General features: G+C 41.9%; 1 protein-coding gene across 3 annotated transcripts; it reads right to left on the bottom strand.

Annotated features, from left to right (window-relative positions):
• Positions 1–41,562: 41,562 nt before the first annotated feature.
• On the bottom strand, positions 41,563–123,420 carry LOC123373233 (regulator of G protein signaling 7 binding protein). 3 transcript variants are annotated; one of them, XM_045022101.1, is made up of 6 exons: positions 122,636–123,418; positions 119,640–119,797; positions 72,401–72,531; positions 51,582–51,729; positions 49,706–49,776; positions 41,563–42,607 (listed from the first exon to the last, which is right to left on the bottom strand). In XM_045022101.1, exons 1-6 carry the CDS (start codon positions 122,792–122,794, stop codon positions 42,516–42,518), a joined length of 759 nt encoding a protein of 252 aa, XP_044878036.1. In that variant the 5' UTR covers positions 122,795–123,418; the 3' UTR covers positions 41,563–42,515. The 3 variants fall into 3 exon arrangements, with proteins under 3 accessions (XP_044878036.1, XP_044878035.1, XP_044878037.1); XM_045022100.1 differs by having other exon boundaries at positions 119,640–119,806; positions 122,636–123,417; XM_045022102.1 differs by lacking the exon at positions 41,563–42,607 and having other exon boundaries at positions 49,702–49,774; positions 119,640–119,806; positions 122,636–123,420.
• Positions 123,421–125,243: the final 1,823 nt, after the last annotated feature.

Raw genomic sequence — 125,243 nt, 5'->3', positions numbered from 1 at the left:
GCCATCCTTTTTACCATTTTAGATACTGGCACAACATTATCTTTCTTCCAGTCTTCTGGAATTTCCCCAGTGTTCCAAAATTTCTTGAAAATCAACATTAACAGTTCAGCAAGCAACTCAGCCAGTTCTTTTAAAACTCATGGATATAAATTATCTGGATCTGCTTATTAACATCCTCCTGAGTTACTATAAGAATAGAAATTGTTTCAATTGTTTGTGATAGGACTACAACATCTGGCTTTTTGCCAAATATAAAAAAACAATGGTTCATTGAACACTTCTGCCTTTTCTTCATTACTGTTGAGAATTCTACCATTTCCATCTATTAATGGATCAAGACCATTAGTCAGTAGTGTTAGTATTCTTTTTGTTCTTAATATACTTTTAAAAACTCCTGCTTATTGTCCTTAACTCTGGTGGCCACAGATTTCTTCTTGTGTCCTTTTACTTCCCTATATATATTAGGGCTGTCAATTAATCACAGTTAACTCATGCGATTAACTAAAAAAAAAATCACATTTATTCGTGATTAATCGTAGTTTTAATTGCATTGTTAAACAATAGAATACCAACTGAAATTAATTAAATATTTTGGATTTTTTTTACATTTTCAAATATATTGAATTTAATTACAACACAGAATACAAAGTATACACAGCTCACTTTATATTATTATTTTTATTACAAATATTTGCACTCTAAAAATGATAAAAGAAACAATATTTTTCAATTCACCTCATACAAGCACTGTAGTGCAATCTCTTTATCATGAAAGTGCAACTTACAAATGTAGATTTTTTTTGTTTGTTACATAACTGCACTCAAAAAAACAAACAATGTAAAACTTTGGAGCCTACAAGTCCACTCAGTCCTACTTCTCATTCAGCCAATCATTAAGACAAACAAGTTTGTTTACATTTACGGGAGATAATGCTCCTCACGTCTTATTTACAATGTCACCAGAAAGTGAGAATGGGCATTCGCATGGGAATTTTTTAGCCAGCATTTCAAGGTATTAACATGCCAGATATGCTAAACATTCGTATGTCTCTTCATGCTTCAACCAGCATTCCAGAGGACATGCTTCCATGCTGATGACACTCGTTAATTAAATTTGGGACTGAACTCCTTGGAGGAGAATTGTATGTCTCCTGCTCTATTTTACCTGCATTCTGCCATATATTTCATGTTATAGTAGTCTCAGATGATGACTCATTTTAAGAACACTTTCATTGCAGATTTCACTAAACACAAAGAAGGTACCAATGTGAGATTTCTAAAGATAGCTACAGCACTCGACCCAAGATTTAAGAATATGAAGTGCCTTCCAAAATCTGAGAAGGATGAGGCGTGGAGCGTGCTTTCAGAAGTCTTAAAAAAGCAACACTCTGATGCAGAAACTACAGAACCCAAACCACCAAAAAAAGAAAATCAACCTGCTTCTGGTGGCATCTGACTCAGATGATGAAAATGTACATGCGTCAGTCCACACTGCTTTGGATTGTTATCGAGCAGAAACCATACTCAGAATGGGTGAATGTCCTCTGGAATGGCGGCTGAAGCATGAAGGGACATATGACTCTTTCATGCATCTTGTGACGCCAGCTACAACAGTGCCATGCAAACACCTGTTCTCACTTTCAGGTGACATTCTGAACAAGAAGCATTATCTCCTGCAAATGTAAACAAACTTGTTTGTCTGGGCAATTGGCTGAACAAGATATAGGACTGCAAGGACTTGTAGGCTCTGAAGTTTTATTTTGTTTTATTTTTGAATGCAGTTATATTTTGTACATTATTCTACATTTGTCAGTTCAACTTTCATGATAAAGAGATTGCACTACAGAACTTGTATTAGATGAATTGAAAAATACTATTTCTTTTTTTTTACAGTGCAAATATTTGTAATAAAAAATAAATATAAAGTGAGCACTGTAAATTTTGTATTCTGTGTTATAATTGAAATCAATATATTTTAAAATGTAGAAAACATCAAAAATAGGTAAATAGTATTCTATTATTGTTTAACAGTGTGATTAATCATGCAATTAATTTTTTAATCGCGTGATTATGATTAATTTTTTTATTGCTTGACAGCCCTAATAAACAAAATGTTCATAATCAATTCCCAATTGTCATTCAAATTTTTCATGTTTAAATTCTTTCTCCCAACTGACCTGACTCATAATTGTTTTCAGCTTTGTGAAATTGGCTCTTTAAAAGCTCCAAGCATATATATTACTGTTTGCACCTAACAAAGAGGACCAATTCATGATCATTTGCACATAATTTTTAGTTCTGTGATCAGTTCCTCTTTATCTGTCAAGATGAGGTCTAATATAGAATTCTTCTGTGTTGGAAGCAATATTTTGAGTAAAATATTGTCATCTATAATATTTAGAAATGGCAAGGATGGTTTAGTATATTGTTTTCATTTCTTGTTTCATTGATGCCTCCTCTAATTGTTTATCCTCTTCTTTCCAAAACTTTTGCATGCCCAATCTTCGTGATTTCTTCGCTGCTTTGCATAATTCTTTTACTTCTGCTTTCTCAGCAATCTTCGCTTATTTTGATTTTTCCTGTAATTTTCTTGTTTTATTGCTTGTCCAGGTTTTTCTTGTTTGCTTATGCTTCCCAATAACTTCCTCCGCTGTGTTTTCTATCACTTCCTATAATATTTCCCATTCAGTCTGTAGTGAGTGGGACAGAAAGGACTGGCTTAAAGTCAGCACAGCTAGTTTTATTCTAGGATCCATCCACTTTGGCCCTTTAGAGCACTTTAGACCAATCCAGCATTACAAAGTCAGTATAGTGATGTCAAAGTTCTTAAGTGGTCCAGTTCTTTCAAGCTGCAAAGCAGCACTGGGTTTTATCTGTTTAGTTTAGGGGTATATATATATGTATCTATAGGCCCATTACCATAGTATCTGAGTACATTTTTAATGTGTTTATCCTTATAAAATTCCTGAGAGGGAGGGAAGTCACCCCACTTACAGATGGGCAACTGAGAAACTAAGTTACTTGTCCAAGGGGTCACCAGAAGTCTATGCAGAGGAGGGAATTGAACCTAGATCTCCCAGGTCCTAGAGCTAGAGTTCTAACTACCATTCATCCTCTAATATGGACATTAGGCTTGTAAATGATGAGTGGCATACTCTGAGCATAAAGCCCCAAAGTACTGGGGCAAGGTAAAATATAGATGGCATAATCCTGCAGACGTTACTGAAGCAAAAATTCCATTCAGTTTAATAGGAGTTTTGCCTAAGAATAGCATGAGCTGAGCCTGGAGCCTTTTAGAAAGGAGAGGGATACCATTAGTGAAGGCAGGCTTAGAGAACAGCGTGCAGCCCCTGTTCTGTGGATAAATGGAAGATTTGTGTTTTCAGGTGTGTCAGTAAGGTCGCTTTCACACACACTTCTGTATCCATTTAGCTTTATTCATGTAACTATCATGAAAGAATGTCAGTACTTCAAATTTGACATTTTCACTTTGCAGTTTGCAAGTACACTGGGCATTGTCTTTCTCCATTTCTATTGAGAATAGAAAACAGTCTTTCCATCTACCACTATTTTCCATCAGTTCACTCTTAGATTCTGAGGCTTTTGGTAAAATAAACTGTTATGGACCAGGATGTAGGTGGTGTGGCCTAGTAGTCAGAGCAGGGGTCAGTTCAGAGCAGGAGTCAGGCAACCAGGGTGGGGAATGAAGCCAAGGATAAGCACCAGTTACCAGAGCCAGGGGTCAAGTCAGAGTCAGAACCAGGAATCGAAGCAGAGGACAAGAGTCAAGGTCAGATACCAAATGCCAGAGTCAAGAATCAAGCCAGAGTCAAGGTCAGAGGCCAGGGTCGGACCTAGGACTGGTCACTGAGGATTGGAGGTGAGGCAAGGGTCAAGCACAGAGCAAGAACATGGTGGAAACAGGAGTGAAGGTGGGAGTAATGCAGGAGGCAGGAGCAGAGCAGGAACAAGGTTTATTACCAGAGAAAACAATCTAGTCTCTACTTTGTATCCCTGATCTCTATTCTGAATAAGCAAAAATCACTCCACTCTGAGATGGACACTGCGGACTCTGAGCATGCTCAGTAAGAACTTATGATTTCTAAAAAAAAAGGGGGGGAGACTGGCAAAGAGCCAAGTGGGTGTGGCTTGGCAGAATCACAGCTCTGAGGTGAAGGACATCGGTGAGCATGTGCAAGATTGTGCAGTAAGGGGTGACAGCGGTCAGTCAGTTAAGCTCTAGCTGGTCAGAACCACTCATACTGGTCACAATTTGTTTTAAAAATCAGAGCTGTCAATCAGAATTCTGAGGTAATTGTCATGACTGAGGATGTGCAAGTGAGGTAACTAGCTAAGAATAGGAATCTGCAAAAAGACAGAGCTACAATATAGCATAAAAGGCCAGCTCCCAGCAGCATTTTCGGAGCCTAGAGCCTGCATCTGAGAAGAAGAGAGTCGTGCAGGGAGAGCCGGGAAGCCAGCAAGAGAAGCCAGAGCCAAACTGCTGCAGAGAGAGAGAAAAGAAAGCTGGAGTAGAGCACAACTGACTGACCAGGAGCTGAGCAGCAGCAGTGATTTGATTTTTAAAAGAAAGCAGCAATGGATCTATAGACTAAGTTTAATATTCTTTTAATTATAGTTTTAGTATAAGCCTAGTTTAGGATAATGAATAGTATTTAATATGTGTGTGCTTGAAATGTGTGTGTTTTAATTGTAATTTATCTATGTAAACTTCAAAGCAACTTAAGATCTGCTGTGGGCAATTTGTTGCAAAAACTGGCCACTTGCAACAAATTGCTTCACTTACTATCATTTGAATTCAGGGCTGCCCAGAGGGGGGGAAAGTGGGGCAATTTGCCCCAGGCCCCCACGAGAGTTTTTCGGGGCCCCTGGAGTGGAGTCCTTCACGCACTCTGGGGGCCCTGGAAAACTCTTGTGGGGCCCAGACCCCCGGAGCTTCTTCCGCTCCAGGTCTCCGGCAGTGGGGGGTCCTTCCGCCCGGGGGCGGAAGGACCCCCTGCCGCCGAATTACCGCCAAAGCGGGACCCGCCGCTGAAGTGCCGGGTCTTCGGCGGTCATTCGGCGGCGGCGGGGGGCCCCCACCGTGGGTATTCGGGGCACTTCGGCGGCGGGTCCCGGAGTGGAAGGACCCCCTGCCGCCGAATGACCGCCGAAGTGGGGACCCCCCGCCACCAAAGACCCCAGGCCCCCTGAATCCTCTGGGCTGCCCTGTTTGAACTATATGCTATTGTAGCTGAAGTGCTCTCTAACTTGCAATAAGGGATTGGTGTCTCAGGAATTTTAGGATTTTTAGGATACACCGTATTAGGGATTATTAGCTACTTTAATAAAAAGATATTTTGTTTTGCAAAGATTATTGCCTGTGTCAGTTACTTAATTGGAAGGTTATATCCATGTTGTTTAGTTTTTCCTTAGCAACCTTGGGGAATTTTTTACCTCTGGAAGAACAGATTTGCAATAGGCAAATTATTGTAGCAGCACCCCAAAACTCATTTTTCAGGGTAAAAGGTTGGATGCAGGAAGCAGGCACAAGCAGGATCCAATATACCACAAATGGAAACCCCTTGTTGCTCAGACAAACTTTCTATTCCTCCTCCTGGCTTAAATGGCATAGTTCATTAGTTAGATCAATCAATGGAGCTAGGCAATCCTCCAAACAAAACTCCCATGAGTGTTATCTTGGTTAGGGCTATATAGCAGCTTCCCAGCCCAGCTGGTTTCAGAAGGCATTGGGGGAGCCCAGGATGTGGCAGCTGTCTGGAGACTCCCCAGCGTGGGATCAAGACCTGGGAAATCATATCACCCATCTAAACATTTTAGGATTGATTCTGAACTCACTTCAGTTTTATACCAGTCTAGCTTCACTGTCTATACAGTGACTTCAATACAGTCTCTAATATTCCAGCATCCTATCACACTTTTCATTGTCTCGTGCTGCACTGAAGGCTGTTCAGCTTGCAGAAAAAGCGCCTACCACAAGGCAGACAGCTTCTGCTATTTTTTTTCCTCGGAAAAGTATTTTTCTGGAATTCAGGATTTAAAGGCTCATTCTGATTCTTTTGAAAAATAAATTAGACTCAAAAGTAATTGATCAGAAAAGCTAAAATATTGACAATAATAGAGAATGGGGCCTTAGAAGCCCAGACAATAGAAAAGCACTTGCTGGAGAGATCATTCAGGATAGTGTATTGGGGGCTGATTCTGCTTCCGTTGTGGTCAATGGGCCCTTAATGCATGGAAAAACTGAATTAGTAGAAGATTATAATGTGCAAGAACTAGGTGTTCCTAAGGGAATCTATTTTATCATGTTTAAATTTTACTGATTATTTTAATTCTTCCAAAACCTCAAAAGTGTTCTTTCTGTATCTCTAATAAGCATTTTCTCCCTCTCTCTTGCTTCTGCCAAATCTGTTTAATGTACAATTACTGTTGCTTTTATATCATCTACAGACAGAGGGAGATTAATTACCTGAATCTGGAAAAAGAAGGCCAAAAGAAAGAAGTTGTTGTTCTTAAGAATAGAATTCACTTCTTTCCTGTTTCAAAGTTTCAGTACTTTCCCTTCTAAGTTTCAGCTCAGTAAAGATTAAAAAAAGTTAACTTCAACAAAAGATTTCTTTTATCCTCCTTGATGTCTAGCAAAGAGCTTTCCAAGTTAAACATTGAGGATGACTTTTTTAACTCATAACACTTACAGTTCTGCATTCAGATAATGACTAATCAAATCATGTTTCAAGTCTTCAGCCTGTCACTTCCAGGGGTCAAGGAGGTTTGGTTTTGTTTTTTGCCCTGATGCACAATTGGCTAGAGTATTCTGGGCTTTTCTTTTCTTTTCACCTTTTGCTGAGGCCTCAAGGATTGACCACAGCTGGAGGTGGGATACCAGATGTGGGTGAACCAGTGTTCTGAGGTCGTATAGAGAACCCTCTTTCTAGATACCTGTATGATGTGTCTTGCTCACATGCTAAGGGTCATAGTGATTGCCAGATTTGGGGTCAGAAACAAATTTTCCCTCAGATCAGATTGGCAGGGCCCCTGTTTTTTTTGTTTTTTTTTTTGGCCTTCCTTTGCAGCATAGGGCAAGAATCATCTGCTGGGATTATCTGGACATATCTCACCTAATCAATTCCCTGCCACGGAAGGGTCTTCAGTCATTGGTGGTACTTTGATCTCTCCTGTTCTCTGCCTGTGATACACAGTTTAGTCTCCTGAGGACTGAAATGCTTTGGTCTAACTAGCCTTTTTGGCTTAATATAGAGAGATTTGTGTGAATATTTAAAGGCCTGTGATATACAGGAGGTCAGACTAGATGATCTGATAGTCCCGTCTGGTCTTAAATTCTATGAAATTATATGTAACTCATTGCTGTCAGAATATGAATAACTTTAAGGAAAAGAAAACAAGGAGGAAGAAAGGTTCTTCTTCGAGTGCTTGTTCATGTCCATTACAATCAGGTGTGCATGCGCCATGTGCATGCCAGCGGGAAGATTTTTCCCTTAGCAGCATCCATAGGGTTGGCCTGGGCGCCCCCTGGAGTTGCGCCTTCATGGCGCTCAATATAGAGCCCTGCTGACCCCCCTCCCCCCGCCCCTTCAGTTCCTTCTTGAGGCTGCTCCGACAGAGGGGTAGGAGGGTGGGTATTGGAATGGACATGAACAACACATTTTGAAGAACAACAGTTACGAGAAGGTGAATAACCGTTTTTTCTTTGAGTGCTTGTTTATGTCCATTCCAGTCAGGTGACTCACAAGCCAAAGTTCAGGAGGTGGGGTCGGAGTCATCCACAGATTGGAGCACAGCTCATCCGAAGGCTGCGTCATCTCTGGCCTGTTGAGTGATTGCATAGTGCATCATAAAAGTGTGTATAGAGGATCATGTTGCTGCTCTGCAGATTTACTGTGTGGGGACCTGTGCCAGGAATGCTGCTGAGGAGGCCTGAGCCCTGGTGGAGTGTGCGGTGATCAGTGGAGTGGGCACCTTCGCCACGTCGTAACACTCCCAAATGCATGATGTGATCCACGATGAGATGCGTTGTGGGATACAGGGAGGCCTTTCATCCTGTCTGCCACCACTACGAATAACTGGATGGACTTTCGAAACGGCTTCGTTTTCTCAATATAGAAGGCTACTGCTCTGCGGACATCCAATGAGTGAAGCCCCTGCTCCCTGCCACAGGAATGTGACTTAGGATAGAATACTGGGAGGAAGATGTCCTGGATGATGTGAAATTGGGAGACAACCTTAGGGAGAAAAGCTGGGTGAGGCCTGAGCTGAACCTTGACTTTATGGAATACCATGTAAAGGGGCTCTGATGTAAGGGCCCTGAGCTCCGACACTCTCCTACCTGAGGTTATCACCACCAGAAACGCCACCTTGTATCAGAGATAAAGCAGGGAGCATGTCACCAGTGGCTCAAATGGTGGACCTGTAAGTCTGGAAAGGACTAGATTAAGGTCCCAAGCCAGCATAGGCTGCCACATTTGCATGTAAAGTCTGTCGAGGCCTTTAAGGAAACGGCTGACCATTGGGTTCGCGAAGACTGAGTGGTCGTCTGTGCACGGATGGAAGGCGGAGATGGCGGCCAAGTGGACCCTTATTGATGACACAGACAGAGCCTGTTGCTTAAAATGAAGGAGATAGTCCTGTATAAATGGCACTGAGGCGAGTGTCGGCGACTGATGGTGCTGCTCCGACCAGACGGAGAATCCCTTCCACTTGGCAAGGTACATCACCCTTGTGGAGGGCTTGCTACTGCCAAGGAGAACTTGCCTGACTTGATCAGAACAGGACAACTCCACGTTATTTAGCCATGGAGCTTCCACGCTGTGAGGTAGAGCAACTTGAGGTTCGGCCGTGATCCTGCATGATTAGATCTCGGACAAGTGGTAGGGTGACCAGAGTTGCCACGGACATTTCCAGGAGTGATGTGAACCAGTGCTGGTGTGGCAAGGCTGGAGCTATCAATATCACTAGGGCTCGGTCCCTGTGGATCTTGAGGAGCACTTTGTGGACCAGTGGAACTGGCGGGAAAGTGTAAAGGAGATGGTCTCCCCATGAAAGAAGGAAGGCATCCGCGATGGAACCTGGGCTGTGATTCATGAACGAGCAGAATAGCTGACACTTCCTGTTGCATCGTGTGGCAAACAGGTCTATTTGGGGAAATCCCCAGTGATGGAAGATTGAGCTCACTATGTCTGGCCGGAGAGATCACTCGTGGCCATGAAAAGATTGGCTGAGATTGTCCACCAGCTCATTCTGTATCCACAGGAGGTATGATGCCGGCAGGTATATTGAGTGCTCTACACAGAAGTCCCACAGCATGAGGGCTTCCTGGCACAGGGGAGAGGAGCATGCACCTCCGTTTGTTGATATAAAAAATCTTCCGGCTGGCGTGCACGCGGCGCACACACACCTGATTGGAATGGACACGAACAACACATCTCAAAGAACAAAGTTACAAGGTGAGTAACCATTTTTCCCTCTCTCTTCTCTTGTTGAATGAGTTTGTGTACATTACTTTTTCTTGTAATGGATGAAAATTAATCAGCTATTCCTATTGCAGCTAATGCAAAAAAAAATCCAATATATTTCTTCAGTTAGAGGCTGTCTTTGAAATACAACCCTGGCTCCAAAAGGAGGACTGGAGGAGGTGCCTGTCTGGAGGAGGGAGATACTGACAGCTTGAACCACAACCCCAGCTCCAGGAGGAAGGGTGAGGTGAACTCTGGCTTTAAGGAGAGAAACCAAAAGGGTGATTTGACATATAACCCAATGAGTACTAGAGAGGCTGAGGAGCCACTGGAAGCAGAGGCTTGGCAGCAGACTGTTGAAAAGTCACCAAGGAAACCAGAGCCTCTGGAGGAGAGGACTAGAAGGTGTGAATCTGAGGAATGGCTTACAAGAGGAGTGTGGTAGGAAGCAAGTCAGGGAGACAGTATAAGGTTGAGAGAGATTGATTCCAACTGCACTATACCCGGTCCCTGGCCTGGAACACAAAGAGTGAGCCGGCCTGAGTTCCCCTACCAAACCCAACAAGGTTGATGAAGGCTTTGAACAAGCAGGCAATATGCAAAGAAGACATGCACTATATGCTGTCATCTATGGTGAGTGGCTTCCTGAGGTATTGGCCTCTAGCATAAAGGACTACCAACAGTCCACCTGGAAGGCTGACACTGTGACAAAAGACCAACAAGTGGACTCCATCAGAGGAGAAGGAGGAGGGAAACTGAATCAGGCTTCAAGTGTCATCTAGTTTTGTCATAAGGGGGTACCAAACATTGAAAGGTAACTGCAAACAGGCCCACATTTAAAAGTTTTTTACTAGTCTTCTAATTCGGAATGCCTCAGTTTGTAGGTTCCCATCTGTAGACACCTAGGAGTTCTGTTTCAGAAAATGTATGTGCTCTCATTCCCTGTTAATATAAAAATTTAAGCTTGAGATGTCTAAACCTGAGCAGCCAAAAACTGAAGCACCCAAAAATGAATGTCACTTTTGAAAATTTCATGCCTAACCTTTCTGTTCCTTAGTTTCCTGGCCTGTAAAATGGAGATAAACATACTTTTATGACGTGTGTTGAGATCTAAGGACAAAAAAGCACTCTATAAATGGTAAATATGTATTTATTATAGTGGGGTGCTGCAGCAATTGATATTAGTACCAATATTACTTAATGAAAATAATCTGAAAGAGGCAGTAAATATCACATTAATGAAATTCACAGGTGATATTAAATTGGGAGGAGTTGCCAATACCAGTGGGGCTGGAGAAGTAACACAAATATACCAAATGAGATTAGAAACACTAGCAGAAAAATAACAAAATGGGAATCAACCTGGAAAATGCAACTTTCATATAGTTAGAGCAAATAATCCAAAGCACAGATTCACTGGGAAGGACATTTGGGAAGCAGGAATGCTGAAAGATCTAATGTGACAGATAAGCAATAAGGCACACTGTTGTACCAGAAAGATATTGACAGATTGGAAGGCGTTCAGAGAAGAACAACAAAAATTGTCAGGGGATTGACTAGTGAGGATAGATTTAAATGGCAGATTATATGTAGCTTGGAGGCATGATAACTATCTAAAATATTGTAAGGGTGCAATTTGAAATAGGTATTGTTTATTTAGTGTTATTTAGTATTGGAAGTATTTCTAAAGCAATAATTAGGATGAAATTAGGAAAAGCAAAATGTAAACTGAATCTCAGAAAAAGATTTCCAGCTGTGAGATGTATTCAGATGTGAGGCAGTTCAAGGCAGAGGTTCTCAACCCCTACCATACCGTGACCCCAGAGTACCTTTCCCATCCAATTTTGATCTAGTCTAGCCCCTCTCTCATTTAGCAGTAAGGGAAGGGCCAGGTGATCATGACACCTGATTATGACCCCTCTGTGTTGTTCTAAGGGAAATAATGGCAGCCTCATCTGTTGGCATTTAGAAATAAATATCCAAAACAACAGAAAATATACCGTAGGGAACAATTCTCGATTTTCATGGATTTGGACTAGAAAACCTAATAATGTTCTTCCTATGATTCTAATAGTCTATATGTCTTCACTAATATATTTATTATTTCTTGCATTCTCTTTGCTAATCATTTCTAGTGTATATAAAACTTCCAAGTACCTATTTGTCCTATATCCAAAAGTTTTTGTAGAAATATTATTTCCTTGTGTTGCATGCTTATTCCTATATGTTGTTTGACTTTCTTTTTTCTTTGCAAGTAATTTGTTTTGTATTTGCATTCAGTGACATTCATATATGCTAAACAATACCTATTTCAAAAAAGACAAGGGGGAGAAAAATATTTTCTTTATTGAACATTCCTATTTTAGTAGTACCCCTAAAGTGGGGGAAAGAGTAGAATATGTCCGGTCAGAAGCTGGAGAATCCTGTAAGAATAAGAATTTTCCATCCCTCCCTAGTGTTTCTAGATATTGATGCCCATAGTCACCCTGGTCCTACAATCAACCCCCCGTGGCATGTTTTTGCCAACTGGACATTTCTTAGAAAAGAGCAAACTCAACATTTCATTGTTCAGTTATTTTTACTATGAGATACAAATGGGTTGTCAGAAGTGTAAAAAAAGAAACAATTCTTCTGAATCCACCATCAAATTCAAGCAAAATAGTTACAATGACTATCACAGCTCCCAGTTTGTCTTTGAATGAACAATACTAATGTTATTAAAGACTAAGTTAGTACCACAGGTACACTCTAGCACATTAAACTAGATCTAAATTAACTTAATGGAAACATTTATAAATGGTGCACATTGCACTAACCAAGCACAATCACAATAAAGATAAACCACGGCACTGGTGATAATTAATAGAATTTGACTGGGATTTTTGCTTACCTTCTTGTGCAGATGAAGTTTCCAGGTGTTGTATTTTAGGCCAGTGTCTAATCTCTGAGGATTCGTACACAGAAACAAATAGCAAAGCACAGGGACAGTGACAATAAAGGCAAGTAAAATCAGTGCAGTAATTCCCAATCCAGTCGGTGCACCTATGCTGAACAAATTTATATAAAACCCACATACACTCCGTTTGAAAAAAATGGTTGCCAGATGGGTGGACAAAAGCTGAAAAACAATCTACAATATTCTTGAATTTATTTGCAGAATCAATACTATTAAATTATGAATTTTCCACATTTCCCCCTCCACATTACATATATTCAGGTTAACTTTTTATGCCATAAATAAGTTTATTTATAGGCTGTATCCAGCCTAAATTTGCCTCTCCACCTGTAGGACTGCTGAGTCTCCTAAGCTCAGCAGCTACAGAGGTTGCTCTCTATTTCAAGACAAAGTACCTCCATAATAGTGATGTATAGTTACAGCACTGCCCATCTTCTGGAGATTACAGCTTCCAGTCCTCCACCCTGTTTAACTGACATTTGAAGCAGACTTCCAACATTAAGGGAACTCATCCTGCAGTACTTAAAATAAAAGTTGGCAGAAATGAAGAGCCATATCCTATAATCCTTGCTCATAGGCTTTAGATTGAAGCTTGAAGCCTGTACTGACAGTGAAGCTGGTCAAGGAGTATACACATCCAGTTTGTATAGGGCTGCAAAAAAAAAATCAAGTGGAAAAAATACTAGCAAAAATATTGTATGCAGTGATGATGTAGCCATGTCACTCCCAGGATATTAGAGAGACAAGGTGGGTGAGGTAATGTATTTTATTGGACCAACTTCTGTTGGTGAGAAAGAGAGAAGCTTATGAGCTACACAAAGCACTTCCTCAGGTTTGAGAAAAGTACTCAGAGTTTCACAGCTGAATACAGTAACTCCTCACTTAGGCCTGGTCCACACTGGGGGGCAGTGTTGAGGTAAGATACGCAACTTCAGCTACGGGAATACCGTAGCTGAAGTCTAAGTATCTTATCCTGACTTACCTCCCGTCCTCACCGCTCGGGATCGACGTCCACGGCCCCCCCGTCGACTCCGCTACCGCCACTCGCTCCGGTGGAGTTCCGGAGTCGACGGGAGCGCGTTCGGGGATCGATAGATCGCGTCTAGATGAGACGCGATCTATCGATCCCCGCAAAATCGATCGCTACCCACCAATTCGGTGGGTAGTCTGGACGTACCCTTAATGTCCTAACATTGTTTCACTGTTAGGTCGCTGACCTATTAGAGAACATACTCCTTTAAAGTCCAGCAATGTTCCCTTATAACGTTGTTTGGCTTGCCCCACTCCGCTCACCTGTTGCTCCTGCCAGGGACCGGGTCAGGCTTGCCCTGTTCTGCCTACCCGGTGGTCCTGCCAGGGAGTGGGGTTCAGGGTGCAGGGGCTTGCCTCGCTCTGCCCACCTGGCATTCCAGCTGTATACTGTATATGTATATAATGTCTTTTGTCTGGCGAAATTTTTTTCCCCTGGAACCTAACCCCCACCACACTTTACATTAATTCTTATGCAGAAATTGGATTTACTTAACATCATTTTGCTTAAAGTTGCATTTTTCAAGAACATAACTAGGACGTTACGTGAGGAGTTACTGTACAAAATGAAGCAGATAGTTTAGCATAAGGAGTTAACCATGGAGAGCTGGTGACCTGGCTTTGGGCGGCCAGGTGGTGCGTCCAGCCCTGTTGCACCAGGCGGCCACACTTCCCACTCCAGGTGGGGCATCCAGGCCCGGTGCGCCGGGTGGCGCGGCCCCAGCACCAGCCACCCTGACTCTCTGTGGGAGGCAGGCCAGCCAGTCTGGGCTAGCCAAGGCAGAGCACTGGAATGCAGGAGAGGCCTGGCCTGAGGGCGGAGCGTGGGTGGGGTTATGCTATACTTTTTGGGTAGGCACAGCCTACCCCTACCTACGATACCCACTGCACATGGAGTTAGCACATATTTTAAGGGACTATTCAAGGTGAAGTGGCCTGTTAACACCCCTGTAGTCGTAAGACAAAAAGGGGAGTAAGTGGGTTACAAATTGTTATAATAAGCCATAAATCCAGTGTCTTTATTAAGACCATGATTTTTAGTGACTAGCAAGGTTATGAATTGAAGCTCCCAGGCTTATTTTGAAAGTGTTATGCAAGTTTCTTTGAGGATGAGGATCTAGAGATCAGATATTGAGTGATTGAAAAGTGTTCACCCATAGGGGATATGGATGGTGTTTTTGTCTTGTAACATTTTTCTGTGAGCGTTCATTCAAGACTGTAGTGATTGTCTGGTTTTACCCTCTAGTTGTTGTTGGGACATTTAGTGCACTGGATGAGGCACTACAACATATTGTGCTAGGACTCATAGATCTTGAAAGGTGTGTTGTGTATGTGGGGGGTGATCATTGTAGTAGTGGAGATATGCATGTTTTGCATCTGTTGTTTTGGCAGGGTCTGGTGCTGCTTTGAGTTGGTGTGTCCCCATAGTACTCTAGGATGATTTTCATCAAGTCCTGCTGATCTGAACATAACTAATTTATCCAAATATTCTTTAACCTGTTCTTTCCCTATTCTGTCCTGTGTTCCTTCCCTCTTGTGGTTAATATTAATTGTATTAAGAATCTGGTCATAATTAACTTTTTTTGGTGAAGACTGAAGCAAAATTTGCAGAAGTGCTGGGCATTCATGATTACAACTGAAGTTGATTGGAGCTGTGCTCTGAACATATAAAATGCTACAAAAATGCTAAGTATTCTGGAAAATCAGGCAGTATGTGTCCAAGTTGAATACCCAAAACTAGTGGACACTTTTGGCTTTATTATGTTAGTGCCTCAATTTCACAGCTGTAAATAGAGATAACACTATCTCACAGTGGTCTCTACACCATGAGTTCATTCATATTTGTGAAGCAATGATAAACAGCAGAAACAGCAGGAGGAAATTAATAGCTTTATTTTTAGTACTTAGTTTGGATGGCGTATGGTAAATAAGGCCTGAGACTGTACATTGACTAAGGAGGATAAAAAAAATCTCAGTAAGTACTGATTCACTGAATGAGACAGGGGCCTTGCGGAAAAAATAATTACAGGTTCACATACTAAAGACTGTACCATAATGCATACACACAAGGGGGCTGATGGAAGGTTGCATGGACAACCTTATTTCTGACATTTCCTAACTTCTGAGGACTTGATTTTGTAACTTTAATGTTCATTCTTTTAATATTTTTAATCTATTAATCACATGCAAAATATGCAAATATATATGAAATGTAGTAAACATACAGCCTAATTGAGGGTTTTTGTGTACAAGGACTAAATGTTCCTCAAGATTATGGATGAGCTGAGAAGAGAAACATAACAGGGATCGGGTGAGGGACAGGGTTGGGAGATAGTTGAGCTCATCACAATTATTTATTACAGCTTCTTGATAATGCTTCCCATTAATACAGTAATAACTATATCCTAGGCTAATACATTTCTCAAATTTCAGTCTCTGAATTTTAGTCCAAAGTACTACTTTATTTAGATAATAACTTTGTGGTGGTTCTTGTTTATCAAGAGCATAATCATCATTTGTGCCTGCAAGATTATTTTTAGTTAAGTACATATTGTTACTCAAAATTTCTATTATGTTATTGAACAAATCTAAACAAAATCTCTAAAATGTTAGACTGTTTTGTAGCTTTTCACAACTGAGATTCATTTTGGTTATTACTTTTGATGCTGTATTTATAGAGTTATAGGGCTGGAAGAGACTGCAAGGGTTATCTAGTTTAACCCCCTGCCAAGATGCAGGATTTGTTGTGTCTAAACCATCCAAGACAGATGACTATTCAGCCTCCTTTTGAAAACCTCCAGTGAAGGAGCTTCCACCACCTCCTGAGGCAGTCTGTTCCATTGTCCTACTGTTCTTACAGTTAGGAAGTTTTTCCTGGGATTTAATCTAACTCTGCTATGCTGCAGTTTGAACTTGCCTCTTGCCCTGCCCACTGTGGCAAGAGAGAACATCTTTTTATAGCAGCTTTTCAAGTATTTACAGACTGCTATCATGTCCTCCCCCCACCTCCTTAATCTCTTTTCCAAACTAAACATACCTGTTTCCTTCCGCCTTTGCTCATATAGCTTGCATTCCATCCCTTTGATCATCTTTGTTGCTCACCTCTGGATGCTTTCCAGTTTCTCTACATCCCTTGTATACATTGGTGACCAAGATCGGACCAGTTGAGTCCTAACCAGCACTGAGTAGAACAGTACTATCACCTCCCATCATTAGCATGCTATGCCCCTGTTAATGCAATCTAAAATGGCATTTGCTTTTTTTGCAACACCATAGGACTGCTGACTCATGTTGTGACCATCACAAGTCCCAGATCCTTCTCAGCAGTGCTGTTGCCAAGCCAGTTATCCCCCATCTATATTTGTGCATTTGGTTTTTCTTCCCTAAGTGTAGCACTTACATTTGTCTTTGTTGAATTTCATTTTGTTGACTATAGCCCAGTCCTCCAACTTATCAAGATCCCTCTGAATTTTAGCTCTATCCTCCAAAGTATTGGCAATCTCCCTAGCTTTGTGTCATCTGCAAATTTGATCAGTATGCTCTCTATTCCTACATCCAGATCATAAATAAACATGTTAAACAACACTGGGCCCAGAACAGACCCCTGTCTGATGTCCCTCTGACATCATTCCATTAATAGTTACTCTTTCTTTGCAGTTGTTTAACCAATTATGTATCCATTTAATGGTAGTTCTGTCAAGCCCACATTTCTCCGGCGTACTTACCAGAATATCATATGGAACTATGTCAAAAGTCTTGCTGAAGTCGAGGTATATTATGTCAACCGCATTCCTCCTATCCACCAAACCAGTTACCCTGTCAAAGAAGGAAACCAATCTGTTTTGGCATGATTTGTTCTTAGTAAATCCATACTGCCTGCTAGTGATTACCCTTTCATTCTCCAGGTATTCACTAATTGTATGTTGTATACATTGCTCTAGTACAGAGGTCGGCAACCTTTCAGAAATAGTGTGCCGAGTCTTCATTTATTCACTCTAATTTAAGGTCTTGTGTGCCAGTAATACATTTTAATGTTTTTAGAAGGTCTCTTTCTATAAGTCTGTAATATATAACTGAACTGTTGTTGTATGTAAAGTAAATAAGGTTTTCAAAAGGTTTAATAAGCTTCATTTAAAATTAAATTAAAATGCAGAGTCCCCCGGACCAGTGGCCAGGACCTGGGCAGTGTGAGTGCCACTGAAAATCAGCTCGCGTGCTGCCTACCCCTGCTCTAGTAGCTTCCTAGGTATCAAAGTCAGGCTGAATGATCTATAGTTCCCCAGCTCCTCCTTTCCCCTCTTTTTAAAGATGGGCACTATGTTAGTCCTTCTCTGGTCTTCCTGGATCTCGCCTGTCATCCATGAGCTTGTAAATATTATTGCCAGTGGCTCTGAGATTTCTTCAGCTAATTTCTTCAGTTCCCAGGAGTAAATAGCATGTGGCCCCACTGATTTGAATTCATTCAAATTGGGAGTTCCAACTCCTAATATTACCCATCTTCTTTCTCAGTTGCCCAATTTTCTCAAATGCCCTTGGGCTGAAATTTTTTTTGGTCTCTGCCCAGTGGTGACTTTGTTCATTTGGTGTGTTTCAACTAAATCCATTTGTCCATTTTTGAGTTCTGTATGCATGGAAAAGATATTTTCCCCTTTTATGCTCTGATGAATGAATCTGACATGTTCTTTACTTATCCTGATCTGCATCCCTTCCCCTCTATTGTTTATGGTAACTTTGCTAGTCATCCGGTCACATGTTATTTTTTGTGAGAAGACTAAATCAAAATAGGAATTGAGCAGCTCTGCCTTCTTATCTTCCATTACCAGCTCACCTTCTCCATTGAGCAGCAGGCTCACACCATCCTTGGTCTCTCTTTTTTGTCTGATATATTTGAAGAACCGTTTCTTGTTGTCGCTAACATTCCTTCCCAGCTGTAATTCATTCTTTGCCTTAGCTTTCCTAATTTTAGCTTGCGCTATTCCCATATATACTTCCTTGGTGACATGCTCCTCCTTCCACTCCCTGTATATATTCCTTTTGGTTTTTAGATAGCTAAAAAGCTCCTTGTGCAGCCACATTGGTCTCCTGTGGCTCTTCTTATCTTTCCTCTGCATTGGAATAGCTTGATGCTGAACCTCTAGTATTACATCTTTTAGGAACTGCCAGCTCCCTTTGACTCCTTTTCTTCCTAATTGGTCTTTCCATGGGAGCTTGGCTATTATTTCTGAGTTGGTTGAAATCCACCTTTCTGAAGTCCAGTGTCCTTGTTTTGCTGTTTTGCTGTCCTGCTTTCCATAGGCTCTTGAATTCTATCAGATTGTGATCACTTCCTCCCAAGTTCCCAACCACCTTCATGTTCACCACTAATTCATCCCTGTTGGTCAAAGCAAGATCCAACATGGATGACCCCCCCTAGTTATTTCCTTAACTTTTTGAATCAGAAAGTTGTCCCTTGCACATGCTAAGAATTTGCAAGACATATTATATCTTGCTGTAATAGTCTTCCAACAGATATCAGGGAAATTAACCCCCCATTAATACTAGCTCATGTGTGTTAGCTAATCTTGTAGAAAGACTCATCCACTTCCTCTTCCTGATTTGGTGGTCTATAATAGACCCCAACCATAACATCGCTACTGTTTTTTTCCCTTTTTATCCTGACCCAAAGATTCTTGTAGGTCTGTCACTTACTTCCTCTTGGACCTCAGAGCAAGTGTACACATTCTTGACATAAAAGCAGCAAAGAATCCTGTGGCACCTTATAGACTAACAGACGTTAGTATTCTTGACATATACCTCCTCCTTTTTTTCCATACCTATCCTTTTGGAGTAAACTGTATCCCTCAATGCTGGTACTTCAATCATGGGAATTGTCCGACCATATCTCTGTAATGCCAATTAAGTCATACGCCTGGCATTTGTGTATAGGCAACAAAGATATTTTGTTACTTTTCTTCTTGCCTTTTTAATGCAGTTGTGAATTCTAGTCCCTTCTCCAGAAATTAGCCTCTTCCTCTTGTCTTCATTACTTGAGCCTAGATGGGCATTGACTGGATTTTTGTCACCATCTTCCACAGGACCTAGTTTAAAGCTCTCCTTATCAGGTTAGCCAGACAATGTCCAAAGATGCTCTTCCCAGTATTTGATAGATGGAACCCAGCCTAGCCCAGTAATTCTCTTTCCTGGAACATCAGCTTGTTGTTGAAGAAGCCAATGTTGAATGTCTCCCACTGTTTGCTTTAATTCTTTTGATACAGTGAAACATATAATCTTTTTTGACTTCATATGATCTTGTGTCAAAATAGCTTAAGCCATATTAAGTTGCATTTACTCTTATGTAACCAACAGAACTTTTCTGTTAAACAGGAAATGTGGTGTTCTTGATCTTGACATCCATCTTCTAATGATGTAGCTGGTGTCACTTCTGGAGCCAATGATTTACTAGTTTTGGAAGGTACACTGTAGTTCTTGTAGGAACTGGAATGAAAACTAGGTTAAGAGGGAGTTCCAACTCCTAATATTACCCATCTTCTTTCTCAGTTGCCCAATTTTCTCAAATGCCCTTGGGCTGAAATTTTTTTTGGTCTCTGCCCAGTGGTGACTTTGTTCATTTGGTGTGTTTCAACTAAATCCATTTGTCCATTTTTGAGTTCTGTATGCATGGAAAAGATATTTTCCCCTTTTATGCTCTGATGAAAACCACACTCTCCCTCCCCTGTAGAAAGTGGGAGGCATGAGTGACCTGGGTCTTTAACTCAAGGTTAAGGGTTTGGTTTGGTGATTTTTATGGCAATGCCTATCAGGAGCACATGTTAAAATGCATGTCAGAAAGCCAGTGGCAGCAACAGGCCATTCAGCAGCAGCTCCTACAACAGATGGTGGCCGAACAGCCACGAGGAACTAAGCACATAGCAACAAGAACAGCAACGACTGGTCCAGTAAGTGGTGGATCTGATACAGCTTCTGAAGCCTGCTGGTTTTCTGCCTGTGGGCCTGGGACTAGTGACAGCAGCAGTGAGTGAGTCTCACGTGTGCCCCAAACAGCAAATGTGAAAAATCGGGAAGAGGGCGTGGGATGGGAGGGGGTAATAGGAGCCTATATAAGAAAAAGACCCAAAAATCAGGACTGTTCCTATAAAATTGGGACATCTGGTCACCCTACACCAGAGTCCTGTCTCTTGGTGTTTGAGCAGGTGGCAGTGGTGGGAGAATATCCCGTTGGCCCCTTACTTAAAGGAAGCAGCACAGGCTGTGTACTGGGGGCTGAACTCGATGGCTGAACACAACTATGCCCACGTGAAAATGGCCATGCTGGACTGCCTCAATATAACAGAAGAGATCTACTGACAATTCTGGGAGGAGAAATATGCTCAGGGAGCACAGCCCCACATACTGGTCCAAAAACTGAAATCCCTCTGCTGATGGTGGCTGAAGCCGAAGTCCTGAAACAGGGTTCAAATCACTGAGCTAGCATTGGTGGAGGAGTTTGCCTAGATACTCATGTCCAGTGGTAGAGACTGGGTGCTAGAATTCCAGGCAGACAGTAGCCATGGCACTCCAGCTAACAGAATTTTAGGGCTGCTGAGATGCCTCAGCAATACTATAAGAGAAGCCACTCAAGATGGTGGTGGTGGTGGTGGTGGTGGGTCTACTCAGACAGAGGGAAGGTCCATCTGGAATGGGAAACTGCTTTTGGGGTCCAATTTTGGGCCTCAAAAGGCCCCATCAAGTTGTGGGGGCCTTGGCCAGTTTTGACAGGGAAAACTGGACACCCTAGGCCTGAACACAGACAAGAACCCAAGGCCACCAGCACTCCACTCCTCCCCCACACCCAACAGGGAGAGCCAGCGTGTGGGGTTGGCATTGCCTCATGGTGAGGAATCTACTCAAACACTAGGTCAGGGTTTGATCTTTATGTGGGAACCCAGGGCAAATGTACTGCAAATCCACTTACCTGGAGTGCAGCTATGGCTAGTTGTGGATGCCAGACAGTGGGTCCCGCATGCTAACCCCAATCAAGCTGAGTGTCCCCTTTCAGATCAAATCAAATGGGGGTGCCAGGCCCAGGCTAGAGGGACTAAGGATTTGATTGGAGTGAGTGAAAAAATTGATATGAGACATGACAAACAGGAGGCTCCATGTAGAAGGATAAGACACCATTGTGCACCTCCTTGTGGCCAGGTATGGTACTGCAGATACACTGCACCTTACTTTATCCTGACTGGATGTCAGCTGTGCTTGCTCAGATCAGGGCCATGAGAAACCAAATACACTAATTAACATAAGTATGTCTCCCTTTAATGAAGCCCCATTGAAACATGCCCTTACCTTGGAGCACAGGTTTAGAACTGCCAAAACTTAAAGTCCAAAGCAAAAGTCTCTGTGTCTGGTCAGGGAGCTGGCAAGAAATCACCACCCCTTTGCAATTGTGCAGCTTTCATTCCCTTTCCCTTTCCCTTCTCTTATTCAGTTTCCTCTTCTTGTTTAAATAGGGTAGTCCTAGGCCTGAACAGGGAGCCTCCTTGATTATATGCAGGTGGTTCTGAGTGTGGCTCCTGGATGGCCCTTAAAGAGGTAGTATGCTTCTTCATAACCCCTCACCCCACCCCCTTGAGTGGGCCTGTTGGTGCAGTCTCTGAATGTCCCAATGTTTTCATCTCTTCTTGAGAAGAAATCCGTATTCTGATAGTCCTTTCTTGGGTGTGTTCTACTCAGAACCAAACAGGTTGCAATGCAAAGTATCATTGGGTTATCTGGGCATTTGAGTCCTATGTTGCGGGGAGCCAGAGCAGCACCACATGAGCAGTGACCAGGACAAATGGTGTCCCAAATAGCTAGTACCTCAGCACCTTCATGGACCAGTGTATGGGCTAAACATTCTATTCTGAGGTCTGTATAGATTATACCAATTTTGGACCATGACTTTTTGTCTACACAGAGTGCTCACAATCTTTCAGCGTTGATGGACCAAGTCCTCCAGCCACATGGCCCATATGCCACTGGTTATCTGGACAATATGATCATGTGTAGCCAGGATTGGTAGACCACCTACAGGTAGCTGCAGTCCTTCTCTTCCTAGCAGAGGCTGAACTAACATAGAATCTGGAAAAATCTAGAATCAGGAAGGAGAAAACTACTTACCTGGGGTACATGCTGGGGAAGGACCAGGTCCGGCTGCTCGTAGACAAGGTGCAGGCTGACCAAACCCAACCAACCAAGCAAACCAGGCGTTAGGATTCCTGGGGCTTGCAGGATACTGCTACAGGTTTTTATCCAGGGTTTTCCACTATGGAAGTATCCTTCCTAGAGCTGATTAACGACTGCATCCCTAGGAAAGTGAGTGCCCTAATCCCCAACCTATGGAGTATTTCAAGGTGGATCTCTCTCCATCTCTCCTGTTGAAGCTGTTCTACTTTGGATAAATAATTAAATAGGAAAAGTGGAATGACTTCCAGGAGCAACTCTGAGAGGCAACAAATGGGGGTTAGGGGCACCACTCTCCTGGGGGATGTAGGTGACCTGGGTTCAATGTCCTGCTCCAGACTGAGTGCCTGAACCTATGGGATATAAGGGGGATATCGCCTCCCTCCTCTGGGGTTGTGTGACTCTAACCCTTTTATTACAAAACAAAAGTTTAAAATGCCCCCAAACACTTCACTTGACCCTAAAAGATCTTTCTCTGACTTTTCAATATGCCCCCCCAAAAAGGGGGGTGGGGTGGGGAGGGAGTTGGGTTGACTTGAAACTTTTTTTTTTTTTTTTAATTTCTGGAACTTCCAACAAACTGAAAAATCAGCTATTCTTCCTGTTCTATTCTTCACTCCTTAGGGCAATCAAGGACTGAGTTGGGCACAAAGACTTGTGCCTTTACCCATCACATTTCAAAAGGGTACCCATTTTTTGTTTGTTTGTTAACATTTTTAAGGATACTTATTGTTCCTTTCTTCCTTTTCAGCACAGGGAGAATGCCATAATCTTGGTCCTATGCAGGATCATATGGGGACTGAGCTCAAGCAGAGGATTGCTTAGCAGGAGACAGGGAACTATTTGCATGCTCTCGCTCAACTCGTCTGAACTCCAGGGATTTGTTACCACCCAGTCCTGATCTGCCCAGATCTGTGAAGACCCCAGCTAGTTTGGATAAAGTGCTCCTTACTCCTAGATCCCATAGGGTCAGTAATAGGCCCTCAACAGCGCTTTAAACATAAGTGAATGGCAAGATTGAAAATTCACCTGTTTTTTTTTTTATTCAACCTTGTTTATGTATTTTGAGGAAACAGAACAACCAGCTGCTGGCCCAGAACGGCCACTGACATTTTCTTTGTCCATTGTCCGATATGATTGGCAATTGATGGATTCCCTATTATTAGCTGTGGATGTTTGTGCCTAGCACACACCTTCATTTGGCATTGTTACCATCTCCTGTCTGTCTACTTAGGTTCTAGTATGGCGCCACACCCCTATTATTACAGAACTGGAGCACCTCCCCTGAGGTGCTCTCTCCCTTCCCTGCCCATAAAAACAGGGCTCACTTTCTTGATTTATACTATAAAAGTGAGGGTACTATTGTGGGAAAGCAGATGAGAAAAGGTGGGGTTTGAATTTAGCTCTGAATGCTGTGAGGTTAGTTATCATTATTAAATCGGGCAGTGAGTTCCATAGCTTTGCCTTGTAAGAGAATTTTTCAGGAACAAGAGAAATATTCATAAAAAATCTATTAGGCTTTATAACAACTTAAAATAATGTCAGCAACAACTGCTCCTGACAGAAAAAGAAGACAAAATAAATTCCCTCCCTTCACTGTTGACATCCATTGCAAGTAATTTAAAAAAGATTAAGGCCTTTTAAAGTTACCCAGACATATTAGCCTAAGCTATCTGTCAACAAGGGGAAAACACACAGTACTGTTAACAGGAACAAAAGCCTGCCTTCCTTTCCATAAGTACTGCTACAGTCTGGCAATATTAAATCAACACAACCAGTGTTTTCTTTTGTGATCATTAAAATGACTTTGATCCTGATGGCTGATATCCTTGTCTGGAAGAACTAACCGCTTGTTTATTGTGCAGAGGATTATGGCATCTATACTGTTGTCTTTCTTGTAAAAACATATAGGCAACTGTACCTTGTCTCCCACCTCAAAAATCCCCTTCATCAGTACTGTTTTTTTTAAATGTTTTTGATTCCAAAGTCCAATTTAAAAATGAAGATGGAATGAGCCTGTTCTGCAGAATCTTGAAGCAACAAAATGAACTGCCATGCAGGAGGCCAGGGTTTTTTCTAAATATATGGGCTTTTAAGAAAACCTATTTTTCCTCTTTATCTGGACACATAATATCAATGTCTGCCAGCTTTCCTCATAAAGCCCTTTTCATTTTCTTAGGACCTTGCTTTGTGAGCTGGGTAAAAGGAATAATATTTGCTAGAGGTGAACAGGACACAGAGCTTAATGATTTTTTTTTTTTTTTGTAATTAGAGTATGAGATTATAGCCCTGGACCAATAGTGCATATTTTTTATTTCTTCTTAAATTACTGTCAGACTCTGTGTTTCTTGGATGCCTTATTAATATACTCACCTTGGTCATCTCATTAGTAATAAGCACATATTATGATAAACCACAACTAGTGCTGGTTAAGATCTAGATCAAAGAACTGATCCAAGCCGTCAGCAATTTGGAAGTGACCAAATTATCCTATGAGCTATTAGAAAAACAGTTTGAATTCTTGTCTTTCTGATTGAATATGACATCCATTTGCATAATTATCCTCATATTAGCTCACTTGACATATCTTCTGATTGACACATCAGTTGGGATAAACTAAAATAAGACGTTTGCCCTTGGCATGATTTAGAATACTCTAGAAAACAGCTCAACAGAAGCACAGACCAAAGCCCTGATCCTGCAAACAGTTCCATATAGCAGGCCCCTGCATCGAAGGCAATGAGGCTCTACACAAGTATAAGGGTTTACCCACTGTCAAAGCCAGATTCAGGACTCACAATTTATCAGACCACTCTGTTTATTAGCAAAGCGCTCTGCTTATACACCCAGATAATCTGAGCACCATGCAAGACTCAAACTATCTTATTTATACAGATAAAAGTGCACGAATTTAACAAGATAACAAAAGGAAGCAGAATCTGATAAGTTTACCTGTGCTAGACATGCATATCTTATTTCCTTACTAACTATTACCGATCTCCTGTTAATGTCCCACCATTAGCTTAAGTGGACCCATTGTTTTGTACCTTAATGTTTCTCTTCCTGACAACTATATTTCAACATTCCTTATTTCTGCTTAAAGGAACATAGAGCATTTCTTTAATCCTTTTCTATTTTTAATATAATTCATTCTACTTTCACACCATGCAGAGTAGTATGCAGGAACAGAAACTAAGGGCTAGAGCCATAGAGAGAATTAGGCTATGTCTACACTACACAGTTTTGTTGACAAAAGTCAGCTTTCATTGACAAAACAGTGGTGGTATACACACTGCAATGCTCCTCCTGCTGATTTAACTCTCCTGCTATGCTAACCTAAAAAAAACACCTCAATGAGAGGCATAGAGTTTTTTGTGGCGTAGTTAGAGTGACGCAGAGTCAATGTAGACACTGCATTGCTTATGTTGCCCTAAAAGGCCTCCAGGAGGTGTCCCCACAATGTCCATCGTGACTACTCTGGTCACCAGTTTGAACTCCGCTGCTCTGCAGCCACGTACACTGTCATCTGCCCCTCCCCCTTTAAAGGTCCAGGAATTTTTTTAATTCCACTTCCTTTTTGCTTGGCATGGACAGCTCACATTGCATCATCCCAGGTGACCAGGCCAGCTCCCAGGTGACCAGGCCAGCTTCCCATAGCAAACGTGCTCCCGCATGGAGTACATCAGAGTTGTTAGATCTGCTGGCTCTGTGGGTTTTTGTCTCCTGCCCCTGTCAAACCTAGTTTAAAGCCCGCCTCCCTAGGTTAGCTAGTCTGTATCTGAAGATACTTTTCCCTTTCCTTGACTGGTGGACCCCATCTCTGCTCAGCAGTCCTTCATCTTGGAACGGCATCCCATGGTCAAGGAAACTGAAGCCCTCCTGAAAACATCACTCATGGAGCCATGCGTTCACCTCCACGATGTCTCTACAAATGTGATGTACAAAAACCTAAAAAAAAGTCTACCTCTCATAAACAAGGGATATATAAATGAGCAAAACTGAGCTCTTAATTTGGAACAGAGTGAAGATGTAACTGAAAGACTCTTCTCCAGAGTGGTATGTATTGACCATTCTGTAGTATGCTGACTTCTACTTTTGATCAATAAATGGATTTGAACCTGTTTTTTTACTTTACACTCCTGAGTTGATTTTTCTGAACAGCGTTACTACATTTTACTTCTGTTTTTTCTATTTTAGATGTATTAATTTTATTACTGACTTTTTTCTGGTAATCCTTTTCTGGCAGTATATTGACTAGAGATCCTTTATCAGGTTTAATTACAAGAAGGTATCCATTCACTTCAAAACTGCACTTGCTGTTTTATTTTGCTCACTACTGAGACGGGACAGTGTTCCAGTCAATTCGTCTAGTGTTGTATAGGCCTCAGGTTTCTGTGACACGTATGTATTTTATTTCATTTGCACAATATTGCAAAAGGGTTATTTCTGGTACAATTCCTGCAGATTATCCTATATGAAAGATATTTAATTCTCAGATGTTCGGTACCTCACCTCACTTAGCCTCGCTCTTCTCGTAGTTTGGAATGCTTCTTTTCTAGGTCCTACAGTAACTCCTTGCTTAATGTTGTAGTTATGGTCCTGAAAAATGTGACTTTAAGCAAAATGATGTTAAGTGAATCCAATTTCCCAATAAGAATTAATGTAAATAGGAGGGGTTAGGTTCCAGGAAAAAAATTTTCACCAGACAAACTATATATTATATAGATATACACACAGTATATGTTTAAACAAACAATTTAATACTGTTCACAGCTATGATGATTGTGAAGCTAGGTCGAGGTGGTGAAGTTAGAGGGTAGAAGAGGGAGGGCTGTTTCCCAGGGAATGCCTTGCTGCTAAATGATGAACTAGCACTTGGCTCAGCCCTCAAGGGTTAACACATTGTTAATGTAGCCTCTCACACAAGGTAGCCCAAACACAAGGGAGGGGAGACAGCATCAGGGCCGGCTTTAGGCTGATTCCCCCGATTCCCCGGAACTGGGCCCCATGACTAAGAGGGCCCCGCACCCGCGCCTAAGAGGGTTCTGTGCCTTAGGCACCTTTTAAATTTTTAATTTTTATTTACATACCTGGCAGCGGTCCAGGTCTTCGGTGGCACTTCGGCGGTGGGGGGTCCGGAGCGAGTGAAGGACTTCCACCGCCGAAGTGCCGCTGAAGACCCACACCACTGCCGGGTATTTGAATCGGGCCCTGCAGTTCCTAAGCCAGCCCTGAACAGCATAGCAGACAGAGACAGACACACACCTTATGTGTGGGGGAGAGAGAGAAATGCACACTGCCCCTTTAAGTTAGCTTACACACTCTTAAGTGCATTGTCTTTTTAAGTGGATCAGGAAGTTGAGACAGCAGCTGCTGCCCCAAGCTCTCTCTGTCTCTCTCCATCCGTGTCCCCACCCTGCTCTATATGGAGCAGGGGCAAGTGGGGTACAGGAGCAGGGGGGAGGGGGACACCCTGACATTAGTCCCCTTCTTTGCCGCCTGCACAGCAAACGAGTCTCTGGGAGCAGCTCCAAGGCAGAGGGCAGGAGCAGCACGTGGCAGTGGTGGGAGGGACAGCTGAACTGCCGGCAATTGATAGCCTGCAATTGATAGCCTGCTGGGCGGCTGCAGCACAGGGACCTTAGGGGAGCGGGGAGCTGATAGGGGGCCTGCTGGTCCACCCTGGTTACAAGCCTCCACCAGCTAGCTGCAAAGGGCTGCTCTTCCTGCAAGCAGTGGACAAAGCAGGCAGCTGCCAAATGAAGTTAGTAGGGAGCATCACACAACTTTAAACAAGCATGTTCCCTAATTGATCAGCAACGTAACAATGTTAACTGGGATGACTTTAAGTGAGGAGTTACTGTACTTTTTGGTTTTTAACTACCATTCATTCCAGTGATTCAAAGTGTTTTCTCTCTAGTTTTACTTCTGGAGCTTGGCAAATATCTACTGCTTTGGTGAATGTTAAGTTTCATATTAGCCATAATCATGTCACAATCAACCCTTTCCCAGGCACATGGTTAGCTCTTTGAACTCATACATATTTCTTTCATATTTAAACTGTTCTCCATAATCCATTGTTTTTGGAAAAACTAATGCCTTTATGCTGTATACTACCCAGATTAGGCCTGATCCTATGTGAGAAGTGGTATGTGGTAATTTGGCAGTTTTTGAGACAAGCGCAATAGACTCATTATTTATTATTACAGTAGAACCCAACATGTGCTAGATTCTGTACAAACTTGTAGGAAGATACACTGCTCCTGCTCCAGAAAGCTTGCAATCCTATTTAACTGCATTCTGGAAAGCACAGGTTGGATGATGTATAGTTTTCTCTTTCTTAAACCAATATAACAAGGCTATAGTATTGTGAGTGCTTTGTGGTTAAAAGATGACTGTTGTTTGGTCTGGGAGAAGGGAGGGCCCAGGTCCTTCAAATAAATTCCAGTAACAGTAACCAAAATCCATTGCCGAAATGCCCTGTCCTTTAATGCCGGCTTTATATTTTCCAGCAAACTGTCTTACTTACATCTAGTGCAATATGAACTGATGCTGTTTGTTTGTTCTGTCCCTTGACGGTTTTCAGTGCCTTACTTCTATGGCATTTTTGAACTACAATTTTCAACCTTAGAGATTTTTTTTTAAAAGACACTGCCCAGTCTCATTTCCAAATTTTGTTTGATAAATAGTTGAATGTTTAGAGGCAATGTAAAGTTCCTGTCACTGATGTGTAATGTTTGAAAGTGTGACAAGCACTAGAATGTGTCGATAGTGATTTACATACATAACCTATTATTATTTTGTTCCCACACTGAGCTGCTACACTGAGTTTAGAAATGCAATAACATTAATATTCAAAGGGAAGAGAATCCTCCTTTGATTTTTCTCCCTCTCTGCCTCAAGGAGATGTGGGCTGGTGTCCTCTGCATTCCTTCTGAAGCCTCATGAAGCCAACTTCAAACTCTGCCCCCATCCTCTAGGTCAGAGACTTTTTCAAGTCCCAGTTTCATGGCTAACTTCCTTCCAACTGATGACTGGAGGGGACTTACTTCTGAATCCAGCATCAGAGTTTCTTAAGCAATGGTAAAACCAATGATGAATTAATGCACAGGTCCACTAAGATAAGGTAGCAGCTATGAGGGACCAGAGACAGGCAGCAAAAATAAGAACTATAGAAAGATTTCCATCTGAGGAGATTAGATTGTTCTAGTTTGGAGAAGAGTGTCAGGAATCAAGCCTTCAGCACTGTCTGTCCCAGGCACTCTGCTGACCACAGCAGGCCTGCAGTAGGTTGCCTAATTGGCTCCACTTCTGACTGGTTGGAAGAGTCAGCAGACCAGCTGTTAAGCCCAGCAGCAGTTCAATGACTGCTTAGAGCATTTGCCTTTGGCTGTGATCGTGCCTGCTGCTGCCTTGGACTCAGCCCTGTCACTACTGCTACCCTATCCTACCTTACCTCACCTCACTCCAGGTAACCTAGTTCTGACCCTCAGCTCTGATCTCTGGCTCTGGCCCTGGGCTCTGAATCCTGGCTGCTGATGCCTGCCCTTATCACTAGGTGTGACCACCCATATGCCTGACACTAACAATGAGATTAATAAGAGGATTTACCTGAAGTGTACAAAATAGGTACCTACATGGGGAAACAAATATCTGATAATGGGCTCTTCAATCTAGCAGGCAAAGGTATAACAAGAACCAGTGGCTGGAAGATTAGGTTAGACAAATTCAGACTGGAAATAAGCAAATTTTTAACAATGAGGGTAATTAACTATTGGAACGGCTTACCTGGGGCTGTAGTGGATTCTCTATCAGCAGCAACTTTTAAATCAAGCTCTAGTTCAAACAGGAATTAAGTTAGGGAAGCTCCGTGGCCTGTGCTAGGCAGGAGCTCAGACTATATGAACACAGCAATCCCTTCAGGCCTTGGAATGATTGGTAAGGTGATAATACATCAGCTACTCCTATTTACCCATTTTTCATAATACAAGACCAAAAAGGCATCTAATGATATTGAAAGGCAACAAATTTAAATTGGATACAAGGAAATACACAGCACATGATCAATCTGTGGAAGTCGTTGCCACAAAATACCACCAAGGTGAAGAGTTCTGCAGGATGCATAAAAGGATTAAACACTTATTTTAATGAATAAATGTCCACACTTACACTAGACAAGGTAAAACTATAGGGATATAAATTCTCATGAATCAGAGTATGAGCCAATCTCTAACTGATGAGATTTAAAAAGAAACATCTCCATATAGGCAGGTTATTGCTTAATCTTCCTTAAAGGCTTTTTGCATCTTCCTTTTGAAGCATCTGGTACTGGCCTCTATCAGACAAGATACTGGGCACTGGACTGGTCTGACATAGGAATTGCTATGCTGTACCTCTGGAATGGGGTGCCCATAAAGGTGCACAGTATGCTTGTGTAACCCACACACGTCCTAGGTGTGGAGTTCTGTCCCATCTAATGGCACTGAGACCACTTAGAGTTAAATTAGTCTGCTCTACAGCCTTAGCTAAGAGCCTCATGCCTTGAGGTGCCAGGTTCAATCCTGCCTGCAGAAGACCGGGGGTCTATCAGCATTACGCCTACACAAGAGCGGTATAGACAATGACTGTTTTTTCTGCCTTGATCTGTGATGTGGTACCTCTCTGTATATACTGCTTCTGATTTCATACACATCATCTTAAGGCTGTTTTTTTTGTTTTGTTTGTTTTTTTGGTTTTTTTTTTTTCAATTTCTCTACCAGATCATTACAATATAAAGCTGGTTATCTATGGTTAACCAGATTTCTAACTGAAAGTCATGTTACAAGACAATAATGATATTTAATATTCACTATGCCATCAAGTATTCCAAACCCCAGCTCTTCTGATGTCTCCAATACCATGTGGATGTTGGGATGGTACTGTATAGCAAGTCTAACAACTAATAGACTTGTCTTTAGTATTAATGAATGTATATCATTGTGCTGCCATCTTTTGGACATAGTTAAAAGTACAGTATGTGAAAATCGACTAGTACATGAATGCATAGGTAACTTAGCTATGGGCATTGTTTGTGTGAAATGAGGGAAAGGTGCTTTATTTTTAAACAACATATTTATTTAAAAGAGAATAGTGTGGATTTTGAAGATAGCATATATTACTAGTGAATTTTTACGTGTGCATTTCTCTGTGTAGTTGCACACTTATCATTCTTTATTTATATTTTAGTACTGTAGGACCAAGAGGGATAAGGCCCCGTTGTGCTAGGTGCCGCACATACATAAAGCATATGACATAGCCATAAAGATATTACAGTACAAAACTAGTGTGCAATGTATGCTATTTAAAGGTTATTCTTTTGTATTTGTAGCTGCATGTTCTTGATATTTAGTCACACAGTCCTCATATAAAACCCACTTAGAATATGTAAACACTCCCTTTCTATATGGTGATTTTTGGATGTGTTTACCATTAGTGCATTTAAGGTAATGACATAGGTGTAGTCAGCCAAAAATCTGTTGAGCTCTTCTGGAGAGTGAAAGTCACCTAAGCAAACTGCCTGTGCATCAGGCCAGCCTTACCAGGAGACAAACCAATCAGCTGCACGTACATGGGGGGAAAGGCCCCACAGAAGAGCTTCAGAGGTGTGCATGAAGTGAAATGCTCAATTATGAGTTCCAGTTACTAGTGTACTGCAACTCAACTCTCTCTGTCCTAAGTCCAGCCTTCCCCTGATTCCAGGACTTGTGCACCACATGGGAATTACTCCGTCTTAGGGTCTGTCTACATTGCAATTAAAAACCCACAGCTGGCCTGTACCAACTGACTCAGGCTTAGGGGCTGGTTAATTGCAGTGTAGATGTTCAGGCTTGGGCTGGAGCTCAGGGTCCAGGACCCTGCGAGGTGGGAGAGTCCCAGAGCTTGGGCTGCAAATGTCTACACAACAATTAAACTGCCTCTTAGCCTGAGCCCTGTGAGCTTGAGTCGTGGGTTAAATAGCCATGTAGCCAGCCATACCCTAAGTGTACTCCTCAACATCATTCCTCTGAGCCTGGCTCTCAGTCTCTGGGAAATCAGAAGTTTAGGGATTCTCCCCTTGCAGTGGGTAGTGGCTATTCTGTGAAAGAAAATCAGTGAAGTGTATTGTTTGTTTGTTTGAATTTCATTTTGTTGTCGTGCTACATTAGAAAATATGTCTTGGTTGCAGACTAACTAAAGAATAATAAAAATCCACAATATTTGAATACTACTTTACACAATGTCCAAACACTAACCGATAAGCATCTGACACTAATTTTTATACTGACATTATTTGCAAAACTATAACCACCAACTCCAGCTGGTAAGAGCAGCTGCAAAAGCAGCCAATGCAGGGACTGCTGCACTAAGGGGAAAGGAGTAAACTAGGCCCCAGCTGGGGCCACTCTTGCTCCCACACCCTACTGGAGCCAGAATTGTGCAAGGGAGACCACTGAGGTCACAGTTGATGGCTTACCTCCCACCTGCCATGTGGCCTTGGGCAGGGGGAGGGGAGACTGCTGAGAGGAACAAGCCAGAGACTCCAGCCAGTATGAACATCTGCAGAAGCAGCCAAAGCGGAGACCTTTGGACATTCAGAGAACTCGGATAATTTTTTCACATCTTAGCTCATAGAGCTGAGAAGTTCTGCCCTGTGCTGATTGGCTGTTTCTGCCTCCCTCCTCCATCCCCCTCTCTTGTAGTGTCTTCATCTGAGTTTCACTTCACACTTCCCCCTTACCCTCTTCTCCCCTGCCCTTTCACTCCCATTTTCCCTTCACTATCCCCTCTCCCTTCGCTTTCCTTTCCTGGTGCAGCCTCTCCTACCTCCCCACCCCCCCAAAAAAGAAACAAAAACTGTGGAACTAACATGACGTTTGCTGCTGCCCATAGTTTACTCTGTTTGTGTGTTATCCTCCTTCCCCCACCCTCTCTCTGTCTGGTCTATTTAGCTCCTCCAGGGCAGGGACTGTCTTCATGTCTGGTTGTACAGCTAGCACAATAGGGCCCCATTTTTGATTGTCCTTGGCACCACTCTAATAAATGATTTGATAATAATTATAACCGGGGCGGCTCTATGTATTTTGCCACCCCAAGCACGGCAGTCAGGTGGCTTTTGGTGGCACACCTGTGGGAGGTCTGTTGGTAATGCAGATTTGGCGGCATGCCTGTGGGAGGTCTGCCGGGCCTGTGCCTTCAGCGTACCCACCGCCGAATTGCTGCCAAAGCCGCGGGACCGGCAGACCTCCCGCAGGCATGCCGCCGAAGGCAGCCTGACTGCCACCCTCACAGCCAGGGGTGGCTCCAGGCCCCAGCATGCCAAGCGCGTGCTTGGGGCGGCAAGCCGCGGGGGGCGCTCTGCCGGTGCTGCGAGGGTGGCAGGCAGGCTGCCTTTGGCGGCTTGCCGGCGCAGGGTCCGCTGGTCCCGCGGCTTCGGCGGACTTCCCGCTGGCGTGCTGGCGGGAGGTCCGCCGAAGCTGCGGGACCAGCGGACCCTCCGCAGCCAAACTGCTGGAGGCAGCCTGCCTGCCGTGCTTGGGATGGCAAAATCCCTAGAGCCGCACTTGGTGCGCTGGTGCCTGGAGCCGCCCATGATTATAACCCAAATCCAGTTCATTTCTAAAACCAGTTTGGTAGGTGGTTAGTCTAACATGTACTTTTGAGGAGAGATTTATCTACTTTTTGGGATGCTAGTCATTTTCTTTTCCCAAAAGGCAAGACGTGAAAGTAATCTGACAGTGGCATGGACCAGGGGCTCATGGAGTTTGTGCAAAAAAGAAGACACCTGAGAGAGTTAGATCATATCCAGCTCCCTGAAATGACCTCTGGTAACACAAGCACTACCTTCCAGCCTCCACAGGCCTTGTTCTCTCTGTACAGGTTAGTGCCGGGCACATGCCAGCCCCTCAGTCCTCTGAATGTCCCTGTGGAGTGCTCAGCCCCTGTTCCACTCATGGACTTTTAAAGCCAGAAGGGACCATTGTGCTCATCTAGTTTACCTCCTTCACATTGCAAGCCCCAGAACCTCACCCAGCCACTCTTGTAGCAGGCCCATAATCCCTGGTTGTGTTACTGAAGTCCTCAAATTAAAGATGTCAAGTTAGAGACAATCTACCTTTTACTCTGGTTCAAACCATCAAGTGACCTGTACCCTGCATTGCAGAAGAAAGTGGAACCCCCACCATGCCCAGAGTCTCTACCAATATGAACTGGTGGAAAATTCCTTCCTGACCCCAAATATGGCGATCAGTTAGGCCATGAGTAGGTGCGTGAGACACACCAGTCAGATAAGTGCGAAAGAATTCTCCCTAGTAACTCAGAGCACTCCACCTCTAGTGTCCCATCTCCAGTCATTGGAGATATATGATAATAGCAGACGTGTACCCAGAAGCCTCCTACTGCAAGACAAACCCAAGAAAGAAACCAACAGGACTCCACTGGCCATCACATACAGTCCCCAGCTAAAACCCCTCCAACGCATCATCAGGGATCTACAACCCATCCTGACAATGATCCCACACTTTCACAGACCTTGGGTGGCAGGCCAGTCCTCGCCCACAGACAACCTGTCAACCTGAAGCATATTCTCACCAGTAACTGCACACCGCACCATAGTAACTCTAGCTCAGGAACCAATCCATGCAACAAACCTCGATGCCAACTCTGCCCACATATCTACACCAGTGACACCATCACAGGACCTAACCAGATCAGTCACACCATCACCGGTTCATTCACCTGCATGTCCACCAATGTAATATACGCCATTATATGCCAGCAATGCCCCTCAGCTATCTACACTGGCCAAACTGGACAGTCTCTACGGAAAAGGATAAATGGACACAAATCAGATATTAGGAATGGCAATATACAAAAACCTGTAAGAGAACACTTCAGCCTCCCTGGCCACACAATAGCAGATCTTAAGGTGGCCATCCTGCAGCAAAAAAACTTCAGGACCAGACTTCAAAGAGAAACTGCTGAGCTTCAGTTCATCTGCAAATTTGACACCATCAGCTCAGGATTAAACAAAGACTGTGAATGGCTTGCCAACTACAGAACCAGTTTCTCCTCCCTTGGTTTTCACACCTTAACTGCTAGAACAGGGCCTCATCCTCCCTGATTGAACTAACCTCGTTATCTTTAGCTTGCTTCTTGCTTGCATATATATACCTGCCCCTGGAAATTTCCACTATTTGCATCCGACGAAGTGGGTATTCACCCACGAAAGCTCATGCTCCAAAACGTCTGTTAGTCTATAAGGTGCCACAGGATTCTTTGCTGATGATAATAGCAGTCATGGATGGGTCATATGCCATTGCAGGCAATTTCATCATAGCTTCCCTTCCATAAACTTATCAAGCTCAGTTTTAAAACAAGTTAAGTTTTTTGCCCCAACTATTCCCCTTGGAAGGCTGTTCCAGAACTTCACTATTCTGATAGTTGCACTGAACACTCCCAGAAGTCTTGTATCTGTTTTTCTCAAAGAAATAATACACAGCAACTTGTAAAATTCAGCTCAGGATCCCCACTTTGCTTATCACACAGCACATACATATAGTGGAAATAAGAATCAGTTTATTACCAAAGAACAAATATCCAAGTGACAGTGAGTAAGAATAGTGGAAACAAATGGTTACATATAAAACAAAATCATAACATGCTTTCTAGAGACAAAAGTTAATTAACAAGGCCTTCCCCCATCTCCTACAAGATAGCTTATCCAGGTTTTCTCCCCCAGTATTTTCAACCAATTTGGTTGAGACCCCTTCCGGTAAAAAACAGCCTGCTGGCAGCTTGTCCTCAGAAACTGAAGGAATACTCAAGCTTTATCTGTACCCCAAATATAGTTTCAAAAGTTCATTGCCTCAGCTTTAAACAGAGTAACTCTTGCTGATTTTATTTTTTCCTCCAGCCCCTGCAATCTATTGATCAGCATCCTGCTCAGACTGTAAATGGGCATTAATTGTGAATGATACAATACTCAGTTTGCGTATGACAAGCCAGCATGAGATAAGTGTCTATTTCTCTCCCGCCTGCTAGGAGTATGTGGATTACTTTTGAGTGACCTGCCTTAACTCACAGATCTAGATAGCATAGTTTTTAGTATATATGCATAACTCCTCACATTTTCTATCCATACATCTTACAATGACTTTGATGACCAGTGTGACACAAGCTGTTATTAGACACCTTGCATGATAGTCTTTTGGTGAACCTTTTGGGGAACCCTGTATCCCTATGTACCCCGGTGCCCTCTGGCAGTTGCCATAAAGCAGTCACAACCATATATACATATATTATCTCCAATATTGTCAACCCAAAATGTTAAGCCCCCATTCCAACAATCAGATTGTTTGTTTATTTTTTTAAATAAATTTTGGGTTCTTTTTATTTCTCTTCTGGTTTCAGAGCCTTTAGAGTGGCCTCATGGCAGGTTTCCAGGCTTTTCTCTGCACCCATAAATGTTTGAAACTGGTTGTGAGATGAGAGCTCAGATTCTCCTTTAATCGCTTGCCTATAGGAGTTGGGGCTTTAAGAAAAACACCAAATAATGTGAGACTCCTGATAAATCATGAGAGTTGGCAACACTGTAATATCTTTTAGTAAGTATTCAATCCCTGTGACAGTTCAGTATGACATTGTGTTTTATAGCTGCTGAGATGCAAAACTATGGCAGAAGATTATTTGGTTTCAATTAGATTAATAGATTTTTAAAGGACAGAAGGGACAATTATGATCATCTACTCTGACCTCCTGCATGATAGAATTGCCTCTTGGTCTTTTCTACTTCTTGCCTTGTTATGTCTTTTATGCCTTAGAGTGTAATAAGGTATTTAAAAAGTCAGCTGCTTTCATTTCCCCATGGCAAAAAAAAAAAAATTGAGACAGTTGCCATATCAGGCACATTCCAGCAGTCCATATGGATGTTTTCCCAGACGTACTCTGTAGATCAAAAAATGTTTTTACAATGTGTTATTTATCCAATGTAGGTGTGCTGTAGAGCATTGTATTTGCTGAAGTAAGTGCTCCATAATTTCACTTTGGAACTTTAGTATGTATGTGATTTGTACAGCCAGTACTGGCAGCATATTGATAAGGGTTGAAGAGGTTGCTGTGGTAACTTGTTTGCACTATACTAAAATTAACATGCAGTCTGTCTGATCTGCTATTTTGAGCTTGTCTGAAGGTCATTTTTAGTGTACGTGACTTGATTTTTGGGGGAAGAGGATGAGAAGGGGAGATTTCTTTTTTTAAGTGAGATTTAAGGTTTCATAGTGCATTGACAGTCCTATGTCAAATATACTACATAAACTGAACAAAGACTGTCATGCATATAAAAAGACTGAATTACAAAGGTTTCACTATAATGCATACTTCAGTAAGTACAGTAATTCATGGAAACCCAGTAATAGCTTTTGTAATGCATTTGTCTTTTTTTCCAATTATCCTTTTAAAAATGGACTTTTCAGAACCATATTGGATCACTTAAAGAGCAGTTCTGGACAGTAATTGTAAATATGGTATTGTGAGGTTTCACAGTCATTGCCATGCTGCATTGTAAAGTAAAAAGATTTTTAGCCCTGCAAACCCAATGTGGGATCTGAGAATCGAGCTGTCTTCTTTTGTGGTCACAAATCAGCACCGAATGGCCATACTGGGTCAGACCAAAGGTCCATCTAGCCCAGTATCCTGTTTTCCGACAGTGGCCAAAGTCTCTCATACCGAAGAACTCCCTCAGTTATACCTGTGCCATTCCTACTGAAGACTTTATGGTTTCAGTGACATCTGTGCAGGCCCATTAGCTTTGCTTTGTTTGTGCAGGCTAATTTAGTATTTAGTAAGCAATTTTTTTGATGATGCGGAAAAAATATAATTCTTTTCACTCTTAGCTATATTGGATCTGCAATGCCAGCAAGAGTATAAAGCCGATAAAAATGACTTTGTCAATAGTCAGTAGATATTACTCCAAATACACAGAGAGCAAATGAGTAGGAAGATACCATTTTTACAGTCATTAGGACCTGAGCTTTCACAAAAGTGGTGATAAGCTAATTTGTAACAATGAAAATTATAAGTGCAATATGAATGTCACTGTTCTACTCACAAACATAGTGAAAATTCCAAACGCCCTCTGAACAAAAACAAAACAACCTCACAATAACTGTTACAGAATCCAAGACAATTAAAAAGGAGAAATGTGTAGGACTGGTGAAATTAGTTCAGATAAAAATAGTCCTCACCCTCTTCAGTCTGAACCTTTGTCTGAAACACAGACAAACTTGTTGGAAACATTTCTGAGATTTGCAAACTTTTATTGGTTACTTTTTCCATATTTCTTTTCATTATTACATGTTTCTGTTTCCCAAAATAGAAAGGGGTGGGATCTAGTACACAGGATTGGGATCATGTAACTCCTGTTGTACATGGATTTGACATCAACTTTCTCTGCATTAAGGAAAATCAGTCTTGCTTGCCTCAGTTTCCTCAGAAGTTCTCACAGCTTAGACACCATGTTGGAAGGGAACATGTAAATACCTTGACAGAGATATAGAGGTAACCTCCTGCACCCAGTACTTGCCATGTGTGTTGCCGGGGATCCACCTATGGCAGAATCTTCATTATTAACTTTCACACCTCTGTCTACTCAGCTGGTGGGAGCAGTATATATAAGCAGAAATGCTTGTTTGGTTGGTTGGTTTTTTTTAAAGAATTTTTATTTAAGGATCTGCCTCCGCTCCTTGTTATAAAATATCAGAGAAGGGACATTAATAATCTAGCTAAAAGTAGACATCTTAATTTAATATATCTAACTTTTGAATGGATTTTGTAATATGAATTTAATTTTTGTGATGTCAGATTGAACATAAGAACAGCCATATTGGGTCAGACCAATGGTCCATCTAGCCCAGTATCCTGTCTTCCAACAGTAGCCAATGCCAGGTGCTTCAGAGGGACTGAACAGAACAGGGCAATTTATCGAGTGGTCAGTCCCACATTGTCCAGTCCCAGTTTCCGACAGTCAGAGGTTTAGGGATACCTAGAGCATGGGGTTGTATCCCTGACCATCTTGACTAATAGCCATTGTTGGACCTATCCTCCATGAACTTGTCTAATTCATATTTGAACCCAGTTATACTTTTGGCCTTCACACCAACCCCAGGCAATCAGATCCACAGGTTGACTGTGAGTTGTGTACAGAAATATTTCCTTATGTTTGTTTTAAACCTGCTGCCTATTAATTTCATTGCATGACCCATGGTTCTTATGTTCTATATATGGGTAAACAAGACTTCCTTATTCACTGTCTTCACTCCATTCGTGATTTTACAGACCTCTCTCATATTCCCAGCCTTAGTCATCTCTTTTCTAAGATGACACCTAAGGTGTCTTCTGTCGCTAATGAGCTAATTACTATTGGCTTTAATAGGAGTGGTATCAAGTCCTTAGAGTCCCATAAATATGTTTATTGGGAGATAATTATCTGGGTTGAAAATCAGATCAGGTCACAATTTTCATCCATGTCATTTTGTGAATGGGTATCCTATGTATCCAAAGAACACCCTCCTCCACCAGTCCCCAGCCTCAGAGGTGGGGAGACTGTCTGGGCCAGCAGGGGAAAGAAAACCTTTGGCCCCTTTAAGGATTGCTCCCTCTCTCCCCTCTTTGCAGGTACTCAGCCTTCTTGTGGGTCAGAGTAGGGCCCTGTAGCTGATCCTTTGGACTAAAGGGTGCAGGATAAACCTGCATACCAAAACAAGATATTCCCCTACCTGGAGACACCATTCTGCACTGAGAAGAAAAGCTCCACCCCTTCCCACTCCCTTGAGATTTTGGTGGGCATCATGCTAGTGGGCATCATGCTAGTCACTTTTTTAAGTCTAACAAGGAATCTTTCCTGCACTGCCAGATAGGTGTGAGCAATGTGGGTTTTTTTTGGTTTTTTGTTTTTAATTTCCTCTCAGCAGCCCAGGGTCTCAATGGGTAGATTTGACAGTAAAATGCATTTGTTGCATTAGCAGGTGCCCAGTGCAGACATTCATTTGACTGGGGCAGCTTCCTGATAAAGCACAATTGGAAACAGATTAGGAAAAGGCATCTCCCAGAGAAGATGGGGAAAGGTGGTATGGACTCCTAATGTCCATAGCAGTGAAAGAAGAGGGTGATGGTGGGGTCCCAGCAACAGTGATGGAACCTGTTTAATGCTGTGGAGGGATGGCATAATTCCCAACATTTTCAGTGGCTGAAGTGCGATGGGACCTGTCCCCAAGGGAGTTGGAGACCAAAGTGGAGTTCAAGTCCTACCCTCAGTGGGGAAGGGGGTGGGCCAAATCTGAGCAGCACTGTGTTCCCATGCATCAGGGGCCAGGTCACAATGCCTGGAGGGGAGAGCTGAACCCAGCCAGCCCCACAGGATCCACTTCAGCTGGGACAGGGGGTTTCAGCTGTCAAAGTAGGACAATTCCACAAACTTGGGACTGTTGGGAGGTATGGGGCTGATACCAGCCCTCCGCCAGGTGTTACAGATTGCAAGGGAAGGGTGACCTGCCCTGGAATAGTTACTGCTGGATAGTTCCCAGATACATTACTTAATAAAGTTGCCGCCTAGTTAAAGCACATTCTTGGTGTCTTGTCTGTCTTCCCTCAGTGTCTGAGACAATAATTCCGATATCTGTGTCCTGCAATACAGAACATTGCCACTAGTTGTCAGTCTAAATAATATATGTGGGCTGATTGTAGTTTGTTGTCTTCCTCTGAGAACAGCATTCTTGAAAATGGAGCGAATACTATTACTGAGACATTATAGTCAATTGATTTCCTAGTGATATAATAATTAGAAAGCAGACAATTTTTAGTTTACCTAAAAAACTTTATTAACAATGTAAAATGCCTAATATTTTACAGTCTGAGCTAATTCTGGCATGCCCTATAAGAGTTAACACTAAGTTGATGTGCAGACACCATGCTTCAACTTTTAATGGAAACAAAGTATTTTCTGCTTTATATTAAAGGATAATTGTATATTGTACTACACCATCTTTTAACTCCATTGCCCCTTTCTTCCAAAAGTTGAAATAGACACCATTGGTTTAAAAGGAAATTAATTAACTTCTATGTACTGTACAGTATGTAGATATTATGATTACTTTGTATTTACAAATATGAATATTTTTCATATATGATTTTGAGTATGATAAATTAAGAGATTTTACTGTGAAGTTCTTTGCTAAACTGAGATTATAGTGGAAGACTAAAGATGAATGAGAGCACAAAAAGCAATAGGAGAGTTTGTGCATGTTCTGTTACAATAGTTTTGTTTTTAATATTAGAAGTTTAACATGTTTTGATGTTTGAAATAGTTTTCTATGTTTAAAGATTGTTTACAATATTTGATCATATTCTATTAATGTGATCCTAGTAAGAGCTATAGTCATACTTTTGTACTGTACACAATTTCTTTTGTGGTTTGTATAATAAAAAAGCTTTAGGATGAGCTAGTAACCATAATTCCTGCATCTAGTCACTGAATGGTTTAAAGTAGACATGTGGAATGTCTTTACAAAATCTTTAAAAAAAAACAAAACAAACAAACCAAAAAACCCCCAAAAACCATAATAATGTTAAATCTGTTCCCTTTCTGATTCTTGAGAGCAACAACTTTTAACTGTAAAACTCCTTTTTGAAAAGGGCGGGGGGAGAAGGAATAGGGCAGTGTAGAAAACGCTATTTAATCAAGAGCAGTAAGGTTTATCCTTTCAAAGGTCAAATACTATTGGTTTCATGAAAGTTATGGTTTTCTTGGTGTTTCTGTACTGAATTTTTTAGCTTGAGACAAGGCAGCACAGTCCAAAGAATCTTCGCTTCGGTCTTCTCACTAATGGATAAGGAGTCAGGTTTAGGAGACTGCTATCATCTGTAATGAAAGAAGTACAAAATGTAATACAATTAGGCATATAAAAAAGAAACTGCTTACTTATTTGTATACCAGTAGCACCTGGGAGCCTCAGTAGTGGACCAGGGCCCCATTGTACTTTGCACGGTACAAACTCAGGCTAAAAAGATGTTTTTTTCCCCAAGTTGTTTACAATCTAAATGCTCTAAAGAGCATGTCCGTACACTATGAATTATGATTAAGGCTAAGATTATGTCACAAGTTTGCAGAAGTCACGGATTCTATGACTTCCAGTGATCTCCATGACATTGGGGCCCCAGCCGCTGACCAGCTGCTGCCAGCAGCAGGGGACCCAGCAGCAGCCCAGCCTCCCCAGGGAAGTGGGGGACCCTCTCACAGCTGCCCAGCAGCTGCGGGTGACGGGACCCCTGCAACTGACCAGCTGCTGCCACTGGAAGCAACCCCTGAGCTGCCCAGCGGCTCTGCCACCATGAGCAGCTGCCCCCCACTCCCACAGCTCCCAGCTGGCAGCAGCAGAGGGACCCCAGAGCTGCTCAGTGGCCACAGACAGGGGGGGCCTCTGCTGCTTCCAGCTGCTGGTGGCAGCGGCAAAGGGACCCCAGTGCTGCTCAGTGGCCAGGGGCCCCACACAACTCTCCAGCTGCCACCACTGGCAGGAGCCCCCCACAGCTCCCCTGCTGTTGTGGGTGGCAGGGGACCCCCTCCCCCCGCAGTTCCCAGCCCCACAGGGCGGCAGCGGGACCCCTCCCAGCCATTTTGTCCCCATTTTGTCAGGGATGTTTTTAGTAAAAAAGTCAAGGACAGATCACGGCTTCCATGATTTTTTGTGTATTGCTCGTGACCTGTCCGTGACTTTTACTAAAAATATCCCTGACAAAATCATAGCTTTAATTATGATGATGCAGCTCTGTAGTAACTTTGTCCTATGCCAATTTTATTCCAGGAATGTAGTTTTGTTTTATATATTTAATCTTAAAATTCTAATTACAGAGTTATGGCCATTGCTCCAGAACAACATATAGTGTTTCAGAATATCAGTTCTGGATAACTAAAAAAGGTAGAGGAAGAAAGACAAAAATCCTGGAAGGTGGCTTAGTGGTTCAATCACTGAACTTGAGATCAGAGGGGTAGCTTTGTTAGTCTGTATCTACAAAAATAACAAGGAGTCTGGTGGCACCTTAAAGACTAGCAGATTTATTTGGGCATAAGCTTTTGTGGGTAAAAAACCCACTTCTTCAGACGCAAATTGAGAGGAATTACCCTTTCATCTCTGGAGACAGGGCAAAATTTTCAAACTTGGTTGCCTAAAGTTAAGGTCCTAAATCCATATTTAGGAACCTAAATGAAAGCTATTTTTATATGGATTCAAGATCCGAACATTAGGCAACATTCCTTGATAATCCAAGCTTTTCCTTGATAAGATAAATGATCTATTCCCCCATTCACCCAGTATTTTTATATTTGTTTGTAAAAAATAACATTGTTTCACAGCGCTAAGAAAAACATGAATAATAAATGCTTGCCAACTATGAAAAGAGTTTTAAGAAAAGTGTTTCCCAAATTGGAAAAACATAATGCTACATTTAGACACTTGGTTTCAGGACTGACTTTGACCAGGCTGATACAGAGTGATGCCCTGATCACATAAGGACTTAAGTGTCCAACTCCCATTTCAGTTGCCTAAGTCCAAAATGTAGGTGCCACTGAGATTCTCAAAACTCCTACCACATTGCTGCCTAAACCTGGAGGCATCTAAAATCCCTCAGAGCTTAAATTTCTGCCATTAAAGTGCCCTATGTTTCTACTTCTGGGCCCATGCACTACCGCTTCAGTCCTGACAGCTCGTGTCCGGCTTGCTCCTAAGCCCTACTCCTTAAACCAGGTGAGATAAGTGGGGGAATGGCTATTCAATGGCTATTAGTCAGGATGGGCAGGGATGGTGTCCTAGCCTCTGTTTGCCAGAAGCTGGGAATGGGTTACAGGGGGTGGATCACTTGATGATAACCTGTTCTGTTCATTCCCCCTGGGGCACCTGGCATTGGCCATTGTCAGAAGACAGGATACTAGGCTAGATGGATCTTTGGTCTGACCCAGTATGGCTCTTCTTATGAATGTCTATCTGCCCTATGGGGGCTGGTGTGATATGAGCACACCTAACTCCACACAAAATTGTCTGGAGTAGAGAAGAAGCAGCAGCTTTCCTTATAACCTTTTGCCCACTGGTTAGGGTACTCACTCAGAACATGGGAGACCCCAGTTCAATTCCCCCCTCTGCATGATGTAGAGAAGGGATTTGAACCTGAGTGTCCCACCTCACAGATGAGGGTGCTAGCCACTTCACTATGGGATACTTTGATATGGTGCACTCCTGTTGAAAGCTGTTCCATGGTGTATAAATAAATACGCATTGGACCAGAGAGAAAGAATGACTCTATGGTTCAGTGGTTAGGGCATTCACCTGTCTTCTCCACATCAGGCACATAGGAGAATTGAACTAGTGCTCCCCACCTCCTGGGTGAGTTCCCTAACTACTGGGCTAAAGGTTACAAGAAAGGTCACTCCTGCTGCCCTCTCCTTTCTACCCCCTCTCTTGGCTGTTTTGTGTGGAGCGAGGTGTGTGTCATTGTTCTTGTAAGAGATCAGATTTTTTTGCATTTTGTCTACTTTTGCTTTGCTTTTTGCTACTGACAGGGGGTGCCACATGAAGGCAGTAGACTTGCTCCCCAAGCTGGACAATCAGCACCAGAAGGGAGCTGAAAATGACCATCTTTCCCATTGATGCCTCCACTCTACAAGAGAATCTAACACGTTAAGTAAATTGAGGAGCCTGTTGCTACATCTGCACCCTTGTCCACTTGACTGTAGATCCTGGACCAGGCTTGACAGGCTACTCTCAGGATCATACAGAGTTGCCATCGTTGGGCACCAGCATGGCCTGGTTTCCTCTTCAGATTGTGATGGTGGGGCAGTGCTGCAGACAATAACTCATCTGTTGAAAGAGTGCCTATCTCGACAGCTGGAGAGCTGCTTACCGTGCTCACCTCCCTGGATACAGAGTCTATCCCCTGGTTACCGTACCTGGACATCGAGCTCTGATGTCTGCATACGAGAGGATTCTTGCAAGAAACTCCTTAGGCACCTGTCTCCAGGAGAAGTTTCACAGCTTTGAATCCCAAGTGGAGATAGGCGCCTCCCTCCATCACATACTTAGGTGTCTGCCCTCACTGAATGGGATGACGCTTAAGACACACCTCTTCTTTGGCATCTTCAATTGGCTAGCTTAGGTAGCTCCTCACCTAGCATGCTGGCTTTTGTAGCTCCCTCTCTTAGGTGTCTAACTCTCCCCAGGCATTGCATAGGGATCCTGGTTGCCTACTCAGGGTTTGTGGATTCTCCTGGGTGGCAAGGCACCTAAAAGTTAAACTAGTTGTTGCACTGCCTAAGCCCCTTTGGGGGCCTGAGTGCATAATGGAGGTGTCCTGGCAGGGAAGGGGATAGGTTGCTGTCCAAAATATTCCTGGACCCCCTAGTAGGTGATCCAAAGGGCAGCATTGATATCCACCTCAGAAGAGAATGATCATATTACACATGTCAGTTGCAGGGAGAGTGCTGCATATGCAGCTGTAATAACAAGGGTAAGAAATGGACTTTGTCTTGCATGTATGATTCCTTTGAGAGAATACATTCTCTTTCTTCTTAAATTTCACCCACTGCACATGCACAGTAAATGTGGGTATCTGAACACTTCTTCAGTCAGTCTGCAAGCAAAGATGCAAGTTTAGTAGCATTATACTAAGCTTGAAAAGACTAGTGATTTGTGAGCCCACCCTGACCTCAGTGAATTCAGCAGCAAAACTCTCATTGATTTCACTGAGAGCAGGCTCGGGTCCTGTAGGATTCATTCATTCAACACTATCAAATCATCTCACAACTTTTTTTTTTTAAACCACACTCTGAATTTCACATCTAATCATTAAAGTTATTAGCTCGTACCCTGGTAATTAACTAAATCTCCTCCTTTTGGGTCTTCTCTCCCTTATTTTTCCTCTTTGATGAAATCAAAATGCAGTTTTAATTAAAGATCTTAGAATACTTTGAAGATGTAAAGTCCTGAATTACTACTATCATCCCCTCTTGAGACCTCAGTTCCCAGAAGTGGGCAGTAAGCTCTGAACATAGATGATGTATATTTGTGAGAGCAGCAAAAGAGCCGTTTGTACCTCCTTGATCTTGGAGCTGGCCCCCAGCATAGTTTAGAGCAGCCTGTGGGCTACTTAAAAGTATGTCTGCCTGATACACAGCCCTAAAAGCCTCTGGTGCATCTACCAGAGATCTTCAGGCCATCTATGCAGAATGTAAGGAGAATCTGAATGAGCTCTCCCCTGTGATGAGCTGGGGGGAAAGACTTCAGGAGCAGACCATATTTGCATAGACATGCCTACTCTGCCTACGTGTGCAGCAGATGGAGCTGCTTTGCCAAAATGATCAATTTTGGTTGGTTTGGGGTTAGAAATCACTCAAGGATTTGAATGCAGGGGTAATGAAGATGAAGTGTTAACCTTATTGCATGAGTAAAAGGCAGCAGAACTGTGCTTACCATGTGACCCCCCCTCATTGAGGGGGTCACCCTAAACTGAACCTCACTTGCTAAGCAGGGAGTAGGGATACCACATCCTCATGAAGCTGAGAGAGTGGAGATAGTATTTCTATGTGGTGGTGTGGATGCTGCCAAGAATCTAGTATTTAATGATAGAGCTGATTGGTCTCAACTGAGAGTCCTTGTTTCTGGCTGGTAATTCCTAGAGATATTATTACTGAACAGGTCTAGGGGCTAAGCCTTAGACATTGTTGCGGATAGGGAAAGACAGTACAGAGACTGAATTGGCTATGAGGTTCCCCATTAAGAGCTGGGTTAAGTGGCAGAACCTCAGAATGTGACATTGTGGGTGCAGCAGCAGTGGCAGAAAGAGAACGACAGCTATGAGCCAGTTGCAAGCAGCAGCAGAGGCATTGTTCAATGTCTCCTGCCCCCAGGGGTGGGAGATGAACCATGTGAACGTACCTCTGAAGTCTAGGTCTTCGCTAATCAAGGACAGCCAATGGTGAGTAGGGTACAGTGGTATCTGAGGGGAGTGGTGTGTTAAGGGATGTTTGTTTGTTGGACTTTCACACCACAAAGTGAGAAACTGAAGCCAAGGACACTGCCCAACACACTGTGGGGTGGATGTTTGCCTATGGTCGCATGCTTTTGATTTGTGGTTCTGGTGTTTTTCCAAATTAACGTTGGGTCCCCTTTTAATAAAAGTTTTATTTTGTTTTACACAGACTCAGTGCTTGCGCATGGGGAAGGATTGCCTTTGAGGTGGTGGTGTTTAGTTTTCCCAGATTACTGTGGGGACTTGAGCCGGTTTTATTTTGTGGTGGTAAGAGAAATCCCTAGACATTGAACCTGGCCCTTGTTGCTGCCGACACCACCTGTCAGAAGGATTACTAGAGCAATATAAAGGGGCCAGAATGCAGAGGAAGGATTCCCCCCTGGAACTCTGAACTGTCTTCCTCTATTTTGCACTGAGTTCAAGTTTCTCCTCTTCCGCAGCCTAGGTCTTTCCTTTGCTATGTTCCCCTTCTTCTTTCTCTTTGTGCCCCATTCCAGACTTTGTGCCTTTTTACCATCTGTCCTGTTTACCTGGAATGACCTTCTATATAATGCACAAAGAGATTTCTTCCTCCCCTCCTTCCAAACCCTTTGCAATCCCCTCCATTCCATGAAACTTCAGGAGTGCAATGTATTCTCCCCAGTCTGTGTTTCTCTCACAACTGCTGTCCTTTAGACTGTTAGCTCCTTGGGACAAGGACCTGTTATGCTTAGCACACTTTATTTGCTGTATGCTGCCATGTATACTGACAGCATTATGGAAATACTAATATAATATACGATAAAGAATACACTTAGCTTTTAATTTTTTAGGACAAATTGGAGAGAGTCTAGAGACTATCCCCTGACAGGTATTTGTCCAGCCCATTTTTAAAAACCTCCAAAGATGGGGATTCCACAACCTCCCTTGGAAGCCTATTCCAAAGCTCAACTACCCTTATTCTTATAAAGTTCTTCCTAATATCTAACCTAAATCTCCTTGGGTACAGATTAAGCCCATTACTACTTGTTCTGCCTTCAGTGGACATGGCACAACTGATTACAGTCCTCTTTATAACAGCCCTTAACATATTTAAAGACTATTATCAGGTCCCGCCTCAGTCTTTTTTTCTCAAAACTAATCATGTCCAGTTTTTTTTCTAACCTTTCCCCACAAGTCAGGTTTTATAAACTTTTTTTTTTTCATTTTTGTTGCTCTCCTTTGGACTCTCTCCGGTTTATCTTCATCTTTCCTGAAGTGTGGCTCCCAGAATTGGACACAGAACTCCAGCTGAGGCCTCACCAGTGCTGAGTAGAGCAGGTCAATTACCTCCCATGTCTTATGTACAACACTCCTGTTAATACACCTAGAATGCTATTAAACTTTTTCATAGCTGCATCACATTGTTGACCAGTATTCAATTTGTGATCCATTATTACCCCAGATCCTTTTTCAGAAGTACTACCAATAGCCATTTACTCCCCATTTTTGTAGCTGTGCATTTTCCTTCCTAAGTGAAGAACTTTGTACTTGTCTATACTGAATTTCATCTTGTTGAATTTAGACCAGTTCTCCAATTTGTCACGGTCATTCTTAATTCTAATCCTTCCCTCCTAAGCGCTTGCAACCCCTCTGAACTTCTTGCCATTTGCAAATTTTATAATAAAATTTTATTATGCCACTTCACTTCCTCCAGTGCAGCTCTGCTCAGCAGAGACATAACTTAGCTCTTAATTTCCAAAATATACTAGCTTTAGAGGATGCTGGACTAACCCTATTGAGTGAAATCCTTGCCCTATGGATGTCATTGGGAGTTCTGTCATTGACATCAGTGGGGCCAGGACTTACCCAGAATAATTTTTTTAAATAATATCTAGAAAAAATGTAGATTTTTCTGATATAAACTGAGCCAAAACAGTTGAATGCCTTAATTTACATTAGATACAGAAAAAGCAAGACTCACCTTGATTTTTCAATGGTAAAGGCATAGTCTCCCTGAGTTTGCTTAAAAGGTTTTTCATTTCTCTCATGTCTCTGTGGAAATTAAAAGTAAAATAGATAGGTTATTTAAAGTCTCCATTCTATTTTCTGCTTCTGAGGGTTGTAGGAATAGTACAATACACTGAAATAATGAAAGATAAACTCAAAGTGGGACTAACAAGCTCTTTTGGCTCTATCTAATGGACAAGTAGTTGGCTCCAAGATAAAAGCCAGTCTAATTCTTTATTTTTGTTACAAGAGGAATATGCCCTTAGATTTAATGAGGATCTGGAGGGTTGATTTGATTGTAATTAGCAGCTTTCTGGTTCAAATTTATCCTAGGATGATGACATAATTACCACTTCCTGGATGTTGAATGGTCTTTATAAAATGAGTTGGTGAGTTCAGTCCAATTCCTAGTGGAGAGATGCACCACACCTAGCACAACTGGCATTTATCAGCACCAGTGTTGGCTGCACTACCCTTTTGCCCCTAGATGGTGAACACTTAGACTGTAAATTCTTGGGACAGTGACTGTGTTGTGTATCTTGGACAGTACCAAGCACAAAGGCAGTGTTTAAAAAGTAATAAATAAATGACTGTAGGGACCACGCATGCTGTATCTGTTCCCATTTTGTGGATGAAGAGAACATTTCATCCAGCCTGTCAACCTGACCCCTCTCAAGTGTATGGGATTTGCCCAAAATGTTAAAGGGGAGAAAACAGACTAAATAATCCCCACTGATATTTTAATAGGTTTCCTCTCTCCCATAGCAAGGTTACAGGTGTGAGTGTGTTTTGAAAGTGGCTCACGGTTTGTAAAGTGAAAGAGAAACTGTGTGAGGACCCAGGCTACACTAAAGAGTTTTTGGTTTGAAAGATGGTGTGATCTTGCCTCATTCATTTGGATACCCCGATACTATAATATGGTTCCTAAACAGAGCAGTGCAACTATCTTTCCCATTGTTCAGTTTTATTCAGCTCCTCTTTTAATAGAACAGAATTTGGTTATATACAAGGAAATATGGTAGCCCTCAGGCTCTCAGTGGTAACTCACACAAAGCCTTAGATAATAGATCAGTTTTAGTAAGAACGGAAATGGCCACCAGGGTTATCTCTTACTTATTTTATTTTAAAGGGCCATAGAAGCTTCAACTTGCACCTGGATAGCCAGAGGATTAAAGGAGTTCAGTTTGGTATATACTTGTTTATTTCCACACATTCAGAATTATTGGCAGGCACAACTGATGATGTCAATTGGATGTCTAAATACCTGACTTGCAAGTACAAAAATGGAGACCAGGTGGTTTGGAATACAAAAGCAGAGGCCAGGTTAAAACTAGAATGAAAATCAGTCTTATTATCTCTGTTCTGCAAGTAGGACCATTTATCCAGGGGCGGCTCCAGGCCCCAGCACGCCAAGCGCGTGCTTGGGGCGGCATGCTGGGGGTGGGTGTGCTCTGCCGGTCGCCGGGAGGGCGGCAGGCAGCCAGCCTTTGGCGGCATGCCTGCGGGAGCTCCACTGGAGCCGCGGGACCGGCGACCAGCAGAGCGCCCCCCGTGGCATGCCGCCGTGCTTGGGGCGGCGAAATGTCTAGAGCCGCCCCTGCATTTATCTCTGTAGTTTCTTCGTGCTTTGACAGTGGCATCCAGTGGCACTCAGCTAAATATTTCATTCCTGGCCCACCACTGTACCCACTGATTTAGAAGTTACTGTCATGTACATTAAGTTCTGAAGAAATGTTAAAATGCCTTTTTAATGTACTGATACAAGTAACAATGTTGATTGCCTATGTGGAAAAGGATGAATAAAGCATTAGGCCTAAATTCCAGTATTTAGGAATAAAGGCTACACATACCTTTCAGTGTTTTCAATATCGGTGGAAACCTGCCATGAATGCTGTTGAATATCTATTGGTGAAGATGATGTGTCTTCTAAAATAGGTACTTCTGAATTCTCCTCCATTTTATTGTCTAGGATCTTGGGTGTTGCACACGGCTCTTTTCCTTTAAAATGTTAAGACAAAACAAAACATATCCCTGTTATTTAAACACAGTTTATACAAAGACTGAAATGTGGTGGTTTGTACCTGATTATGCACAGCACCAGTACAGAGAGTTATGAACCCAAACTCCACATGAAAATCAAGCAGGACAGGGAATGGATGGCAACTTGTCCATCTGCTAATGAGAGCTCTGCTGCTTGGCATAAGTAATGCAGTGGCCAAGCAGCACCAGCGGGAGTGAGGTCAAAGAGAAGAGTGTGGAGCTAAACATTTTGCTTAACTGTGTAAAATCTGTGTCAGGGGCCAAAGGGCAACATGGAACAAAAACCAGTGAACTGTAGTGCATCTACTGAAAATGACTTCAGAAACGCTCACATCAATGGACAGCACAATGCACATATCCTAGTTAGTAGTAGGATGCTGTGCTGAAAAAGTAGGACAAAATGTGAAGTTCTGTACATGACAAGTTTTAATAGCACTACACACCTGCCAACATTCACAACCCAAAATACTGCAGATTCCAAATCTGCACCAAGTTTGTGATTCATACTTACTACAAGGAAATAAAAGGAGGTGTTAGAGCTGAGTGGTTGAGGGCTGGTAGCCAGGTCCTAAGGATTTTGTGTGGGAGAGAAGGAGGTGTTGGGCCTGGACCATGGTGATAGTGACTGCAAAGGAATTAGGTGTTGATGGGATTAGCTGGTGCCCTGACAAGGTTCTAGTCCATGGCCCTTCTGTGGTAGGGTGACTAGACGTCCTGATTTTATAGGGATAGTCCCGATATTTGGGGCTTTGTCTTATATAGGTGCCTATTACCCCCTACCCCCATCCTGATTTTTCACACTTACTATCTGGTCACTCTACTCTGTGGTAACCAGTGTAGCCCTGGCACCAGGCATCTAATGGGATGGATTTATTTTGAGTGTGCCATTTGAACTGAGAAATTTCAGAGTTGGGTTCCAGACACCTTCCTTAGAGGTTCAAGTTTGTTTACCTTTCTGGATGGACCTCATGAATTTGCCCAAACAATCTATGACCAAAAAGTTCTTATTAAGCAAGGTTTATTACAAATAGAGAGAAATTAATATTAAAAACAAAATCTGTGGTCTTTAAATTTGGTCAGAAATCACCTAGCAAAACCTACACTGTAATTACACAGATGAGAAGAAATTGCTTGTTTATTTCCATCATCCAGCTTCTCAGGTCATCAGAGCTGTTTGCATGTTCTCAGCCTGACAGTCTGCTAGAGATCCTGGGAATCAAACTTCCATATATTTTTTTTAAACCTCTCACTCACCTCAGGTATCCTTGGCCACAGGGAACAGCTCCACTTCTCATCTCTCATGGAGTCTCCTTTTGAACTCCAGACTAAAGTGCTGCTCCAACTCTGTCTCCCCTCCTCACCTGCCACTTAACAAGAGTCAATCAAACCCTCCTCCTGGGTGATCTCCTTCTGTGCTTTAGCTTTAGTATCACCTCCTCCCAATTATACATCACAGAACATAAGAACGGCCATACTGGGTCAGACCAATGGTCCATCTAGCCCAGTATCCTGTCTTTGACAGTGGCCAATGCAAGGTGCTTCAGAGGGAATGACAAGAAAAGGGCAATTTATCAAGTGATCCATCTCTTCTCGTCCACTCCCAGCTTCTGGCAGTCAGAGACTTTAGGACACCCAGAGCATGGGGTTGCATCCCTGACCACCTTGGCTAATAGCCGTTGATGGACCTATCCTCCATTAATTTATTTAATTCATTTTTTAAACTCTGTTATAGTTTAATCTTTCACAACATCCCTGGCAAAAAGCCCCACAGGTTGGCTGTGTAAAGTACTTCCTTTGGTTTGTTTTTAAACCTGCTGCCTATTAATTTCATTGGGTGACCCCTGGTTCTTGTGTTATATGAAGGGGTAAATAAGACTTCCTTATTCACTTTTTCCACACCAGTCATGATTTTATAGACCTCTCTCCAGGGCCGGCTCTAACTTTTTTGCCGCCCCAAGCAAAAAAAAAGAGCACCGCCCCACCGTAACACCCCCCCCTGCGAGTGCCATGCCGCGGAACCCCCCCAGCACTGCGCCGCGGAACCCCCCCAGCACTGCGCCACGGAACCCCCCGCCCTCCCGAGCACCACGGCATGCCGCCGAAGCCCCCGCCCCTCCAGCGCCACATTGCCAACCCCCCCGCCCCCCTTAGCGCCATGCCGCGCTGCCAAAACCCCCGAGCGCCATGCCGCCTGAAGCCCCCCACCCCTCCGAGCGCTGCCCTGCCGAAGCACTCCCCCTCCGAGCACCGCCCGACCAACACAAAAACGAACAAAAAAAACCTTCCAGCGCCACCCCGCCGAACCAAAAAAACAAACAAACCCCGAGTGCCGCCCCGCCCCGAGGTGCCACCCCAAGCACGTGCTTGGTCAGCTGGTGCCTGGAGCTGACCCTGCCTCTCTCATATACCCCCTTAGTTGTCTCTTTCCAAGCTAAAAAGTCCCAGTCTTTTTAATCTCTCCTCATATGGAAACTTCCATACCCTAAATCATTTTTGTTGTCCTTCTCTGTACCTTTTCCATTTCTAATATATATTTTTTTGAGATAGGATGGCCAGAACTGCACACAGTATTCAAGGTGTGGGCATACCATGGATTTATATAGTGGCATTATGATATTTACTTATCTATCCTTTTCCTATTGGTTCCTAACATTATTAGCCTTTTTTTTTTTTGACTGCTGCTGCACATTGAGCGGATGTTTTCAGAGAACTGTCCACAATGCCTCCAAGATCTTTCTTGAGTGGTAACAGCTAATTTAGACCCCATTACTTTGTATGTATAGTTACCCAATATGCATTACTCTGCATTGATCAGTCTTGAATTTCCTCTGCCATTTTGTTATCCAGTCACCCAGTTTTGTGAGATTCTGTTGTAACTCTTCAGTCTGCTTTGGACTTAACTGTCTTGAGTAATTTTATATCATCTGCAAACTTTGCCATCTCGCTGTTTACCCATTTTTGCAGATCATTTGTCATTGTCTTATCAGAGACCTCAGTGTGAAACCTTAATTGCTTATCTGTCTGGTCCTCTTGGCTATTTTACTAGCTGTACTGGAAAGAGCAATGAGTTATACCAGCCCATTACACAATACACAACTTTCATGTCACACACTTATCACCTTCCTATGAAATAGGATTGCTCTTGAAAGCGATCCAACTTGTCACTTGTGCTATAGAAATATAAAGTAGTGATATAATTTGGTGCTGATTAATTTTACCGTTACTTGGTTTTAAAACAGGGATTATTATTTCCTCTTCCAAAGGACAGATGTGCAGTGCCTGTAATACTTTTTGTGCTGACCAAAAAAAAAAAAAAAGGCAGTCTTGTAGAGTTTTGGCAGTATGAATGGTACCAAGGAACTGTTCACTAGTAATATTGTTGGATCGTAACCGATTCATGAAGACCTCCTTGAAATTCAGGGTGCCTGCTGAATCACTTGAAAAATAACTGAGAGTCTGTTAATAATAAAGGCTCTGAAGAACGTCTTGGTCATAGGCTTAAACTTGTGAGTTAGACCCTGGGGTCTACCCCCAAATCCTGCATAACCTTGGAATATGGTGGAGGCTCTGTATTGGCCTACCACTCCTTCCCAGCTCCTGTTCCCTGGTACCATGACCCTATGATGGAATGCCAGGGACTCCCTTGGCTGTGACTGCCCCTGGATCTCTGAAGAATGAGTGGGTGTCTCAATGGAAACAATAATGAGGAAAAAACAGTAAAAACTGTTATATTTTCTAGGGAATTTCCATAGGGTAGAGTGGGGATCATATGCTCCCCTTCCAAACTTGTCTTTCCCGAGGAGAGTTCAGTATTAAAGTGCTTATTTCTCCTCACATGTACTGTACTTCTCTTTTCTCTCACAGTTTGTCCTTCTTTCTCATACCAATTTTCAAACAGAGCAGTGGTTTTCAACCTTTTTTCATTTGTGGACCCCTAAAAATTTTCAAATAGAGGTGTGGACCCATTTAGAAATCTTAGACATAGTCTGCGGATCCCTTGGGGTCCGTGGACCACAGGTTGAAAACCACGGAAATAGGGTTATGGTAATGAGATCATAGCACATCAGTTAAGTAATCCATCCTTCCAGTGCTCCTAAAACTTGAAATGAAATAAAGTTTACACAGAAAAAGACACCATGATTTCAGTGAGGTTTTTTTAATCTAAATTATAAATTATCAAAGGCTTTTATGTACTATTTTAAGATATTTGTTATTAATACAAAATGCATGATGGAAAAACAATTATGCCAGGATTGTTCAATGTGTAAGACTCTTGTACTGTGCATGGTACACACTTACCTGTAATTTAGAATTTTTATTATTATGATGCACATACAATACAGTAACTAGATAACTCTGAATTTACATCACAGAAGCTTTGTGGTGTATTTGCTCAATGATGCATGCACACAATTCTTGCACTAGGCTCAATTCTTTCCTTTTTAATCCAAATATCTATTCTATGGTATTTCTTGAAGTGCCTAGCAGACTAGTATCATAAGACCATGTCTACACCTCTTCAGACCCCTTACCAATATAGCTGACAGAAGTCTGTAGTACACACATGGAGTGCTGATTCTACCCTTGCTTCGCCTGTACTATTCCCCTGGGGCACACTGCAATCTTAGAGAGGTAACTCTGTGAATCTAATTCCCTCTGTTTTGCCCTCCAAAACTCCTGCCCCATCTTCTCTTTGATCTCCTGCATGCATCTTTACCCAACACTTGTATAAGAAGAGCTAGCTTGCTCCAGTGATACACAGTATACAAGCATGACAACATTCTGTGATGTAAAACACATTCCTATCATTAATCCCATGTGTCCAGGAGCTAATAGTTTACTAATATAAGTAACAATGTTATCAAACTGGCTATTAAGATCTGCAGATGGTACCATGGAATTATTGGTTTCTGTGTAGATTATGTATTTGGGCATTTAAACTTTGGTGATCCATCTATAAAATTCCACAGTTCAGAATCTGTTAATTCAATAGTTATAACCCTTATTTCACAGTTGCTTGGTGCAAGAGGATCCTCACTTATTTAGATCAACTTGATTCTGAACAAGGTTACACTAATAATACGTTCCTCCCTTGTATTTTATAATGTTCCGGTGGCAAAATGTGAACATCTATGGACAAAATGATGAAAGAATGAGAGTTTGCTTTCTATGAATTGCCACAAAAAGGGAAAATATTTCTCGTTATAAATGTAGCTGACTTTATAAAATGTCACACCAATCTGAAACTCCAGTGTAAAATAATGACTCTCGTTCTCGGTGACTAAAAATGATCTAATTGAGATTGCAGAGACTATAAAAATTATTTCGTTCATTAACATGATTTCCAAGTAACCCCATCACTGTGCAACTAGTATTTAAATGTAATAAAATCACCTAGCATCCTTACTTGTCATTGGACTTATTACTATGAAAATGTGAGTCAGCAGAGCTATTTTATTTTATTTTATCAATCACTATTACAATCCCAAACCAATTTAAAAATTATTTGCTGTTGATACAACCTCCAGGACTTCAGTGTATCAGTTCGTACTCTGGGATGCTAACAAATATTTGTGAGACAATGTGGTTGAGATCTTTTATTGGACCAACTTGTGTAGGTGAAAGAGACAAGCTTTTAAGCTTACACAGAGCTCTTCTTCAGTGTTACAGCTAAATACAAGATGAAACAGATTCTATAAATCCACTAACCCCCCTTTGTCCTAGAACTACAGGTGTGTTAACTCCCCATTTCACCACAAATGATCTCTTGAAACATATTTCAACTCCTTATGCTAAGCAATCTGTTCCATCTTGTATTTAGCTGTAACACTCTGGGCAGGTCTACACTTAAGACAGTACAGCCAGCAGCTGTGCCATTGTAGTGCTTCAGTGAAGAGGCTTTCTATGCAGATGAGAGGGCTTCTCTGTCAGTGTAGCTACCGCCTCTCAAGGAGGTGGAGTACCTACACCAATGGGAGAATTCTCCCATCAATCTAGGTTGGTTTAACTGCGTTGCTCAGGGGTGTGGATTTTTTACACCACTGAGCGACGTAGTTATACTGATTCAATTTCCTAGTGTAGAACTGGCCTCAGAGTACCTTTCCCAGACCTGAAGACTAGTTCAGTGTAGCTCGAAAGCTGGTCTCTCTCATCAACAGAAGTTGGTCCAGTAAAAGATATTACCTCATGCACCTTGTCTCTCTAATATCCTGGGAGCAACAACATTGCAAACAACTAATATTTGTGACAGAATTCACTGACATTTGACAAAGTGTTATAATTTAATGATAATGATTGGTTTAATTACTGGTGGATCTGGATTCAGTCAATATTCACTCCAAATGATCTGACTGGAGTGTCTCAGAAGCAAACTATTTCTACAGCACCTTCTAGTGGCTAACTGACTAACTCGAGATCTGCTCACACTTGGCAGAAATTATTACAAAGCATCATTTGCAGGGTCAATAAAACATGCAGAGAGATTAGTAAAATGAGGCCTTTTTTATTTACAGGAAGCTGATGTGAATTTTGTAAATGCTGCAGAGCAGTTCCTAAGCTAGCCCTGAGTATCTCCACATTACTTAGCTTCCCACTAAACTATCATTAAAACATGTTCTCGTGCCTGAGGCCTGGGTTTGACAGTATTCCCTGAGGTCTTTAGAGAGTGATCTTTATAAGGGGCATACAATGCTTGTTCCTGTGTTTCTTACTAAATCAGCTCACAAAGAAATTTCAGCTCACTGCTTTAGGGTTATTATTTATATCAGAGCAGTAGCTAGAGATTCCAGCCAAGAGCAGGACCCACATTGTGGTATAGTGCTACATGTTTGCCCCAAAGAGCTTGCAGTCTAAATAGACAAAGATGTGGTTAATCAAACAGAAATGAAGTGACTTGACCAAAGTTACACAGCAAGTCCATGAGAGAGGTAGGAATAGGACCCAGGACTCCTGACCCAGTCCAGTGCTTTATTTGCTAGATGGTGCTGCCTTCAAAGGCATTAACCTGTTCAACTTAGTGAGTTATGTGGCTAAATTCATGCACTCTTTTAAAAAATTGATTTTAATAAACCAAGAATATAAAATATGAAAAGGTCTTAGAGCTTGTATATGTTACCCAACCCCACACATTTCACAGGATCGCCAATAAAATCATGCATCTTTATGACTTGACAAAGCTGCAAGACTTGACAATACAAAACCAGACACTATTACACAGACATAACATGTTGGGGTGGGAGCAACAACAATAATAAAAAAAGACATAGACAAGTAGCCCCCCCCCAAAAAAAAAGGGGGAAGGAGGAGCCAAGGGGAGGGAAGCAGGAGGAGCCCGGGGGAGAGAAGCGGGAGGGGAAAAAGCAGAACGAACAGGTAGAATGGAAGTCTGGCATTATTTGAGCTATCTCAGCATTCCTTATCCAAATGTATCAAGAAACAGGGTTCAAATTTCTTTGAATTCATATAATTTTTCTCTATGTTGATGAGCTATGTTTTCTTTTGCTGCCAACTCAGACAGATCTGAACACCCCTGCTCTAGTCTGGGTATAAGCCTACTCTTCCATTTTTTGTAAAATCATGTTCTTGGTAATCACCGAGGCCCTCAAGAACCAGCATAGTAGATACATAACCTAAGATATAATTTTCAGCTGAGGTTTAGTTGCTGAAGCCAAGCATTGTTTTCATTTATGTCCATCTCTTTCAACAGCTGCCTGTTGGATAGTCCCATAACGTGTATCGGGGAGTTTTTTTTATTACAGCGGCAACAAACATCAGAGGACAGGACCCCTCTCTTGTACAACCTGTGTGGTGTCCAATATATATTAAATAGAATCTTTTGCTGTATCAGGCATAGCCTCAGATCCACAGAAGCATTTTTAACATTCTGTAACGTGTGCTGCCATTGGGGTTCCTTTAAAGGCTGTGTGAAGTCCCCTTTCCACCCTTTCACAAAGAACTCCAAACCACTAGAGTTCCTCTTCATTAGTAGAGCATACATAATTGGGGAGTTTATGAAATGTTTCCAAGGTTACCAGTAGTTCTAGGGGTATGTTTGCAGTGGCAGTGAGCCTCCCAGCCAGGTGGACAAACTCAGGGTCACAGGGCTCAGATCACCATGCTAAACCTAGCTGTGTAGATAGCACTTTGGGCTTCAAAGCCCAAGCTGCAACTTCAATCACCTCCTTAGTCTTCAGAGCCCAAACTCTAGGCCAAGCCACAACGTCTACCCCCGTGTGTGTGTAGACGTACTCTGGCAGTCCTACAGCATCTGGACCAAATTGATATGTTAGTAAGTGTCTTAGTTGTAAGTACTGCCACTCTGCTGAGATCAGGTCACCATGTTGCTTCAGTGTTAGAAATAAGACAAAGCCCTCATCCTTGACTAATTAGGAAATCCATATGTTGCCCTTGCTCAGTCAATTCTTATAAATTACAGTTTTCCCCCCTGCCCCCAGTTTGCCAGTCTGGGCTACCCCAGAGAGGTCCTTTTGCATGACACTGAGGATGAATTTGGCACCTCTTAGCTACGATAGCCACCACCAAATATTGTTTTGAATTAGTAAGAGGAAGGCTGGAATAGTGGTTTCTGGCTTGGATATATACAAAAGGGCCTTGTCTGTTTATAACATCAATTTATACTCCAGGGAACCAACCTGAATGCCTCAGATAACTGGATGAGCCAATATACCTACTGCTGGGGCTCAAGAGCCAAATCAAAAAGTAATGGCAACAGTGGGCACCCTTGCTGAGTAACCTGGAAGAGGCTGATGATATCTGAGGTCACGTTGTTAGTTGTGATGACAGAGGTTGGGTGAGAATATAACCATTGAATCCAGGAAATAAAGATGTTTCCAAATACAAATTTTTGTAAGGTATAAAACATACCTCCATCCACTCTATCAAAAGCCTTTTCTGCATCTAAGGCTTATACGGCTTAGGGTTCGGGGTCATCATATTTCACTACTATTACATCAATAAGTTGTCAAAGGTTATCAGAGCCATGATAGCTTCTGACAAATCCCACTTGATTTGGTGTACGATAGAATCCCAAACCTTCTCCAATCCCATTGCCAGAACTTTTACCAATATGTTGACATCACTATTAATAAGTGAAATTGGCTTATAATTGGAACATAGTGTAGTGTCTCTTCCTGGCTCAGTAATAACTGATATTAGGGCTTCCCTCAGGGGTGCACTCTGGGAGTGACTCATTAAACATTTTAAGCATCTTGTCAGACAGGAGGTCAAGGAAGTGTCTATAGAATTTGGCAGAGAAGCCATCTGGCCTGGGGGCTTTCCTTGCTTTCTTATTCTTAATGGCCTTAATTAACTCATCCTCTGTTAGTGGTGTGTCAAGGTTTCTACACTGAGCTGCAGTAATGTAGTAGTTTAAAATAATTAAGCCAAAGCACCTGTGGGGGACTTTGTGTCCAACTTGTACAGATCTTCATAGAAATTAATTATATTAATAAAGAGTTCTCTAGGTGATGTACATAATTTACCATGGTTATCATGGAAGACCATGATTCTACATGCAGAGTTCTTTTATCTTGGGTGGTACACCAGCAGCTTGTCAAGTTTTCCACCCAATTCACAGAAGTCCTGCCTGATTAGAAATAGGGCAAATTGAGTCTGCACTGAGAACATCTTACTGAGTTCAGCTCTACAATTAATTGGGGATTTAAGCAAATCTGGAAATGAGGCTATGGCTTAAGAGAAATCAAGCTCTTTTACTTTTTTCTAATATTTTCTGTCTCTCTTCTTGGTTGATACAAAACTTATAATTCTACCTCTTAAATAGGCCTTGAGTATCTCCCACATTAACCTGCTAGAAGATGCTGAAGGTTGGTTTGTCTCCAGGAATAGGCCAACTTCTCCTTTTCAGTAAATATTTTGAAATGAGGATCTAATGAATGTGAAGAATTAAATCTCCATTTACCTGGCTGTTTCTCACCCAGGTTTGTTGCTATTTGAAGAATTACAGGGGCATGAACAGGTCAGCAATTGTATTAATGGAGGAGTCAGTTACAGAATAAACCACGTCACTGGAGAGCAAAACAATCTATAGGAGGATAGGACCCATGTACTGGAGAAAAGTATGAATAGTTCCTACTCATTGGAAGTATAAGTCTCCAGACATCACATGGTCCCAGATCTTTAAAGTGCAACTCCAGAGCCATTCTAGTTCTGCTGGCTTATGCCCCCGAGGCCAAGATTTGTCCATAAAAGGATAAATAAAATCCCCAGCAATCACAGTAGGAATATGAGGTTCTCCATATAACTTAGTAAAAAACCTATGAAAGGTTTCAGGATCATCAAGCTTAGCCCCGTTAATATAAGCAGTGACTAGGTGACTTTAAGGATTAAAAATTTGCCCTGAATGTCTGAAATTCACTCAGAAACTGTTATTGCTAGTGCTTTATGGAAGAGGTTGGCTCTGCCTCTGGATCTGGATGAGAAACCACAAGATGCTGCTTTTCCTACCCAGTCATGCTCTAATTTAGCAGCCTCATTTGTGGTCAAGTGTGTCTCCTTCAAAAGTAGTGTCTTCCTTTGCTTTCATTAAAAATGAGTACACTTTTGTTCTTTTTCATTGGAGTCTTGAGACCCTTCACATTCTAGGAAATAGAATTAAGATTCAGGGCCATTTGGTGGTGTTAAGAATTATTTTTGTATGAGTACTCTTACAAATGGAGGTGATGGAATGTTTGTATTATTTGCTCTATTACATCCCATCCTACAGAAACCCATGAGGGGGGAAGTCTATGGATGAAATGTCTCAGATGCTTATTCTCGATATTTTGGATTACCTTGCCAGATGCTTGCCACTTGCCAGACTTCCAGGGAATAGGGAGGAGTGGGCTCCGGAGAGGGGGAGGGAAGAGCACAAAAAGACAAGTTAAAGCAAAAACATAAAAACACAAAACATACATATTACCACTATTACTTATTACCAAGCATAGCAGAGCACAATGTATTTGCAACAATTATCCAACATCTAACACTATAAACAAAACAAAACCAATTCAGGAGAGGCGGGCTGGGAAGACGCACCATCGAGGCAAGAGGCTCCACCAGTATCCACTATTTAAATTATTATTTTTAACAGGCATCCTATTATTCCCATCCCACAAATTAGTACCTATATTATAAGGCAATAGAAAGGGAGCGAACACTGCACAAATGTAATATTTCTTAACCTGATATGTCAAGAATATTATTACCCCCTAATCTGTAATCTTTTCAGTTTGCTGAACCAAACACCAGAGTATGGGTAATAGAGCTTGCTGCACTGAATGAGACACTGTATATTTTGAGGATCACTTTCTCATGGCCACGTAGCCCCTCCCCTTTTTAGTTTACAACCAGACATTCAGTTTCCCTTCCCCACATTAAGTAAACATACTGCTAACAGGGGAGAAATCTAACTACTCCCACAAACTGTAAATAACTGCACCAAAGAATACAACAAATACTCCAACTGAACAAGTGACTCGTCTATATTAATTTTATACTTCCCGTTCATGTACATGGAGTTGAGCTTATAGAAGGTGGGGGACGCACCAACAAGGGGAAAGAGAGTGGGGAAGTAGGGGGGTGGAGGGAGGACATCGGGGAGAGAAAGTTAGTGGACTGGGGAAAAGGGGCAAGCAGGGTGAGAGGGAGGAAGTAGCAGGTGATAGGGAGGGCAGAAATCACTGTCCATATAGCTCAGCAACCTGCACTGATCTTCTCCTCTGCTCCCTTATTCCATAGGGGGTACAACTACATTGCTCAGCCCTGTGCAGCTTTCCATGACGTCTTGCAGGGAGGAGAGTTGTCTCTCAGATTTCCAGCCCAAGCTGCTGGGCTTTGAGGATCCCCAGCAGTAAGGATACAGCAGGGTCTCTCACTGGCACCAATTTTAAAAAGTGGCATTGGAGCCCTCAAATTTGTACAGAGCAACAAGAAGCTGCACTGCCCCCTCGTGATCTCTTTGGTGTACATCAGTGCTCAGCTAACACATAGGCCTTGAATGATCACAAACCAATAGTTCATTCATGTTGATGTTCATTTAGGGATGTTGTCAAATCAGGGCCGGCTCCAGGCACCAGCGCAGCAAGCAGGTGCTTGGGGCGGCCAATGGGAAAGGGTGGCACGTCCAGGTCTTCGGCAGCAATTTGGCGGCGGGTCCCTCAGAATGAAGACTGCAGCGGTAGAGCTGCCACCGAAGTGCCGCCAATGTGCCGCTGATTGTGGCTTTTTAAAAAAAAAAATTCTGCAGCTTGGGGCGGCAAAAACCCTGGAGCCAGCCCTATGTCAAATGTTTCATTGATTCCCCAGCACAAATGCAGAAGCAAAGATACTTAATATTGTTAATACACAATTTAAATCTACCCTTTCCTCAGTCAGCTCACTCCCATGAGATCAATTTGGGATGAAGTGTTTCCTTAACTCCCCTCCTTCACATTTAGTCATTTGATGAGAATTGATATACACGTCCCAAAAGTTAATAAAGTATCAGCTTGAAGCAGGAGAGAGAGAGAACCCAAATAAGTGAATGAGTCATGGTAACTGGAGAAGCTCATAAGTGCAGGTAGGGCAGACATAACAGCTGGGAAGTAAACTTGGTATAAAACAGAACAGGTACTCAATTCAGTGCAGGCTATTTAAAAAACTTTCTGCTGCTCGTGGCTTTTGGAACAGATGTATTTCCTTACTAGCCGTGACATGAAACTGAGCTGGAAACTTTATAAAATATTTGTGCACCCAGTGCTTGGCAAGTTCCCTTGCTCTTCTAAATCTGATCTCTGTTTAACCAGGTCTTTTTGCAAAGTCTCGAATAATCATCTCCTCATTTTGTGGCATCCCCCAAAATAGTTCTTTTTTCCACAAGCTAGCTGCATTATGTCTTCTTTTACAGTAAATCTGATAAATATGACAATCAGTGCACGAGGTTTGGCATCTGAGGCTGCCATAGGAGCCAGGGATCTATGTGCTCTCTCTAAATCAAATTTAAAATCAGATGGCAGACTGAGTACTTCTGAAAGAAGCCAGGAAACAAATTCTAGGGGGTTGCCTTTCTCTGCTCACTCAGATACTCCTATAATTCTCAAATTATTGCATTAAGACCTTCCCTCAATATCTGCCACTTTAGATTTAAGAGAAGATAACTTGGTGAGGCTTCTCTGCACCTGGACTGAGCTCCCTTGTACCTAATCTTCCATTTTCTCCCTTCTGCTTCATTCGCCTGTGCTGTCAACACTTGCAGAGAGGAGTTAATCGAGGTGTCATGACCTGGATATCTACTGTGTCTGCTGCAACTTTCTTCACCCCAGCCATCATACACTCAGTGCCCTCAGCAGCAGCTATCTTGTCCAGGGGCTGGGAGACCTGCATTCTCCTTGTTTTTCAGCTACTTATAAAGCTTCCAGTAGACAAATCTTTGCCTGCTGACATTCCAGAGATTTTTTCGAGTACCTGTTCCTTTACTAGGGGGGTCAATTGTGGTGCTGTACTCTAGATGGAAATGGATATTAGTGGCTGGCTCTGGAGTTCAAGGAATCTGCTTCCCCACACTACAGAGAACCCTCCGAAGTCATGCATTTTTTTTTCTAATTGATACTTAATAGTTTCCAGCTTTGCCTTCCCTCCAGGAAAAAGGATTTGCATTGGAAAGGTATTTGGAGCAGACAAAAGGGAAGATAACTAGACACTGCTAAGAGAGTACAAATGGCACAGACCACCTTAACTCTGGTATTTCCCAATTTCTGAGTTCTTGACTTTGGCACCTTAATAATGGTCTTTTGACATAGCTTTTTGTGTGTATTATAGAAATAAACTGACAAAGAACCCCTTCCCTCAGCGTACTTGCTGCACAGCAAAACTGGACATATTTTTGGCTGTTGGCCTTGTTGTGACTGTGTGTGTGTTATAGCTATACAAAGAAGTAATGGATACTGGTGTCTGTCTTTTCTAACAGAGGCTGTATGGCAGCAGTGAAGTTGTCTTGAAGATTGTAAGTATGCAGGAAATCACTTGACAGGAAGCCTTGTATTCTGTACTGTCAATGTAGGAATGTTTATTCAACAATAGAGAGAAATGGGGAAGTTTGGGGATAGAAGGAAAAAAAGTACTTGAATCCTGGCACTTCAACTTGTGGATTGATGTTCCATTAATCTCCAGAAAAGCATCTATCTCCTGCTAGGCCGTCTATGAAAGAGCTGGCTGGGGTCCCCTGGGGGAAAGCATCATAAGAAGCAGACAGCCTCAGCTTTCATGCTCTTGTCAAATCTGTAGCTTGCTTGGCTATGTCTGGTCAATGTACAAGAACCCAGATTATTATTTATTAGCCGTAGGTTGGTGTGAACAGTCTGCATGTTATTCTACTTGAAGCTGCTGGCTCCAAAATAAGAACAGAAATTGTTGAAGTCTCAAGAGAGATTTTTAAAACTTCCCTGACAGGTTAGAGGAACAGAAAATGGAAAATATATTATTGCAATTCAAAAATGAGCCACAAGACCTGCCAAGTAATTATATATCTGCTAGCAGTGGGGAAAAGGTCAGACATATACATACATTTTAACAATATTAGTTAAAAATATTAGTTAAAAATACTGGAACATTTACTATTTCTATGGGTATTACGCCTAGTAGATAAGAAAAATTAATTGGATTTGTATTCTCAACATTACTACTTAGATACTGTTGAAAAGCTTAAAAAAGCTAGATATAGGAAACAACACAAAGCACTCTGTAATGATCAAAGGGTCTATTTGTCCCCAGATATAAGTATTATAATGCAGGCCCAAGTGTATAAAACTTTTCCTTAAGGAATGAATTTAAAGAAGTGGGCACAAAAGTTTAATTCTGTTAGATGGAAAAGTTGGTATGATGAGAAACAATACACGTTTTAGGATTCAACAGGTGCTGAAAATTTTTTAGTTAAAATACGGCAGCCACAGTAATGGCTCCAGCAAGGCAGACCTCAGTGTCTAAGAGACTAAAATAGAGACATAACAGAAAAATGAACTATTTTCTTTGCCTTTTCTATGAAGAGTGAATCCACATATCTTGAGTATCTCTTCTGTCCCACAACAGTGTTAAAGTGAAGTCTCTTACTGCTGTCATTCATAATGCTAGTTATGCTGCTGGTCTAGTGGTCAGGTATAAATAGATTTTTAAGATGTCAAACAACTGACAAGTTTTGCTAAGCCCTCTGGAAACAAGAAGCTATTTCTGAAAAATAGTGACGAAAATTGTCTGATCCACTTACACAATGTTAAAAAAAAAAGTACTCTGTAGGATGGGTCATCTTAGTTCGTGTTTTTAAGATTTCTGGTAAATTATGGAATCCCTACTGGCTGCCCAGATCACATTTGGAAACTTTCAGCAGGTGTGACAGGATTTAAACATTTAAGCATATGAGGGAATAAGGCTGCAATGACAGAAAACTCTCTCCTCTGTGTAGTATTGTCTACTGGGGAGTGGGAACTGGGAAACTCAGGTTCTATTCTGAGTTCAACCATTGACCTCATGTGTGATCTTGTGCAAGTTATTAAATGTGTTGTTTCTCTCTCTGAAAAACTGAGATGATACTTATCTATCTCTTTTATATTGCCTTAGAATCTAGGATGCAAGGTAAGTATTCTCTAAATAAGAACAACATATTTTATTGGTTAATACCAAACATCTCACTCTCCACCTCCCCCAGACATAATTATAAGAAAAAAATATTTATTAAAGGTTCTTCCAATACTTGCTCTAGATGCTTGGAGACAAATGATTGCGGTCACTGTTAAGTCAGTACATGACAAAAGTTACGGACTATGGCAAGGACACTTGAAATATGATTTTCCCTATGCTTAGATTAGGACATAACTGCACTAACTCAAATACCACTATGTAGTAACTTGGTAAATGCTGACTTTAAAATGATAACCACTACCGTGCAAAAAATGGCTGCATTCAACAGCTGACTACTCTATCTCCCTAGGCTGGTAAGTCCCCTGAATAAACTATTAATGACTGCTATTGGGAGGTACAGTGCAATCTGTCATGGAGCTTTAAGGAAAACATGTTTTAGTAGCTCTTGTACACTATGACTTTATTAATCCTGTAACTCAGACTGTTCATGCTGCTTCTTTTGGGGTGGGAATAGGTATCTTTCAGTTTGAGATGCTCCCCCATTGCTTACTCCTAAATATCAGTGATGCAAAAGTACAGTAACTCCTCACTTAACATTGTAGTTATGTTCCTGAAAAATGCAACTTTAAGTGAAACGATGTTAAACTAATCCAATTTTCCCATAAGATTTAATGTAAATGCGGGGGGTTAGGTTCCAAGGAAATTTTGGGGGGGCAGACAAAAGGCACTATATACTGTACTGTGGTGGGGAGGTGCCCCTGGCTTACTCCTGGGGCTCACGGCTGGGGGTGCAGGGTCTGGGAGGGAGTTGGGTGTGGGAGGAGGGTCAGTGCTGGGGCAGGCAGGAGGTGCAGAGCAGTTACCTGAGGCAGCTCCTGTTTGGTGCAGGGGGTGTGCACAGCACTGCCCCCATGGCCACGATTCTGGGAGCTGCCTCTCCCTCCCCCCCGGCACGCAGGGCCACCCGGAACACAGGGGCTTTAGGTGCTGCAGGGCCCTAGGCTAAGCTGTGCTTTCCCCTTCAAAGTGCCACTTCTCGCTGGCCAGCTTTGAAGGGGAAAGCGCCGCTTCTCTCCGGCCGCTGGCTGCGCAGCTGCTCCTGCTCCTCCTGAGTCCTCCAGCCTGTGCTTGCAGGGCCACATTCCGAAAGGAGCTTTAGAACTGCAGGCCAGGGCCCCGGGGCCCCCTTAGCTCAAGCCCCTGCAGCCCCTAAAGTCTCTGCGTTCCGGGTGGCCTTGCCTGCTGCAGGGAGAGGGGCAGCTTCCCCGCTTGCTCCCTTCCTCCCTTCATCCCTCCCTCCCAGAAAGTCCTAAGCGCCGCCAAACAGCTGTTTGGTGGGGGGGGGGGAAGCACTGGAAGGGAGGAAGGAAGGGAGGGGGAGGAGGCGGAGAAGAGGAACTTGTGCAATGCTCCCTTGTAAAGTCAGCCAAACGACATTATAAGGGAGCATTGCATAACTTTAAACGAGTATGTTCCCTAATGGAGCAGTGATGTAACTTTGAAACAATGTTAAGCGGGAGGACATTAAGTGAGGAGTTACTGTATGTACAAACTACAGAAGAGGCTTTAGTTATTTGTAGAGTACAATATTTTATGAATATCCATATATCTAAAAATAAGCTATTCACCAATCACAAATCTCTTACTCTGATTGTGAGTGAATAAATAGGATTTCCACTTTAGCTACCTCCTGTAATTAGATATGGACAATCCTTTTGATGCAAATATCTAGCATTAAAATGCTAATAATGATGGAATTTCTATCTTGCCTTGAAAAGAATGTTAGTATATTTTGGGGAGAGGTTGTGGCTTTTTTTCCAGGATAGCTAGCACAAATATGGTCCAAACCAACCAGCCGCCTGTGACAATCGAGCAAATCTCCCAGGCTACATGAACATATAAGCTATTATTTATAGTTACATTACATTCAGTGGATGGTTAAACAAATATGAAATTATTCAGGAAATCAGATCTAACTTTTACAGGAAAGATGAACTTTCACTAGAAGAAGAACATCTCTGAGGGGTATAAGAACCTTCATTCCTGGAAAAATCTCAGCCTGTAGTTTAAAAAAGCTTAATAAACCCATCCAGGAGCACTTACTATAACAGTCTTAGCTACAAAGCATGTGACTTAATATAAACAGGGATAGTGAAAAATCAATGTATTACTAAACGTTGTCAGTTGCACAACACACATTGGGCAAAACCAACAAATCCCTTGATGTGGTCTTTGCGATGAGGGTGATAAGTTCGTATTTACTTTGGTGGGCCTCTCGTAGGTAAAAACTTTCTGATACCAGTGGATCCAGCTATCAAAGTAGTCAAAATGTATCTGTACGTTTTGAAGAGATCTAACACTTGTACTAAAGGAGTCACTGGGGTATCTCAATACATTGTTATACTCTGTGGCCCAACAGAACCATAGGGACAGAATGCACGTGCTTTGCCAGTGGTTTACACAACTGTTTTCATAGATTCCAAGGCCAAAAGTGACCACTGTGATCACCTGACAGAACTTCCCAAAATAATTCCTGAAGCATAGTTTTTAGAAAAAAATCCAGTTTTGGTCAGTGATGGAAAATCCACCTTGACCCGTGGTAAATTGTCCTAATAGGTAATCACCCTCACTGTTAAAAAACTATGTCCAATTTTCATTCTGAATTTGTCTAGCTTAAACTTCCAGACATTTACTAGACGGCAGTAGAAAGGCGAGAATCAGGATTACTGGCTTCTATTCCTGGGTCTGGAGGGGAGTGGCATTAAGTAATTAAAGACAGCACAGCCAAGCATCTAGATCTGGTACATGCAGCCTGAGGGGTGGTTTAGCTTCCGTGGATGATATGTGGATCTGCCATAGTGGAGACAGGTTGCCACAGCCCTCTCCGCCAGAAATCACCTTGTACAAACTGCCAGCCCATTTGTGAGACTGGGCAATGACTCTTGACTGTCTCCTGTAGTAGAAGATGTAAGGCCTTGCTCAGTAATAAGGGCTGTGATGTAAACCTTATTAACACTAGACAGTGGAAGATCTTCTGCTGGCTTCCAGCCTAGCACACCCTCCTTAGGACAAAGTGGGTAGGAGTACTGCTGTGTCTGGAGCTATAGGTCTGTACTTATTGTGAAGGAGTTTGAATTAGTCTTTGGAACATGCTCAGTGTTGTTGGCATGTCGGAGTTGTGTGGGGCTGGAGTATGTTCAGTGCAGATGGAATGTGTGGTGATTCAAGCAGAAAGCCTCTTACAAAGCTCTGCTGAGTATGTGCAAATAATGATTTTCAGAGGCTTATAACTTGGCCATATTTGCGTGGATTTTCCTGGTGAGAGCAAAAGGCTCTGATCTGATCCCAGCACAGTTCCCCTACCAAAGTCACATCCGTGCTCCAAAGCAATGGAGGGACTAGAGCTCTTCAAAGAAACGTCTGGGAAAATATTTAACATAGGAAAAATTAGCTAATTTGTCAAACTTCATTCTTGGAAATGACAAAACTGATTTTTATTGAAACTTTTTTTTTAAACAAATCAAAGAGCAAACATGGAAAATTAGCTTGAATGACAGATGTTTGACAAAGTTACAAGTGCCTGAAAATAGGGACTGGTAATGGAAAGAGTTAGGTGACGATAGTGTTAACTATAGAGTTTTAAAGTTAGAGTTTTAAAGTTCTCCTTTAGTTTTGTGACTGTGCAACTACTGTTCACAACTGTGAACATTCATTCATGCCTTTCAAGTTAATAGGCCTGTTTGCATGAGTAAGTACTCATCAGTTTGTAGGAAATACACAGTTAGGCCCCATTGCACAGAGAAATGCACAGTGCTCAGCAATATAAGTAAACCTCTCCACCTCAAAATAAATCAGCACTCATGAGTATGCCAGGGCATAATTAGGGTATAGTGGTACTAATGCAAGGAGGATATATAATATTATATCATGATTCTCCTATTGCCATATTGTAGTACTGCTTTATCTGAGTATGAAGAACAGGTGACCTTACAGTAAAGTGAGAACTGAGGCTGTCATAAGGATCACCTGACAAATACCGCTCATGGTTCCTGTACTAAATTCCTCATGAGATATGCAGGAGGGAGTTCCTGTTAACCCAGCTGCTAGCAGCACAAGGTCCTTTGCTTCCATCATCTTGTTGAATTGCAGAGTTGGTCAAGAATTTTCCAGCTTTTTTTTAAGAGAAAATGCAATTTCCATAAAAACAAAATTTTAAATAAGAAAATTTTGATTTTGCCCCAAAAATGTTTTTTTTTTAAATCAGGAAAATCAAAACAAAGTATTTCATTTTGAGTTGGGTCAACCCATAATCTAAACATTTTGGCATGTTGAACTGAATCAAAATGTTTAGTTTAGGGTCAGTTCAACAACAATGTGTCTGCCTGTGCCTCATGGGAGTTGTTGTTTGGGTGCCTTATGTGCCCATTCTCCTCTATTGGCTGGGTTCTGGCTGAACTAAATCTCCCATGAAACCCTCTGGTTGAACAGCTGTGGTGCATCATGGGAGTCTCATGACTATGATGGGAGATGAAGTCCAGCTTATGGAGGCAACTGGGGGCATAAAGCACCTGAACTATAACTCCCACGAGGCATCGTGGCATCTCAGGCTGTCACAATTTAATGTCAAGGTAGCCTGAAATGAAATGTTTTGATACTTTTGAATCAAAAATTTTCAGAACCCACCATTCTGCATTATTTATTCCAGCAAATGTACAGCATATCTTGTTCAGTGGAATCTGAATAACTGGTACTGGAAGCTAAAACTTCCCATATTGGGTCTAATATTATTCTAGTTTCAGGCTCTTAAATCACAATAATACATTAGATAGGCACACCTGATGTGACACACTTTTATAAGGATGGTGACATCATTGTAGAACCACCGCTTATGTGAATCCTTCTACTGTACAGACAATTCAGACAACTATATGTCTACCCAAGGAAAACTAAAAAAAAGATCAGTTTTGAAAGTTAGTGTCTGTGATGTGTTTGTGTAATTCAATACCTTTCCGATGAAACTGGAGGGATCCTAGCAGACATATGGACTTGAGCATCTCTGTTGTGTACATTTCTAAGCAACATTGCAACTGAATGTATAGTCTACAGATTTCAGGATGAATCTCTCCATCTTCTGGGCTGCAACAAAAAAGAGGAAGACTGTACTTAAAATAGACTTGTTTAATACAGCCTTCAACTGTCTGTCTGTAAAATATATGGAAAACTTGCTATTTCTAGAGAATTTTATTCAAAATAAGTCTTTAACCATATAAACATTAGACATATTTTACAAAACATTCAATTTAACTTATTTCTCCCCCTCCTGTCATCCATGAAGTGTTTAAATATTTAAAACAATTTAAGTGATAACAAATTCTGTATTTCCCTCTAATATCAAGATCCAGGAGGTGTTTTATTCTTTATTACTTTTTGTAAGTTTTACTCATTCTCTCACAAGCTTTCTCTGAACTGTGGGAAGTCTCTTCTAGTGTGTATGGTCCTTACTTCCCCCTGCACATTTTTTTTTTGACAAAAGCAGAAAAATTAATTTGTAACCTGCAAAGTCTGAGCATTTGTTCCTTCTCCCGGTGCGCTGGGGAGTATAACTTTGGTGGCGATGGTAGACTCATGTAGTCCTAGTGTAATTCTACTATGTAGAGGCACAAATTCAGGGTCAGGCACACAATTTCTGTAATCTAGTAGGGTCTTTGGTTATAACTTCTTGTTTTGTATTGCTTAGATGTTATTGTTACAGCATTAATACATGAAACCTAATAATGAATCTGATCCACCAGAGTGTTAAGTACTTCACAGAAAAGTATGAAGACAAGGTCCCTGCCCTGACAATATACAATCTAAAAACACAGCACTCAAACCAAGCCTGGGGATAGGCTAGGTTGGAGTGGTTGAATGGTGAAGTTGAGTGTACAATTTTTAGTTTCATGACTTTTGTATGAATCTCTTTTTCAATTGTTATTCTCTGTGTTTAAAATGTTAGTCATCTGATTAGCCAACACTACAGCGTGGGGAGGTCTGGGGCTTATAGGACTTTTGGAAGAGGTGCTTTTTGAGCAGCATCTTTGTCATAATAATTGTAGAAAGAAGGACAAGGACTAAAAAAATCCATTCACTAATTTTCAAACTGAGCGTAATCTCTAACTGACTGTTTAGAACACAGATAAAATAATTTTGCCACATACAGGGTCCATTTTTCAAACCTGGGTGCTAAATTGGACATCTAAATCCCACGTTTGTAGGCTCAAAATAGCATTTAGGCATAAAAATATTTATTTTACAAGCCTAGCTGTTCATTTGAGTATCCAAAGAAAAGATGTGTCCAGCCAAGTTTAAAAGGTGGGCTCACAATCACCTTTGCCAGTAGCATTTTTAATTATACAGTTGTTGTTCAATTCAAGGATTTAGGTTTTCAGCAAAAGAAAGACAAATAACATAGAAAACTGGATTATAAAACAGATATAAAATACTTGCTTTACTGAATAAATGTTGAACCTAAAGGCATCTTGAGCAGCAGTAATATGGGGCTGGATAAATTTCATAGCATGTCTCTAGATTTCTAGAGCAAGGATATTATAAATGAAGTTTTAACAACAAAAAGATTTGCCAGCGTTGTTTAAAGGTGTGTAATTTCCTGCAGCTAAATTGATAATTCTACAGAGCCTCTTATGTTGAAATAAAATTAGACTTGTGGGCTTTCTCAAGGGAACTGAAGCAACTAACTTGATAAATGATTTGCAACAACTCTACTCTGTTACTTCTGGTATTAGGTTCAAATAATTTCGTAACATCAATCAAGATTGAAGTGTTTTGAGACCTACAGCAAACAATGCTAATTTAACCCAGTAAAATGGGTACTCTATGGCAAGAGGCTAAGCCATCACTGATACTTGTCTAACTGTGGGATGGGTGAAAGGTTAACTTCATTTTTTTGCTGTCAGCAGAAAGGCTTAAAACTTCTAAGCAAAATCCCAGCAGTTTGTACTGAGTTCATACCAACAAGTTCAGTTCAAATTAACATTGATTTATAGATTAGTAGACAAGATCATCTAGTGTGACCTTCTTTATAACACAGGCCCTAAGAATGCTTTGAATTAATTACTTCTTGAACTAGAGCATGACTTTTAGAATAACATCCATTCTTGATTTATGATGAAAAAGGACACAGGAAGATGCCTCCCATTTGCCAGTCCATTGCAAGGCAGGGCCCATCAGAAAATGTCTGGGAACTGCTGGCATAATTAATTAAATTATTGTGGTTTGTTCTCTTCTCAGGACCAATTTCATCTCATATACAGGGAAATAGTCTTGATTATTCCAGGTGCCTTCTTATCCCTCTGGTACAGAACAGTATCTGCATTTCTGCTCACTCACTTCTGCCTTTTATATGTTATGGTTTCTGCTTTCAATGTGAAGGGTACATTTCCTCAGAAATCATGTTATATACTGTACCGTATTTACTGCATCTTGCATTGACTCTGAGTAAGGCTATGCTGACACAATCGTCTCCCACTTCCCCATCCCCAGTATCTTAAAGACCAAATATCTTTTCTTTTCAGACACTGGCCATAACTTCTAAGTTACTATGCATTCTAAAAGTATTTATGAAGGGCTTAAATCCACATGCTTCCCGAACAATTCACTGTTTGACCTCAGATTCAATTCTTAGTCAATTCCCTAAAAAAAATTCTGAGACTATGAATGACAACATATATTTGTTATTGTTCTAGCTTCGCTGTCTTTTCAAACAATAGGGCCTTGTGCAGAAGGTTTAAGTAATTCTTATTCAGGAGGATAGCTGAATACCGAGTGCTAATTAGAGCTGAAGGCACTGCTTAGAAGTAGTCTCACAGCACTATGGGAACATACACGAAAAAATATGGTGCGAGAACCACTAAGTTTTAATTTTAAAAAATGCACTTAATAATGGCTCTTCCGGCAATGTTTGATTCCACTACATATACTACGGTATTGTATAATCTATCTAATGCACTCATCACAATAGTATCCTGCATTGCATTATCCTAAGAACATCTAAGCCTAAAGTCCTTGGCAGTTATGCATGTTCACAATTTTTTCCATTTTTAAACAATCTAAATATTAGGTGACCTGCAACCATATGTCCTATGAACCCTTAGTAATCTGAAATGTACTCTTCTCTTTCCCCAGTATAACGATTGCCATACTGTTGTTAAATTTAACAGTAAAAGCAGCAAAGAGTCCTGTGGCTAGAGATAACGAGGTTAGTTCAATCAGGGAGGATGAGGCCCTCTTCTAGCAGTTGAGGTGTGAAAACCAAGGGTATAGGGTGGTGTTAATGTGACCATCACTTATTTGCACCATGGTGTCTAGGAAGTGGACCTCCCGTGTAGATTGGTCCAGGCTGAGGTTGATGGTGGGGTGGAAGCTGTTGAAATCGTGGTGGAATTTTTCCAGAGTCTCCTTCCCATGGGTCCAGATGATGAAGATGTCATCAGTGTAGCATAGGTAGAGAAAGGGCGTGAGTGGACAAGAGCTGAGGAAGCGTTGTTCCAGGTCAGCCATAAAAATGTTGGCATATTGTGGGGCCATGCGGGTGCCCATAGCGGTGCCACTGATCTGGAGATATATATTGTCATCAAATTTGAAATAGTTGTGTGTGAGGATAAAGGCACAGAGCTCAGCAACCAGTTGTGCTGTGGCATCATCAGGGATACTGTTCCTGACAGCTTGTATTCCATCTGTGTATGGGATGTTTGTGTAGAGAGCCTCTACATCCATCGTGGCTAGGATGGTGTTTTCTGGAAGGTCACCAATGCATTGTAGTTTTCTCAGGAAATCAGTGGTGTCACGGAGATAGCTGGGAGTGCTGGTGGCATAGGGTCTGAGTAGAGAGTCATAGGATAAATGGACACAAATCAGATATTAGGAATGGCAATATACAAAAACCTGTAGGAGAACACTTCAACCTCCCTGGCCACACAATAGCAGATCTTAAGGTAGCCATCCTGCAGCAAAAAAACTTCAGGACCAGACTTCAAAGAATCATAGAATCATAGAATCTCAGGGTTGGAAGGGACCTCAGGAGGTCATCTAGTCCAACCCCCTGCTCAAAGCAGGACCAAACCCAACTAAATCATCCCAGCCAGGGCTTTGTCAAGCCTGACCTTAAAAACCTCTAAGGAAGGAGATTCCACCACCTCCCTAGGTAACCCATTCCAGTGCTTCACCACCCTACTAGTGAAAAAGTTTTTCCTAATGTCCAACCTAAACCTCCCCCTCTGCAACTTGAGACCATTACTCCTTGTTCTGTCATCTTCTACCACTGAGAACAGTCTAGATCCATCCTCTTTGGAACCCCCTTTCAAGTAGTTGAAAGCAGCTATCAAATTCCCCCTCATTCTTCTCTTCTGCAGACTAAACAAGCCCAGTTCCCTCACCCTCTCCTCATAAGTCATGTGTTCCAGCCCCCTAATCATTTTTGTTGCCCTCCGCTGGACCCTCTCCAATTTATGCACATCCTTCTTGTAGTGTGGGGCCCAAAACTGGACACAGTACTCCAAATGAGGCCTCACCAGTGCTGAATAAAGGGGAATGATCACATCCCTCGATCTGCTGGAAATGCCCCTACTTATACAACCCAAAATGCCATTAGCCTTCTTGGCAACAAGAGCACACTGTTGACTCATATTCAGCTTTTCGTCCACCGTAACCCCTAGGTCCTTTTCTGCAGAACTGCTGCCCAGCCATTCAGTCCCTAGTCTGTAGCAGTGCATGGGATTCTTCCATCCTAAGTGCAGGACTCTGCACTTGTCCTTGTTGAACCTCATCATATTTCTTTTGGCCCAATCCTCTAATTTGTCTAGGTCCCTCTGTATCCTATCCCTACCCTCCAGCGTATCAACCACTCCTCCCAGTTTAGTATCATCTGCAAACTTGCTAAGGGTGCAGTCCACACCATTCTCCAGATCGTTAATGAAGATATTGAACAAAACCAGCCCCAGCACCGATCCTTGGGGCACTCCACTTGATACCGGCTTCCAACTAGACATGGAACCATTGATCACTACCCGTTGAGCCCAACCATCTAGCCAGTTTTCTATCCACCTTACCGTCCATTCATCCAGCCCATACTTCATTAACTTGCTGGCAAGAATACTGTGGGAGACTGTATCAAAAACTTTGCTAAAGTCCAGAAATAGCACATCCACTGCTTTCCCCTCATCCACAGAGCCGGTTATCTCATCATAGAAGGCAATTAGGTTAGTCAGGCATGACTTGCCCTTGGTGAATCCATGCTGACTGTTCCTGATCACTTTCCCCTCCTTTAAGTGGTTCAGAATTGATTCCTTGAGGACCAGTTCCATGATTTTTCCAGGGACTGAGGTGAGACTGACTGGCCTGTAGTTCCCTGGATCTTCCTTCTTCCCTTTTTTAAAGATGGGCACTACATTAGCTTTTTTCCAGTCATCCGGGACCTCCCCCGATCGCCATGATTTTTCAAAGATAATGGCCAATGGCTCTGCAATCTCATCGGCCAACTCCTTTAGCACCCTCGGATGCAGCGCATCCAGCCCCATGGACTTGTGCTCGTCCAGCTTTTCTAAATAGTCCCGAATTACTTCTTTCTCCACAGAGAGCTGGTCACCTCCTCCCCATACCGTGCTGCAGAGTGCAGCTGTCTGGGAGCTAACCTTGTCTGTGAAGACAGAGGCAAAAAAAGCATTGAGTACACTAGCTTTCTCCACATCCTCTGTCACTAGGTTCCCTCCCTCATTCAGCAAGGGGCCCACACTTTCCTTGACTTTATTCTTGTTGCTAACATACCTGAAGAAACCCTTCTTGTTACTCCTAACATCTCGGGCTAGCTGCAACTCCAAGTGTGATTTGGCCTTCCTAATTTCACTCCTGCATGTCTGAGCAATACTTTTATACTCCTCCCTGGTTATTTGTCCAGTCTTCCACTTCTTGTAAGCTGTTTTTTTGTGTTTAAGATGAGCAAGGATTTCACTGTTAAGCCAAGCTGGTCGCCTGCCATATTTACTTTTCTTCCTACACATTGGGATGGTTTGTTCCTGCAACCTCAATAAGGATTCTTTAAAATACAGCCAGCTTTCCTCGACTCCTTTCCCCGTCATTCTCCCAGGGGACCTTGCCCGTCAGTTCCCCGAGGGAGTCGAAGTCTGCTTTTCTGAAGTCCAGGGTCTCTGTTCTACTGCTCTCCTTTCTTCCTTGTGTCAGGATCCTGAACTCGACCATCTCATGGTCACTGCCTCCCAGGTTCCCATCCACTATTGCTTCCTCTACTATTTCTTCCCTCTTTGTGAGCAGCAGGCCAAGAAGAGCTTTTCCCCTAGTTGGTTCCTCCAGAACTTGCACCAGGAAATTGTCCCCTACACTTTCCAGAAACTTCCTGGATTGTCTGTGCACTGCTGTATTGCTCTCCCAGCAGATATTGGGGTGATTAAAGTCACCCATGAGAACCAGGGCCTGCGATCTAGCAACTTCTGTTAGTTGCTGGAAGAAAGCCTCATCCACCTCATCCCCCTGGTCTGGTGGTCTGTAGCAGATTCCCACCACGACATTACCCTTGTTGTTCATACTTCTAAATTTAATCCAGAGACTCTCAGGTTTTTCTGCAGTTTCATACTGGAGCTCTGAGCAGTCATACTGCTCTCTTACGTACAACGCAACTCCCCCACCTTTTCTGCCCTGCCTATTCTTCCTGAACAGTTTATATCCATCCATGACAGTACTCCAATCATGTGAGTTATCCCACCAAGTCTCTGTTATTCCAATTACATCATAATTCCTTGACTGTGCCAGGACTTCTACTTCTCCCTGCTTGTTCCCCAGGCTTCTTGCATTTGTGTATAGGCATGTAAGATAACTCACTGATCGTCCTTCTGTCCCAGTATGGGGCAGGAGCCCTCCCGTCTTGCACTCACCTACTTGTGCTTTCTCCCGATATCCCACTTCCCCACTTACCTCGGGGCTTTGGTCTCCTTCCCCCGGTGAACCTAGTTTAAAGCCCTCCTCACTAGGTTAGCCAGCCTGCTTGCAAAGATGCTCTTCCCTCTCTTCGTGAGGTGGAGCCCGTCTCTGCCTAGCAATCCTTCTTCTTGGAAGACCATCCCATGGTCAAAGAATCCAAACCCTTCTCTCTGACACCATCTGCGTAGCCATTCATTGATTTCCACGATTCGACGGTCTCTACCCTGGCCTTTGCCTGCCACAGGGAGGATAGACGAGAACACCACTTGTGCCTCAAACTCCTTTATCCTTCTTCCCAGAGCCACGTAGTCTGCAGTGATCCGCTCAAGGTCATTCTTGGCAGTATCATTGGTGCCCACGTGGAGAAGCAGGAAGGGGTAGCGATCCGAGAGCTTGATGAGTCTCGGCAGTCTCTCCGTCACATCGTGAATCCTAGCCCCTGGCAAGCAGCACACCTCTCGGTTTTCCCGGTCAGGGCGGCAGATAGATGACTCAGTCCCCCTGAGGAGAGAGTCCCCGACCACCACCACCCTCCTCCTCCTCCTCTTGGGAGTGGTGGTCGTGGAACCCCCATCCCTAGGACGGTGCATCTCATGCCTTCCAATCAGTGGAGTCTCCTTCTGCTCTGTTCCCTCAGATGTATCATCCACTCCACTCTCTGCACTAGTACCTGTGGAGAGAACATGAAAGCGGTTGCTCACCTGCATCTGTGTTTCTAGTACATGGACGTTTCTGGTACTCTTTCCTCTTCTGGAAGTCACATGCCGCCAATTGTCCTCGCTTGCCTTCTGTCCCTGCTGCGTAGCCTGCTCTGAATCTTCAGAACATTGTGCCTGCTGAAGCTGATCCTGACGTCTATCCAGGAAATCCTCATTTTCTTTTATGGAACGCAGGGTTGATATTCGTTTCTCCAGACCTTGAATCTTCTCTTCCAATATGGAGATCAGCTTGCACTTTGTACAGACAAAGTCGCTTCTCTCCTGTGGAAGGAAGACAAACATGGCGCATCCTGTGCAGGTCACAACAGCGGATCTCTCAGCATCCATAGTCTCTTCCTTCTAGGAGCTTCCTTATTTGTGGCAGAAGCTACTCAGCGAAACCTGCGAGGTGGGGCCTCAGTAGGCTCTCTCCAGGCGGACTCCCAGGCAAACTCCTTCTGTTTGCCTCTCTGCTGTTCGCTGCTCAGCTGGCTCGCAGCTGACTGCCTTTTTATAACAGTCAGGCCCAGCTGGAACAAAGCACTCCCAGTTCACACTGTTCAAACAAGCAATCAAACACTCAAGAGAAACTGCTGAGCTTCAGTTCATCTGCAAATTTGACACCATCAGCTCAGGATTAAACAAAGACTGCGAATGGCTTGCCAACTACAAACCCAGTTTCTCCTCCCTTGGTTTTCACACCTCAACTGCTAGAAGAGGACCTCATCCTCCCTGATTGAACTAACCTTGTTATCTCTAGCCTGCTTCTTGCTTGCATATATATACCTGCCCCTGGAAATTTCCACTACTTGCATCCGACGAAGTGGGTATTCACCCACGAAAGCTCATGCTCCAAAACGTCTGTTAATCTATAAGGTGCCACAGGACTCTTTGCTGCTTTTACAGATCCAGACTAACACGGCTACCCCTCTGAAATTTAACAGTATTACCATTTTTAGTTGGCAGATGCTGAGAAGGATTACTGATGTAATCATACTTGAGTTGCCCAAAGTAGACTAGATAAAACAAAGAGGCCAGATGCTGATCTTCATTTCTCTGGTGCAAATGAGGAACAGCTCCACTGAAGTAAATGGTTACTCCTGATTTATACCAGTGTAAACGAGATCAGCATCAACTGTAAATTTGTAGCTTCTCTGAATGTAAAACTCTCAGCGATTTAAAAGTTGTTTGCAAGGTGCAGTTACAGGAGTGGACTCAAAGTGACAATGGGAACCAGGTATGATCCAAGAGCAGCATTTGATTCTTATATGCTTTACTGAAGAATACAGTCTAGGTAGGCTGAATGGAAAGGACCTCCTGGGTCATCTAATCCAATTTACTTAATTCTGAAATGTAGCACAGCAGAGTTTCTGACTTTGCAACATTTTTTTATTCCTGTACTTTGGGTCATTCTCACACAATTGTTTTTCCCCTTTGATAAATATATTTAATAATAGTCCATTGGTATTTGTTTAGATTTTCCAGAGGCCTTCACTGTCCTAATTTGTCCCGTCTTTTAGTTTAGACACTTTCTCATTTTTTTTATGCTATCTACATTCTCATGTGTAATACTGCATGGAATGTTGATGATGCAACGCTATGGGAGGGACTGTGCCTAGCCTTTGCATGAATTTGCAAAGATAGGATGGGGACAGGGATGCTGGAACAATTTTTATAGTGGGGGTGCTGATAATGAAAACCATGTATTTGGTGTCAAGTATCAGAGGGGTAGCCGTGTTAGTCTGGATCTGTAAAAGCAGCAAAGAGTCCTGTGGCACCTTATAGACTAACAGATGTATTGGAGCATGAGCTTTCGTGGGTGAATACCCACTTTGTCGGATGTAACATGTATTTGGTGTTTATTATTACTACTTTAAGACAGGGGCTGCGGCAGCACCCCCAGTTCCAGCACCACTGGATGGGGCACTAGCCGATTTCCCTCAGGCCACCTCCCACAATTGCAGTCCCTGTACTTTCCTGACTGCACACAGGTTGCTCCCTGTTAATATCCTTTGAGTCACCTTGTGATGGGATTAATAGATCCCACAGAGATGAGGAAGGTGCCAGAGACACAGGCACCGACTTTCCAAAGTGCTGGGGGGTGCTCCACCCCCAGCTCAGCCCTAGGCCCCACCCTCAATCCACCCCTTCCCCCAAGGCCCCACCCCTGCCCTGCCTCTTTCTGCCCCCACTCCACCCCTGCCCCACCTCTTCCCACCCTTCTCCCAACCACAATGCATCCTCGCTCCTCTCCCCTCCCTTCCAGCCTCCTGCATGCCACGAAACAGCTGATTGCGGCAGGCAGAAGGTGTGGGGAAGGAGAGGAAGGGTACTGATTGGTGGGGTCTGCTGGTGGAGGGAGGCTGGGGGGTTGGAGGGGAGCTGATAAGGGGGCTTTCCCATGGGTGCTTCAGGGCTGGAGCACCCATGGAGTTGGCGCCTATGGCCAGAGAGGCTCTGTGTGTGGGGTTAGCCCCACCTCTCCAGCCCTGTCAATCATGTATAGCGTGGAGGAGGCCTTTAAAAAGGAGGAAACTACAGTCAGCTAGGGGGAGCAATCACCCTGAGCAGAAAAGGGCTGGAGTGACTCCTGAAGCCACAAGGGGAACTCCCATTCAGGAGACCTCCACACCCAATCCTATGGGGAGTGCAGGGAACTCCCAGGGTAAGCCTGACAGAGCGAGCCTGATTCAGCTACCCAGCCAGAAGGACTCCTAGAAAACCACTATGGAGACAGCCCCGAAGTAAGCAGGTACTGCTAATCTTGCCTTTTCCCCCTTGAGTTGGCTGCGTGAAGAAGTTATTCCTGGGTGCATTGGAATATTTGTTTTCCTTTTGATCCCCCACTGGAAGAGACCTAAAAAGGCCTGCAAAGGATGGGGTTCCCCTTGCAAGGACTGAGAAGCCTGGGCTTGAACATAAGCCAGCCATTGTACATAACTGGGCTTGGTCAGGGTCTCCCACTGTCTGGGAGAAAAACCTAAGGGGGACTCTTTTACACACCCCAAAAGAGACCAGTCCATGGCCCTATGCACCTGGAAGAGGTCATGTTGTATTCTCCTTAGGTGTGGTGCAGCTTGCAAGATCCTCCAGCTGTCCATGTGGAAGAAAAGTATCATGGTGCCTCAAAGCCCATTGAAATCAACTGAAAGACCCATATCAACTTCAATGGGTTTTGGGTTGAGTCCCCAATGTCAGCAAATTCCTTAATGGCACAATTTATCCATATATGTTGTTGCAAAGTCACAACTGCACTCTGCAGGGTCAAACTGAACAAAATCATAAGATGGCAGGAGTACTAGAATAATCACTCTTGAGAGATGATCATTTTTATTGCAGCGATTTTAGATAAAATAGATGATTACCATCCAGTTTCTTTCCAAGTGTTAGAAAGTGTAAATGAATAAGAGGAGTACTGTACCTAACATTTTTTTGGGTCATAGTTGCTATGGAAACTATACTTACAATAATCAGTGTCTCTCACTTTCTTCATGGCTGTCACTAAAAAAAAAAAGTGAGGAACTGGAGATTGGATGAGAAAATGGTACATTTCTCATAGAGTGTCTGGTTTCTGAGATGGGGAGATGTTGAATAACTACCCTTAAAAATGATCTTACTTATAATTCTGATAAGGGTAGAAGTTTAAAATTGTCCATATTACAATTTAAATAATTATTGACAAGAAAGGACACTTTTCAGCTAACTAAAGTACCACATCTAAATGGCTTTCTGTACATCTACAAGCTACAACAGAAATGAGAAAAAGCAATTACAGAAGTCTTAACTGACACTTTTTGCTCTTATAAATGCTTAAGTGCCTGAGGAATGCAAAAAAATATTATTCTGAAAAGAGCCACAGTATATAGAAAAATGATTGAATGGTACTTTCTGACCAAAAACTGTCCTTTGAACAATATTATTCATGTGTAGTTAGACCAAAGGCCAAATTCTGCTCTTATTTACACCCATACAAGTCCAGAGTACTATCAGTGACATCCAAGACCCTAATTTGGTCCCGTTTCTATAGTAACATCTAATTATCTCCACATTGAGACCCCTGTTGACTCAGTCTCACACTGTTCTGTTGATCAATTACTGTAATGCTCTATTATACAGTGTCTCTGAAAGGATTCCACTTATTTTCAGCCACAGTCTCCTCTCAAATGCATGTATGTAGCTCCCATTTACTTCAATGGAAGCCACAGACCCAAGGGCCGAATTTGACCTTCAGATTCCAACTTGTAAAAAAGGTTCTTTACTATCCCTGATTGTTTCATTGTAACCCATGATTCATCCTTTGTATTGTACTTAAAAATCCACTTCAATGTAGTCAGCTCAGTTTGGTTTCTCTCAGCAATCTTCTTTGGCATTGCCATGAGGTCAAGTGACACAAGTCTTTGGTCTTCCCCTTACACTCACTATAAAAACATATGCTGTAAGAGAAGATAGGTATATAGTGTAACTTACACATACTGATCATTTAAGAGATGTTTAACAACTAAGGATAGCTGTAAAATCCATTAAACAATTTTATCAATTAATAAATATATGGTAATCTGGTCTTTGTTTAAATGGTAGTAATAATCTTATTAGTTTAAACTATCACCACATAAATGTTAGTCACCAACTTTTCAGCTTCCTGTTTGGCTATTTTCTCCTTGAAGGCCATTTTAATATCCAAGGGAACTCTCTTATAATTCAATGGATATTACTAGAAGAAAGCTTGTTGTTAGTGGAGTTACACAGTAAGAGAAGTCACCTTGTGTATCTTTTTGCTGTAGGAGCACTGGCAGGATTTCTTTCCCAATGAGACAAAAAAACAGCTCCTCTTTGCTCCTTGCTGTGATCTACTGCAACACAGGTGGGAGCCAGGAATAGTTATTAACTCCTGCCCCCATTGGTGGTGGCAATTTCTTTACTCACCCAAAGCAGATGAGGAGAGGGTACAGATAGTCTCATGGGAACACAGCACTTAAAAACATATCTGGTAGGTGATAATTGCTCCAGTCCAAGGGACTAGTGTTGTGCAATGTACACCTAGGGAACTGGAGGGAGTAATTTGTGGAATTCCCTTAGTCTGACAAAGCCTAGTCTGTTGATATTCAGGACACACTCAAGGCCTATCTGTTCTCTCAGGTTTTTAAGAAGGGATGAGTTGAGGGGTAAATATGCTAGAGCAGATGGTAATGGTCGGTCCAAATGGGGGATGAAATTCAACAAGAGGATCAGCATAAGGCATGTGTACAACTTAATACCTATTTAGGAGACTTAATTGTGGTTTAAGTAATATACAGGCCTTGTGCTAGCCCTCTGCACAGGGGAGAGCTTTGTCTGAGTCTTGTCTTCATGAGGAAATTTAAACTTGGATTTTCAAAGGAGCTTAAGGGAATTGTACCTAAATTGTACTGAATTTCAATTGGAGTTGGGCACCTATCTTAGATTTCCTTCGAAAAATCCCAGCTTTAATCATGTTTAAGCCTTATTTTAACAATTCAGTTAGCTGCAATGATGGTGACTGGGCAATATAGTCAAGAACAAGTCATGTCAGCAAGGACTGGGCCCAGGATTTACCCATGATTAACAGACCTGATGCTGAGCATGACTTGTTTCTTGACTACACTGACTAGTCAGTCATGGTCAAACTGCCACCTAACTTGATTTTTTAATATTATGTTTAAATGCAATTCAAATTCCTTAAGAGGATCATCCCCCAAGATGAATTGGTGGGCAAGTTTATAACTTATATTGATTTAGGTATCTCTGATATCTTCAAATTAAAAAAAATTAAAACATCTCATTTTTGTCTAGTTTTGTATATATGTCGAAAAATAGGTGCAAGCATTTATGTATGTATTGTGACAGGGTCAGGCCAGATGGCTACAGGAGAGTGATAGAAGGCAGATATATTAGCCCCGGGTTAAGTAGGTCCCCTTTCCCTGGGTAAGGTAATAGGGAAGGTTCCAGAACAATCAGGAGCTTTCTGGAAACAATTAAGGCAGACAGGCTGATTAGAACACCTGCAGCCAATCAAGAAGCTGCTAGAATCAATTAAGGCAGGCTAATCAGGGCACCTGGGTTTAAAAAGGAGCTCACTTCAGTTTGTGGTGCACATGTGAGGAGCTGGGCGCAAGAAGCTGAGAGGAAGAGGGTGTGCTGCTTGAGGACTGAGGAGTACAAGTGTTAACAGACACCAGGAGGAAGGTCCTGTGGTGAGGACAAAGAAGGTGTTTGGAGGAGGCCATGGGGAAGTAGCCCAGGGAGTTGTAGCAGTCACGCAGCTGTTACAGGAGGCACTATAGACAGCTGCAATCCACAGGGCCCTGGGCTGGAACCCAGAATAGATGGCGGGCCTAGGTTCCCCCCAAACCTCCCAACTCCTGATCAGACACAGGAGGAGTTGACCCAGACTGTGGGTGCTGCAAGAGGGGAAGATCTCTGAGGCGAGAAAATCCTCCAATAAGCACAGGACCCACCAAGGTAGAGGAGGAACTTTGTCACAGAATCTATATAATATGTAGAGTGAAATTCCATCTGAGATAAAAGGAAAAAATTCAGGACTTTAACTCTGCTCTGACTCCACTGTGAATGGAGTTTCACTATACCTGTGGTAACTGATAGTGGCTTCAACTATACTAAGGCTTATTGCACGATATATAATAGAGCAGTATGAACTCTTGCTGGTGATCCTTGGAGCTGGTCATGTAGCTTTAAATTTCCACATCTTCTCTCTGCTAAATCACATTGAAAGTTAGCAAAAAATGCATTAAACACTTTCATAATTTTCCCTGCACACCACTGCTGTGCTTGTCATAGGGATGTTACATAGTCATGAGTAAGAAGAGAGTTGGTCCACAGACACTTTTAAGATGTGGTATGCCCTATGCAGAGTTTGAGAACCCCACTATTTAGGCGTGCTAAAATGTGGTTGCAAAAGAGAGGAAAAAAATCTGACATGCTATATTTCATGATTCTTGTGTTCAAAAACTTGAATTAATTGCATCATGCTTCTGTCCATATGGAGATCACTTTGCCTTACTGTTTATTTACTATCTCAGAAACTAATACTTTGACATGTTAGCAGACAAATTTGATATTGCCTATTAAGAACAATTTCACAGAAAGGTTAAACATCCTGTAGTTTGTGCCACATAAAACATATTTCTATCAGTGTTTTATTCATATAATACCAGTAGTTCAAATTCTGTATTTTTTCAGGTTATTCTTTGAATCGTATTTATAATTTTAAGAGTAATCAGCAACACTGTGTATCTTTTATACTTTGGGCATTGAGTACTTCAGCCATTTTCTTTCCTTCGGGCTTCTTTAAAAAAAATACCTGTTAACATTAGTTGAACTAAATAGATCTATGGAGCACTGATAATACATAGAATATGCCAGTCTGTGAATAACTGACTGCGAAGACATTTAATATATTGCCCATAGAGGGAGCTCTTATACCATTATCTTTTCTGTATGGCAGAAATGATAACGCTGTGCCCAGCATCCAGATAATCAGTTTAAAACCGAGAAGAATAGGCAGGGATCAGTTTTCCCCTCCTTAGAAATAAAAAATATTAGATATGAATATGGCTATTGCTTTTTAACTCAAAACAATCTTCTTAAGCTGCAAATATTTCATAATAGTTTATGGATAATTAATTTTATGTTCCCTTTACAAATCTTTAGGATGATTATTCAAATTGGAAAACACTGTACAGGCTATTCCAAAACTCACTTTGGTGTCAAACAGGAATAGCTCCATTGAAATCAATGTAAATTTTACCAGTGTAGTTCTGGTAAAAGGAAGAGGACAATCAGGCCTAATTTTCTTATTTCAACAAGAAAATTGTAGCCAGGTATTAACAATGGATAGTGCAGTTCTAGCCTGTACATTGTATCAACAATGCTTAAAAATACATAGTGATGTATATATTTAGTTATAAGGATAGGAACGCCAAGTCATTTAGGGAGCTTGATATGAACTTTTATTTTTAAAGTTTATTTTTGATGCAGCCTGGAGTTAACTGTAGGGAAAGTATTTTGTGAACAATATGAACAGTTTTTAAACAGTACAATCTAAGCCAATATGGCACACTTGCAAATATCAATGTATTTAATGATGCAAATATATATATTTAAGATGTACAATAATAAAGGGAAACTAAAGTATTGATAATACACATGTAAAAATGCTTGTGGGTCAAATTCTGTCCTGAGTTACATGTATATGAAAGTGAATGAGAGTTACAAATATGTATTGAAATCCTGAATATGGCCTACTGTTGTTAGATATTTACATATGCAGGTTGAGATTTTCAAAGCAGTCTAGGATTTTAGACAGTCTTCCATTAAAATTAATCTACTTTGAAAATCTCAACAACACTCCACAGGAGTTAAAGATAAGTGAGCAATTATACTTACAGAAGTTGGTTTAAAAAGCAGGAATGAATTGAAGTAGTATAAACAAAGGAAATGGGTATTTCTGAATGATCAGGAAATTGTAAATTGGCTTGATAGACTAAGGAAAAATCACTTTGCACTGTATTTTACTCTATAGCTCTCACATTCTACCCTGCAACTTAGAAAACCCTCTAGCAAGGTACAGGAGCTGTAAAATAAAATGCCATGGGAATGACTTGGATGTAGATGTGAGCTCAGAACTTACGACTTTTCCCAGAAGCTGAGAAATGCTAGACTTATTGCACAGGAAATTGGTTTATTCCCCGTAGATGCTAAGGGCCTGATTTTCTTCTCACTTACATCAGTATGCCACTGCTCTAGTTCCATTGACTTCAGTAGCATTACTCACGATTTAAACTGATGCAAGAGGAGAATCAGGTCCACCAAGTGCAAAATTTCTACAACTTTCACCCAGTTCTTGGATTCAGAAGCAGCAGCAGCATATCACAAATTTAGGAGCTTGAAGTGAAGTATAGCAGGGAAAAGGTGCAAGGGAAAAGGTGTAAGAAAACCCAACAAGAACTATGTCATGATAGAATATTCAGATTAGTACTTCTCTCTTCACTAAACACAAACACCTCCTACCATACTTAACCTATGACTTCTTATACTTTTTCTGCACCTTACCATGTTAGTCACACCTATTTAGATTCCCCTATACATTGGCAGAATGGGTGTAAGTAGGTCTAAAGGAGTCTAACATTTTAAGCATCTAACTTAAGCCACTTTACACATCATTTCAGAATCTGACCCATCACCAGCTACTGCAGGAGAACCAAGAAATACTGAATTCCAAACTTATAAAGATGGTAAGTGAAAGAACTTCAAAAAAGTGTTTTATGTTGAAATGTATTTATCTGAAATTTTCAAGTGTAAGAAAACATTCTGATTTTGTACTGATACCTTAAACATGTTGTTTGCTTCCTTCACAGCTTTACAGTTCATCTTTTAAAATTATAATGAGGGATATGGTGAACTATTTTGAATATAACTATAAAAGTGATCAAACTGCAATGTTCTCTTCTAAGTGGATACTGAGAAAACATACTTGTTTGTTCTGTTCCCATCTGCTACAGTCATTTCAGATTGGATACTGACAAAGGGTACTCATTTCTAGAATACATGCCTTTTCCTAGAAATTGTTGTCATGTTTCCATATATCGTGTTGTTTTTAATTCTATGCTAATGCAATGTAATGAATCTTTAGCGATGAAATGTTAGATGTGATAAAACAGAACAGTGCTGCATTCTAGATAATAGCAAGAGAACAGACTAAGCTCCTTCCGGTAGACAGATAACATACTAAAAATCAAGGATAATTTAAAGGACTTGTGTTTATGTGGTTGGAAAACTCATTTCTTAAATCATATCTCTGTTTTAAAGGTATTATGCTGGTAAACCGTATCAGCTCTGCAGTGCTTACTAAATAAAAAATGTTCAGTTTCACTGGCATGTACAGAAAAAAAAGCAAGTTTTTTTTAACCTCAATTTTGAGAATTAGGATTTTCACTCTTGCTTCCTGAAATTAAATAGCAATCCTTGTTAGATATTAGAGGAACATGGAACCAGCTCTCAGTAAAATAAGAACGGCTGTACTGGGTCAGACCAAAGGTCCATCTAGCCCAGTATCTTGTTTTCCCACAGTGGCTGGTGCCAGATGCTTCATAAGGAATGAACAGAACAGGGCAATTTATTGTGTGATCTCTCCCTTATTCTCCAGTCCCGGCTTCTGACAGTCAGAGGTTAGAGACACCCAGAGCATGGGGCTGAGACCCTGACCATCTTGGCTAATAGTCCTTGATGCACCTGTCTTCCATGAACTTATATAGTGCTTTTTTGAACCCAGTTATACTTCTGGCCTTCACAACATTCTCAGGCAATCAGTTCCACAGGTTGACTGTGTGTTGTGTACAGAAGTATTTCCTTAGATTTGTTTTAAATCTGTGGTCTATTAATTTAATTGCGTGACCCCTGGTTCTTGTGTTTATGTGTGTTATATGAAGAGGTAAATGACACTTCCTTATTCACATTGTCCACAACATTCATGATTTTATAGACTTCTATCATGTTGCCCTTCTCTGTACTTTTTCCAATTCTAATATCTTTTCTAAGATGGGGTGACCAGAACTGCATGCAGTATTCAAGGTGTGAGTGTACTCCGGATATGTAACTCCTTACAATCAGCTATCTTGAGTAATTTTGTATCGCCTGCAAACTTTGCCACCTCACTGTTTATCCCCCTTTCCACATCATTTATGAATATGTTGAACAGTACAGGTGCCCAGTACAGATCCTTGGGGGACCCCACTATTTACCTCTCTCCATTCTGAAAACTGACCATCTATTTCTACCCTTTTCCCCCTATATTTTAACTATCTCTTGAGCTATGAGAATAACTTTTCTCTTATCCCCTGTCTGTTTACTTTGCATAAGAGCCCTTTGGTGTGGGACTTTGTCAAAGGCTTTCTGAAAGTCCAAGTTCACTATATCTACTGGATTGCCCTTGTCCACATGTTTGTTGACACCCTCAGAGAATTCTAACAGATTGGTGAGGTATGATTTTCCCTTACAAAAGCTGTGTTGACTCTTCCCCAACATATCATGTTCATAATATATTGTGTTTGATAATTCTGTGCTTTACTATATCAGCCAATTTGCCTGGTACTGAAGTTAAAGAAAAAGGTCTCTGGAGCCTTTTAAAAAAAATCATTATTACATTAGCCATCTTCCAGTCACCTGGTACAGAGGCTGATTTAAGCGATAGGTTACGTATCACGGTTAGCAGTTCTGCAGTTTTGTATCTGACTTCATTCAGAACTCTTGGGTGAATACCATCTGGTCCTGGTGACTTATTACTGTTTAACTTATCAATTTATTCCAAAACTTCTCTATCAACACCTCAATCTGAAACAGTTCCTCAGATCTGTCACTTAAAAAGAATGGCTCAGGTGTGGGAATTTTCCTCACATCCGCTGCAGTGAAGACGAATGCAAAGAATTCATTTAGCTTCTCCGCAATGATCATGTTTTTCTTGAGTGCTCCTTTACTAAATCTGTAGTTACTCTGTTGAAGCCAATGGCACGACTCCGGATTTACACTGCTGCAACAGAGAGCAGAATCTGGCCAAATGGCATTTGCTTTTATTATAGAGATACTATATCTATAATGACCGAGTTAGTGGAATTTTAGCTCTTCCAATGCTAAACAGTTCAAGGTAGCTATGATTTCACCTAATAGGTTATCTGCTTTCCTTGATCCACTGCTATTGATTCCAGTAGAAGCTCACTTGTAAGTCAAGAGCATTATATGGGCCTTAAATTGTAGGCTGACTTTGAAGATATCAGTCTTTCAAAATTCAGTTTTCTAGCTTCACTCTGCCAGAACTACCCTCCAATGAAAAAAATTACAGTATTACTTATTTTATTCTAGTCATCTAAGTTTTCTGTAGAGGTTTTAAAGTTCTTTAGGAAGCTCATTATATGAGACAGTTGCTGCAGAAATGGTAACCTTGCCTTTAAAATGCTTTTAAAAAAACCCTTGCTGTGGTCTGTACAGACTTAGGTTTCAATAATTCTTTCACACCTGTGATTTTTATTACTGAGGCAGCAAGTCAGTATTAACCAGTATAGTTCAGGTTGCATAAGTGTTAACACTTTATGCCTCTCTCTGCTGGGCATTTTCAGATGCTATTCAGATAACTTTCTGATGTTCTGAAAATTTCTGGCTGGAATTTTCCAAGCTTGGTTTCTTCCCAAAGCTGAATTTTATTGACTAAGTTAACTCATTCACTGTGCATCTTAAAAGGTAAAAGTTGCACAGCTCCTGGAATAACTAGATGGGATGCTCTCCAGCAGACCTCCTAAGGGCTTGTATATACAGGGAAATTGACTGGAATAGCTTCCTGTATGGACCCTCTTATCATAGAATATCAGGGTTGGAAGGGATCTCAGGAGGTCACCTCGTCCAACCCCCTGGTCAAAGCAGGACCAATCCCCAACTCTTATTCCAGAATGTGTGTCCACATGGGAATTATTCAGGAATACCACTAACTCTTTCAGTTCACACCCTACCTTACGTCAGAATAACTTCCGCATGTAGAAAAGCCTTAAGTTGCATAGGGGAGGTTCCCTTCTGCAGACCTCATAAGGTGCATGTGATAAGGAGTCTGAGCCATATCCAGCCAAATAGCATTACATTGTGAGGTTGTTATATATTTTTTTTCTTAAAAACAAATGAAAGAAAATAAAAGCCCCCTGGGGAAATTCATTTTAAAAAACCAACAACCCTATATCAAAAGGATGTTAAGGTGGCACTTCTAACCACTCAAAAGTCAAAGTAAATGTGTACATTGAACCTTAGCTCTGCCCCCTAAGATATCAAAAGTTAAAAACAATAAACACAGGGTCTAAGTCCCAGCTGTGGAGAGTTGGGACTGGGCATGAAGGTAACTCTTAGCCACCTTTCTCTTCCTCTGATCTTGGATTGGCTGGGATCTAAAACAGCCTTGGTCATAATTTAAACCAACCTATAGGGTCCTCTGCACTGGCCCAGGATCAGCAGAGCACTGTGCACTCCTTCCTGCCCCTGACACACACCCTACATGGTAGGGTGGTGTCAAGTTAGTCAGGGGGAATCTTTGGATGTGTTTTCAGATCAGAATTGCTAAAATAGCTTGGTCAGGCCAAGACTCTTTTCTTTACTAACATGATTACACACTGTTAAATAAAATGTAAGCACAGATCTTGGCACAGGTCTCCCATTAAGGAAAATCAGTTAATGAGAGTTAGCAGGGGAAACGAAGTGGTCAGACTGGATACAAATATTCTGAATCCTCCTATACAGAAACCTGCCCCATCCGCAGTTGTGGATTAGCCATTGGGCTGATGGGGCCTATGCCCAGGGGCCCCAGTCAATTAGGGGCCCTGGACAAAATCCGCCTCTGGGCAGTGGAAGCCTGAAGCACCGAGTGGGCAGGGCGGGACAGGGGAAGCCCCCTAACCCCGACCCCACTCCCTGACAGAAATGCTGGATGGGCGGGGTGGGGAAAGCCCCAGTGCCCTGATCCCACTCCCCAGCAGAAGCGCCTGGCTGTGGCCCTGGGACTGGAGGAGCTCTCGCTTCCTGCCATGGCCTCAGGGCTGGGGGAACTCTCACTCCCCACTGCAGCCCCGGGGCCATGGCGGGGGGCGGGGGATGGACAGAGCTTCTTTGGTCTTGGGGGAGCAGATAGGAGCAAATGGGTTGTGGGCCACAGTGGGGAGGTAGAATGGGGTGGGACCATGGGTGGAACAGGGGTGGGGCCATGGGAGGAAGGAGCAGAACAGGGTGGGTCCATGGGCGAGGCTACATGTGGAATGGGCAGAATGGGGGCAGGACCTCAGGCAGAAAGGGTGGGGAGGGGCCCCCCCACTTGCTCTGGTCAAGGGCCCCAAGAAACCTTAAACCTTCTCTGCCCATCAGAAATGGAAAGCTGCTCCTCCGAGTAGGAAGGGAACATGATGGTCGTGAGAGTGTACAGTGAGGGCCATTAAATGGGACTGGTCACATGAATAAGGATTACTCACATGAGTAAGGGCTGCAGGCTCAGACCCAATATCCATCCTGGTTCACTGGGATAAGTATCTATAGTGTATAGCAGGGGTTCTCAGGGGCTCGTGAGTTTATTTCATGGGGGGGAGGGGTCACAAGCTGTCAGCCTCCACCCCAAACCCTGCTTTGCCTCCAGCATTTATAATGGTGTTAAATATATTTTAAAAGTGTTTTTAATTTATAAGGGGGGTGGGGTTGCACTCAGAGGCTTGCTGTGTGAAAGAGGTCACCAGTACAAAAGTTTGAGACCCACTGGTGTATAGTTATAGTAACTCTTTTGTTCCTAAATTTTCCCCTCTGTGCTTTACAGTGGTTCCCAAACTGTAGCCTGTGCACTACTAACGATCCGTGAAGTACTAACCAGTAGTCTGTGGACAGCTAGCTAGTCGTGTGTCGCTGACAGGCCTTGTTTCAAGCTGAGAAATCACATAGATGTGAAGAAAAGATGAAATGAAGAGCAACAGCAGACAGTTTGATTACCTACTTTTAAACAGGATGAAATGCTTGTGGTCTGATCCAAATACCACTGAAGTCAATGGAAAACCTCTGATTAACTGCACCGGATTTTGGATCAGACTCACATTGCATTAAAAGACAGCTTAAAATATATGAACATTTCCCCAATATTAGTTTTCCATGTAAACAAATGTTGTGTTTGCATAATTCCAAATGGGAAGGGAGAAAGTCGTAAAACAGTATCTTTATTAACAAGTGGGTCACTGTGAGGAAAAGTTTGGGAACTCAGATGTAAAAAATGCTGTTTGCAATTATATTCTTATGTAACTGGTGAGCTCTGGAATTTTCTTTTTCAATGAAAAAATTCAATACCTGCCCATATTAGTCTTCAGAAGGATAAAGAAATATGTACTCAGTATCAGCCCTTGGAAGCCTCAGATAGCACTAGCAGATGTTTCACTGAAGAAATCTCTATTGGCAGCTAAGTTAAAAATCAGAACTGAGAGACTGTGAAGAAACTTGAACGTGTGTCAGAAAGAAAAAGATTAGTTACATGGAAACTTGAAACCCATATATAGAGATTTAGACCCTTAAAACAAGATGTTGATAAAATAAGTGCCCAGGCAGCAATATTTTACCCCACGTAATTTTGAATTATTTATGATAGATGTTTGCAGGTTAAGTTTTCAAAATAAATTTAAAAGAAGATTGATCTTAATGACAATTAATGAAAATCCTCATTTCTTGGAGCATAAATCCTAGGATTTAATGTGATTGTTTTGATTTTTTTTCCCCTTTGTGGGAAATAATCTGAGATGGATTATGCTACATCATGTACTTTTAGCACTGTGATTTAGGTTTTTTTTTTATTTAGCTAGATATGGGAAATGTATATACATTTTCCCCTTAATTTGATGTGGTTGAGTTTTTTCTCCTTTTTATTCTCTGGTAGACGCCACAGGTATAAGTCACTCTAAATGTCTTGACATAATATTTTAATTATTAAAAGTTCTTTCTTTTCTGCAGAAAGAATTACTGGGCTAGTTAGAGCTACGAGGCTCAGCCCTGACTACTGGATGGCACATAGCTGTGTCACCTGGGAATATCAGTAAGCCTGAGAAGGAATAGTGATCCTGACAGTAATCTGCAACCTTTAAAAGAATGCAGTTTACTTTCCTCCCTAGCTGGAGCTTAACTGCACTGGCTGGAGTGTTGGTGGACAGAGCTCTGCTCACCCCCCATCTATTTCCACCCACACCCAACCCACCTGTTCATGTGGGAAGTATCAGGCCAACAGACCTTGCTCTCATCCTGGAACCATCATGGGGGAGCCCTAATGTGGCTCTGCAGGGGGTTTCTCCCCTGTATTCCCCTGCACAACAGCATTAGGGCAAGTCACAATCTGGTCCTCAGAGGAGGATATCATGGATTTATGCACTTAAAATATTACAACACCACAATCCAATGTGAGGGGGAAAAACAACTGTAGATGAGATAGAGAGTGATAATGGAGCTAAAGGAAAGGAGTAGTAAGAGGAGGTACATTTTGTTGAGTATAAAGTGTGGATCGTCAGCCATGCTTTACTACAGGAAATGGTTCATACTAACCTGTATCTACCGCTTGGATGCCAAAACTATAGCAATACATTGCTTAGATTCTTTAAATCCTGCCTTCCTCTCCATTGGCACTGAGGGATCTGTTTTTAGTGGAACTACTGTAGCTCCTGCTCACTGCACTGCCTAGCGCTGCTGGAGGCAGAGCAAGGACAGAGAAGAATCTATCTAGGATCTTGTATAGGCCCAACCTCTGAGCATAGGTCCTGGAGACATAGATTTCAAAGCCAGAACGCACCACTGTGATCATCTAGTCTGACCTCCTTCATACCACAGGCCATAGAACTTCCCCCAAATAATTCCTAGAGTATAGCTTTTGGGAAAACATCCAATCTTGATTTAAGACATAAGAACATTTAAAAGTTGTCAGTGATTGAGAATCCACCACGGCCTGTGATAAGCTGTTCCAATGGTGAAAACTCTCACTGTTAAAAATGTATGCCTCATTTCCAGTCTGAATGTGTCCATCGAATTAACATCTGCACAGATGTACCAGCTATTTGCTCTCCTGGGAAGTGAGGTTGCAGGAGAAGCCAAGGCTATCATGGCTTCAGGGCTGCAGCAGTGACCATGGAGCAGCTGCAATGCCATTCTGTGGCTTGGGGGAAAGGATCCCTTCTCCAGCCCACTGGAATCCCCCAGCACACACCCTTGTTGCTCAGCCTGTGGTGGGGGTGCAGGAGCATAATTGCCTCTAAGGGTACATCTACACTGCAAAGAAAAAAACACAGCTGGCCCTTGGCAGCCAACTCGGGCTTGTGGGACCCAGGCTGCGGGGCTGTTTCATTGCTGGGTAGACTCCTGGGCTTGGGCTGAAGCCCGGGGTCAAGGACCCTGTGGGTTTTTCTTTGCCGTGTAGACATACCCTAAGTGCTGTATCCTCCAGTCCTTACTGAGGAGCAAGTGAGTGGAGTTGTATTTCACAGCTGTATTGGCAGTGGTAAGTGTAGAGACTTAAGTATTTTTACCACTGTGTTGACTAATCTTATTCAGAGCAGGGTTGCACTGTGGTATAAATGCCAACTCTCTTTACATAACACCAGTGGACCGGCAACCATCCTGAATTATAGTCTGAATCTTGCCAAGGTAAACAGTTGTGAAGTGTCAGCTTTTCTGTGCTCACCCAATAAATACAAACTCATTTTCTTTTGCTAAGGGTAAGGCACTTTCTTCAACAACTTTGAACACATCATTTAATATAAAATGACAGCACTGGGACTGCTGGCATGAAAACATTGTTAATGCAGAAAGTATTCAAAATAAGGAAGATAAGAATAGCATGCAGAAAAATGGAACAAAGCTGAGGGGGGGAAGGCTACTGAGAATAAGATGTTCTTGTACAAATAGCTGTGTGTATTATTTCTGAGTTCAAATAACACACAAAATCTAACTGCAGCTCTATAAATGCACAGTTAAAGAGAAATATGATACCGTTATAGGCATCAATTCAGCAAAGCACTTAAACTTGTGCATAACTTTAAGCATATGACTTGTCTCATTGCCTTCACTGGAATGCCTCATGCTTAACTTTAAGCACATGTATAAGTGCTTTGCTGAATTGAGACTATACTAGCTGGAAAACTGAGAATTGATTATGAGGAAATAGAATCACAAGAAAATAAACTCTAGGATTGCTTCTGCAGACCTTAAGGAGAACTTTAATTCAGTGGGAGTTTTGTCTGAGTAAGGCTGGTAGGATTGGGCTCTTGTTCAGCTGGAACCAGATCTTACAAGTTGCTGATCTTGCAGCTGAGGACACAGCACTTCTCAGGAGATGTATGGTATCCTATAGGATCAGGTCTCGGAGCAGCAAAGGGTAACAGACACTATGAAGTCTTGAGGTCACTAGAAATAAGAAGCCTTTGCTTAGATTACTGTACAGAAACCCTTTGCATTGGTAGGCTATGGCAGTACATGAATCAAGAAGAATATAATCTGAGCCTTACCCTGCAGATCTTACTGAGGCACGACTCCTGCTGACTTCAATGAAAGCACTGCCTGAGTTGGGGTGCAGGATCAGACCTAATTTCTTTCAGTCAGAGATTGCTGCCAACCCTGCTAATCAGAGGCAATCTGTTTCAGAAAATAGCACAAGAGCTCCCAAGAATGAACAGAAATGTTTGGGATAACAGGAGGAGTTGGGTACATTATTTAAAAATTAAATAAATATAGTGAAAGCCAGTATAAACATGGAATTAAAGAGCCAAAGACTGACTCACTTATTCTAACTCATGCACAACTCTTATATTTCAGACTATATGCCGGTCTCCGGACTGGCAGAACCAGTAGAAGGAAGAACAGTTTGACTCACCTAGCCCAAGTTTTTCCAGATTAAAATAATGTGAAGCATTGACACAATTATACCAGCTCGAAAGGTCAGATTTTCATAAATACCCCTAACTGCTGGGCCATCTTAGTACCAGTTCTGAGTAGAAAATGTTTCAGTTGCTTTCTAAATTTGAAACTGAATTGAGAAGGTTTAGCCAACTGGGAAGAATTAAAGGACTAATAGTCAGATTTTAAGCAGCCCTAAGTGGCACAGAAAGAGACAAATCACTGCATCTAAAAGAAAGGTGGGAATTAGAACAGTAAAATCCCATAGAAAAAGATATTTGCACAGGTATCCTCGCAGTGGCTCATGCCACCACCTCCTCCCGATCTTGGAACACATCCCAGTGGAAAACAGCCACATTATCCACACACTAATTATCATTAACTCAACTGTGTGAACAGCTGCCATTAACAGCCTGGTCCAAAGCCCACTGAAGTCAATGGGAATCTTTCCAGGGATTTCAATGCCTTTGCATCAGGCAAAGTGAACTCAAACAGGTTCTGCCTGAGAGGTTGCAGGCAGGTAGGTCCCCTCACAAACATGTTGTGATCAGAGCCAAATTTTCTGATCAGCCTGCAAAAATCCTCAGATTAAAAAAATCTCATCAATTATGTATTGGGGAAATATCTATTTCATTTCTCAAAGCAATGCGCAGCCAAACACATTAAAAGAAATATGGTATCTTGCTGTAGCTTAAAAAAGATGGTTTTACAACTAAGATGTGGGCCAGACTAAATACAAGAAATATGACACAGGGAACAAACTACAGTCTGAATTTGATAATCCCAGAACCAGTTGGAGGAGAAATGGAACCTAGCAGACCTACTGATATCATATAAAAGAACAAAGGAACAACAGACACGCAACTTTAATCTGAACTAAAAAAATTCTGCTCTTCTGGGAAATATGACATAATCACAACATCATCCCAAGTGCCTACTCCTTTATAAGGACACCACACAAAGCCTTTTTTAGATAGACTGGCCCACCTTTGTGTCTGATTGCTACTTATTTACAGACATATTTATTGCATCAAACAACTGAATATGTGTGTAACAATTGAATCTCAGGCTCGAATCCTGTAAGGATTTTTTCATGCATATTTAACTTTACTCAGCATGAGTAGTGTGGTGTATGAGTTTAAACATAATTAATTTGCATATTTTTTTTTGCAGGAGGAGATAGATAAATAAAGCCAAAGTAGTGGCACTGACTCTGAAGTGCAATGAGTGTTGTGGAAACTCAGCATCTCTGATTATCAGGCATAAGATATTTCAAGTCAGTTATCCAAAAAATGAGGAACACAAAATCAGTGACCACTTCTGAAAATATCAGCCTTAGTTTTTAATCTGTAATTACAAATAAAGAGGGCCAATTTACCTAGCTGAGAAATCATATTAATGGAAGAGAACTTATTGGTGTCAGTGAATGTATAACACTCAATGTAATTACAGAAGGATCAATAAAATACCAGATGCCAGGATCAGATAACATACTGTATACCCAAGAGTGATTAAAAATGGAGAAACCTTTAGTTGACTTTTTTAAAAAGGTCAGTCTTAAAAAAACAAAATAACCCCCCCCACACACTGCAAGTATGATGTTATTTGAGAAAGATCAATGAGACATCCGACTGTATATCTCAGTTAGCCAACCATCAGATGAGGGGGAAAAGGCTTTGCAAATAGTGCTTCTTTAAAAAAATATAGTCTGATAAAATTAGCCAGCACGCTTGCAGAAGAGGAAGGTCATGCTTCACTGACTTCTGGGAATTCTTTGAGGATATTAATGACAAAGTAGAAAAAGAAAAGAGGCTATCAAATACTTTAATTTTCAGCAGCATTTGACAAAGTTTCACATCAAAGGTTAATAATGTCCAAGGCGCACAGGTAAGCAGATAAAAAGAAAGTTAGCTCCCTGGCTTAAAATAAGCTTGAGGAAATGTGATAAGGACAGACATATATACATTCTTTTCCGGGGAAAGGGGTTACGAGTGTGGTACTGCAGGGATCTGAGAGAGAATGCCAACTTCTCATTCAGATGGCCCCAAATCCTGCCTGCTCCTCAGTGGGCACAGATAGCTAAGCTTCCACTGGACAGGATAAATTATGAACGACCCTATAAAACAATATTACTGAAGAAACTATAAAAGTCATACAATGACCCTAGATGTTCATCAGTAGTTGCTGCAAAAGGTGGTTATCTAAACTTATTATTTTAAAATAAACCAAAATAGTGAGTGGTTTTCATTTGCATTTGTATCAGATGATGAAGTTTGGTATAATAATTCAGTTTAATGCTGTTCATTATTCAGAAAGAATCTGAAATTCTTTTTAAAAAGCTTATTTTAATACATTTAAAAACTGATCTTTTCCTATCCCTCTCTCCAGCTATCTGTTAATCACTCTCACTTTCTGCTAATTCTGTGTATTGTCTCTGTCCCATCCACTTTCAAATTCAAAAACTATTTCAGATTTACAGCAGCATAGGTGAGATAAAAGGAATAATTCTATTGAAGTCCATGGAATGAAAGCAACACAGAACCAATATAAGTGGAACTTCTAACTCTCAAAATTCTAGTAACATGGAATTTCTAAATTTAAGCAAAGTTTCAGAAAGTGACCTTCTGCAAAGAGGAACTAAAAATACTGGGCTGGATTCTAAGCTATGCCCAAGGCTGTATTACAGTGGAGCTGTATGACATGACATTAGAATAATACACTGGTGAATCAGGCCCATAAAGCACTGGGAATAGAGGAACACAAAGATGCTATTTGTGCCCATCTGGTCCTGGGCCCAGCCCATTCTCTCAGGCTGCTCTAAATCCAGTAGACTCCACAGAATTTGGACTCAAGTTCAAGGTTTTGGTCCTTATCGTCAAAGTGCTCCATAGCCTGGGCTCAGGATACGTAAAAGACCACCTAAAGCTCCAGGATGAAGTCTCTGGTCCACAACTTCCTCCTCGGGCACAATGAAATTCCCAGCAATAAAAGTAAAGCTCATTTGTGCAGGAGACAGAACCTCTTCAGGTGCCAGTCCACCACTGTGGAATGAACTCCCCCAGGGACTAAGGACTACCACAAACCTCACCACTTCCTGCTTAAAGTGCAGGGCACATTTCTTTGATCCTGCCTTCTCTGATCTAAACATATAACAACAGGAATATTTAACAAACCACCATCACCCTACCAAAACAAGACAGTCCCCTCCACATGTGTCTCCCTCTGAGGAGAGGATGAGAAAACAATAATATGTGACAGAGGTGTAGTCACATTGCTTATGCACTACTGGAAGGCACTCAGACACTGCAGCAATAAATGTGATGTAAAAACCTTTATATAATAGAAAATTGGTTAGGATGTGTCAATCCAAATGTTTGGGGGGGGGGGTTTCTGACAGAGAATGTAGTTTCTGCAAAATCAACATTTTGCCATTTAAAAAAAAATCCATCAGAAATTTTGAAATGAATTTTTTTTTCAGGTTACATTAATCTGTATCTGCCTATGCTGTCATGGTGTCTCATGGGAGTTGTAGTTTTAGAGTTACATGTTCCATTATCCTCTATGGGCTGGGCCCTTTGACCGGACCACCTCTCCCATGATGCAACTTGGCAGCTAACCTAGTGGGAGATACTGCAGGTTATCATGGGAAATGTAGTCAGCCAGGGAGCCTGGCCCATATGGGCATGAGACACCCAAACTACAACTCCCAAGAGACCACAAGGCAGCATAGGCAGATATAGATTACTTTTGAGAAATGAAATGTTTCAATTCAGGGAATGCTGAAACTTAATTTTTTTTAAATGTTGAAAAATGTTTAGACATTTCATAATTGAAATTTTTCTGCAAAAAGTGTTCCTATTTTGAAATATTGGCCTGTCCAACAGGTTGGGAATTCAATTTTTTCAATCGGCTGCAAATGAACCCCAGCTCATGATATAAGACTTTTCTAGTAAATTAAATTATTCTGATTGGAAAAGTTCTCCAACTTCAAAAAGTTATTTAAAAAACCCTGCCATCAATAAAAAATAAAAGCAAAACCAACAAATTTCACTAGCTTCTATTTGTGCAGAATTCAAAAAACCATATTGGGGTAAACTTTAGACAATATGTGTATGGATTTTGCCATGCAACTATTATCATTAATGAATCATGCAGGTGCATCACACTAAAAATGTACGTAAATATTTTGTGCTCCCTCTGCTGGCCAAGCACCATCAGTCACATTATCTAGAAATTATTATTCCTGGAACTGTAATGACACTGCAGAGGAAAATGTTCTGGCATGATAAAACACTATATAAATTGAAGTTGTTTATAAAAAACAGGGTGGGAAAGCTAACCAATCTGATTGGCTTGCCATTATGCTAACCCATGACTGAAAGCAGAGCTGTCCTTTGAGAACTGTATCTTGTTCTGGCCCAACAAAACAGAAATGCCAGAAATATACAGTGTCCTAAATTATGGTTTAAAGGAGACAATGTTGTTTAGAGAGCAGTTTACTATACCTGCAGTCATTCTGCTTCCTGTTAGGTTCTACAGGTATTCAGGCAGCTACCTATGTGCATCTTTCAGTGCCTCAAGCCCTTTAAAAATCTGGTCCTCTTCCCATTAAAAGTATTATTTACACCTATATCAATGAAGGGTTTGTATGGGAATATTTTACCCAGAAAGGGCTTCATCCTGTGACATACTGAGAACGTAATGGGAGGTGCTCAGCTCTTCAAGCACTTGGCTCTAAATTTCCCTGTAAATTGTTTTACAGGGAAAAACCCCCCACTAAACCGATACATCCAAATTGCCACTTCAGGAAAAAGGTTTTTATAAAAATGTCATCTTTACTTGCCCTATTTAGGAAGTGATATAACAGCAAAATGGAAGTATTTAGCATTGCTATTAAGACTTTCCTCAAAGGATTGAGATATGATTTAAAAGTATTAAATAATTTTCACAATGCCCCTGGGAGGTAGGTATGTATTATTACACACCTAGCAGATGATTAACCTAAGGCAGAGAGAGGTTAAACCGAACATTTTAAAACTTATGTGCGTGTGTGTGTCTCAAATCAATTTTTAGGCCTCCAAATCGAAACTATGATTGCTTGGCACAATGAAAATCAGGCCCCTTTTATTTAAGTGCTTAAACAGGGATTTAAGTGCCAACAATTGAAAACTTTGGACTACAACCAAGGTTTTTCAGAGATGACTGGTGATTATGGATGCTTCAATTTTTGAGAGTCAAACCTGAGATATCTTAAAAGGGTCTGATTTTTCAGAGGGCAAGTGCTCAGCATTTTCTCAAAGTCGAATCTCTTTAAGGCTGTGGTTCCCAATTATTTTAGTACTGAGGCTTCCTTACAGGTATTTTAAGACTTGGTGGCTCCCCAGAACCAAATGCCATTATTTTTTAACCAACTCAAGACACTACATTCAAGAGGGACACTAGAGTTCAGAGGATTTTGCAACTTTTCTCATGCTGCAACCCCACTGTTGTTTCTGGTCATTGCTGCTGCCCCACCAGTGCACAGCCGCAGTTAAGACCATTTATCGAGGATCTTGACTATTTCCTCATCAGTCATTCAGGTTGGGATTGCTTTGCAAAATAAAAATTCTTCAGCTATTGAACCTGCTTTGTCAAATCTCACATGACACAGAAGCTGAGCCACGCTAGCTATTCATCAAGATGCAGTGCAAAATATTGACTTTTCTTAACTTGTTCTACCACCTGGTCCTGGATGTTTTCTACAAGTCATCAGTGAGGCGGCAGATGGTATTATTTGACACAGGAATGGTTTTCAGTGCCATGGCTGCTTGCTCCCCAGTCATAATTCTACATGCCTCTGGCAGCTAGAAGTAGGAGCATATCACCAATGGTATGTGCTTGTTTTTTGGGGTATGGTTGTTTGCATTTTGCAAGTCCGTGGCCACAACAATAGATGCTTCTAAGCTTTTTGAAGAACAGTTACTTCTCTAGAAGGGACTTTTTTGTTATTGTTTTAATTCTTCTTGTTTCAGAAGGAAAAATTTTTTATCTCTTATTTATGAATTCTGGAGTTACTAAATGTCTTTGTACTTCCCCATGCCTCACACTGTCATTTACTTACACTAAAAAACAAATGACACGTTGTGGCTGTGGACTTTCTGCAGTAATACTGAGACATGAAAATACAAATTAATGTAACCTATCATCGTATTGTCTACTTTTGTGTTTAACTTAATTAAAATAATCATTTTCTGCAGCCGAGCGTTTGCTCATGTAGGCATAGCACTTGGTAAAAACTGTTCCATTAGAAAGAAAAGACACACCTGACTCTCTCTCAGCCCCATTCCATTATCTGCTAGTGATGGTGCTGCTGCTGGCCATTGGAGCCTCTCTGTGCCCTCCACTCCGCCAGAGGGCTTTCAGCCCAGGATGCGGAGAGGCTCCCAGGCCAAGCAGTAGTACCGGCAGCATAAGATGCAGATATGTGGATAATACACAGTTGATTTTTAAGTCTAGTTTAATAGTTTCTCATTTAGAAAGAAAAAAACAGTGGGCATATTGATTAAATCCCACCCCCCCGAACCCTGATGGCTCCCCTGTTTGGGAAACACTGCTTTAAGGTGTCTCCAGTTGGGCAAAATCATTAGCCCATCTTTGAAAATCATGGCCTAAGTGACTAGTAGCAGAGCCAGGCAGAAAATATAGATGTTCCAGATCAAGGTGCTTGGTTCTAACTACTGAACACACTTTTGCTGTTAAACAAGCTGAAAACACATATTATCATGCTTGGTTTTTACCACCTAAGCTATCTCTTCTGGAGGCTCAGTGAAATTTCAAAAACTGGTAGGTTATGAACCAGACCATACAGGGAGCATGACAGAGGTTGCAACCATGCTGTATTGTCTAATTATATTAGTGTATTCTGATATAACACCATTGTTAAAGGGACACTGACAACCTAACTTAAACCCCAAATTTGGCTGTGGTTTTAAAAATATATTTGTTTCCATATCCTGACAGTAAGTACGTCACCTTTTCCCCTCCAAACTTGTGATTTAAAAGGGTTTTGTTTAGCTAGAAGTAGCTTAAAACCAAATGGCTATTTCAGCCCTATACTCAGCGTTGCTGCTGTAACGCTACAGCTACATTTCTTTACCCATAACTGGAGTATCCATAACATATTGCCAACACACCTCCACATTCTGGGTGTCAAACACATTCAGAGCCGTGAAAAAAGGTAGCGCCTAAGTGAGTGGAATGCCTGGACACATGCACACTAAGGGCATATTTACACTACAGTCTTGGGGTGTCACTGCAGCTTGTGTAGACATAAATGAGCTAGCTTTAAGCTTGGGTGTCAGAGAAGTGGAGCCATGGCAGCTTGGGCTAGCGGTGCAACTAATTACCCAGGGTTTTGGGTGGGCTTGAACAGCCGGTGCTGAAGCATAAACTGCTGCAGTTTCACTACGCTAGTACCTGAGTTTGGTAGATTAAAGCTAGCTTGGGTACGTCTACGTAAACTGCAATTATACCCCGTGACTGCAGTGGAGACATACCTTAAGTCAGGGGTAGTCAATAGTGGACTGGGGGCCAAATCTGAAACACCAGATGTTTTTGAATGGACCGTGAAATCTTTTTATTTACTTATTATTAGCATTATTGTTATTACGGTGTGAAAAATGTTTCTCTGGAATCTGGACCTTGGCTATACCTTGCCCAAGAAATTTGGACCTTAACAAAAAATAATTGACTACCCCTGTCTTAAATTGTTAAGAACAAATCTATAGAGGGAGGCATTTATGCTTTGCATCTTCAATATCCAACTACCCAGAGCAACTCTCCAAAAGCAAGTAGGGACAAAGGAATGGTAAATCTGTGGAGGCAAGATATTTTGAGAATGCCAGTTTTAGTAAATAACCTTGTTTTCTCCTCCATTAATTGCTTCCCTCGATTCCACTCTTGGAGATTAGCCATTACAAGTGTCTGGAATCACAAATGATTCTTTTTGTTTGTTTTTTTCCCTGTGACTTAAAACTGACTAAATTGATTTCATTCGCAATTTGTATTTTAAAAGGGATTAAATGAGTGTCTGCAAATCACGTTTTAGTCCAGAGCAAATTTTCATGACTGAATCCTAAACCCATCTAAATAAGGGTTTATAATATAAATGGTGACACCACGAGGCAGCAGAAATACAGCGCTATTGATGCAATCTGAAATCAGCTGCCTCTTTCTTTAACACACAAACTTTGAAGTCGGGAAATAAGAGTATTACAGAGTGAGGCCAAAACGTTCAGTTAGGCACTAAATCCAGAATTTGGGCACCTAAATAAGTGGCCTAACTTTCAGTGACTTGGCACACCCACAACTTGCACTTAATACACTGTCATAATGTGAAGTACTGTGTGTTGTAGTAACTGCATATTAAACTCCATTTCCCCTATGTGAGAGAAAATTGTGATTTTATTGTGAGTCGTGCAATATTTGGTGTCTTTTCTTAAACCCCAGATCCTGGGGTCTTGTGATTAATGAGACACATCTTTCTTTCATTAAACAAACAAAGTAAATTTCTAGCCCTCCTGGTTGTGGAGGAAACCTTGAAAACATGGACCCTACAGGTTCAAAAAGCAGATGAAAAGAGCCCCACAACTTTATCTCATTATTCTGGGGAACCTGATTTATAATTTTTAAATGCTTGGGGTGGACAATATGAAGTAAGGGCCCGGTCCTGCAAGGTGGTAATTGAGTTCAACTTCTGTTAACATTAATAGGATTTGGGGATGCTTAGCACCAACCATAAGATGCTCAGAACTTCACAGAATTTGTCTTTAAAACTTTTAAAACCAAATTAAGGGCTGGCTCCTGCCACCCTTATTCACGTGAGTAATCCCTAGTCATGGGTAGTATCACTGAAGTCAATGGGGCTACTCCCTTGGGTAGGCAATGCAGGATTAAACATTATGACTGAAATTCACCCCTGTGCAGAGGTCCAGCATAAGGGATGTACACAATGAAAGCCCCACTCGAGCCCTCAAATATGGGTTTAATTGGTTTATAACCTTTATAATCCAGGCCCTTTGTACAAGGGTGTATTTCATCTATATGAGTTGCCTATGAATCCAAGGTCAACATACTCTAAAATAAAGCGAACAAGAGCTTGCACTGTTCTGCGTACATACATGCTGACAAAATGCACAGCCACCCAAATGTCATACAATTTGCTCTGACATTATTGACAAATTGGATATTTGTCATTACTCAGCTTTTCCTGTACTATATATCAAACTGTAATAATAAAAAAGACATCTTTCCAAACAATTTAACTTATTGAACAAATAAATAACACCCTTCCAGGCCCTTTGGGAAGCGTACCCAAAGAAATGTCACTGTGAGTCTAAGGATAATTCAGAATATAATTTAAATGTATTAAAATTAATTAATTTTCCATAATTAAGTCAATCTTATTTTTTAAAAACTCCATAGAAACAAAAAGGAATCAGTCACATTTGCAGCATAGCAATTATTGGCATGTTTCACATCATTCCCATTTGACAGTAGCAGGTGATTTAGAAATCTGGAAGAACATAAAGAACAGGTACAAATTTAAGGCCCATTCTTGCTTTCAGAGCCCAGTCCTACTCCCATTGCTGCCACTGGGAATTTTGCTACTGAAGATGAATCAGAACACAGGTGTTCCTTGCATACACTAAATTCCCACTGAAATCAGTGGGATTTTGGGGTCTTACTGTGGGCCTCATGTTTCTCCATTTAGAGGGAGTTTTTCAAAAGCCCACAAGAAATTCACAGAATCATAGACTTTAAGGTCAGAAGGGACCATTATGATAATCTAGTCTGACCTCCTGAACAATGCAGGCCACAGAATCTCACCCACCCACTCTTGTATCAAACCTGTGTCTGAGCCATCAAAGTCTTCAAATCATGGTTTAAAGACTTCAAGGTAAGAATAATCTTCCAGCAAGTGACCCGTGCCCCACGCTGCAGAGGAAGGTGAAAACCCCGCAGGGCTTCTGCCAATCTGCCCTGGAGGAAAATTCCTTCCCGACCCCAAATATGGTTATCAGCTAAACCCTGAGCATGTGGGCAAGACTCACCAGCCAGACACCCAGGAATGAATTCTCTGTAGTAACTCAGATTCTACTCCATCTAACATCCCATCACAAGCCATTGGGCATATTTACTGCTAGTAGTTAAAGACGAATTAATTGCCAGAATTAGGCTATCGCATTATACCACCCCCTCCATAAACTTATCAAGCTTAGTCTTGAAGCCAGATATGTCTTTTCCCCCCACTACTCCCCTTGGAAGGCTGTTCCAGAACTTCACTCCTCTGATGGTTAGAAACCTTCATCTAATTTCAAGTCTAAACTTCCTGATAGCCAGTTTATATCTACTTGTTCTTGTGTCCACATTGGTACTGAGCTTAAATAATTTCTCTCCCTCCCTGGTATTTATTCCTCTGATACATTTATAGAGAGCAATCATATCTCCCCTCAGCCTTTTTTGGTTAGGCTGAACAAGCCAAGCTCTTTGAGTCTCCTTTCATATGACAGGTTTTCCATTCCTCGGATCATCCTAGTAGCCCTTCTCTGAACCTGTTCCAGTTTGATTTCATCCTTCTTAAACATGGGAGACCAGAACTGCACACAGTATTCCAGATGAGGTCTTACCAGTGCCTTGTATAACGGTACTAAAACCTCCTTATCTCTACTGGAAATACCTCGCCTGATGCATCCCAAGACCGCATTAGCTTTTTTCACGGCCATATCACATTGGCGGCTCATAGTCATCCTGTGATCAACCAATACTCCGAGGTCCTTCTCCTCCTCTGTTACTTCCAACTGATGCCTCCCCAGCTTATAACAATAGTTCTTGTTATTAATCCCTAAATGCATGACGTTGCACTTTTCACTATTAAATTTCATCATATTACTATTACTCTAGTTTACAAGATCATCCAGATCTTCCTGTATGATATCCCGGTCCTTCTCTGTATTGGCAATACCTCCCGGCTTTGTGTCATCCGCAAACTTTATTAGCACATTCCACTTTATTGTGCCAAGGTCAGTAATAAAAAGATTAAATAAGATTGGTCCCAAAACCGATCCCTGAGGAACTCCACTAGTAACCTCGCTCCAGCCTGACAATTCATCTTTCAGTATGACCTGTTGTTGTCTTCCCTTTAACCAGTTCTTTATCCACCTTTCAATTTTCATATTGATCCCCATCTTTTCCAATTTAGCTAATAATTCCCCATGTGGAACCGTATCAAATGCCTTACTGAAATCAAGGTAAATTAGATCCACTGAGCTTTTCCCTTCAGCCTCATCATGTCTTTGCTCCATCATCCGCTCGAACCCCCTTCTAAACTCGACCAGAGTTTCCACCTGCATCTCCAATCCTCTGATCTTTTCTTCCATCAGCTCTATCAGGCGGCACTTCATGCAGACAAAACTCTTTTCAGGTACCCCCTCCAGGATCATGTACATGCCGCACCTTCCACATCCAGTCATCTTCATTGTGTCTTCCACTGCTTGGGTCACTACAACTGCTGCCTCTGTATCTATCATAGGCTTCCCACCTAAATCCTGTAAATCTGGGAAACACAAACCAACCCAAAACACCACCACCCACAGCAAAACAAACCCCCAACAAGCACCAAGACACTGCTAGAACACTGCATACTCCCTTCAGTAGCCTGTGTGTTCCTCTGCCTGCTTCTCTTAGTCTTCCCTCAAACACCCACTCAAACTCCCCTGTTTACAGCTCTGTTTGCTGGCTCCTGTGCCGCTGCAGTAGTCTATATGTCAAATTTAAGTTGCATTCAATGGAACCTGAGCTCCTAAATCCCTCACAAGGTTTTGAAAACCCTCCCTTACTAGATTTCTAAGGGAAGCAGCAGTTTCCCTGCTTGAATAGTAAATATAATTCACCTGTACAGATTGTGCCTAAACAAATGATCCACACGAACTAGTTCTATTTCAATTCTACTGTAAATATATCCATTAAGAAGGCACAGTATTAAAATTCCTCTGCAATGTGGCAATTTGTGGAATAAATGGACTAAAAGGATGTCTGGTTCTGAGTGGGTTTACTGTACATACCAGGGGTTCTCAAACTTCATTGCACCATGACCCCCTTCTGACAACAAAAATTATGACATGACCCCAGGATGGGGTATTGAACCCTGAGCCTGCCTGAGCCCCACCAGCCTAGGCAGGGAGGGAGGCAAAGCCCAAAGGCTTCAGACCCAGGTAAGGGGCCTGTAACCCGAGCCCCGACACCAAGGGCTGAAACCCTTAGGCTTTGGCTTCAGTCCCAGGCTTCAGCTTTAGCATTGGACAGTGCGGCTCAAGGTTTGGCTTCAGCCATGGGCCCCAGCAAACCTAAGCCAGCCCTAGTGACCCCACTTTGGGGTCCCGACCCACAGTTTGAGAACCGCTGGTATATACTGATTCCTTGGAAAATAGGGTTTTGCATCTTTGAATCCAGTATGCATATTGCTGTGAAGTATTTTGTCATTCTGTGTTCTCTGATAATCAGAGAGGTCACAGTATTAGCATACCATAAACAAGACCCAAACAGATGGACTAAGTGAGATGCAATCTTCTCATATTTTAATAAATTGAAGGCCTGATTATTCCATCAGTTGACATGGACAACTTCTATTGAAACCAAGGGGAGTGGTGCACTTCTGGCAGGATAACTGGGCTCCTCCTACTGTCTTTGGGCTGATACTGCATTCCTTGAATACCTCAAACTTCCAAAGTTGGAGGCACATGGGGTGTATGGAATACAGGATCAAGCCTGCTTGGGGGCGGGGGGAATACAGCAATAGGATTACTAGTGTGTTCAAAAATTGTTTTCTTCTACTGTTCTAGGTTGGCTTGAGTATGCCTCCTTTACACTTTATCCGAGGGTGCAGTCACAGGTTAAACTCACTGTTATATATTCTGCTGCTGTTTTTACTTTTCTGCTGAATGTATCTGCATGTGCTTTGATACAACAGGTGCCTTTATTTCAAAATAATCTTGCACATGAGAAGCTATATAAAGTAATCAATAAAAGGCACCTTAGAAACTAGTGCTCCACCCAATATTTCCATAATACATAACTGTGGGTCAAATTCTGGCACCTTTATTCATTCTGACTAGTACCTCACTCCACAAGAAATCCCGTTGAAATCAATGGAACTAGTAATGAAGTAAAGCAGAATCTGACTGATGGTTTTTAAGAATCCAGCTTCCTAAGGATTTAAATTTTAGGATTTAAATGTTCTTATCTAAAGCAAATCAATAATATGCTATAACAACATTAAGCAATTAGTTAAGGTTTTTATTTGCTGCAACCCAGCACATGCAACCCTGTGCGGAGAGACAGCAAAGGCTAACGATCCACTTAAGTGCTCAAAACAGGGCTTAAATGGTACCTGGTTCATGTGCTGGTTTTCTGCCTGGGGATAAATTTGATCTTTTGTGCATTTGCCAGCACACTAAGCCAAATTCGTCCCTGGTGAAACTCCACTGACCTCCACATAGTTGCACCAGGGATGAAATTGGTTATGATGAAATCCTTTTGGGGCAGGGACTGTCTCTTACTATATTTTTGTACAGTGCCTAGCATAGTGGTGCAAGATCTTGATTGGATTTCTAGGAACTAGGGTAATGCAAAAAATAAATGGTAATAACTCTTATGAGCCATGTAAGTCCTTTTTTGAGGGCTTAACTGGTACCTAATTGGTGCATAGACTGACGCTGGCTCTCTTCACAAGGGTGAACTTCAACCTTTGTTATGTTTTTCTGTTCTTTGTATGGATCTATCACACAGCAACAGGGGAGAGAAAAACATTTTATTAAATAGGAAAACCTGATTGTCAAATAGCAAAAGTCAGGAAAGGGATATGAGGATATGTGTAATTACTGAAACTATTTTTAACTAGGAGGGAGAACTAACTTACTAGGGGAGAGATAGCTCAGTGGTTTGAGCATTGGCCTGCTAAACCTAGGGTTGTGAGTTCAATCCTTGAGGGGGCCTGTTTGGGATCTGGGACAAAATCAGTACTTGGTCCTGCAAATGAAGGCAGGGGGCTGGACTCAATGCCTTTTGGGGTCCCTTCCAGTTCTATGAGATAGGTATATTTCTATATATTATTATATTATTTTATTGTCTTTTTTAAATTGACTAGCTTTCACATTGGCAGTGTCCCTTTACATCATTTTTAAATATATAGTGGTCAAGCACAGTGTATTTTGGTTCAGTTGCTGTGGGCCAAGTTTTGATCTCTGCTACAGTAGTATAAATCTGGAATAATTCCATAAGTGAGAAATCAATGAACCTTCACATTTAAAACAGTGCAAATGAAATTAGAATGTGTCTCCATAATGTTATGTACTCCCACTAAATAACAGATTTTTTGTAAGCATTTAAGGGGGCTATAGTAAATGTTAACAGAAGCTGCGCCCGCGCGCACACACATGCACTCACACACTGTATATCACGCCTTATTTAGAATGGAATGGGAATGTTTATAACAAACATGGGCTGGATCTTGCAAGCGCTTGTTCAGTTGGAGCTGGATTTTGCTACCGTCACTCATGCTTAATAGTACCTTATTCAGTGATTAGTCCTTATAAAATAAATAGGACTTCTTGCCAAGTAAGGTATTACTCCACATAATTTAGGGTAGCAGAAGCTGCACTGCAGAAGCCAGACTGTTGTTGTTGTTGTTTTTACTGAATTGAGTCAGATCCACCATAAAACATCCACCCTTCTGAAATTCTAAAAACCTTTGCAATACTTGGGCAATAGCAGATTAATGTAGGAACAGCTGAGTCTTCAGATATACCATTTACTGTAATAAAACACTGCATCAAAAATGCATTTAAAGCCTTTTCTCTGACCACTTTTTTTCTATTTAATTAAAATTATACATATATAATGGGCCAGATTCTGCTATAACAAGGTGAAGGGAGGGATAGCTCAGTGGTTTGAGCATTGCCCTGATAGGGTTGTAAATTCAATCCTTGAGGGGGCCATTTAGGGCTCTGGGGCAGAAATCTGTCTGGGGATTGGTCCCACTTTGAGCAGCAGGTTGGACTAGATCAGGGTAGGTAACCTATAGCACACATGCCAAAGGCTGATTTTCAGTGGCACTCACACTGCCTGGGTCCTGGCCACAGGTCCAGGGAGCTCTGCATTTTAATTTAATTTTAAATTAAGCTTCTTAAACAACATTTTAAAAACCTTATTTACTTTACATACAACAATAGTTTAGTTATATATTATAGACTTATAGAAAGAGACCTTCTAAAAACGTTAACATGTATTACTGGCACGCGAAACCTTAAATTAGAGTGACTAAATGAAGACTCAGCACACCACTTCTGAAAGCTTGTTGACCCCTGGACTAGATGACGTCCTCAGGTCCTTTCCAACCCTGATATTCTATTCTATGATTCAACATGTATTATTTCTGATCCCACATTTCCTCTGTGAAAAAGCTAAGTTAGCAAAAGGCAAGTTTGGCCATAAAAATACCCCAACCATAAACCATGGTAGGATACAGGGGCACCACTTGGTCCCCAAGACTCAAGGAATGAAGGCCAACATCACTCTCCCCTTGCGCGAGTGCTCTGGGAAAGGACTGAAATGGCAGCTCCAGTGAAACTAGTCAGGGAGGGTAGAGTTCCATGTTCTGCTTGGTGAGAGCTCTGGTTTGTTGTTCTTTTGCTTACTGTGACTCATGATTATAAAAATTCTCTCCTACTGACCAGCCCTTGCTGACTGGAGCCATGTTATGTTTCTGCTGAGCCATCCTTATTCTTGCAGTGCCTTCTTTAATTTCACAAGGGCAACGGTTAAAACTTTTTCTATGATGTCTGTCTTAATATAGCTCTCACATGGCTACAAGTCTGAATTGTCCTTTTTTTAACTTGGCTTTTTCAACATGTGCAATATTTGGACCAAGATACATTTTTTTTGCTTGCTTAGAAAACTTTGATTTGGGAGAAGTTCATAGAAATTTTAATAAAAACACAACCACAAATGGGTTTGAATTCAGCTTTTTGTTACAGCCATGGCAATTTCTGGATATTAAATAAGCCAGAGAGGAGTGATCCTCTGTTGGTCCAGAAAACAATATAAATGTATTGAAAACCACAAGGAAAAAACAACAATAAAATTAAATAAATATTACATAGTTCAAGCAAGACCATATTCAATGTTTCTGTGTGATGTCAGGAGTGGAATGCAATGTGGCCAAAGTAAAGTTGCTGTGGGAGCCTTAACTTTTGTTGTTCCTGAGTGTTTATGATTTTTTAAAACTATGCTGCCTTAGTATTTGCATTGACTTTATTATAAAAATAATAAATATACCATAGTGTAACGTAAGGAAACTTCATCTTGGAATTCTCATGACAAGATTCGCTCCTATAGCTTATAATGTCACCATAATCACTTGATGGGAACTTTTCCTTGTTCTGTTACATAATCACTTAACTATTACTGGCTCGCTATCAAGAGAGACACTAGGATACTCAATTATATTATCAAGGTTTCTGGAAGCAAACCTTGAGTAACTTTACAGGTTACTAAAAATATAGTATCAAGCAGGAAATAGCCAAAGGTTCTGCACAGTTCTGTTCTGTAAAGTCTAGATAATCCCTCAAAAATACAGCTCTCTGAACAATAAGTCCAGGTTTTCAAAGTTAGATGCACACATCTGTATGCGCACACACACACGTTTGCATGACCAACTTCCATGCAAAAAGAGCCAATATTCACATGTAAACCAGCCATTAGCACATAGACGTGGCCCGTTAGATGTTTAGTTGGCTATGTGCACACACAGCATATGAACTATACATGCATATCAGGTATCTGAGTAATAAATTAGGCATTTGCGAAAGTGTGCGTGCAGTGGTGCATACCTGTGTTTGAAACTCTAGCCCTGAGTTCTCTTTCTGTCCTTCTTTATGTCCCAAAATATGCCCCAAAATGCTCTTCACTCTTTGCTCTCTTGCCAATCACTGCACCCGCCCAGCCCCTTGCCTTTCTATAGACCAAATCCTCTTCCAAAAAAGAATTGTACCTCCTCAGTACTTTTTCCTTCATCCTCACCCAGATGCCTTTCCCATTTTTAAATCTTCCTCTGAACTCTACCTTTGAAGAAAATCTTGCTGACTCATTTTCTATTGCTGCTGTAGTCTCTGCTGCTTTGACCATAACCTGTGATCCTACACATGCATATTATATGAAGTAGAATTCCATTGACGTTTCTAGGTTCTGATACCATAATCAACTGCAATAATTCAGCTCAAGAGCCAAATCCTATTCACCTTATTCTTGAAAATAGTCTCTTTAAGTTAATGTGATTCTTGAGGGAGTAAGGTGAGCAGGATTTGACCTCATGTGGTAAGGCATGAGCACCATCAGAAAGGATTTCCTTGTATTTCCATTGCTGCTAAATGAAGATGGAAAGTTTCTACTTCAAATGTTTTTATTTATATTTGTTATTCCCCAAAAGTCATAATAGTGTTTGGTTTGAGGCAATATCAATATATTACTTCATACACTATCTACTATGGAGTTCCTCCCACATCTTTATGTTGTGGGGCGGTGCCTCCATGTGATAGCCCAGAGGGCTCCATCCAGAAAAATGGAGAATTCCCATAGTCCATCTCTGGCTCTGCACTAGCTCTGGCCCTGCTTCTGTATGCTCGCTCTTTACCCCATACCTGACCAGTCTCCACCTTCCACCCCCTCTCTTGTGTGAACCGGGTCCATAAGAGAAGGCAAGAGAGTTGGGGTGGTGGCTTTGCCCAACTGACAATACATCACACCAGAACTACTGTCACTTTGGATGCTGTATCAGAATTTTCGGGAACTATATGTGCAGTACACAGAGACTCCCGTGGTATTCAGTGTATGAACAGAACATGCAGTTTTGATTAAACATGTTTATAGCTACTTAATATTTTCAGCTGTTTCTTATTCCTTTAACTTGGGTACAATATATTTTAAGTGATGCTAACTGCCACAGAGGCAATGTTAGACATTCTTCTTGGTCTTGATTTTAACCAATAATTGTAATTTAATTTAAAAAAAAACACTGATATTTTAAACTTTTCTCTTCATTGTCTATGTTTAGCAGGGCCACCCAGGGCTGTGTTCCCACAACAAACTCAGTGCCAAAGCAACACTTTTCCTGCTGTCTTGTTTTTTGTCTTTCTTCTTATGTCTCTCTCGCTCTCATTTATTTTTAAAGGCTGCAGAAGACACCCATCCTTCCCTTTCCTTTGCTAACTGCCCTCCTCTTCAGGTGCACCTTTTCCCTCCCTCCACAACGGGTGCCTTCTCTTCCTGTTCCTCACTCATTTGTCCATTTATTTCCTGCTCTAACTTTTTATCCTCTCATGTCTCCTTCCAATTCTGCCTCTCCTTGTGCTGCTGCCTCCTGACCAGTGCATTCTAGGCCTCAAAAATCTCTACTCCTGCTTCTTTCCTTTCTATTATGTTACCATCCCTAATGCGTTTCCCCCTCCAGTCTGTCTTATCCTATCTCAGTCCAGACCCCGACCCATGTGCAAATACATCATTCTTCTTACAGAATTAGGGACCGACACTCCATGTCTGTTGCCATCTCTATTTCTTTTCCACTCTGAATCTTCATTGTATCCCCAACATTCCCTGACCTGGCCGTCTTAATCCAGTCCTCAAACACTGCATGAAACAAGTTAATTTGGCTCTCACTGTTGCTCTCGTTATTCAGGTGAAGGAGGTTAAGCATGCAAAGCACATCTTGTGAAATGCCTACTGGACAAAATAAGCAATTTATAGTGAACTGTTGGGTTTTTAATACTTACCAGTTGTTATAGATATCACATTATTTATAGTTGTTTAATACAGTCTTAGATGAGTTACAATATCAATTTCATAGCACCTGCAGGACATCTCTGTGAGTGCATCAGATTTCTATCTGAGACATGAATATGTTAAAATCATATCTTTTGAAACAAGCATATTTCCTTACCTTTGTTACAACACCTAAACAGAATGAATTTTAAAAATAGCAGCTATTTTTTGAGGGGTATTTTTAGTGCTGTCAGACCTAAGTTTTGTAAGAGCTTGTCTTTTGCTTGGGGAACAAATCAGAGTGAACAGTGTCTATTTAAAAGAGAATTTTGCACAAAATCAAATCTGAAGAAAATTATACCAAAAGCACTGTGCTTGGGCAGTGTTTTGGTTTTGGAGTGAGATTCACCAGTGGTACGGAAGGCCAATATAAGCTCTCCATCTCACTTAAGCCTGACAGGGGCTGGCTTGGGGAAATCATGGGTAGAGCAGCCACACAGGAATCTCAGTGCATCATCTGTGTGCCACAGAAAGCATCTCCATGTTGGATCTTCACAGGCAGGCACAGAAGGCTATGACGAGCTAAGGGAGATATACATTTGTGTTGGTGCAGTGGCCCTAACACCCTGCACGGCTGATGTTGAAGTACTGGGGGCAGCTATTACAGTTTATAGGCTGAAGCAGCAGAAGCAGAAGCAGAAGCGCTATGCAGCAACCGCTGATTGGCAAGTGGGTTTCACCTCTCAATACCTGTGCACTTCACCTGCACAGAACCTAAATACTCAGGCTTTATGAAGGTGGGGGGGATTTTACCCTTATTTGAGAGATCAACTTTTTCTCTTTGTTTATCCTGCAATAGCCATAATCCTGAGTTTGTGATGACACATTCTGTTACCGTGACAAGGATGTGGTGTCACAAATTTAGTAATATGGCTTTACTGCAGACTCAAATAGGGAAAGATGATCTGGGAGGCTGTAGTCCACATTTCAATACAAATAGATTAGAGAGCAGACATAAGAAAGATGATTTAACATAGGCAAATGTGATAGGTGAATACAGATGTAAATTATGGAAATGATTTATGTTTAAGTTCTATGTATTTTAAAGTATGTCCCACTTCAAGGGTTTGATCCTGCAAGATGCTGAGTTAGTTCAAGTCCCATTGAAGTTAGTGGACAACAAGGTGGTTCTTTAAATCACTGGAGCACAAGGCAACTTGCAGGATCCAAACTTAAAATATCTAAGGCAATAGCTCCTAAAATTGTGGTCTGTGGACCACTTATGGTCTGAGGAGCACTTGCTGGTAGTCCGTAGAGAGCTTGTTTTTTCTCATCCTTGTTTTCAGCTGAGAGAAACAGAACAGATGTGAAGGGAAGACGAAATGAAGAGATGTTGTGATTAACTTTTTTTCAAAAAGGACAAAATACTCATTACATTAAAGAGAAGTGAAAATACATAAATATTTCCCCTCTATGTCTTTTTGATGTAAGCAACAGCTGTAGTTCCCACAGGGATGTCACAGAGTAGCAAATAAGAAAGGAGATGGTCCACAAGACAATATTTCCTTTACGATGTGATCCATGCTAAGGTAAACTTTGGGAACTGCTGATCTAGGGGTAAATAGCCATAAGGGCAGAATTTTAGTCTCCCTATTTTGTACATGCAAAATCAACTGTAGGTGTAAAGCAGAGTATTAGCAGATGCAGGTGTACATTTTACAAATGTAAATTGCACCTGCTTAGTGATCAAATTGGTGATTTCTCTCCCTGCACAGGCTATTTAGCTATTTATAAAAACATATTATTTTAAGGCCCATTCCTGCAGTCTTTAGTCACGTAATATTCCCACTGATGGGGCATTGTGTTAGGGCTGCAGGATCAGGCCCATGGAATTTCACCCTGGAAGCTCAGCCACGGATTATATTCTTTTGATCATTTTGCGTTGTGACTGCCAATTAAACCCTTCTCACTTTACAGAAAAGTCTCAATGGAATGAATAGGATACTATCATCAGTGCCAAATTCCTATCAGCAGCATGGTTTGGGCCAAAATGATGCTATGATAAGGGTTTGTACATTCCGTAAAATCCAAGTCCATACATCTCTTAGTTTAAATCCTAACACTGATGTCTGCATAGACTGGTAGTATAACAGTTTGGTGCCTTTGCCCAAAGCTCCCTTGAAATACTGTTTAGCAACCAGAAACTTAAATATTATGAAGGTAATTGCTTGAATGGAAGAAATACAAGAAGACTCTTACCCAGAGATCGCTGCTAGTTTTTGGTGCGCCTGATAGGCCATCTCACATCCTTTGGTTCTAGTCTTTTGCATTTCAGCATGTAGAGACGGACAATTGACGGAGACGTCCCCAATGGAAATGACTAACTCCCGGTACAGAGCCACCAGGGTATTGAACTCCTGAACAAGCTGAAAAACAGATTGTTTACTTCCATGAAACATTTAACTACTCTGATAAAATAATGGGGCATTTATAAAAAAATATTCCTACCTCAAGACCTGCTCCTATTGACTTCACAGCGAATGGGATCAAGTCCTTAACATTTAGTAAATGGGTAGGGCCTTCATGTGAGCTACTTTATATGTACCATAAATATTCTCTTGCAGGAAAGTAATATTCCAACTAACCTCTGAATGTGTTTGGGTAGTTAATCGTAAATATTATGCAGACATAAATAACAGCTTTTCTTCTCCTGGTAGCATGAGATTATTTTTTATCATAATGAAAGACGAAAATGTCTCCAGAGATGATTCCCTTCACTCCCTCTGGTTTCTGATGAGCAACACATTTAGGGAGTGGAAAGTACCATTCATTTATGCACTCGAGCCTTTGCTAATTTATTTTGTAATGATTTCCTTCCTGTCACTGGCCTCTAACCCAGGTTTCAGACTTGAAATTGATCTGAAGTTGTTGGCTGATAAGATGCACTAGAAAGGCACTTTCCACTTAGTATTCCAGAAAGCACTTTGGCCAGTGTGAAATAAACAGACAAAGAAACAGATAAACCTCTCAGCCTTGCCACAGAAATACTCCAACCCAGCATCACACTACCAGACACATTTGGAGACTATTGGATAAATTTTTATTTTCACAGCATTGGAAAGATTATTATTTTGTTCCATTAATCTACAATGTGCATTCTTTTTATTTTAAAGAAACAAAATGTATGTTGACTTTGAATGCAATCATGATCTGCAAGAGATAAAGCATGAATAAAGGCCACTTGTAGTGGGGAAGAAGGAGGTAAAAATCTGGATTTACCTGGATCCTACCAGATCCAGCCAAATTTTGGAGACAACCCTCAAATTCTAATGCCTAAATAGAGAGCAAGGGTAGCTGCTCATGTTGCGCCAAGAAATTCTGGGCCGGGCCCCGATGCATCCCTGTGCAAGGGTGGTGTAAAAACCCAGCTCCTGTACCTGGATCCTGCCAATTTTGTCCCTTCCTCCCCAAATTCCCTAGCATTAATAAGAGAACTGGTTTAGCTGCTTCTGGTGCACCAAAACAATCCAGACCCCAATGCATCCTTATACATCTGCTAAAAAACAGATGCAGCACATGGATCCTGCTAAATTTGGCCTCAAGCCCCCAAGTCCCATGGCCTAAAAGGAGAACAAGTGTAGATGCTAGTGCACAAAATAATAATAATAATAATAATAAAAAATCTGGACCTCAGTCCATTGTGGTGCAAAGTTCCATAAAAATCTCAAATCTGGCACCCGGATTCTGGTGAAGACAGCCAAATGTTGGCAGTTATCACCCCAAAGCCATTGCCTAAATAGAGTACAATGGTAGTGCTACTATGCCACCAAAACATCCAGACCCTTGTGCATCTGGAAACTGCAATAGCACAAAAAGCTTGATTCAGCACCTGGATGCTGCTGGGTCTTGGCAATTTTTGGTCCCAAACTTTTGTTTTTTTAATCTCAAATCTAAACATATTACCGGCTATATAGTGCAGCTTCTCCAATTCTACTTCTTCTCTATTAAGCCGTTCAAATTTGGGGGTTAGAATGAAAAAACGTTGCTAGATATATGTATTTATAGTGCCGCCGTGACAACTTGCAATAAGGTCTGGACTTTTTTGGTGCACTCGGAGCTGTTACATTTCTCCCTCTATTTAGACAGTTTAATTTGGAGTATTAGGGCCAAAAATTGGCAAGATCCAGGTACCCCACTGCATGTTCCAATGATAGAGGGCTGATATCAGGGTTCAGATTTTTAATGAAAAATAGCATCAGCTCCACCTGCTTTCTAGTTAGAGTCTCTAATTTGCAGAGTTGGGGCCCAATATTGCTGAGGTCCAGCTGGATTCTAGTTCCAGGGACACGGATTTTGTGCTGTTGTTTTGCTGGAATAGGGTGACCAGATGTCCCGATTTTATAGGGATAGTCCCGATTTTGGGATCTTTTTCTTATATAGGCTCCTATTACCCCCCACCGCCGTCCCGATTTTTCACACTTGCTGTCTGGTCACTCTATGCTGGAACATGCTGGGGTCCAACTATTTAGGGCATACTAAGTGACTACCTTAGTGAAGAAATTTTGTTCTGTTACATTTGGGGGGCCAAAATTTAGATGGATCCAGTAAGATCCTGGTGCTTTAATCTAGTATTTTGCACTGCTAAGGTGTGTTGAAGTCCAGACATTTTTGGCATACAAAAAGCACCTCTACTTGTTATCTATTTAAGTGGTAGATTTTAAGGGGTTGGGGCCAAAATTGGCAGAATTCAGCAGAATCTAGGTGCCAGATCCTGATTTTTGCAGCATTGCAAGGCTGAGATGAATCAGGACACAGATTTTATTAGTGCCGTTGGAGTAGCTACACTTGTGATCTTTCTAGGCAAGGCATTAGAATTTGGGCGGGTTGGGGCCAAAATTTGGCTAGATCTTGGGGAGGGGGGAGTGCTGGAGCCGGGTTTTTGCAGCATTGTTGCAATGGGATGCAACGGATCTGGATTATTTTGGTGCACTAGCCTTGTTTTCTATTTTGCTAATACAATTTGGAGGGTTGAGGGTCAAAAATCTGCAGGCTCCATCAGGAGTTTCCCCCCTCTCACGGCACATGGTCTGTCTTTAGCCATTACGACCCGGGCGAATGGGTGTCAACTTAACCGGGGGCTGCAGTTTTAAAAATAGTGCAGCTGCACGTGATCGGAATAGACAAGCTGGAGGGGGAGTGGCACGACCGCAAACTACAAAAATACAATGGGGGGGGAAGCCCTTTGTTTTACCCACCATCTTGCAGTCCTCCAGGGCTCTCTGGGTTTTGTAGGAGGTCTCAGAGCCGCTGCCCCGGCGTTCCCCGTCCCTGCCGGGCACGGGGGGCTTGCTGATCTGGAAGATAGAGCCAGCGGTCCTGGGGCGCTTCTTGCGCCCATTCGGTGCAGAACTCATGCATACGCATCCACCAAGCAAAAGCAGCTGCACTGATCCCAGCAGGAGCGGGCAAATGTTTCCCCCACCACCAGCGGCAGCAGCTCGGCGATGAGCAGTCCGAGGAGGGATCCAGAGTCACTTTTCTCTCCTCACACCTCCCCAGTCACAGACTAAAATGCTGCAGCGGCGGCTGGTCACCTTCAGCGTGCGGGAGGGCTGGGGGAGCGAGCGCGGGGCCCGGCAGCATCCTTCCCACTACGGCCAGGCAGGGGAGCGGGCTCGGCAACTTCTCTGGCTCAGCAGCATGTCAGCCCCTGCAGAAAGAGCCCCGTGCTGGCTCGCTGAGCCCTCCTCCCCTCGGCATCGATTTGCAGGTCGGGCAGAGGCAGCCGGGGCTGGCAGCTGGCAGCTGCCATTCAGGAGGGAATTCAGCCTTCAAAACCTGCGCTGCTGCCGGGGCTGCCTGTCCTGGTGTCTTCCCAGAGCAGCGCCAGCTTCTTCATCCCCCGGGAGAGAAGGGCCGCGTGTGTGCGTGCGGACCCTAAGCGTTTGCCCTGATCCGGTCTCCAAGGGCTCGCCTCGCTGAAGATCCCATCTGAACCCTTTGGTGGGACTGGTTAGACGTAGGGAATCGGGCAGACTGACGTGGTGAGCAACATAGCACATTGATAGGGCGGGAATACTAATGTGATCCATCCATGCAACTCCCCCTACAGTGTATACATTAACCCAATCCCATCCGCAAAGAGCAGCACTTGCAGTATTACTTCAGCGGCTCTATTATTGGAAAGCAGAAGTGTCAGAGTGAAACCCCTTACCCCCTGCCCATATTTCAAGCTAAGTGTTTATGACCTGGATTGTGTAGGTGTCCAGGTCAGAGGCAAAAATGTGATAGTTTTCATAGCTACTCCCTTAAGCTTGTAGGAGTCACAGCTTACAAACGCTGAGCAATTTGCACCGTGAGCAATCTTACACAAAAAGTGATCCCTTTCCCTTTGATATAATTGGAGTAAGTGCATAGCTCCTTGGATCTAACTGACGCCAATTACAGTACTATAAAAAGTATCCTTTACCATAATTAGCACAGTTCCACATCTAATTTTTTGCAAAACTCCTGAGCTAATCAACAATCAAGTTACTTATTTAGATGAAGGGCTTGTCTTTTTAAACAATCATTGATCCCTTGATCAAAAATGAGTCCCTAGAATACAAAAACAAACATTCTTTTTATGGAATTTTGCACATCAGAGAAAATGCTCTTATCTGAGGTTAGGGAGGGGAGATTCTGCAGTGCACAACACAAAGACTCAACCCTCAAACAATAGTCACAACAGACCTTCTTCCTGGAGGGTAGAAAGCATTATATAAACATTTCTTCTCATTTCCTCTACACTCCTTGAATCCCATAATATTCCTGTACAATGGGGTGAAGCATGAAACACCCCAGGGAGCGAATGCACTTTCCTTCTCAGAAGGAGAAGGCTGCTATACTGTGGTAAGATTGTCACCAGCCACTTTCTCCAACAAGACTAGTCAGACATAGCACATCCCTGATTCATCAGGCTACTGCTCTAACCCAATACCTCAGGTGCTGGGCCTGATTACAAATCTATGCCCCACCATCCCTGTTAGTAGTAATGCAGTAATGGTCACGTCTGAATTTGCCTCACTCGAGGTATTGCACAATAACTTTCTCTACAGCATGAAACATAGAATTTTTCATAGTACAATGTGGGATATTTTACATATATAGCATCTTTAAGAACAAAGGCGCACGTTACAAACTCTGAGCCCAATCTGCCTCTAAAGATGCACACGGAGATTCAAGCACTCTAAGGGACAAGTCTTGTCTAAGGGACAAGACTGCAGACCTGTTTCCAGGATACACAGAATGGAATGCAGACACCTTTATAGACTTGTCTACATTCAAAATTGTTTTCTTAAAACTTCCCACCAGTGCTCCTGTCAGTGGGAGCAACAGTGGAAGTGTTAATGTAGACTGGGTATCAGTGGTCCCCATTGCTGTAACCACTGCTCTGAGCAGGGTTTGATGACATTGTGATTATAATGCTGGTGGCCAGTCTATTTTGGCATACTACCAATGTTACTATCACTGGTGGAGTTGCAGTGGTTGCATCAGTGGTGGAAAATTTTTAGGGAAAAAAAAACACTATAAAGTAGATATGGTCTAAGATGGAGATCAGCAGCGAACCACTGGCCAAGGACACCGCGCCAAAACCTTACTTTTGTTTTTACAAGTGCCATGGGATCTTCAACAGCCAGACAGAGCCGAGAGGATCTCTATTTACAAGTGCCATTTGAAAGACATCCCATTTCCCTTTTCACAGTAAACTGCATAATATACTGCTGGTGATACAGGGCTGAGTCAGCGTCGCAGGCCTGTGAATTTATGTTCAAAGGAGTTTAAGTACCATAGCTCAACCCCTATGTAGTTGTAGTAATAATA

This window comes from Mauremys mutica, chromosome 6, assembly GCF_020497125.1.
Source record: "Mauremys mutica isolate MM-2020 ecotype Southern chromosome 6, ASM2049712v1, whole genome shotgun sequence".
In the NCBI taxonomy this organism is placed as follows: Eukaryota; Metazoa; Chordata; order Testudines; family Geoemydidae; genus Mauremys; species Mauremys mutica.
The sequence above is the reverse complement of the archived record's forward strand: the minus strand, read 5'-3'. Positions and strand labels throughout refer to the sequence as shown.

Coding starts and splice junctions, on each gene's coding strand:
- LOC123373233 (XM_045022100.1), bottom strand. CDS start 122,794: ATGAGTTCTGCACCGAATGGGCGCAAGAAGCGCCCCAGGACCGCTGGC. Junction 119,807..122,635: donor CCCTGGAGGACTGCAAGATG/GTGGGTAAAACA, acceptor TCTGTTTTTCAG/CTTGTTCAGGAGTTCAATAC. Junction 49,777..51,581: donor GATATTGAAAACACTGAAAG/GTATGTGTAGCC, acceptor TAATTTCCACAG/AGACATGAGAGAAATGAAAA.